The following is a 108,509-nucleotide window of genomic DNA, read 5'->3' as shown; positions in this document are numbered from 1 at the left end:
TGTATCAATGTATCTGTACGAATGTATGTACTTGTGTGTGTGTATATTTGTGTGTATGTATATATGTATATACATGTATCTATATATATATATGTATATATATATATATATATATATATATATATATACACATATATATATATTCTAGTATTTTTTTTATGTGTATTATTTTTAGCCTGTGCCTCATAACTCTAAATGAGTGGTCCTCAACTTCCTTTTTTATAGGGGTACTGTGTTTGTTGCTCTGTTTGACCTGTATGTTGAGGAGTGACACATAAATAAAATTATATCTTATCTATCTATCTATCTATCTATCTATAATGCCATTCACCTGAAAAATGGCAAATATAATGGCAATAATATGGTATTTTATTAAATATCATATATCTGCCAGTCAGTGTCGCCCACCTCTGATATGATGGAGGTTCCTCCCTGATCACAGCTACAGAAAAACAGCTAACACTAAAATAATTTAATTAGTCTGGGTTCCAGTGGAGAGTTTTTGTGTCCCACGATAGTGTTTCAGAGCCTTTAAATATATTGAATATTGGCAAAAAATGTTGGCAGCTTGAATACAAAAAAAATATCAGTATCAGCCTTCAAAAACTCATATCAGTCGAACCCTAATCCATTCCCTGTGTAGCTCAATGGGCAGAGCGTGGCACTAACAGATGTAGTGTTAGCGGTTCAATTCTCACTTTCTCACTGCACATATTAAAAATCTATGCACTAATGGTACAGTAAGGTGCTTTGGATAAAAAATGTCCACCAAATGGCGTATGCCCTTTGACCTTTCCAGGTGGAGTATGAGGACTCGGGCTCTGAGTTCAGCGAGGAGGACTCTCCGGGGAAGGGTAGCCCTCCGATGATGAAGGACTACAGAGCGGCAGGAGACCACATCAACCTGAGCAAAATCTTCTTCTCCAACGAGGAATACTACAGCAAGCTGGAGGAGCTGAAGAAGGCCCACCTGCGCACCATGGCTGAGCTGGAGAGCATGTACCGCAAGAAGCTGCAGCTCCAGTCCACAGAGCCTCTGGACACACCGCTGGAGGCGGGGCACAGGCGGGTGGAGTTTTCTCAAGACTAGAGTTTATAACCTCCTCCTCGCCTCTCCTTGTCTCCTCTCCTCCTCTCCTCCTCTCCTCTCTCCTCTCTCCTCCTCTCCTCTCCTTGTCTCCTCTCCTCCTCTCCTCTCCTCTCCTCGTCTCCTCTCCTCCTCTCCTCTCCTCTCCTCTCCTCTCCTCTCCTCCTCTCCTCTCCTTGTCTCCTCTCCTCTCTCCTCTCCTCCTCTCCTCTCTCCTCTCCTTGTCTCCTCTCCTCTCCTCTTCTCTCCTTGTCTCCTCTCCTCTCCTCCTCTCCTCTCCTTGTCTCCTCTCCTCCTTCCTCTCCTCCTCTCCTCTCCTCTCCTCTCGCCTCTCCTCTCTCCTCCTCTTCTCTTCTTGTCTCCTCTCTCCTCTCCCTCTCCTCTCCTCTCTCCTCCTCTCCTCTCTCCTCTCCTCTCCTCTCCTTGTCTCCTCTCCTCATCTCCTCTCCTCTCTCCTGTCCTCCTCTCCTCTCCTTGTCTCCTCTCCTCTCTCCTCTCCTCTCCTCTTCTTGTCTCCTCTCCTCTCCTCTTCTCTTCTCTTCTCTTCTCTTCTCTTCTCTTCTCTTCTCTTCTCCTCTCCTCTCCTTGTCTCCTCTCCTCTCTCCTCTCTTCTCCTCCTCCTTTGTGTTCATCAACCAAGACACCTTGGCAACCATTTGAGCGGTGTAGTGGGGCAAATACAAATCCATGATCTTACTCCATTTGTCCTGAAGGGGGCGCCATAAGACAATGCCCTATCACAAAATCCATCTCTAACAGTTTAAATCATTATTAAACTTCAGAAATATGCTGAGTAGAACAAACCATTTCTGGAAAGATATTTTAAAATAGGCCAATAGGAGCGTCTCTACACATGTCGAAAATTTGTGTCTCTTAATCGTTTCAATCAAATTTTGTGCATTTTTATGTTTCAGTATACATGCTCAATGGTCAAGTATAGCCTAACTCAACTGTGCATGTGGATGTGTGTGATCAGATGACTTATAACAAGCCGGTATTATGAGTTACAAGGCGTTTTATGTTGGAGTTCTTGTTTGGTCCTTCGAATTTGGTGCTTTAAATACTTTTCTAGGTTTTATACGTTATTGATGGTATTTTAATTTTATTTTAATCTTTACTTCAACGGCATATCGTGAGCACACAATTTATGAATGCTACGTGCTATATCATAGTAACAGTAGACCATTCATTTTTCTCATTAGGCTACCATGGCTGAAGACCAATCCAGCAGTTTCACAGCATTTGAGGAAGGCCCACTCTGCTGTTGAACTCAGGAGAGGCTCGGGGCAGTCGGACACATCGGAAGAAGAGGGAGCCGCCAACAACGATGTGGAGAAAGGCCTGCTTTGCTCTCCCAAAGAACACATCAAGGACATGTGGCAGGGCTTCAAGCTGTCCCCCCTCAATCGCCACCCGTCCTCCTCGCTCCAGAGCCTACCAGGAGACGAGAGGAGCCGCAAACACTCAAAGGGAAAGAAGAAAAAAAAAGATGCAGAACAGGAGCCTTGGAAACACAGAGTGACCGTCCCGAAACCGTTCCAGATGACGCTGCGCGAGGCTGACAGACGGAGGCTCGGCATCAAGACGCGCTCAGAGATGGAACTGGAGAACACAGAGCTGCGACGCCAACTGGAGGAACTGACAGAGTGCCAGAGGAAGTTCCGCGCCAGCCCGGTACCGGCGCACGTTCACCTCCCCCGCTACGAAGAGCTGCAGGAGCGGGACGAGGAACGGCGGCGGACCATGCGAGACCGCGAAGAACAGCATCGTCGTGCCGTCCAGAAGCCCTTCAGCTTCCTGGAGCGGGAGCGGCTGAAGAAGGAGCAGAAAGAGGAGCAGCTGCGCCACCTACAGCCCTCCGCCCAGGAGGGGGCGAAACCCTTCAAGGCCAAGCCCGTGCCCAAGGCGGTGTACGTGGCGGCGTCCGGGGAGCAGATGAAGGAGGAGCAGCTGTATCGGTCCATCAAGATGCAGATGAGAGCAAAGGAGTTGCTCTACAGCGCGTCAATGCCACCCAGCATGCTAGCGCGACGACTCAACGAGCGAAAGAAGACCAAAGATGACGCCACCGCCGCTGAAGGAGACAACAGCTTCTCCCACTCGCCCAAGATAAACAAAGACGTACCTGACTTCAATGCCAGCTACAAACGCTTCCAGAAGCACCTGGAGGACAGAAAGGAATTGAGGCCCGTAACCGCGTGCGAACCCTTCCAGTTAAGGACGTCGCAGATCCCCTCGCACCGCGAACGCATCCTGGCCGACATCGAGAAGGAGCAGACCAGCCCGCGGGTGCAGCGCTGGCCTCACGTCAGCCCGGGGCTCGCCCGGACGCCCAACTCCAGCCTCTGCTCTTCCCTCTCGGGCAGCCTGGAGCTCCTGCCCGCCAAAGTCACAGACGCCACCAAAATGCGCCAAGAGGCTGTGAGGTACCATTGTAGAGCTCACACTTTTTTAGATGAGCTAGAGAGAGCCTCAGAACTCAGATGCCCTGTTTAGACTTAGTGACCTTCGTCCTTATTTTGACTCCACAAAGGGTGAATTCTCATGGACCTCCAATCCCCCATTTCCCCCAGTTTGCTTACAACCCCAGACCTCCAAAACAGTGTTTATCTCTCATAGTCGATCATTGTACCCAATTCCTCAACTCCCTGCCCCCGCCAATGTCCCACCTCCTCCCCCAAAGTCCCTTCTCCAAACCCTTCCATCATCTGTGACCAGATTGTCTCCCTGAGTAGAAAGGTGCTTGAGCAGAGGAAGAAGGCCGAGGAAGAGGAGGAGAGGTGGAGAGAGCGACAGAAGCGGAGGGAGAAGAAGCTGCAGAAGGTGGTGTTGAAGCGCGCCCAGGCCAACGACCCCCACCTGGCGCTCTCACAGACCCACCAGACCAAACTCAAAGAGTTCAGGTACCCCGAAAAACAACCAAGACTACTGCAGCCCTCCCTCTCACCCCAAGTCCCACATTCAGTCACTGTGGTCTTACTTGTCGTCATGAAAGTTGAGTTTCACAATTATAATAATGAAATTATGATATCAATAAATATTTACATTAATCAATAATTAAATGTACCATTTTATTTTGAATTACTCCACAATAAATAATTAAATAAATCAATACAGTTCCCTCACACTTTATGATATTTTCAGTCATTTTTAGATGGGCTGGTTTTTCACAGTTTATCTTCATTCACTTACAAGGAAACAATTATAAACTTATACTGGTTATACATGGTTGTTTTTCATGAGAGTAGTTGAAGAATCTGGCTAAACCTGAAATGCATGCACTCTGTTATCCCCACACAAACATCAGAAACATATAGACATTGATCATTTAAATTAATGGGAGTAATATATGTAACTGTGGGCAAATGTTTTTAGCAAAATAATCCAAATTGATCATTAAACAAGGTGTTGAATTTGATTTAAAGCGATATGTCCAAGTGTAGTGGCTTCTTGTGCTTAATTCAAAGTTCCTTAGCCACAGTGGGCAGTGACTGGCAATAATCCAGACGAATACAAAAGATCAGTGTCCACAGGTTGTTTTCTTGCCATCTGTTTATTTTCCTTTTACAGATCCATTCACCCATAGTCAATGCATAACTTAAATACTTGAAACAAACTAAATAAGACAAAAAAACTTAATTTGAATGAACAAAAGAAAAAAACATGATCCTCAGCATGGTCAAAAGACTCTACCTGCCAGGCCACTCCCCTGCTTGCCATGATCACCTGAGGCCCTTATGCCTTTCTCCTGCCAGCAGGTGGGGTAGAGACTAACACAGTATTTTGTTTTTGCATTTTTCTTTTATATTTATTGTATTTTTCATATACATACACAGAACAAAACAGCTCAGACATGTCATGACAAATAAAATGAGTAGGTAAGAATAAGAAATAAAAAATAAAAATAGTGGACATTATATCCATCCCCAACCCTAACCACCCCCACAACAAAGAAAGGCAACATCAGATAAATATATATATATAAACATATATATATTATAAATATATAAACAAATAGCAAGGTTACAGGAAAACTGGCTAACACAGTAACACAGTTTTCCTCACTTTTGACTCATACACCAAGGGTTATGAAACATGTTGGCAGAACCAGTGAATTCCATTCATTTGGTATTTGTTGTGGTTCAAGCTTGCCATGTCAAGTTTATTTGTATAGCTCTCTATCACAAGCCTGACTCAAAGGGCTTTACATGCAATATCAAGTCTGCTGGTGTTTGACCTTGGAACCAAACTACATATTCCAGTTTAGCCTGATTCCTAGAACATTGTTCCAGGAGTGTTGTCAGACCAAGAAACCATCTGAATATCACACTACGAAAACGGGAGTTATACTTTCATATCAAGCATTATGTAATAACATTGTGTTTCAGTTCAATTTCTGAGGTTAATACATATATCTAGATTACAGTTGCAATACCGATATTCACTGATTAAGTGCAAACAAGCTCTCAAATTAATTTGTATATTGCTGGTGTTGGGCAAATCTAGGTTTATACATGAAGTATGATTTTTAGCAATGAAGAAAGTAATCCTTATTTTCCTATTGATGGTCCCCATGTATTTTTAAATTATAACATTATTTTTTGAATTTTTAAGGGTGATAACATGATGACACTCACTGATCACCTATGTTACCATGTGAACTTTCAATTTAAGTAAAAGGAAAACAAAAATTTCAGTAACATGGGTTTTCGCATTGGTAGCGATACGTAACTGACTGTGCTTTGCTTTGTGTGGGGTTAGAGGTTGAAGGTTTCTTGTGGGTGTCAAGGAAACGGATGATCCTTAATCCTGTCTCATATACAGGAAACAAGACCTTCTGCGCAGGAGGGAGTACCAGCAGGAGATTAGAGAGATCCAGGAGAGGGTGAAGGGAAGACCGCTGCTGCTGGAGCAGGTGGCACAGGTGAAGTGTGATCGGACATACTTACTCTCACTCACCCTCTAACATCCAAGTAGAGTATAATTACATCAGATCCTGAGTATTGGTAAATGGCTGCTGTGTCAAATCCATCTACAAGGCCTAGTACTCAAGAGTATTTAAGAGTAGGCAATACTGAGCTGAGTGAAATAAAGACAGACTAGTTGATTAAATTGAAGCGTAGAACATTGATGAAGACCCTCGAGTTAAAACGTCTTTTAATTACTAAAAGTGATGATTTTGGAGCTTCTCTTCAACCCATTATCTAAGAAGATGTGTGTATGACTAAATCAGTTTTACATTAGTTGATTAGCCAATGAATTAATAAATTAATCAAGAGTGAATTGAAGATGAAATGACCCCCGCTGGAACCCCAGATGGAATAAAATTTTTATGGGAACATTTTGTGTAGTAATGGAGAGTAATGACGTTCTAACTTGTTAAACAGCCAACAGAATAGAATGAAGCTTTAAAGGAGAAATCCGCCCTAAAACACTCCTCCACTGAAAGGAGCCTCAATAGACCAGAATGCAATGCAGCCACAAGACAGGTTGGGTTATGAGTAAGAGGTGCAGGTCACTCTGGGAAATGTAGGAAATCACTAACTGCAGTAGAAGTAGACGAGGCAGGTTGAGGGAAAGTAGGATCACCGAAAAAGTAAATTACAACACATCACAAAGTAACCCCTGGAATGCATTGAACATCATGAACTTATGATATCTAACACTGTGCGAGTATCTGAGGGTGTTTTTTATTTTCAGTAGCTGTGATTATAATGGCATTATAACATCTGTCTTTTTTTTTCTTTTTTTTTTTTTAAAGCATTTGTTTATTGGGATTTTTGATGAAAATTAAATCAAGGATACAATGTAAAAGTTAACATACAATGTATACAATTGCCCTTTCCCTCCCCCCCAAACATCTCATCCAGTAAAGAAAAACAAACAAAGAAAAACAGGAGTTACAGCTATGTTAATGAGATAAAAGATACAGTGCATTTCCATTTAGACATATAAAGTACAGCGAATGTACAGACAATAGAGCAGTAACAACCAGAGGAGTGTCATACAAATGTAGAGCATAGCATAAGAATAATAGATATTTTCAATACAAATGTACATACTATAGTATCAAACGCCTATATAGGACTAGCCAGGAGAGGATTCATGAATCCAGAAGATGTTGCAGATCTTCGCTTTCAAAAAGACGTAGAAAAAGGCCCCAAATTTTGTAGAATTCACAGAGCTTATATTTGAGACTATGTTAGTTTTTCCACTGCAAGACAGGATGATAGTTCTTTAAACCAGTGGCTTATGTGAGGGCATGACACATTTTTCCAGTAGATCGCGATCAGACGTTTTGTGTGAATTAAGCAGATATCAACCAATTTTCATTTCATGCCTTCCCAAAGATAGATTTTCAGGGTATAGGCCCAAGATGCAGAGTTTGGGACTAAGAGGGATGGGCTTAGAGGTTATTTGGGAAATTAAACTTATTACTTCTTTCCAAAATGTTTGCATCTTACAGTGGAAAAGGGTTCCTTTATGAGTTTGGCATTTAACACAGGTGTCTGGGATGTCTGGATTAAATTGATTTATCTTTCCAGGGGTAATGTACGTTCTCATTATCCAGTTGTATTGAATCAGTTTAAGTCTAGAATAACATCCGTCTTAACATGCGTTTTGCAAACAGAGGAATGCCAAGCAGGCAGCAGAGAAGCGCTACACCGACGCCCTGCGAGGCTGCGACCTGACTGAGGACTTCATCAGCAGCAAGGGGGCCAGATCCCAGCAGCAAGACTCAGGATCCACACTCAGGTAGACAAGAGATCTGACCAGCACATCGGTCAAATCCAGTGTATCCCACTACTAGAATTGGAGAGCGGTTTGTGTGTTTGTGTGTCCTGAGAGGAGAGGAGACAAGGAGAGGAGAGGAGAGGAGAGGAGATGAGGAGAGGAGAGGGGAAAGGAGAGGAGGAGAGGAGAGGAGAGGAAAGGAGAGAGGACAGGAGACAAGGAGAGGAGAGGAAAGGAGAGAGGAGAGGACAGGAGACAAGGAGAGGAGATGAGGAGAGGAGAGGAAAGGAGAGAGGAGAGGACAGGAGACAAGGAGAGGAGATGAGGGGAAGAGAGGAAAGGAGAGGAGGAGAGGAGAGGAGAGGAGACAAGGAGAGGAGAGGAAAGGAGAGAGGAGAGGACAGGAGACAAGAAGAGGAGATGAGGAGAGGAGAGGAAAGGAGAGAGGAGAGGACAGGAGACAAGGAGAGGAGATGAGGGGAAGAGAGGAAAGGAGAGGAGGAGAGGAGAGGAGAGGAGACAAGGAGAGGAGAGGAGGAGAGGACAGGAGACAAGAAGAGGAGATGAGGAGAGGAGAGGAAAGGAGAGAGGAGAGGACAGGAGACAAGGAGAGGAGATGAGGGGAAGAGAGGAAAGGAGAGGAGGAGACAAGGAGAAGAGAGGAGAGGAAAGGAGAGAGGAGAGGGACAGGAGACAAGAAGAGGAGATGAGGAGAGGAGAGGAAAGGAGAGAGGAGAGGACAGGAGACAAGGAGAGGAGATGAGAGGAGAGGAGAGGAGATGAGGAGAGGAGACAAGGAGAGGAGAGGGAAAGGAGAGGAGGAGAGGGGAAAGGAGAGGAGGAGAGGGGAGAGGAGAGGAGAGGAAAGGAGAGAGGACAGGAGACAAGGAGAGGAGAGGAAAGGAGAGAGGAGAGGACAGGAGACAAGAAGAGGAGATGAGGAGAGGAAAGGAGAGAGGAGAGGACAGGAGACAAGGAGAGGAGATGAGGGGAAGAGAGGAAAGGAGAGGAAGGAGACGAGAGGAGAGGAGACAAGGAGAAGGAGAGGAGAGGAGGAGAGGAGGAGAGGACAGGAGACAAGAAGAGGAGATGAGGAGAGGAGAGGAAAGGAGAGAGGAGAGGACAGGAGACAAGGAGAGGAGATGAGGGGAAGAGAGGAAAGGAGAGGCGGAGAGGAGAGGAGGAGATGAGAGGAGAGGAGACAAGGAGAAGAGAGGAGAGGAGAGGAGGAGAGGGACAGGAGGACAAGGAGAGGAGATGAGAGGAAAGGAGAGGAGGAGAGGAGAGGACAGGAGACAAGGAGAGGAGATGAGAGGAAAGGAGAGGAGGAGAGGAGGACAAGGAGAAGAGAGGAGAGGACAGGAGACAAGGAGAGGAGAGGAGGAGAGGAGAGGAGAGACGAAAGGAGAGGAGAGGAGGAGAGGAGAGGGGGAGAGAAGACAAGGAGAGGAGAGGAGTAGAATAGGAGAGGAAAGGAGAGGAGAGGAGAGAGGAGAGAGGGAGAGAAGGAGAGGAGAGGAGGAGAATAGGAGAGGAAAGGAGAGGAGAGGAGGAGGGTTCTAAATTCTAGTTCATATCAGTTAAAGCTGCACTCGGCAGCTTCACACATGGGCGGCTCCACACGGCAGCGAGAGGCAAACTGCTTGATAAGTTTGAACGTACTTGAAAGTACAGAAATCCTGTCAGGTGGACGTCAGTAAAACGTCACTCAGCTCGCTCATGTTCACCAGCCGGTCTGTGCTGCTTTACACCAAAGAAAACGAGAGGGGAAAGATCAGAGAAAGGAAAAGACCTAAACTGCTTGCTGCTGTTCAGGAGACAGTTTGAATTTCACTCTTAAGTTTTGATTCCATACAAACACCAGAATTAAATTTGGACAAATCAGGTGAATCCCATCTTAATATCAGTTAGTGGGGATGGGACGCTCTTCTCTGTTGCAGCCCCACTTTGTGATTTAGATTGATAAAAACTAGTGTATTTCTACAGAAAAAAATGCCTATTGCAGCTTTATGTTCCATGTTCTTCTTCCATGTTATTACATACAATCTGTAATACATAATGTAGAATGATATCTCATTACCCCTGATCTTAACGATTTATTGTCTTACTGTTTTATTGTCTGTAAAGCACTTTGTTTCTCTGTTTTGAAAACTACAATGAAAAGAAAGTTTTTTTATGATTAGTATAGATATGGATATAGCTGTAAGAATACAACCTGCCATCAAGTTGCAGAATCATGGAAAACTATTTAAAGCCAAATAGCATAATTAGCTCTGTAATCAGAAAAGAGTAATCTGCTGACTGTGTTGTTTTGTTGATGTTTTTTCAGTGACAAGGAGGAGTCAGACACGGGGTATGAAGCTGTTCACTACAGAAAGGTCTATCTGGATGACGAAGAGGGTGAAACAGACCCAGAAGAGAGGGAGGCAGGCAGAGAGGAGGAGGAGGAGGAGGCTGACGGAGCTCCGTTAGGCCGCCGTGAAGGAGAGGACGCCGGTCACTACTCAGATGATGATGATCACCACGACTCAGACGACAGTTACCGCTACTCAGACGATCATGAGAATTACTCAGACGGCAGCGAGCGCGACCTCGATCAGGACGACAGGAAGCAGGAGAGCGACGCCGCCACAGGGCGCTACGCCGGCCACGGCGACAGGAGCAGCCAGCACAGCCGCAGCAGTCAGAACTCTGACGGGGAAATCAGAGCAAAATCAAACAAGGCAAGCGAGGAGGAAGACTGAGAAGGACACATCTGCTTCCTGTTGAAGTGTTGCAACAAGATTAGACAGTAGAGATGTTGTAAAGAAAAAGGGAATGGTTAAAACTTAAGAGGGCCCAAGTGCGCTGACGGCCTCATAGCCATATTATGTTGTAAATAATGTACAAATATACAGAAAATGATTCAAGCAGGGAAAATGTATGATAGCATAGCCTAGAAAAACTTCAACATGGGGGGGAAGATATTGATGATGCAACAGTTACAGGAGGAGAAATGTACAGTATTTATTATCTCTGACAAGACTATGACCAGTTTGTTGTCACACTGGGACAATGTTAAGAGTTAATGTTTCTGTATACTAGGTGTGTACTAGATGTTTCTAGATGTTTACACTCATGGTATTGGAAGGCACTTTGGATAAAAGCAGCCACCAAATGGCGTATGACATCACAAGAATGGACTGTTTTGTTGTTTTTCCCACCTGTAATCATTCTGACTTTGCATATAGCACACTGAACCATATACAATAAACCTGTTAACACAAAAATGACATTGCTTATTTTAATTTCTTATGAAGATATACTTTAAGTTTTAATGTGCCGTATTTCATTGGTGGGGGCTTGTTGCTGTAACCCCTCATCCAAGGGCAAACACAACCACATGGGCTCAGAGGGAGGCTGAGTCCGATTGACAGCGCCATTCAGCCTATAGTGGAGCAGGACGAATCTACTGACGGACCAATCAGACGCCGCAGGGGCGTGTACATGGTCCAAATTTTACGCGGCGCGCGACGGGCCGAAGCACCGAGATGGAATATCCCGGTCTCAACCGGTTTCAACCGGTCCGGGGTTTGAAGCATGAGATCAGAGGAAGAGCACACTTGCACGCACTAAAACATCTCTGCTACCCAACAGTATATGCGAATAGAACCAAAAATAAAAAACGAGACTCTTTTATTTCGTGATTATGACCCGGAATACCGCTCCAAGTGTGACTCCGTAAATCTGTGTTGCTAGCTTAGCTTACGTTAGCCAGGGGACCCGAATAATCATTGACTTGTCCATTAGCACGCTAAGTTGCTATTAGCATAGTGGGAATCGACTTAATCACTGTTAGAGAAAAAGATGTTTCAGACTGTTTGAGGACAAGGAACATTTGGTTGTGGTAAACTGCGGAAAGTATTATCACGTCGCCAACTGAGAATCGATAAGTATCCAACGCCAACATTACAACATTATAGCATTAGTCTTATCCGGGGAAGCTAACATTAGCTAATTGGCTATCGGATGTCAAGAACAGTGTGGAATTCAGAACGTGTGCCATGAGATAACGGTAGATAGTTATATCAGTTTCTGGTCAGTCAACGCATTAAGAGGACAACATTGTTTTGTTTTCAACGGAAAAACAACGTCAGTTAACCAATCTTTCTTTTCATCGGACGGACAGGAAATATCAGGTAAGCTTAGCCAACATTAGCCTGCCTAACGTTGGCTAGCAGTGTGCATTGGTCAAGTTCAGAAGTGATGTGATGTTTTGACAAGCGGTAACAGTTAGCTTCACAAACCAAACATAACACAGTGCTTGTTGGCCGACAGACTGACACCTCCAACACTTGTGCTTGCTTCTACTGTTGTTTAAGTATTTTAACTGCTTACAAGAATTGTATTGGTCGTTTCTAGTCGATAAAGCGAGGGTAACTCAGACTTGAAGCTAATTCGTTTTAAGAGGGAGGGTTTCGTTTTTTGTGAATGCTGCGTCACTCCTGCAATTAGCCAGACGGGGTCACAGTTTCCCCCAGTGTCAGTTTATGCTCCGCTTCTATCGGTGTCATGATTGGGCATGTGGGTTAACTAAATCCTCACGTGGCTGCCTGTCGACACGTTTTGGCTGAACAAGATGAACTTATCTCTTGACTACTTGTTAGCTACTAGGAATGTTTAAGGAAAACTAACCACGTTCATGATACTTACACGAGCAAATTCGCCATTGTGATTTCAATCACCTCTTAAAACATTGAATAGACTTACTCCATACCATGGTTTTGATTTTGTCCACTTTTGAATCTTGTATCTTGTGTATTTATTTTTAACCACTGTTTCTTTTGAATGTGTCCTAGTTTTTAGCTCCTTGGTGTATTTTACCATGAGTGTTAAAGCACTTTGTGAACTCTACTTTTAGATTTGTGTATTACTTGTATGCTTTTAGATGATGGCATTATGCCTATTATTATTATTATTATTATTATTATTAGCCTCTACTTAGGTTAAAGGAAAACTCTAAGTTCATTGTTTCCCCCTCCCTTCCCCACTGAAGCTCTATGCCAGCAGAAATGACCATGTTGGCGGATCATGCAGCCAGACAGCTGCTGGACTTCAGTCAGAAACTGGACATCAATCTGCTGGACAATGTTGTCAACTCCATGTACTATGATATAGGATCCCAGGTGAGGACGACTCCACTCCACTGTGGGGTTTTTGTTAATGTGTCTGGGCAGGATTCACCACTTTTTGGCACTAGAAAATGCAAAGCTGCCCTTTTATCAGCAAGCCCTTTACAATTTGGTTGTGCATTGACAGAAATTAAAGACTTATCTGCCATTGATTATAAATGGTGTACCTCATTGCTAAGCATTACTGTGCAGTTATTAGGAAGTTATATTAAAATATAATATGTCCGTTTTGCCCCTCCCAAAAAAAAAAACTGAAGTTGATCATTCAACAACTCTCAAACCTAAACGATCCAGTCTGCAAAATGTATAATTTTGTCAACCCAGGACTTGCGTGACCTACTTTACTTTGAACTGTTTTAACAGTATCATTTTGATGTTTTGTGCTATTTATCATTTTGTATTGGTAGAGGAAATGTAATTTTAGAGCAAGCCTTCTAATTCCAACATAGTGAACTCGGCTATTAAAAGGTTTTGTTGTTGATCTCTTGTAGCAACGGTTAGCCCAGGAAGTGCTGACCAACCTGAAGGACCATCCAGACGCATGGACGAGGGTCGACACCATCCTGGAGTTCTCTCAGAACATGAAAACCAAAGTATGAACCACTGACTTTGTAATAGAGAAAAGCTATGAGCTCACATTAGCTGCTTGTTGACACCCGGGCTTCACTGGAGCTCAGTTTGAGCTTTCACAGCGTTTACACCTCGGCCTTTTAGCTCCAATCTTCTTCTTAGACTTTCTTTGATGGGTGGTTTTCACCCAACTGAAGTGCTGTATTGTTCTTTTTGTCTGTGTGTCAAAATGTCTGATATGACGAGGCAGAATGATGAATGAAATTCTAGAGGTTTCTCTGTATTTCAGGCCCCATTAAGTCATATTTATTTTGTCTACTAGTCCTTGTATTATTAATTAGTATTATTAATGCTTGCTTGTAGAAAGCTGATATGACATTATCAGGCAAATCCCTGATGTTTTACTATATATTATTGGTCCCAGCAGCCTCGTTTCTTTTGTCTCAGTCCTTGTTGTCCCTTAGCCTGTAGACTAGAGGAGTATTCCTGATGCTTTTCCCAGTCCACAGTCCTAATGCATCTCCATCTTCCTCCCAGTACTATGCACTGCAGATTTTGGAGGCAGTCATCAAAACCCGCTGGAAGATTCTACCCAGAAATCAGTGTGAAGGTAATGATGGCCCAATGAAAATGAACAGAGCTGTTTTCTTTAGCACAGATTATAAAGATGACACATTGTTTTGGTGTGTTGTGTTGCTCGTCAGGGACTTGTTGCCTGCCTTATAATAAAGACTTCCACATGTTTTCAGGAATCAAGAAGTATGTTGTTGGGCTGATAATCAAGACTTCCTCTGATCCTGCAAACATCGAGGTGAGGTGATCTTCATGTAAGATACGGCACGTTTAACCAGCTCACATGATCTGCGTGACCTTTGTGCTTCTCGATGGTAATGCCAATGTTTTCCTCTGATTTGCATCTTGCAGAAAGAGGGAGTGTACATTGCAAAGCTCAACATGATCCTTGTACAGGTAAATAAGCGTCACCTCTGAGAATTCTACCTTCTCACGTCTTCTTCATGATGCCAACAAACACTGTTTACCCAGTCAGGGATCAGAATCAGGATGACTTAAATTGTCAAGTATGGGATTTAGTGAAGCGTTGCCACTTAATCTGTTTACCCCCTTTTCTAAGATGACAAACAGTTGGGACAGAAATTCATAGTAGATGGCAGTATCTGCTAAAGTAAGTTAGATTTAAATATCATTTATTCTGACAATTTAAAAATAATTCAAAATGTTTGTTTATTGGTGGTTGTTGGTCTTCCTGTGATCAAATGATTTCAGAGTTTAGCCATCCTTTAGTCAAACACTACATCACTGCACCAAGTACAAAGATGTATGAATTTGTCTTCGTGACATTAGTACAGAGACAAATTCACAACTAAGAGTTTGACACATGTAAGAACAGGACTTGACATACAGTGTGGGGGACATACAGTGAAAGATGCTATGAACAGTAGACTCTACATAGAGAACTAAGTGTTGAGGCTGATGTATTTCTTCCTCTCTGGGCCGGTCTAGATCCTGAAGCAGGAATGGCCCAAACACTGGCCCACCTTCATCAGTGACATTGTGGGTGCCAGCCGGACCAGTGAGAGCCTCTGTCAGAACAACATGATCATCCTCAAACTGCTCAGCGAGGAAGTCTTCGACTTCTCCAGTGGCCAGATGACGCAGGTCAAGGCCAAGCACCTCAAAGACAGGTAACGGATGAAAGACTGGTGTTTAGTGTCCTAATGCAAGAGGCTGGATGGCTTCAGGGTGGGAGTTAGCACCAGACTAATTGTTAAATGTTGGCTGTGGCTGGTTAAGTCTGTCTCCTCTACCAGCCACCAATCATTACTTCTTATTCCAGAAATCAATTTGGCCAATAAAATACAGAAAATGGCAGGTGAATTTAAGAATTCACCAGGTCATGTGACCAGTAGAGGAAGATAGTTTCCTTCCTTAGCTCTTATTTATTCTTTCCACTCAGTCTGTCATCATTCTGTTATCTCATATCATTTCTTATTGCATCAGCCTCGAGAATCACGATTTGCTGAACTGTTCATTTCATAGGAAAATAAATGCCTGGGGCCGTATCCACAAAGCTTCCTAGTACTAAGAGTTGGTCCTAGTGGTGAAATTCTAAGAAAACTCTGAGAGTGATGACATTTTCTAAGAATTTCCCCTTAAAAGTAAGACTAAATCGTAGTAAAGATAAAAGCTATTCACAAAGCATCTTAGCCCTTAAGAGAGCTCCTAAGGTGGAAAACTGTTAAGAGTAGAGAGGAGGACTTTTAGGAGCTGAGGTGTTTCTTAGTTCAATGTTTTTATTTTGAATTTTGCAACATACACAAACAAAAAAAACAGAAACAAGCACGCAGGCCCGAACATGGAAAACAAAACAACACAAATTAAGGAGCAGACCTACTGAAGAGGCTACCCCACCCCCCACCCCCCCATTGGAGCTGAGGTGTTTCTTAAGGAGTAGAGAAAATGGCTGAAAGACGCATTAATGCTATTATTATCATTATGAAAGTCATCACAATGTTAAGATATTTAGCAACAGGCAATCAGTGCAGCAGTGATAATGCAACCACATAGTAGAATAATCACACAAACAGTCACAGCTCCTTCGCAGCCTCATATTGTGACGCAGCCTGTTTAATTCCCACTGGATGTGCGCCGACAAAACAGCAGCTGTGGATATAGTGAGTTTTCTCTGTGTTGTCTGGTCACTGATGAGACACACGTCCGCATCATCTGCAATATACTCTTGTTCAAAAATCCTATTCATATAGGCTTGCCAATATAGTCTATAAATCATCTAATACTACTGAGTCTTGAGCCATTTTCACCAAATCTTAACATCAAATTAGTAAAGTATTACTGCATTCGCCCAAATAAAGGCACAATGCGTCAACCTGTGACTGAGGACCGAACAAGTATTAAAAAGTACCGTTCGTATGGTTTTCAAAGATTTTGTCCAGTGAGCTCTATTTTTATTTTATTTTTAATAGTATAAGCAAACCACGCGTTAATGTCGAGTAAATTGTGTTTTATCTTGTGTGATTCCTTGTGTTGATTCTGGATGACAAAAAGAGGCGTGTTGATTTTTCTTGATCAACCAATGACAGCGTCCCAAGAGAGCATCACACCTAGCAACGGGGTCGACCACACCTCCTCACTAAGATAAAAGTTCTTGTCCATTCCTTGCTCAGAGTTGCTCTGAGAACTTTCCTAAATCACTCCTAAGCTAGGACTCCTTGCTAAGGAATTTTAGGTTAAGATAAGACTCTCTGAGAGGACTCTCAGAATGTTTGTGGATACGGCCCCTGATGTTTTTGCTTTTTCATCCAAAATTTTCTGTGTTTTCCTGAACACTTTCCTCAGTTTAGAGGTGTGTAGGATGCTGTGATTGCGAGGATGCTGTTGTTTGGACACCTTTGTCCACAGTGTGTAACAGTACTGTGAGTGTTTAGATTTTACGCTCTACCCACTGAGCTACACAGCGACTGAACGGAGCCCTTAACCTCTGCCACGATAAGACAAGACTGTAACATCACTGATCATCTTCCTTATCTGTCTTCCAGCATGTGCAACGAGTTCTCCCAAATATTCCAGCTGTGCCAGTTTGTCATGGTAAGCCTCAGATGACACCAAGCCAAACTAACTTTAATCTCTTAACAAATATCACCATCTGACCTCATATGTACCTTTTTTGCGTTTTTTTTTAGGAAAACTCTCAGAATGCCCCTCTGGTCCATGCCACACTGGAGACCCTCCTTCGCTTCCTGAACTGGATTCCTCTGGGTTACATCTTCGAGACCAAGCTCATTAGCACTCTGGTCTACAAGGTAACATGGATTCAGCACTTTGTATTTGTTAAGAAAAAAGTCTTTAATGATTAGAATAATGATAATAATCGGTCTGCTCTGGTGCTTAATAAACCTGTATCATCTCGTTCTTTGACAAAAACATTTGCTATACATGTTTAGTGTGTATGATAATTTCCTGTGGGTAGCAGCCATTGAACATACAGACGCCCTCTGACAAAGGCGCTCTTGCATTGGTTCAGCTTGCAGGAGCGTAAGAACCAGAGGAACAGCATTGTGGAAAGCTCACCATTTTTTTTCAAACCTGGTTGCCTCAGCAACTCGGCCGGGGAGCGTTCACACACACACACACACGCGCGCACATACACACACACACACATACAGACAAACACTTGTCAAAGTTCCTATGCGGTTCTGTAAAGTCTGGAACTTGTGGAACTGCAGAAAATTATTTTGACAATTTTGCAGATATTTAAAAGCAGGTAAAAACACAAACTAAGCCACTATCAGTATCAGGAATATTACTATCCTCTAGTCAGTGATGTCAACCAATGAGTGGTGCATCTAAACAGAGTCCTAAAACTGCAAAAATGTCTCGGACCTGACATGTAATGCAGGCAGGAATGTCAAACTGACCCGACTCGTTCTGTTCGTGTGTTTCAGTTCTTGAACGTGCCGATGTTTCGCAACGTGACGCTCAAGTGTCTGACAGAGATCGCTGGAGTGAGCGTCAATCAGTACGAGGAGCAGTTTGTCAACCTGTTCACCCTCACCATGTGCCAGCTCAAACAGGTACACACACACACACACACACACACACACAGTCTGATTGCACACACTCACAAACTCACAAACACACTTTAATTGTGAGCAGTGTAAACGGTTAAATGTGCCCACACTGTTATTACACACAAAACCACACACGCTTTGGGGGCAGTGCGTACAGTTACATTTGCGCACACTTTCTCATTACACACACAAACACACACACCTACACACACACTATTTGTGGGCGACATAAACCATTGCATATGCGTGAAATCTGTAATTAGACGCACACAAACACACTAAAATTGTAGGTAGTGTAAGTGAGTACACTGTTATTACAAACTGACAAACATAACTCACTTGTGGGCAGCATAAACATTTACTCACACACACACACACACACACACACACCCCTTACCAACTGGATATCCACAGCTCCCCCTGCTTGCATGTTGATGTCATTGGTTAATTGGTTAGTTTTAGTAAACAGTCAGATAAGTATGTGTTTTAGTCAAATGGGCTGTAAGTTTTTGCTTTTGATGTTTTGACCTTAAAAGCAAAGTAAATTACAGTGTCACAAAGTCAGAAATTTTTTTTTTTACATGTTAATTTTGTTTTACATTTACAGTTGTAGGACTAGTGGAAAATCTGATCCAGAATACAGTTGGTGCAACAGTAGAATAAGCTTAGAAGTAAGAAATAACCCTGTGTCCCTAGATGGATCATATATGATAGAGAAATGCTAGGTAAAGAAATAAAAGCTGAGCGGGTAGAAAGTGCTCTGAAACTGCCATCTTGTTAAAAAACAAAGGTAGAGCTGCAACGATTAATCGATTAGTTGTCAACTATTAAATTAATCGCCAACTATTTTGATAATCGGTTTGAGTAAAATAAGTCAAAATTATCTGATTCCAGCTTCTTAAATGTGAACATTTTCTGGTTTCTTTACTCCTCTATGACAGTAAACTGAATATCTTTGGGTTGTGGACAAAACAAGACATTTGAGGACGTCATCTTGGGCTTTGGGAAACACTGATCCACATTTTTCACCATTTTCTGACATTTTATAGACCAAACAACTAATCGATTAATTGAGAAAATAATCTACAGATTAATCGACAATGAAAATAATCGTTAGTTGCAGCCCTAAACAAAGGACAAACCATAAAGTCTTGTGGTTTATGATTTGACTCACTCGTGAATAACACTGAGTTTGTTTTTCTAAGGAGAATGCACAGTCAAATCTTGATTGTAGTTCGGCTGACAGGGCTACAAAACCCTTCTGCCCTGACAGTAGCTAAAACCAGTGAAGAACTTAAAAGTCATCCGCTGAAGTTTATCAGTTTATAAGATCTAGAGAGTCTTGTTGGCAAAAGTATTATCATACCAATACTCCTGTAAAAAGGAACATTATTTCTTTGAATTCTGTGCCATCAACCATTTTGCAAGAGTCAATATAATATTATTTCAAATGGTGCTGATCTCGTTTTGGAATGAAACCGCATCCCTTTGTGTAAATATAGCAGGACAGGTATACAGAATAACTTCAGCATAAGCAACAAGAAGTGAGGTTATGAAGTAATTTTTTGTTTCTCATCTCTCCTCCCCTCTGGTCAGATGCTGCCGTTGAACACCAACATCCGGCTGGCCTACGCCAACGGGAAGGACGACGAGCAGAACTTCATCCAGAACCTCAGCCTGTTCCTCTGCACCTTCCTCAAAGAACACGGCCAGCTCATCGAGAAGAGGCCCAACCTGAGAGAGACGCTCATGGAGGTAGGATGTAGAGACGGAGGAGAGGAGAGTAAAGCAGGGAGGTTGTTAAGGATTACAGGTTTGAATTAAACTATTTATGTCCATTGCACCAGACATTTTCACTGGTTTACCAGCCAAATAGATTTCTTTATGTAGAACGGAATGGTTGTTGGTGACCTGCCAAAGTGTCTGGTAGAGTAAACAACCCTACCAGCCTCTGCTTTTATTTACCGGCATTCAGCTGGTTGCTTTTTGGTAATTTCCTCCCCTGCTTTCAGGGTTTTTGGCCAGACAACTCCTCCTCATTTCCAATGACTGTTTACCTGCCTCTCCCATTATTTCTCAGTCTGTGTTGTCCTGATTACATCTTTGCTATGACATACATCTGGGCCCTACCACACAGAGTGGGAAGGGCCACCTGTTTGTCCACTTAAAGAAGTGCAGACAGCCAGATACTTTATGTATTCCCAGTGGGAGACTGGGATGTTGTCTGCCGCAGAGGGAAAGGCAGAATCGGCCTGTACAGCAGTCTGACCGAGAGAAGACCACATTAGATTTTGAGTCTGGTTCTGGTTCCAAGAAGCAGTTAGCCAGCCATTACTGTCTCTGAGCAGCAGTGTTTCCTCTGTAGATCCAAGAGAAGAAAGTAGCACAAGGAGTGGGTCAGGATTTCAAAAAACACTACAGGTGCCCATGGGTAGGGGAAAAACCTGGAGCAGGTGAAAAGACCAAGGAAAATTGTACTTATGTTGTTGGAAGCACAAAAATCCAAATCCGTTAGTGTTTTTATATTTTTTTTGTCCTCTAAATAAAGGCTTTTATGAATTAAAAAAAACTCAGTTGTGCTTGCACATGGATTCTTGTGCTTCCAACCATAGAAGTACCATTTTCCTTAGTGTTTCCTCTGTGTTCAAGAGAGACAAGGCAGCAGTAAACATGTCGACCCTCACAAATGATTCATTGCCCCTGTGGGCCAATCAGTAACACACATGTCACTTTGTTTGTCTTTGACCTGTAATTATAGCGCCCCCACTCGGGCCAATTCGTGTAATTTTGAAAATGCGAGTATGCAGCGCTGCGATGCATCACTTCCCCAAGTTTAAACCAAATCCTAGGGAACGCTGTAGGCACTCTTAACGAAAACCTAACAGGCCCCCTCCTCCTCTTCCTCCTCCCCTCCAGGCCCTCCACTACATGCTGCTGGTGTCGGAGGTGGAGGAGACGGAGATCTTTAAGATCTGTCTGGAGTACTGGAACCACCTGGCAGCCGAGCTCTACAGAGAGAGTCCCTTCTCCACCTCCACCTCCCCCTTGCTGTCGGACGTCCCGCCGCGCCGACACCTCTACCTGCCTGTGCTCTCCAAGGTACGCCTGAGAAACACATATACACACACACAAATTCAGTCAAACCCCTACCTACCTGTCCATGCCAAAGAAGGGCTTGATGTATACACACACACACACACACACACACACAGATTCACACCTCTACTTGCCTGTATTCTCCAAGTTACGGCTGATACATCCCACCGCGCACACACTCACACATTCATAGACATACAGTCATATTTTCACAACCAGCACAGTCACATCTCTGTCTGTCTGGATTCTCCAGGGTGCAGACTGATATCCACACACACACACACACACACACACACACACACACACACACACACACACTGAGTCATAGTTTTTAAATCTGCTGTGCACATGAAGAGTTGGGTTCCAAAGGGAGAGAACCAACTTGAAAACTCCCTGCTAGCTGATTCCTTGCATGGAAGTAAAACCTGCTATGGATTACTATTGAGGTTAAAACCTTTGCTTACAAGATGGAAACATTTTGTAACAAACTAGGGCTGCAACTAACTCTTATTTTCATCCATTATTTTTTTCGATTTAATTGTTTAGTCTATAAAATTTCAAAAATAATCACAAATGTCGATCACAAGTTACCAGAGCCTTAGTCTGACCAGCAGCCAAAAAACGATGCTATGAAATGAGAATACCCAGCAAATCTTAGAATTCGTGAAGCTGAAGCCAGCAAATGTTTGGTATTTTTTACTTGAAAATGATAAATCGATTAGCAAAATTATAATCAATGAATTATCTGTTGATCGACGAATCGCTTCAGCACTATAACAAACTGTATTCTGGAAATATTATCCTGGAAATATGGTCATTGCAGTTATTATCATTCTAGACACAGTTGGTACAGTCAGATGCTCGACCAGACTGTTCTGTCAGCTCCCATGCATCATCCTCCTCCTCCTCCTCTTCCTCCCTGTAGGTGCGTCTGCTGATGGTGAGCCGCATGGCCAAGCCAGAGGAGGTGCTGGTGGTGGAGAACGACCAGGGGGAGGTGGTGAGGGAGTTCATGAAGGACACAGACTCCATCAACCTCTACAAGAACATGAGGGAGACTCTGGGTCAGTGTCACGCTTCCTACTCCTGTGTATTGAGTGTGGAGAAGTTTAGAAAGAATGTTACTTATTCATCAGTATGTCATATGACAACACAACTTAGTTTTTGACCCCATGTCTTTGGGATTTGACATTTCATTAAAGTGTGTAAACAGCTGCATGTTGCTTAGTGCTGCTGGATGCTGGATTTTCCCTCAGATGCACAAATCAAAGCGGCTTCATTTCTCTGTGAGGCTCATGTCACGTTCATTTCATTGTCAAGAGTTAAAGGGTGACTTTTTATAGGGAGGCAAATTAGGAGCTTAAAAACACAAATCCTTGCGCTAAATCTTCAGTCGGTTTCAAGTGCTCATTTTTCAATTTCCCATGTGGTGTGAAGTTATGCAGTTAAAATGGTAGCACAGTAGAACCATGCCTTTCATTGTTTTTCTTATTTTCTTTAAGTTTAGTCCCAGCTTAACTTCTACTCGCCCCTTTCACTGGATGTGTTTACATTCCGTTGTTAACCCAGTTACTCATCTAACCCGGCTGTGGGTCGATGTATGTAAACAGCATAACTGAGTTAGAATAATGTGGGTAAACATGAACTTTTGATTATGAGAAACCCGGTTAAGATTCCTGGTTTACTCCCATATTAAAGTGGTTACTGTGGCATGGAAACATCTTGCTGCTTTTTACTTTTGGTTTTCCCCGTCTCCACAAACTCAGACTTGCACAACAGTACTTACTATTGAATCATCATTTCTTTCCACTATTAGAAGTAAACTACTATTGCTGAGTCAAAGAGGGAGGGTGAATATTTCATGAATTGGTTTATTCATGGAAACAAGAAAATTCAGTTGCAGCGTATCAGAAGGTTTGTCAGCATCTTAACACGGATAAAACCATAACCGGAGTATGGACAGTAGCCGGGTTAGTCCCTGCATGTAAACGTAGTCAGTGTGTATTTCAGACACACACCACTCATTCGTCCATCTCTCCCTCTGGCTGCAGTGTATCTGACCCATCTGGACTACGCCGACACCGAGCGCATCATGACAGAGAAGCTGCACAACCAGGTGAACGGCACCGAATGGTCCTGGAGGAACCTCAACACGCTCTGCTGGGCCATCGGCTCCATCAGCGGGGCCATGCACGAGGAGGACGAGAAGAGGTTCCTGGTCACCGTCATCAAGGTGGGACACACACACACACACACACACACACACAATACTTAATTAACCAATCTGTTGGTCTGTATCATCTCGTTCTTTGACAAAAACATATATAAAGACGCCCTCTGACAAAGGCGCTCTTGCATTGGTTCAGCTTGCAAGAGCGTAAGAACCAGAGGAACAGTAATGTGGAAAGCTCACCATTTGTTTAAACCTGGTTGCCTCAGCAACTTGGCCGGGGAGCATTCACACACATACACACACACACACACACACACACACACACACACACACACACACACACACACACACACACACACACACAGTTTGTAACTTTCCTATTGTAACTTTGCTTTGAAAAGTGCTATACACATGAAGTTATCGACTTACTTTTGATGCTTTATTTGCATATAGCAGTTAAGTATGTGTATGTGCATTGTTTTTTGTTTTTATTCAGAAATGTAATCAATCAAATGTTTAAAAAGTGATGCATTGCATTCGTACACAATTGGTGTTTTCCTAGTGGCATTTCTGCAACTCCCAACTTAGCTTTAGAGTCATTTCATCAACTTTCAGTCCTGTTTTTGCCCCAAGGCTCCTGATCATTTCCAAATGAACTCTGTTTGCACTCTCCTCCAGATTGCACTGTGTTTAATTATAACTACTAATAACCGATTCTGTGTGCTGCTTATCCAGGACCTGCTGGGTCTGTGTGAGCAGAAGAGAGGGAAGGACAACAAGGCCATCATTGCCTCCAACATCATGTACATCGTGGGCCAGTATCCTCGGTTCCTCCGAGCCCACTGGAAGTTCCTCAAGACCGTCGTCAACAAGCTGTTTGAGTTCATGCACGGTGAGGAACTGGAGTGTAATTCTAAATTCTCCATGACCAGCTCTTTCACTTTTAAAGCATTTTATATCAGCTTTAACCAGAGTGTGCAAAAGATAAGATAAAACTTAAAGAGGGAGGCCTTTTTGCCTCTGTTCAATTCTGTTGCATTGATGCAGAGCTCATCTGCTATTTAGAGTTTTTAATACTTCAATTTGAAGCTGCATTAAATGATTAAATCCATGTATGGTTAAGAGCTGTGATGACTGAATGATTCCCATTCAATGTTTGGTTATGTATTGTTTCCTGTGCATTCATACAGCAGCATTGTGCTATCGCAGTACGCTACAGTCACTGTTAGAGAAAATGTGATCCTGTTAAGTTTGTATATCCATAGTACACACACTCAGCTCCATGTCAGCATTCTCCAGAACACCTGAAGTGGCCGAGTACTGGTTCTTTAGAGTTTCAAAAAGACAAACTATTACCATAAAGTTCTCCAAACAGCTTGTACAGTATAGTCCAAGTGTTTTGTAGCTGAACGATTGCCCTGTGGGTCCAAAAGTTAACCTAATTTGATTTTTTGGTGAACTGTTCCTTTAAGCCCAGTTTCCCTCTAAAGTACAAAGCAGTGTAGTTCTGATGTGTGGAGCCAAAGAAGAGTGTTTTTAGAATCATAACTGGGACCGAGGGAGTGACAGATGGGGAACCAAAACTCATGTTCCCCAAAAGCACCACTGCAACATGAACTCAGAGGAAACGCTGTCAGTGAATGAGGGTCATCATCATAACTTCTGTCTGTCTCCCTCTCTTGTCGAACACAGAGACCCACGACGGCGTGCAGGACATGGCGTGCGACACCTTCATCAAGATCGCCCAGAAGTGCCGTCGCCATTTTGTCCAGGTTCAGGTGGGCGAGGTGATGCCCTTCATCGACGAGATCCTCAACAACATCAACACCATCATCTGTGACCTGCAGCCGCAGCAGGTCAGCCTTAACCACACAGTACTGTTCTGTTCCAACCTGTCTCAGTTCGCTCATTTATTACACAGGAACAAGGTTTCAGGTCTAGTGGTAAGAGTTTTGACTGGAAGGTCCCATTATAATAGTACTAATAATGTGATAATTTATTGATCCATGCAGGGAAATTGTCTTTTCTTATGCCCCCCTCCACAGAGAGGCCAGAGGTCAGATGACAGGGTCAGCTACAGATCACCATCCTTGGAGCTGGTAGGGATGCAGTGTGTTGCTCAAGGACACTCCAGCAGCATGCTTCATGCTTGCGAGCGTCAGGGTTTGAACCCGAGTCCTCTGGTGGAGAGACGGTGTCTCTACTCCAGAGTCCAGGCGTATCCGTGACACTTTTTCCAAAGAGCATGTGAGCACAGCAGCATGTGCTCCCAAACTGAAAAAAATTAGGGATGAGCTGTGAAAATACAAAAAAAAGTCAGTCTTAGTCTCCTGTGCTGCTGTGTCAATTTTCCAGGTAGCTTAAACCAAAAGATTTCATTCCAAAACACTACATCAACATGTTGGAAGAAATTAGCTTATCTCTCTCTCTTTGACACAGCTGATTCTGTTTGGAAGAACAGAACTATTTGGTAAACGAAGGGCTTAAGATAATTAATAACTTAATAGAAACCCATAATTAGGGCTGTGTACCGAAGGTCGGTATTTTTGGCACTGACCAAATCAGTCCGGGACCACCGAGTACTGAATCATGTTAATGTAAATGGTGCCAACTTTCCATACTATAGTATTGTTCTGGTTCAGCCAATCTGTAATGCAACAAGCCCTTACACAGGTTAGCATTCATACACTGTAATGATTTAAGTAGTAAATTTAAGGTAAATTTAAGTAGAAATGGCTTTTTCTAGCTTCATTGCCTAGCTACCCAAGTTCCACCTCCCATAGGCTCTGACATGTACGCATGATGCTTTGGCTAATTAACACAATCCGTCTCCCGGCAAAAATGGTAGCTTCTAGACTTACCGGGACGGTGTGTTTAGGTTTTGTCTCTCTCCCCGCAGTGTATTCATGACGATGTAAACACAATGAAGTATGGACGAAAGACGATTTTCTGCGTCTCTGTACTAGCTAAGATCTTTTCCCACTGTAAAAATGCGTATCTCACGGATGGAAGCTGAACGTCAAAATAAAAGTCCCCCCTGCGTTGGGCTTACTCGCACTTGGTAAATGAGTTGAGTCCCTACATTAAAGTCGATTGCCGCATCACAAGTACCGAAAAAAGTATTGGTTTGGCACTGGTATCAAAATCAAGCAACCGATACCAAAAAATTTCAGACGATACCCAGCCCTACCGATAATGTGCTTTATTTAAACGTCAGCAGTCAGAAACAGTCGGAGTCACTGTTTTTTTTTTTCAAATGGTGAATGTTTCATTTTGTATTGAGACTTTAGATTTTATATTTAGGGAACATCTGGTAGACTGTTAGGGTGTGAGTCAGATATAAACCCCGCCCCTCCTCTCTGTCCTCAGGTCCATACGTTTTACGAGGCGGTGGGCTACATGATCGGGGCTCAGACAGACCAGGCGGTCCAGGAGCATCTGATAGAGAAGTACATGCTGCTGCCCAACCAGGTGTGGGACAGCATCATCCAGCAGGCCACCAAGGTAAGGACACTTCACTTTATACTTCAGATTCACTTTTATAGTTTCCTATTTGTGTATTATTTTATTTTGTTTTATTTCTAGATTCTGGGTTTATATGTTTTTAAGTATTTTAGCACTCAGTATCTGAAATCCTCATTTTTTTCGTTTTATTCACTGTGTGTGCTAAAAATAGGCATGCAACATTTGCCTTTAACACTTACTGCTTGTACACAGCGGGAGCAGTTTGGTTGATGTGTCGCTCTGTTCTGACCGGTTGGTGGGCGGTGCTCGAAATGTTACACATGTATTGGTGTTAATAAATTCATACACAGGGTTCCTGCACAGGTCGTTAAATTCCAGAAAAGTCTGTTCTCTACTGATACACACATGATCTCACATTTCATGTAGTCACAGGCCCACGCTCATTTCACATGATAAGATGTGAAGAATAATCTTCAGTGATGGCGTGGTACGGCCTCGTTGATAGGCATTATCAATCAGGAGGCATTATTTTGGAAACCAACCAAAATCTTAAAATCCAGTCAAGAAACTGAGGTCTGAAGAAGTCTGAATTATTAAAATCCAAAATGAGTAGGACGATATATCGAAATTCAATATATCGCAATACAAAAATGTGACGATATGTATCTTGGGTCAGAAAAATGAATGGTGATATCAGATCCATGTTATTCTGCTGTAGTAATCACAAATGAGACGCTTGACCATCACATTTTCACAAGCTCTCCATCCAAATTATATTATTGTCACGTTGTAATGACATTTTTAAATTGTTGTTTACATTCTAGCAGCCAATGGCATCGCTAGAAAGATTTGTGTCTCAGAAATACACAGAATTCTGCACAGCCAGACTTTGTTGTCACTGAACATTTATTTATTACATCGTATTGTGGTTGTATTGAATCGTGAACCCCATATCGCATATTGAGCCGTATTGTAAGATGATTTTGTTGTATCCGGTGTTGGACCTGGTCGGTCGAGTAACTGGAGGTTGTGTTGAATGTGTCTGCAGAACGTTGACATCCTGAAGGACGCGGAGACGGTGCGTCAGCTGGGCAGCATCCTGAAGACCAACGTCAGAGCCTGTAAAGCCGTGGGTCATCCCTTCGTCGTGCAGCTGGGACGCATCTACCTGGACATGCTCAACGTCTACAAGTGTCTGAGTGAAAACATCTCCTCTGCCATCCAGACCAACGGTCAGCCCCCATCGACTCCCACTGTGTGTGTGTGTGTGTGTGTGTGTGTGTTAATTTGACTGGTGGTATGCATCTGAACAAAACCAGATTAACTTGTTTGTGAGTCTTTTTAATACAAAATGTCAGTAATCCTTCAAATCAAGGACCATCGTCAAGTCTCAACATCAGTCTGTTGAAAATACTCAGATCTTTGACCTTTTAAATGTTCTGTGCTTCTGATGCTCACAGTTATGGATTGACAGTATATTTTAAGTAGGATTGCGCAGGTAAATGTGTATTGCAATTTTAGTTTCCACAATAATTTTACAAACATACAACATTGGCACACAGGCAGTAATGAAACATTTAATATAGAATGTAAAGATGTTGGTATAAGATGCCAAAAGTGCAGTAAAAATGTTCTTCTGCAAATGGTCAAGATTTCAAATCCAGATCAGTCATTGCGATCACATCATCTACCAAAACATCTGTTATTATCATTTAACCCATAACTGTACATTGGCTGTTCAAAACATGGATGGATATGGTTCTTTGTCCAACAGGAGAGATGGTGACCAAGCAGCCTCTGATCAGGAGCATGAGGACGGTGAAGAGAGAGACTCTGAAGCTGATCTCAGGCTGGGTCAGTCGCTCCAACGACCCTCAGATGGTGAGTCTCGCCTTTTGTTTTCATCAAGGCACATCATGTGCCTTAACAATTCATTTCCTGGTGTCATATTTCTTATTCTGCCTGTTTATAGTTTCTGGAACTGTCATTGGTTAAGTGCAATCAGAAATAGGCTTGTTTTGCTAGCTTTGTTTATCAATTCCAGTTAGCTAAAAAGTCTTGAATTTGGCCTTCAGAAACCTGCAGATAGCCTGTAAATGTAAATAATGTTGTGCTGTGGTCCAGGTGGGGGAGAACTTCGTGCCCCCCCTGCTGGAGGCGGTGCTCATCGACTACCAGAGGAACGTCCCGGCCGCCAGGGAGCCCGAGGTCCTCAGCACCATGGCAACAATCGTCAACAAGCTGGGGGCCCACATCACCGGGGAAATCCCCAAGATCTTTGACGCCGTGTTCGAGTGCACTTTGAACATGATCAACAAGGTAGAGTCTGTTTGAATGATGATGATACCTGAGAAATCTGCACACAACTGCCTGTTCATTTCTCATGGAGATATTGGAGATATATGTAACAATACATATCCAGAAAACATTGTCATGAAAATTAAGTGAGTGTTGGAAGTAGCTTACCTAACACAAGGACGTCCACATTGGTTATTCAGCAGAAAACTGCAGTATTTGAGTATATACACTGACATACACAGGATCTAATGTAACTATCCCTTGATATCCGTTGAAATATATTTGTCTTGGAAACTGAGTTAATGCTGAAACTGAAGTAATGCAGCAGTCGTGGAAAAGTGTAGGAAAATAGAAACGTGTGCATCCCACTGTATTGTACTTGTAACCAGTGAATGATGCCTTTAGACATTCCTTTTAGGCCTTCGTATTGACTGTGGTTGAATGGTTATATTTCATTTTTCCTGTTAAAATAACCTGTGCAATGTCTTTTTCTAACCTTTTATCCAGTGTAGGGTTTGGTTTTGTTTTCATCCAGCTACACACATTCACTCCTTTTATTTTCTGCTGTGCCCTCAGGACTTTGAGGAATACCCCGAACACAGGACCCACTTCTTCTACCTTCTCCAAGCCGTCAACTCCCAGTGTTTCCCAGCCTTCCTCTCCATCCCCCCCACCCAGTTCAAACTGGTCCTGGACTCCATCATCTGGGCCTTCAAACACACCATGAGGAACGTGGCCGACACAGGTCTGCACCAGCCTCGTCTCATCTGTTTTTTAAAATGTCTGGTCAGATTCAGAGCTGCTGCAGTCATGGAAGACCTGGGAAAGTCATAGAATTCAAAGCTTGGAGAAGTTATAGAAAGTAAAATATTTTCAAAACGGTTTAGGCAATGTCATAGAAGTTTGCTTCCCAATCTTTTTTTGCAACCAGCCAAATCATTACACTTGAGCATGGATTTTTGTAGGTATAGTTATGTTTAAGGGGGTAATAACCCAAAAACCAAATTCAAGTCATTTAAAATAAGGCAGCAAAAACACAGCATTTGAAACTAGACACAAGTATTTCTCATGGAAATTACGCCTTTATATGATGGAGAATTTATGGAATTAAGTATGCAAAAATGTGTAGGAGCCCTGCAGATTGTTATAGTTTGGAAGCAGTGGTTGTTCCCAGACGTTTACATGTTCGAGCTGTTCTCCGTGTCCCACAGGTCTGCAGATCCTGTACACCCTGCTGCAGAACGTGGCCCAGGAGGAGGCGGCAGCTCAGAGCTTCTACCAGACCTACTTCTGTGACGTCCTGCAGCACATCTTCTCCGTGGTCACCGACACCTCCCACACTGCAGGTGAAGGGAGAGCAGTGGCTTCACTGGCCTTTCTTGTTATTCAAAAACTCATCAAAAACAAACAGTGTTATATGTTTGTTTTATAAAATGTGTGTATATGTGTTCTCAGATAAAAGCCATGCATCTGCAACAAGCTTTCAAGAATGGAGATAGGAATGCTTATTTCTCCATTTTGGCCCATGTATAGTTTAGAAGTAATTTATTGATTTCCATAATGAAAGAAATTATCCTGTGGGATTTTAACAGGTTTCACTCAACACACAAATGACCATGTAAACTTTCAATCCAAGTAAGGAAAAAACATTGCGATTGTGGTGCTGGTTGTTTGAGCCCTACCTGATCGTCTGCTGATCTTCCTGTGCCTGCTGTGTGTTGCCAGGTCTGACCATGCACGCCTCCATCCTGGCCTACATGTTCAACCTGGTGGAGGAGGGGAAGATCAGTGTCGCTCTGAGCGCCGCGAACCCCGCCAACAACCAGGCGTACGTCCAGGAGTACGTCGCCAACCTGCTGAAGACCGCCTTCCCCCACCTGCAAGAGTAAGTGAAAATGTTTACCGACGTTCAACCATCATACAGAGAGAAATCCATCGTAGGAGAGGCAGAGACCAATTTCTCCACCCTCAGCAGCAGGAAATAGACCAGAATGCAATGCAGCCTCAAGACGGTGCATTTTGAGTAAGGGGGGTGTTTGCAATCAGACACACCCCAATATTCGCAAACTATTAGCTATCTAGCTTTACTTATATGGCCATACATCCACCTTTGACTGAAAGCAATAAGTTCACGCCCCTTCTCTGTGGGTTGTCAAAAGGCATCCTGGGAAATGTAGGAAATCACTAATTGAAGTAGACGAGGCAGGTTGAGGGAAACGCCATGAAAAGTAAATTACAACAGTTCATCACAAAATAAGTGTCATTGCTCAGAGGCACTGTGGTATTACTGTGTCCTGCCCAGTACTAGAAATTGAACCAGCAACTTCTCAGCTGCTGGGCTGCCGGTGCTCACTGCCCCTCTGTGTGCTGCCTCTGCTTCACCTGCAGCTGAATGAAAGCATAATGTCTTGTCTCCAGTGCCCAGGTCAAGGTGTTTGTAACGGGCCTGTTCAGCTTGAATCAGGACATCCCCGCCTTCAAGGAGCACCTAAGGGACTTCCTCGTCCAGATCAAGGTGAGCAGCCAACACACACACACACACACACACACACACACACAGACACACAGACTGAGGAAAATATTAAGTTTCATGAAATGGACTGACCAGGCTTATCCAGGCGACGCTGTCCAAAACAAACAAGTTCAAACACTGAGTTCCTGAAGGGAGACGTTGATGATCCACCATGTGCCATGAAGGACCGAGATTCTGCAGGTTTTTCATTCCAACCAAACACTACAGCAATCCCACAAAGCAAAGATGAGGAACGCTACTTGGCACCAGAAACGTCCATGGCAGAAATGACTGAACAGGTGCTCCTCACAGGGTCTGAGGCACCCTGCTGTGATGAACACAGATTAAAGGCTTTTAATTCACATTCTCAATTAAATGGTTATAAACTGACCGTCAGCTGGAATGAATCTTCATCAGGGTGACGAAGACTGAGCCTGACGAAAGCTTTAGTCGAAACGTCAGTTTTTAACAAAATTATAATATAATAAATTGCCGGTGTTGTGTCTTGGATCTGCTTCAATTTTCAAACTGATTTGCACACTCACCCAGAGAGGAGAAACTGAATGAAATGAGTTGCTGTAGTGTTTAGTCTCGGCTGAGAACCACGGATGTAGACATTGTACAAAAGGGGCTGCAACTCAGTGTCACAAAGTATTCCTAATATTTTGTGCACTGTGTATGTTTGTGTACCTGTGTGTTGGGGGGTGTGTGTGAGAATATACCCTGTCAACACCTTCCTGAGATTGACCCCGCCTCTCCAGCTCACAAAATGTGTTAAAGTGCCAATTCACGACAAAAGTGTGTTGTAAGTAGGCTTGTCGAAAAAAGGTCGTCATGGAAGGCTTCTGGTAGCAGGAAGGCGGGGATACAAAGACATTAGGTGACACCAAATTGTCTCATCTAAGCCCCTGGTTGCAGATTGTTTTACATTTTTACAATGTAACTGATCTCATATCCAAAGAAAGCCACACAGTGCGCTTTTTTTGTTTAAACCAAGATCGTGGTAACTCCTTTATGTTGCACTGTACAGTTCTAGAAACTCAGACACAAAATGAGCTCATCCTCCATCTTTGTACATTAACACACACATTACATAAAGCTGTAATCTGATTGGAAGCACTTTAAAAGTCTAGCTGCAACCGTGACTTAGTGGAAAGTTTGAGCCGGGCGTAGCGATGCCTGTGAGGTAATCGCCACCGCTCGCTCGCTCGCCATCGCTCGTTCCACGGGGAAAAACAATGGCCCAGCCGGTGTGTGTGTGTGTGTGTGTGTGTCTGACCCGGCCCTGTGCCTCCTCTGCCTCTCTGCCTGTGTGGTCCTGCAGGAGTTTGCTGGCGAGGACACCACAGACCTGTTCCTGGAGGAGAGGGAGACGGCGCTGCGCCAGGCCCAGGAGGAGAAACACAAGATCCAGATGTCGGTGCCCGGCATCCTCAACCCCCACGAGCTGCCGGAGGAGATGTGCGACTGAACCGGTGGCGGTGGCGGCGGCGACGGCGGCGGTGACCCACATGTACAGTTCTGAAGAGGGAAAGGTCAAGAGACAGCTGGGAGCGCTTCTTGTCAATAACTAGTGTTTTTCAAGAGTGTGTGTGTGTGCGTGTGTGTGTGTGGTTGAAAAGAGGAGGAGGGGCCGGCGGAGGGACCCCAGCACTCGGTTGTACGTCGACCAAATCAATGTCAATATGTAAATGAGAATTGCCCCCCCCCCCCCCAATCCCGGCGCAGAGTCTTTTTTTGCATACAGACACATTTTATACAAAGACACTTGTGTAACACGCTATCTGTTGTTTTGTTAATTCTTTGCTGATTCGAGCTTTATGTTTGGCCATTCAGTTCTTTGTTTAGACATGCATGAAGTTGAAAGAATTAAAGGTTATTTTTAATCCCCTTTATTCCCCCTCAGTCCACCTCCACTTCTATTTGTTAATATGTAATTTATATGTTGGAGCACATGCGATGGTTAGTTTACGGATCGCTCTGGTTTCAGAATGTGACGGTCAAGGGGTAGAGATGTACTTCCTTGCTTCCTTTGTTGTCTTTGTTTTGGTTTTGTCAGCATATTATTTTTTTCTTTCTTTGGCTCTCCGGGCGAGCCGGAGCTTCAGCTGGCGCCCGGTCCGACTGCTCTGGGTTTGGATGAGAAGGAAGGCTATGTGCATATCATCCTGTTTGTAAAGCTGTCTTAGTACTATGAGAATATAAAGTTGGCTATTTTTACAAAACCTTCTGTGTGACTCTTCTTGTGCTTCTTAAAGCCTGGAAAAGACGTGGAAGTTAACGACCATGCCTTCAAGACCTGGAACAGTTCTGATAACTGACACCCAGAAAAGTTTTGGAAATATGGAAATTGTTTTTTAATGTGTTTGACATCAAGCTTGGCTGCCAGTAGATTTTTTTTTACTTTTGAGTAAAAAAAACAAAATTCCTGATGATACAAGTCCCAGGTGTTGGCTGTATTGAGCCAAAACAACACATGGCACATTATCATGAGATATTTAAAGGAATAGTTCACCCAAAAATGAAAATTCTGTCATCATCTACTCACCCTCATGCCAAATGAAACAGGTGAAATGTGTTAGTCCATATAACACACAGGGAGGCTGCAGCACATCTTGGTAGCAGCCTTCTCCAAAACAACTGAAGTCAATGGGGACCTGTTCTTTAGAGCTCCAAAACAAAAACAGCCAAACAATCACACTGTGAATAGAAAGACCTATACACCATTATTTGTTGCAGATCAATCAGCTGTAGTTCAGATTTGCACTAAATGATGGTGTAAATATACTGTAGGTCTTTTTGGAACTCTGAAGAACTGGTCCCCACTGACTTCAGTTGTTTTGGAGAAGGCTGCTATGGAGTTGTGCTGCAGCCTCCCTGTGTGTTATATGGACAAACTTCACCTGTGTTTCAACTGGCATGAGGGGGGAGGAGATGATGACACAACATGGAAGCATCAAGACAGACTAGCATTGGTCATGAAATGTGATCAGTTGGAGTTTGAGTGGATCCTGCATCAGATCACTGCACAGCTGAAGTCGTTCATGGTACCAAACTGAACGGTTTGACCTGGTGCAAACAGATCTGCTTGATAAAGTTTTTCTCAATGTGACAATTTTATCAGAATTGTGTTTCCCTCCACTTGTGATGATTCTTTACTAAAATCTTAAATCTGCGACACTACAGACATTCAGCACAGACTGATGCAGACTGTTGTGATCTAAAACAGATCCCCAAAGCAGTTTCAGACACTGGCAGCAGAAGTTTAATACCTCTTTTATTTTTCCAAAACCTTGTGAGGTTCTGCTCTGTAAGGATGAATGAATGAATGAAGAGACTAAAATGAGTCCAAACTGAGTCGCAGGTGTTGCTGGTGTTTTACTAAGAGACAGGAGGCATGCTGCCATGAAGCAGGAACAAGGGGATTTTAAGGACTCCTGATGTAGGCCAGTGATTCTCAACCTTTTTCATTTCAAGGAGATTTTGTCTCTCTGACCCAAATCTGAGAATATTTTTATTGTCAGATATGATTTAGTCCAGAACTCGATGACTATCTGTATTGTAGTTAGAGAGATAACAGGGAAACTATGATCAAAACAGTCATTCTTCTACATTCTCTAATTGCGTTAACTTGTAAATGAAATAATGCTGAAGTTTAACAGTTCATCAATTTGCTGCGGACCCCCTGGAACCCCCTCAAGGACCCCTGGTGGTCCCCGGACCCCACGTTGAGAACCACCGTTGTAGTATGAATTGAATAGGCTCATTCTAAAAAAAAAAAAATGGGGCATATTTTAGTTTGTAGTTTACACAAGAAACACCAAAATCAGTTGTGGGTCATGAGAAAACTGAAATGCGTGTCTCATTAGAAAACGTTTCAAAGCCTCCAGTCTCATAAATGTAAAAAGTTTGTCCTGAATTTGATGGCAAACACCTGAATAATGAGGATATAACTAACATGCTGTTCAGTCAAGGTAATGTGTATTTCTTTAAGCATCAATATTTCTTCCCTTGTACACTAGCAAAGAGGTTCCCACCCTTTTTTTTTTGGCATGTGGCCTCAGATTGAGGTCAGAAAACAACTGGGACCATTAAAAATTAAAATTAAAATGAAGTCTGACTACAGTTTGGCTGAAAGGTTTACACAGTGGCTTCTCAACAGTCCACAAGGGTTTGGCAGCAGTTTCTTCATTTCAGTGCAGGGCTCACATCTCATTACATTAGCTTTAGTTTGTCAGGGATAGTTCTGGGGAGCCAGTATGTGTGATTTAAAGCAGTTGTCAATAAAATAAAGTGCTATCTTATCTTAATATAACAATAAAGAGTATTAATCACAGTTACAGAAAGAATTGCACAAAAGTAGAGAAAAATCATGGAATATAAAAAAACATTAAAAAAAAAAAGTGCTCATTAGATTGGTTTCTTATTTTCAATAACCCTTTACAAAGCAGCAAAATATTCTATTTCCAGTAAAATAGCTTGGACTGTTTGAAATGACTTCTTAAATGTCTTTTTGTGTTTATATAATTCGGTCAACCTAACAAAGAAGTTTAGAACATATTCAGGAGAGAAGTTATCAGAGTAGACAATATTTGTAGTAGTACAATATTTGCGCTGAGAAGTTATCCCAGTGTTCCCAGGGTCCAATGTTCCCCAGATTTATATGGCACATAATGAACATGACAAAGGGTCCAATGTTCCCAGGGTCCTATGTTTAACCCTAACTAACCATATTAAGCGAATACAGAGCTGGGGGACATCTTTTTCAGGTTCCCATTATGTGCTATATAGAGCTGGGAAACATCGGACCCTGGTAACATAGGACCTTGGGAACATAGGACCCTGGGAGAGCACATATGTAGAACTGGGGAACGTAGGACCCTGGGAACATAGGATCCTTTGTCATGTTCCCGTTATGTTCCATATAAATCTGGGGAACACAGGACCCTGGGAACATAGAGACAGTTGTTAAACTCGTATTAGATGAACAAGTCCTGCGCAGTTTTGACCAGCGACTTGCTTGGTCCGTTGCATGATGGTTAGAAAAGTTGTCCGACTTGCTCCGCCGACTCGACTGCGCGAGCCACGGGAGTCTCGCGGGACCGAGGCGACTGCAGTTTTTTGGAGCGAGGCGCTGCAGCTGCTCTCTCTCTCTCCTCCGACCGCACAGCTCCGAGGACGATGGGGAAACGCCTCGAGCTGAGCGCTGATTGGTTCATCACAGTTGTATCACACACCCGCAGTGACATGAAGACACGCCAGTTTTTATATCTGTTCCAAGATGTCACTCCATGAGAAGTCCGTATGTTATTTTATTAGAACGCTATGTAATATTTTCCATAAATGCCACCTGTAATGCCTACATTAAAATAAAAACGTGAAGGTCCGGGTCGTTAGAGCAGTGAGTGTGGGTGGCGGTAATGCATCTTTTAACCCTCCTCAAGTTTTCTCTCTGAAAAATATAGTTCATTTAATCTGATTGTCATAAGGTTCCATGGGCATCTGAACACACAAAATAAATTTGGATAATTTTCATTAAATTCTGTGTGTTTTATTTAACTTTTGTACACCTGTGGTGTTCCCGGTCAAAAATGACCGGTCATTAGAAATGAATGGGTGAGACTACAATTAGTGTATAAAACTGAGTTCAGGCACATGACCATTCATCAGATGTACACACTTCCTCTCCCAGACCCCCACATGCATGTGTGTTTGAGCACACACACACACACACACACACACACACACACACACACACACACACTTCACTCCCCTTCTTGGATTCCATGGCAACCCCCACGGGAACCAATAAAATCTTTCCCCCACGGGAACCACACCTGTTGGCATTCTCACAAACATGGTTTCAATAATATATAGAACTTTTCTCGCAGCTCTGGTATATAAAGTTTTTTTGAGGCCTTGTTCACACGTCATTCTGTGGCAGCACAACGACCAAACAATATACTGTATGTGAGGCTCTTGATCTTATCTTTGATCATGACACTGGTGAGGAGGAGAGAGGCCAGGAAACTGACAGTCAAGATGCAGTAAAGTTTTCATGTGTAGTTTTGGGCCTATGTCCTGTCTTTACTAATAAAATCATACCGGTCAGTTTTGTTATTATTTGGTGCCACTATTTAAAATTTTGAAATGGTTTCAAAACAAATGTCCTTGTTAATATGAGTTGTATGAGCTCAGGTCAGTGAAGCCTGCGGCCGTAAATAGCAAATAGAAGTTCAAAACTTGTAATGTTCACAAGAACTTAAGTTGATAAAAAAGGTGTAACACAACATTAGGTGATAATATATGTATTATTATGGATTTATAATCAGCTATAATGGGGCGGTCATTTTGGACCGGGAACACATAATTAATTAACTTGAAACGAACACAACAGGAGGGATAAATTGTTCATCAACCGCCATTAAACAAAACTGAAGAAGAAGAAGACGAAGAAGAAGACGAAGAAGAAGAAGAGCAGCGAGTGTGTAGCCGGGAGCGTTCGGCTTGTTGATTCCTCGCCTGACTGCACTCGGCTACTCTCGTCTATTTTCTAGGCGTGCAGGCAGGTAGTCATCATAAACGAGCCCAGTTGTAAACATTGCATGGAATTATCGCGAGACTACCGGAAAAAGCCGACCGAGGCGAAGGAGACAGAGCGAAAAGCCCCGAACTATCAACACGCTGTGCCCCCCCTTTTTCAACATGGCTGCCGTGTCTACTCTCTCAAGTAACGCTCAGACTGGAGACTGACTCGATTCTATCTTTTAGTGCCTCTGACTTTTGTGTATATCAACTTCGCCTGGATGCACATTACGTTTGCACCTGTTGGTTCCCCTGGTTTTATTTAGTGGAATAACCTTCACCAATCACTTCTTCCATTGGGCCTTTTCCCCAAAAACAACCAGCTGCCAACCAATTGTAACAGCCAACAATTTCCAATGCAATGGTTTGAGTAGGTGCACTCAGTTTTCCTCTTCATGAACAATGTGTGAGAACTGCGCCGAGCTGGTGGAGGTTTTAAATGAAAGTAAGTAACCAAACATTTTATTTACACCAGACGATGTTGAACTAGCTGCATGATGTTAGCAATGGTACCCACTTGTCTGGACTGCAAGCTTGCTAGCATGCTAACCCGGCTAACGTTAGCTAAATATAACTTTGTGTGTTGTCTTAGGGTTAGTCGGCTAGCTGGCCTTTTTGCCCGGACTTTGCAGACATTGGGGATGATGACAGTGTTTCTGCAGTTTGCAATCGTTATGTTTTAATGTCAGGTTGCGTTGATTAAATGTGAGTGCAAATGTCATCTTCCCTTCCAAACTGGCAGTCAGTTTGGGCCTGTCTGTCAAATATTCCACGGAGGACCTCAGGACTCACTAGCTCCCAAATAGCTCAAATCCTGTTTACCTCGTTATTATGACATTTCAGCCATCGGTTATTTACCTAGATATCAATTACTTGTTGTACATGGTGCACGGTGGAGATGATGAAGGATGGTGTTACTGCCAAATGCGGGTTGTATGGACTTGGAAGTTAGCTAGCTAGTTAGCTTGCGAGGAGCCTGACTTTGTTTGATGTGTTTGTCAGGTCAGTCTGCTAGCTGTCCACTCCAGCTCATTTCGCTGCCACCCATTGTTTTGTGGATGGTCACATTCACAGTTCAAACTATTCTGTTGACTGTCAATAATATGCTTGCGATTAATTTTGCAGACACGAAGATGATAACGTAAATTATTCAACTGTGGTTTTTGGACTCATAAATGTTAGTTTAAGCTAGCGGCACTAAGCTAGCCCAGAAAATTAATGGCTGCAACGAGGCGCATATTTTGGCACATAGCATAATGCACGGTAGCAGATTTATGATTTTCGGCCTGTGTTATCCAGATGAGCTTTATTCTTCGCTGGTGTTGGTGATGAAATTCATTCTTGCCACCTTGTCCCTGTTAACCTACAGGGCTAATGTTAACGTAGCAAGCTAAATAGCAGATTGCCTGTATAGCTCGCTAGCTGTTAGTACAGGCTTGCTAACTGGGCCTTGTTGCACATAAGGGGTTTTGTAAGCCAATGAACAAAGACTTTTTGTGTTATTACCGCGTCCCTCCCCATTTGAAGTCATCATTTTGCAATGCTTACTAATGATTTGTCGTTTTCCTGTTTATACAACATGGTTCATTCTTTTGTCTGCCATGAACTGTCTGAAGTGTCCACCAAGCAGCCAAAGCTCCTCCTGTAGACTGTAGGAATCCACTTTAACACACAAAACAGTGAGCCTGATCCTCCACCTGACTGGAGCTTGGGCTGACTGATTTCGACACAGACTTCATATAGGGAAAACTAGGCAAAGGTCTTTTTGGGACGTTGACCTCTTGCTTGAGATAATAAACTCATTGCCTTTTCTGTTTTGTGACACTGGAGTGTGCATATAAATATCAAAGCCACATTATAGATGTGTGAGTGCCTTGCAGCTGCCTGTTTTGGAAGGAGTCGGGAATGACATCCTAATTGTAGTTTTGATTGAGCATTTAACCAGTTGGCAGTATTACAGTTTATAAGACTACATTGCATCATGCTGACTTAGAAATTATTTTTTTCCTGAGTTGAGAGTAACTGCTTGCTGGAATGCAGCCCAAATCTGTGACTTTTTGGAGATGTAACTTGTTGTTGAGATGGTCCACTTTCTAACATCCTGTGTTTGGCGACCACATGACCTGTCACTCAGCTGTTACTGTGACAGCAGGCTCTCACAGGTTCAGACTCTGCAGTGTATGTGTGTGTGTGTGTGTGTGTGTGTGTGTGTGTGGGTGATATTTGTTGTACTCCTGTCCTTTGGAGGACCAGTGTCACCACAAAGCTACAAATATGAGTGAAGACATTGTTGGGTCTGTGTTAAACATAGGTTTTAGTTTTACATTTAGAGTTACTAAAGTTTGGTTAGGGTTAAATTCTGGTGTATTGACACATTAGTAACTCTTACCCTTTCACCTTGTTGTAACATGGCCTGGCTGATTAAGACACAAATTTCAAAAGGGAAAAACTTTGCCAATGTCTTTTTCACAAGTTCACTGCTTGTGCATGAGAAAATAAAACTGGTCGGCTTTTCTGATTTGGGACAGAATGAAGGATGTTGGTTCGCTGTTGGGAAATGAATGTTCCCAAGGGAGGCCCTCACAACTGTAGTAATACAAACTTGTGTGTGTGTGTGTGAGAGAGTGAGGGGCGGAGGGGGGAGGCACAGCAGGGGCCTGTCGGCTGTGACAGCTCTGTCTGGGAGACTGGCAGGTCCATGTGGTGTTTCTCTAGGTGACCTTTGACCTCAGATTTGCTGTAGCAGCATGCCTGTGTGTATGTACGACAGGGAGGGAGAGAGTATCCCAGGGTTCCCGCTGGTCAGTGAATTTCTGGAATATCATTTGAGTTTCGAGGGGTGTATTCCAGACAGGGAATTCGATAAATTCTCTGGGGGAAAGTCAGGGAATATAATTTTACAAATAGATTACTTTACAGGAATATAGCAGAATGTATTTATTGCATTAGGTGACTTTCAGAGCCAGAAACATAGCGACAGAGAATGTATTGGTATTTGGTGTTGACTAGGAGTGTTCAGTTGGTCCTGTGTGGAGAAAAGGAGGGAACTGAGGTTTTGCAGTCTATTTTCAAGTCTTGTTTTCCCAGTTTATTTTCCAGTCTTGGTCTTCCAGTTGGTTTTTCAGTCTATTTTCAAGTCTTGTTTTCCCAGTTTATTTTGCAGTCTTGGTCTTCCAGTTGGTTTTCCAGTCTTGGTTTTGCAGTCTATATTCCAGTCTTAGTCTTCCAGTCTGTGTCTTTCAGTCTATTTTCCAGTCTTGGTTTCTAGTCTTGGTTTTTCAGTCTTGGTTTCTAGTCTTGGTTTTCCAGTCTTGGCTTTCCGGTCTATTTTCCAAGCTTAGTTTTCCAGTCTTGGATTTCCAGTTTATTTTCCAGTCTATTTTCTGTGGCTTTAGTGTTTTTGTCGTCAGAACAAAGGCCGGGTCGGCCCAGATCCTCTTATCTGCCTGATGCTCAACACAATGCTGCTCATTGTTTCCCTCATCCTGTCTCACTCCCTCACCCTGTCTCACTCCCTCACCCTGTCTCACTCCCTCACCCTGTCTCACTCTCTCGTCCTGTCTCACTCTCTCATCCTGTCTCACTCCCTCATCCTGTCTCACTCTCTTTCTGTCTCTCTCTTTCATAATGTCTCTCCTTCATCCTGTCTCACTCTCTCATCCTCTCTCTCTCTCTCTTTCATCATGTCTCTCTCATCCTGTCTCACTCCCTCACCCTGTCTCACTCCCTCATCCTGTCTCACTCCCTCACCCTGCCTCACTCCCTCACCCTTTCTCACTCCCTCATCCTGTCTCACTCTCTCATCATGTCTCACTCTCTCATTCCCCCATCCTGTCTCACTCTCTTTCTGTCTCTCTCTTTCATCATGTCACTCCCTCATCCTGTCTCACTCTCTTTCTGTCTCTCTCTTTCATCATGTCACTCCCTCATCCTGTCTCATTCTCTTTCTGTCTCTCTCTTTCATCATGTCTCTCCCTCACCCTGTCTCACTCCCTCATCCTGTCTCACTCTCTTTCTGTCTCTCTCTTTCATCATGTCTCTCCCTCACCCTGTCTCACTCCCTCATCCTGTCTCACTCTCTTTCTGTCTCTCTCTTTCATCATGTCTCTCCCTCATCCTGTCTCACTCCCTCGTCCTGTCTCACTCTCTTTCTGTCTCTCTCTTTCATCATGTCTCTCCCTCATCCTGTCTCACTCTCTCATCATGTCTCTCTGCCTAGTTAGTTTTCTGTCTCTGTAGCTTTCTGTCTCTCTCTCATTAATCTAGGTTATAACTGTCTCTCTCTCATTCTGTCTATAGCTCTGTCTCTCATGCTGTCTCTCTCTATAGCTTTCTGTTTCTATAGCTTTCTTTCTCTCATTCTGTCTCTGTAGTTTTCTGTCTGTCTCTCATTCTCTATAGTTTACTGTCTCTTCTCTCTAGCTTACCGTTTCTCGCCCTCTGTCTGTCTCTCTAGCTTTCTGTCTCTTTCTTTCATTCTGCCTCTCACTCCATCTCGCTGACTTTATTTCTCTCTAAAGCTTTCTGTCTTTCTCTCTCACTCCATCTCACTGACTTTATTTCTCTCTATAGCTTTCTGTCTTTCTCTCTCGCGCTGTCTCCCTCTGCTCTCATTCAATCAATTCAATTCAAATGAGCTTTATTGGCATTAAATACTTCAGTGTCTGTTGCCAAAGCAAATCAGTGCTAATCAATAAAAGTAGCAATAATCACAATAAACATAATTGAACAATAGAAAATAGCAGTAATTGTCATCTCTCTATAGCTGTCTGTCTATCTTTCTGTTTCTTTCATTCTGTTTCTATAGCTTTATGTCTCTCACTCCTTTTCTCTCTCTGGCTTTCTTATTCTGTCTCTTTCTCTCTCTCTTTTCATTCTGTCTCTCTCACTCCCACACTCTCACTCTCTTGCTTTGTCTTTCTTACCGTGTGTCTCTCTCTATAGCTTTATGGCTCTCTGTCATTCTCTCTCTCTAGCTCTCTGGCTTTCTTATTCTGTCTCTTTATCTAATTTTCTCTCTTTTCATTCTGGTTCTCATATTCCCTCTCTTGCTTTGTCTTTCTCTCTCTCTCTCTCTCTCTCTCTCTCTCTCTCCCCCTCTCTCTCTCTCTCTCTCTCTCTCTCTCTCTCTCTCTCTCTCTCTCTCTCTCTCTCTCTCTCTCTCTCTCTCTCGCTGCATTTCTGTTTCATTCTGTGTGTCTCTCTCTGACTCAATTCAGTTAGGCTAAATTTAAATTCAATGAGGCTTCATTGGCATGACCACAGTAAATTTACAGTATTGCCAAAGCACATTGTGCTGTAAGGTGGTAGGGGCAGCATGAATGATGTGAATGTTATCAGCAAAATAATATCAATATCTCTCTCCCTCTCTCTCCCTGCACTGGCTCTCATTCTGTCTCTCTTTCTGACTCAGATTTTTCATTTTACTTTCCCTCTCTCTCTGTCTCACAGCACTGACACACCAATCACTGTCTTTCTCAAATATGCACACACACACACACACACACACACACACACACACACACACACACACACACACACAGCTGTCAGACTGGCAGCTTGACTGTTCAATGGCACAAAATGACGGAAAACACATTTCAGGATTTCCTAATGTAACAGTAGCCAACTTTACCAATCAGAGCTAATGTATTAAAGGGAAAATCCACCATAAAACACTTAACACTGTTAAAAACGGCTATTGGCGATGTAACTTGGATTCCTTTCTGTCTGTCTTTTAGTAGTTTATTGTATTTTTCTTCTTGGTGGATAACCGGCCAATCGTAGACGAGGTGACGTCACCTCCAGATGTTTCCAGCAGCTACAGTGGAGTTTGATATGAGAAAATGTTTCAGGATGTAAAACATCAGCGGTAAACGTCAGGTTTTGCTGTCAGTCCCTCAGAATCAAAGAGCGAGGGCTTCTTTCTAGAGCCGACATTTTGCAGCGAGAGACGTTCAACAATCATACAGGGAGAAATCCATCGCAGAAGAGGAGAGAGACCAATTTCTCCACCCACAGGAGCAGGAGAGAGACCAGAATGCAGTGCAGCAGAGAGACAGGTTGTGTCTTAGAAGTAGACGAGGCAGGTTGAGGGAAAGTGGGTACACCAAAAAATATATTTATAAAATGCCTATTATAAATTGTTATGGTATAAGGTACAGAAGGTACAGAAGAAGCTCTCTCACAGTTAAAATATGTCATGACAAGAGGCAGCAGGGTGGGCTAGTGGTTAGAGAGACTGTCCCGTAATCTAACAGTCACAGGTTTGATGAATTCAACCGCCAATATGTGTCCATCAACAGTATGTCCTGTGTGTCCATGAGCAAGGCACTGAACTCCTACCTGCTCACTCGTTATTATTCGCTCTGGACAAGAGCATCAACTAAAAGCCTTATAAACGGAAAAATGTAAACTTTTTTGCCTCCCCGACCTCAAGTTTCCAAACTGAATGTTGAGCTTCTCCTAATTCAATTCTTCAGTTTTCCAGGGCAACAAACCTAGAATCTCTCCTGGCATTCACGCCGCAGGACAGGAGTATCGTGAGGTTATCCTCTGCCTTGCTAAGAAGTTCGGGGGGGGGGGCGAGGAATAGGTTCATGGCCTATTTTTGATTTTGGAAAATCTGATGCTGACATTGTTGAAACTGTCCAGCCAGGCAGGATCTGCAGAATGTGTGACCTGGTCCAGTGGCTGTCAAACTTTTTTGGCCCGTGACGCATAAAGACAAAGTGAGTCAAGCTGCTAACTGGCAGACAGGGAGAGAGCGTTCACAGAGCAGTCAGCTGTGACACCAACCAACCATTTTGATTGAACCTTTTCATGCTATTTCACCTATTTTCCCCACTAACCAGAGGTGGGATGTAACAAAGTAAAAAATACTTCATTACTGTACTTAAGTAAGATTTTCAAGATTTTCAAGAGAAGCAACACGAAGAAGAGAGAAGCAACAAGAGAGAGAATTAACGTTAGTGAATTCAGCTGCTATAGGGTTAGGTAGGGCTGGGCGATAATTCAATATTATCGTTTATCGTCTTTCAGTGGAATCATATCGCGATGATATGAAGATATTTTGATATTGTGACACATTTCTGCTGTCTAAATTGATGATGACAAGCAAATTTTACTCTCATAAAATGAGGTATGGTAGGAATATTATTTGAATATTTCTGTTTTGTTTGACATCACACCTAACATTACCATTCATTTCAATGAGATGAACATTAATTTCATTATTTAGCATGATTTTGCGTACATGAACCATATCGTGATATATATTGATATCGAGAAAAATCCTTATGATTATCATGATATTGATTTCAACCATATCGCCCAGCCCTAGGGTTAGGCTACTGTTAGTGATCTGTGCTGCAGACTCTTTCTCATCTGGGATCCAGAGGAACGCTCCACAGAAAACCAGTTTAGAACATTAGAAATGACTTTTTTAGAGAACGACCTTTACTTTTATACTTCAAGTAAATTTAAGTCTGCGTACTTTTATACTTTGACTTGAGTAAAGGATTTGAAATGGTACTTCAACTTCTACCAGAGTACATTTTTAAATGAGTATTTGCACTTTAACTTGAGTAGAGAATTTGTGTAGTGCTACATTGAACCGTCTCCACCACCCAGGTTGAGAACCGCTCACCCGTTTGAACCAGGATGTCTTTTGGTAACGCCACAGGTGAAACACATTTTAGGCGTTTAGCTGATGCTCTTATGCAGATGGACCTGGAGGGATGAACTGTTAAGAGGAACTTCCCGCGGAGAGGTTCTCCACCGTGCAGATAGAGAGCCGAGCGGCCCACAGATAAGACAACAACCTTGAGACTCCAGCAGTGTGTGGGGGTTAATATTTTGTAAACTGCTGCCGGAGCGTTGCGGTTTGCACTTGCACTCCTTACTGCTGTCTGCTGGTGATGTTGGTGGTCTGGGAATTTGAGCTCGTTCTGCTGTTGAACTCATTGCCCTGGGTAAGAGTGGCAGCTCAATGCCTTAAAATGTAAACGTCTGGGCGTCCCGTCAGCTCGGCGGTCTGAGGGGCGTACTGTGTAAAGGGTTTCGAATCCGACCCAGAACCTTTGTCACATCTCATCCCCCTCTCTCTCCCTGATCTTTCCTGTCTCTCTCTGTACTTGGAACTGTCTAATAAAGGCAAAAATGGCCAAAAATAATCTTAAAAAATAAAAAATGTCTTCCCATTTTGCATCATAGGCTGAGAACTGATCTCTTCACAAAGTACCTGCAGGAGTTTCCACAGCAGATGTGTCAAACAGTTTTCATATAGGACACTATAGCTTCACCCCCTGTGATCTAAACCCATTATTTTCCATGACTTTACACCACGCATTAATGATTTTTTTTTTTCCTGTTTGCATCCTTGCACTCAAAGTTGAACCTAGCTGAACTTATGCTCTGTGCGTTCTGATGAAACCTTGGTGCCGCCAGTAGAAATGGTGAGGTAGCCGACTGGGAAGAGAAAGAAAAAAAAAAAAGAGGAAACATTTATTTTTGCAGCATCAGTTAAGTCATCAATTAACCAAATTCAATACAAATCTGAATGTGTATAGTGGAAAAAGTCATGGTTTGCAATGGCATGAATAATAAACTTGGCTAACGTCGCTAATCTCAGCTTTTTATTTTCCAAACACAGCCAATTATCAGTGTTTTAGACGGGGCTTTCTGATATTATAAAGTTAATGTTGAAGTTGTAACATATGCTTATGCCAAATCTTGTTTTGGCCAGCAGACGCTATAGTTGGACACTGTGTGAGTTGTGGGTTTTGCAGTTGGGTCTTGTGCTGTGTTGCAGGCTGTATGAGAGGTTGACTGGAAATCTTAACGTCGACTTGACTAATCTTAAACTCCAGGACCGAGACTTGGCTGCACCCCAACCCTTCTGTCAAACCGTCGCATAAAAAAAATGGCCTGTGGTCCGATTTCTTTTCTTAGCACTTCTCTCTCACATGATCCTTCAGGGTCGCAGGAATATCGTCAGGGTGCTGTGGCTCTGACCTTTGACCTCCTTAATGGTGGTTGCTTGTAATTTTGGTGATCGAGGAATTAAAGCTTTTTTTTGGCTCATTATAAATCACTCTGGATAAGAGCATCCGCTAAATCAGTGGTTCTCAGTGTGGGGTCCGAGGACCACCAGGGGTCCTTGAGGGGGTTCCAGGGGGTCCCCAGCAAAGTGATGAATTATTAAACACAATTAGAGAATGTAGATGAATGACTGTTTTGATCATATTTTCATTGTTATCTCTCTACCTACAATACAGATAGTCATGGAATTCTGGACAAAATCATATCTAACAATAAAAATATTCTCAGATTTGGGTCCGAGAGACAAAATCTCATCAAATGGTGGTCCATGGCCCTAATGTGGACTAAAGTAGGGGTCCTTGATATGAAAAAGGTTGAGAATCACTGCGCTAAATGCCTAAAATGTAAACGTCTCCCTTTCCCTTTAAAGATCCTGAGTTCACCGCATACTGCTTTAGGGTTAGACTGATATATCAGGCCGATAGCAGCCAGTCAGTGTTGCCCAATGTGGATCTGATGGAGGTGAGCATATGATTTTACTGAACAGCTGCAGGGGTGTCAGTCTGTGAAAGCTGCAATGAAACCTGCCTCGCCCTGACTTAAAGAGCTGCTAATGCACGCCGTGTCATTTGTACGGCTTTCAGTGGAGAGTTTTAGTGTCCCATGACGGTCTAAATGCCGTTTCAGAGGCTTTTCACCCTGACAAGAGGAAAACTCTGAAAGAAACACTAAATCATGTCACTTATTTGTAAGAAAATGGTCAAAACTGAAGAATATTGGAACAAAATATCAGCGACCGGTAGCTTCAGTCCGAAAATAACAGTATGGGGTTCAAATAGGTTTACAGTTGGAAAATTTGGATTTAAACGCCTCCAGCCTGGCTGAAAGGCTGCAGTGTCTTCAGAGCCTGGGAGTGTGATCACAGTGTACAGGTGCCTCCTCTCCCCCCTATTTGTATTTATATCCATCCTGAGCTGTAGCCATAAAACGGGTTTAATGTTGGAAGACGGGCTGGCACCACGTCCCTGTTCCCAGACAGCGACATCAAAGCGGTGAAACGACATCTTCGCTGCCGCTGTTGTTGGAAAAGAGCCAAAGCTGTCAGGCCGATATCCCAAAAACCACTGGAAATCTGGAAGTTGACCCCGGTCCTGAAGCCTCTGTGGGACGGGTTCTCACACAAAACGCAGGAGGGGGTTCGGTTTAATTTCACTGAAGAAACCGTCCTGCTCGCATGGTAAAGATGGTTGATTTAATGCTGCTCTAGCTGGTTTCTGTGTTGTTTTTACTGTGGTCTTCCAGGGCCAAATGAGGATGAGACACTTCATTCCTTTATACAAGGGTTTGACTGATATGGGTCTTGTTTTTTTAATGATTATTTTTTGGGCATTTTCGCCAGTTGAAAGTAGAGAGACAGAAAGGACTGGGAGAGAGGTCTCGGGTGGGATTCGAACCCGGGACGATGCCAATACCAATATTTTTGGGTTGAATAGCAGATAGCCAATTGTGCTGAAAGGACTAGTTGATGATAGAAAATTAACCGAATGTAATTCTGATAATTGATTTAATCATTTTAGTCATTTATCAAGTAAAAATAGCAACAATTTTCAGGTTGATTTGCTGCTTTTCTCTGTTTCATATCATTATAAAATGAATACTTTGGGGGTTTTGGCTGCTGGTCAGACTGAGTAAGCAATTTGAAGAATCCATTTGGGCTCTGATAAGTTCATGATGATGATGACATTTTATAGACGAAATGATTAATCGAAAAAATAATGAATAGATTATTCGATGATGAAAAAATGAAATAATCCTCAGTTGCGGCCCTAATAGCTGATATTTTGTGCCGCTATTCAACATCTCTGTCTTTGTACTGAACAGCTTCCAGGTGTGACTGTGTGGAACTGAATATGAAACGGGAAGCTGCTGAGAGAGAGCAGTGTTCAGTCATCCTTCCTTTTGATAAATAAAGGTTAAAATATACTGAACTTCATTAGCTGTATAACATGTGAGCTGCAGTGTGACCGGTGCTCCTTCTCTCCTCAGTATCGGATGCAGACGGCAGCGAAGGCGGCTTCCAGCTGAAGAAGGAACATGCCCTGCGAGTGTTGGGCTACATCAGCTCCTGGACCCAGAGGTCAGTGTGTCTAGAAACCACATCCCACTGTGAATCCACTGAAATGAAAAATTATAAATTTGAATATTAATGATAAAATCTACATAGTATTAACACATGAAAACAGGGCGCAAAGAACGGGCAATACAATCTAACCAGATAGTTTCTATCAGGAGTTCATCGTCATCTATCAGCATTTTTTTTTTAAGATTATTTTTTGGGCATTTTTGCCTTTGTTAGAGAGATGAAAGTGGAGAGAGACAGGAAAGACTGAGTTAGAGAGAGAGGAGGATGACATGCAACAAAGGTCCTGGGCCGGATTTGAACTAGGGCTGAACAATTAATCGAAATCTTATCGAAAGCGCAATATGGCCTACTGCAATTTTCAAATCGCAGGAGGCGCAATATTTGTTCAAGGCGAAATGTGTCAAAATACCATTTTAAAGTAAATATTGTGGTGCTGCAGAGATGTCCTGGCCTACACATCATATTCTACAGACTTAAGAAAACATCTTTGTTTGGTACAGATCCCCGCAAAAATCACACCATGATCATTTTAATACGTTTTTCAATGAAAATGAGAATAATGCTGTAAAAATGATCATTCCCTCTAATATCGCAAATCATATCACAATTGCAATATCAGTCAAAATAATCGCAATTAGATATTTTTTCTAAATCGTTCAGTCCAAATTTGAACCCAGGACAATGTGGTTACATGGTATGCATTTTTTTTTTTTTTTTTTTCTTGAATTTCTTGTTATTGAATTTCTTGAAAGATTTGAGTTGGTGTTCTGCGGTTTCTCGCCTTTTACTGAGGGGAATTAAACATCTTCCAAACAGGCATGCAGGAGGAGTTAGGAGGAGCAGGAATCTCCGATATTGATATTCCGAGCTCTGGAAAAAATTAAGAGACCACTGCAAAATTATCAGTTTCTCTGGTTTTATTATTTCATAGGTATGTGTTTGAGTAAAATGAACATTTTGTTTAATTCTATAAACTACTGACAACATTTCTCCCAAATTCCAAATAAAAATATTGTCATTACTATTGTGTTATTTAAAAATGAATATGAACTTGTTTTCTTTGCATTATTCGAGGTCTGGTCTTTTTTGTCATTTTAACCAGTTGTCATTTTGTGCAAATAAATGCTCTAAATGACAATATTTTTATTTGGAATTTGGGAGAAATGTTGTCATTTTTTCCAGAGCTGTATGTCGTATACATCACGATATGGCTCACATATGCAAAATCACATGTTCATTAATCAAATTAATGTTCATCACATTGAACCGAATGGTAATGTTAGGTGTGATGTCAAACAAAACTGAAAATTTCAAATAATATTCCTTAAAATGTTTCATACCTCATTTTTTGAACAAAATGTGCAGACAGCAGAAATGTGCGTCACAAAATCCCCAAATCACCACATCATCAATACGATTCCACTGCAAGATGCCAAAAGATAATATTGAATTATCGCCCAGCCCTAATCTCACTTGTTGATAGTAAAAAAAATGAAAATCGGCCAACTCAAAATAATCATCTCAGGCTGCTTGAGTGGATGCAGAAGAGCTTGTACGCTCAGTCAACCTTCCCCTGGATAAATTAAGGTTAAAAACATGGAATAAATCCTGTTTTTTCTCCCTGCTTTACAAGTGCAGACCGCACTGTAATCTGTTATGACAGTCAAGGCCATCAGAGGACAAGCAGGTTCTGAGTAACAATGTTTTTCATTTAGTTAGGCTGTTTGTTTTCGGTCTATGCTAATTCGCCCAGCAGGAATGTTTTTGCGTGGGTGAAGGAGCCTTGAAGTCGTTGACCTTAACGCAGAGGGGCTTCTCATCCAAAATGTGCTGACTCATCCTTTACAGTTACTAAGACCTTCGTTCTGCCTGCTGTCATTTTTTAAAATTTGTGTTTAAAGCCTCCATCTTTATTTAAGAAGATACCACTAGTGACACACACCTTGACTTAAGTGATGGGAAAGAGAAACATTAGGTGGCAAAACATGAGTGTATATGCACTCACACACACTCGCTTACTGGCTCACACACACACACACACACACACACACACACACACACACACACTCGCTCTCTCTCTCTCTAACACATCCTCACACTTTCACACACCTTCCCACCTCCTCACACACTCGCTCACTTTCCTTCCCAGGATGTGGCAAGAAATTTGAGTCGAGGCATAATTTCTTCATTTCAGTTTGTGTTTACGTCCTTAGATTGTCACGCCTCTATTTTCATTTTATTGTCTCTGCGTGTCTTTGTTTTTTCCATGCCTGTGGCTGTCAGAGACATTTCCACTTGGGAACAATTATGTTGATTTGGAGAAAAGCTGAGTGGATAAAAAAAACCCAAGGGTTGCATTTGATTTTGTTTTGTTTTGTGTTTTTTTTTTGGTTGACAGCATGTGAAGTTCATATCTGTATTAAGACACGAAGCCATGTGCAAGTCATTGTGAAAACCAAAGCGTTCTGCGGTTGGAGGGAGATGATGCTATTTTTACACAAAGTTGCGGTTCACTGAGAAAACAGGAATATGAGTTTTGATTGAATCAAGCCTCCTGGCTTGGTTTAAATTGTTTCCAACACACAGGATCTGATGTCACTATCCCTTAACTATTTGGGTGAGCACCTATGGAGAAACCTGGCTCGCAACTTCGCAAGTCATGTACTAAAGGATATGATTTAAAAAATAAATACAAATAAAATCCAATAAACAGATTAAAGATTTAGTATCTCTATGATGCTAATAAAAGGCTAAAACATCCCTGTCTCATGTTAATCTTCTCTCTGACAGACCATCTGTACTTAATGCAAGCTACTTAAATATTTGTTCATACCGTTTCCTCTTCTGTGAATTTTATCATTATATTTCATCAGTTGTTTTTTCAGTGCTTCTGTGTTTTATCACTGTGCAAATAAACTAAAAGAAAGCGGAATGGGAGTGCCTTTAAATTCCACTGGATGGGAAGTTTTTGTTCCAGTACGGGCAGGAAAGTGAGTTTTGAAAGGCAGAAATATCAGCAGCTGAACAAGTAATCATTGAGTCATTGGTATTGATCAACAGCCCTATCAACCCCCTGCAGATATACACTAGCAGGCAAAAGTTTGGACTCACATTTTTTTTTTTTTTTTTTTGCTATTTTCCACATTTTAGAATAATAGTAAAGAACCAAAACTATGAAATAACACAAATGGAATTATGCAGCGACCAAAAAAAGTGTTAAACAAATTCTTTTTTTTAAAGTAGCCGCCCTTTGCCTTGATGGAAAGACAAAGGCTTTGGAAAGAAATTCATACATAGGATCAACTTCACTATTTATATTTGTCTAAGAAACACATTTCAAGCATTTAAGCAGAAGCCTTTAGATCAAAATGGGTTTAAGAGACTCAACAACATTCAGTCAGGTGGGTCCAGACTGTTGACTGGTATACTGTGTTATGGTCATTTTGTGCTATGTGACAGTAAAAGTGGTACATATTGCCCCTTTTAACATCTTGTTCTCCCCTTTCCCCTCCAGACAATGTCTCTGCTGCTTCAAGGAGTACAAGCACCTGGAGGTTTTCAACCAGCTGGTCTACGCTCTCATCAACCTGGTCATCGCCCAGATCAGCAGCCTGAGAGACCGCCTCTGCTCCATCCACGCCCACACGGGGGATGTGACCGGGGCGGAGGGGGCGGGGTCAGAATGGAGCGGGGGCGTGGCCGTACCCGGGCCCCTCCCCCAGCCCTCCTCGCCCGGGGAGGACGAACCGGTGAACGTGGAGAGGGACTCCGCCGAGGAGGACGCCGACGCCCCCGACCTGAACCAGAACAAGACCCAGAGCCAGGGTCAGGGTCAGGGTCAGGGGGCGGGCCAGCCGGGTCAAGCCCAGGCGGAAGCGCTCGGGCCCGGGGAGGGAGGCAGCGGATCTGGGGCCGGTGAAGCCGGAGCCGGCGGCGGTGTGGACAGCCAGGACCCCTTCAGCTCCTGGAGCACAGAGGAGAGGGAGAAGCTGCTGCTGTGTGCTGCCAAGATCTTCCAGATCCAGTTCCCCCTCTACACAGCCTACAAACACAACACACACCCCACCATAGAGGTAAGAACCGCTCGGAGCATACGCCCAACACACCGCCAGGCCGATTGACTCTGGACTCGTGGTGTTTTGTTTCTTGATCAAAAACGACTTTGCCAAGAAGCTCTGTAGGAAGAATGTGCTGATGTAGCTTTTTCACTGTCAATACCAAGTATCGATCCATCACTTAAACTGAACAATATCAACTTTGACTGTTTAGTTTAGAACAAATATGATTGAGATATAACCCATTTTTCTCCTTTATAGGGATGGGACGATATATCGAAATTCACTATATAAATTAGGGCTGAATGATTCTGAAAAAATATCTAATTGCGATTATTTTGACTGATATTGCAATTGCGACATGATTTGCGATATTAGAGGGAATGATAATTTTTACATCGTTATTCTCATTTTCATTGAAAAATGTATTAAAATGATTATGGTGTGATTTTTGCGGGGATCTGTACCAAACAAAGATGTTTTCTTAAGTCTGTAGAATATGATGTGTAGGCCAGGACATCTCTGCAGCACCACAATTTTTCATTTAAAATGGTATTTTGACACATTTCACCTTTAACAAATATTGCGCCTCCTGCGATTTGAAAATTGCAGTAGGCCATATTGCGATAAAATTTCGATTAATTGTTCAGTCCTAATATCAATGCGTATTGTGGGTCAGGAACATGAATGGTGATATCAGCTCCATGTTATTCTGCTGTAGTAATCACAAATGAGACTCTTGACCATCACAGTTTCACAAGCTCTCCATCCAAATTATATTATTGTCACTTTGTAACGACATTTTTAAATTGTTGTTTACATTCCAGCAGCCAATGGCATCGCTGGAAAGATTTGTGGCTCAGAAATAAACATAATTCTGCACAGTCAGACTTTGTCGTCATTTAACTTTTATTTATTGCATCGTATCCTGGTTGTATTGAATCCGAACCCCATATTTTATATCGAATCATATCGTGAGATAAGAATATCGTCCCATCCCTCCTCCTGTAGCATCATCATGCCAATATCTTTTGAGTGTGAAACATCGGTCTGGTGTTCAGAAATAACAGACCGCTGAATTAGACCTCAGTGTTAAACAAAGCCTTGTAATAACTATATATGACTATTAGGATAACAGTTTTGCCAACACTTCTTTTTGAAATGCATCGCCTCTCTTCCTCTGCTCCTTCCTCTCTTCCTCTGTCTCTTTTCTCCAGGACATATCTGCTCACGAAAGCAATATCCTCGGCTCCTTCTGCGACATGAACGTAAGCAGTCCGCCCCTTCTTCTTTTTTTTTTTTTTTACTGTTGATTTCACCGCTCCATCTCAAAAACACAGGAGACAATCAGTGTGACTGTCACTCAAGTTTTTGTACCAATATTCAGTCTCTCCTTCCCTGACAAAGCCTCCTGATTTATTTTAGTTTTTGTTTTTTTCTTCTGTGGCTTTTATTTATCTAGGGAAGGCCGACTGGTCATGCATGCTCTATTTCAGCAACGCTCCGCTTCACATTCACATTCACACAGCTGCACACATCGACGCAGAATTTCAGTCTGATAAGAGGTTTTCTAAAAAAGATATGGCAAAGGAATTTGATCATTTCTAGGATTTGAAAAAATTGGTAATGGCGCAAATAGCCTGGAAAAGCATGGGAAATGAATGACACACATGGCTGCACATTTTATAAATTTTTGACCCACCGTTATTTCACATATTGCAATATTTGTTGTTTTTCTCTTGAGCTAGTGTTTGAAATGTTGTAGTCGACAGTTATATGGCTCTGCTGCTATCTACATCATAGTGAACATCAGCCAAAATAATCAAATCCTGTTAAGATGTTAACGCCACTGTCATTTGGAGTTATAGCCAGTTTACTACTGTCTTCGTCTGATTTACATTGCATGCCATATGTAATTGGATTTATTCGACTTTACGATGTCAAACCGAGCTTGAAACTGTTGTCCCAGCTAACAGCCACGCTAAACAAAAAGGCGGCGTGTTTCTGAGGGATTATTTCCTGGAGGAGACTTCCATTTCTTTGGTTGGTTTTGGTTGGCTTGACCGAACCAAGTGAAGGCTTCATGTTTACTGTGACGGTTTATCTTGGTCTTTCATACTGTACAAGAATGAATGGCTGCAAATGGCTTCTTCTGAAGGAGAAAAACGAGCTCTGATATCTCCAACTTTTCTGACTGTGTGCAGAAACCAGAGAGGAAGAATGGAAAGGAGAGGGGCTAATCTAGGCGATGGCACAAATTTAACAAAACACACCAGTATAATATCCTTTAAGTAATGTAGGAAAAGTATTTAGTAGTTGCTTGATGCCACCGGTCCCGTAACCAAAGCGCGGCAGGTTTGATCCCTGTCCAGGCTTCAGGGAGCCGGAGCCCCTGCCTGCTCCTTCACCGTAAGCTGCTGTGGACAAGACTGTCCGCCGAATGCCAGGACTGTAAATGTGAAACGAGTCCCTGTCGTCTTGTTCTCCTGCCGGTCATATCTCTGTGATTTATGCCATCCTGAAACTATTTCTGTTTTATTGGGAAGCCGCACGAACAAGTGCCGTGCCCAGAGCCCGAACAGCTGTGCTGCATTCACAAGAGGAGGGGGGGGGGGATACTAGATTTAGGCCCGAGGCATGCTGGGAGGGAGGAAATCAGGCTTCATCAAGGATGGATCATTTGAATAAGGCCCATGTGCGGCAAGCATTGTCAAACGTTTTGATCTTTTTTGTTACTTCTTCACATGATCGCTGTAGGGACTGAAGGTTTACGGCCTTGAACCTTTACGCTCTTTACTTTTAGTTGCTTGTTTAAGGCCACGGTGTACTTGTTGCGGAAACTAATGTCGGCACTTTCGTACGGGGGCAAAATAGGACAGGTTTGTGTGGAAAAAAAACTCAAGATATGGCTCAAAATATGGCAAAGGAATTTGATCATTTGTAGGTTTTGAAAAGTCTGGTAATGGCACAAATAGCCTGGAAAAGCATGGGAAATGATTTTGAGCGGTAATGACAGCGGTGTGCTTGTTTGCGGAAATTAATTTTGGCAGGTTCGTACGGGGGGAAAAAAGGACAGGTTTGTGGGAAAAAAAACAAAAAACGAAGCACCGCATTGACTTCAGACCCGGTAGTGTGATGTTTGCTGTCCGAAATAGTTTGATTCTTTGTACACTGACTGCCACTGCATGACCATCTGCAGTGAAATATCTAAAATGTCTAAAATATCACATGGTTGGTTGTGTTGCCTTGTGGAAAAGTGCCTGTGTTTTCCTTTTCCGCTTTATTGCCTTTGTTTCCGTCTCCATGCTAATATCTCACGGTCAATTCTTCAGCTGCTTTTGTCGCTGTTGGAGAAGAGCGTCAGCTAAACCCCAAAAATGTAACGCAAATGAGACGCTGATCTGAGATAAGTTTCGCTTTTCAGTAATGGTGGAAGTTTATCTTGTCACGTGACCTGAGCGGTTATCCCAGAATCTGTCAGCCTAATCTCAGAAGTCTGATTCTCAACGTCCAAGATCCAAATATAAACGTCCTCTGAGGTGAGGTTTCAGGTTGCTCCGATCGGCTCTGTGCACGGAGCCTCGGCTTGGATTTGTTTTGTACTGTGTGGACCCAGCTGAGTTGTGTTTTTGGATATCAAACATGAGTGTGTGTGTGTGTCCGTTCTACTTCTGTGTACAAAAGGACCAAATATCGATGGGATAGAGAGTTGACTGAGGGCATTTTTGGGGCTTTTATGGTTACGGCTTCTACTTTAGGGCGAGGGGTCAGATTCATTAAAACAAAGACAAAACCCACACTCCCACCATTAACCGTGAAGACGAAGAAAACCTTTAGTTTAGTTTATTGAGTTTATTTTTATCAGGGACCATGTACAAAATACATGAATCTCAAACAAAGAGAGAAGATGCTTTGTACCAGATTTAGCTGCTAGCTAATTTTCATCTGTAGTCCCTGGGCAGGTGAACAGAAACAATAAAACACAGAGCAAAACCTGTCATCTCCACTACAAATGGACCAACAACAACAGCAATCTGACTCCAATCTGCATATGCCAAAAATCTGATTTGGGCTGGCAGTCTGAACAGAGCCATACGAAGAATGAAATGTAGAAGATCACACATATACAAAAAAATTGCACACCTTACGTTTTTGAAAATGAATAGGTGACCTTGAAAGTACTTAAGTAGTTAAAATATAGCACCCAAATTCATCTCTCTCCATCCTGGCATCAACACATCACCAGGACAAGATCATGATCATCTACAATGTCTGATTTTGACCGGTGTCATGTCTCACCCCAAAACAAGACGAGTTTGAGGTCTTGAATCTCACCAAACAAGACTTTGAAAGTCATTGAAAATAATTTCTTCGTCCCATGGTCCTGATGCCGCTTCTTTATTCTCGGATGCAAATTTGAAGGCGTCAGAATCGAGCTAAAAGCGAGTCTCTTCAACACGACCGCAGTCCAGGAGGCTGAGCGGTTTTCCCCCGCTGAGCTCCAAGCTTCTCGCTCTTATTAAATTCAGTGTGGTTTCCTGCAGATGAAGTCATTGTCCCCCAGAGAACAGTAACGTGTCCCTCTGGCTCGCCGGCCCGTACCTTCCCACCATAATAAAGTTTTCATTAAGCACAGGGGCAGTGGCTTTGGGACGGAGCGAAGAGCGGGCTGGATAGAGATGGATTGATTCCTTCATTGATTGCTTGCTTGATTGATTGATTATCCCACAGCGGACATTCAGTTGTCACAGCGGCAGTAAACCTCTAACACAATCAACAGCTTAACAAACCCAGTGTCCACAAAGGGCTGGTAAACTAAAAAAAACAATTACCCTGCCATGAATTGTTTTTACCGGCTAAAATAAATAAGTAAATATGCCACCTGTTTTCAGTTTTATGTGTTCAGTCGGGTGTTACGTGAAACTCTCAATATAGAGACAAACAGATTTAGAGTTTAGTCACACTTTATTTGGATGATCCAGTGTTGATGCTCAGCTTCCTATCAAGTAACAATAAAGTATCACTAAAAAGTCTACTGGGTTTCAAGTGAGACTCATAATTGTGTGAAAAGCGGTCTGTATAGATATTCAATGTCTGGACTAGAGTTAAGGTTAGGGTTTGTGTTCTTGTTAGAAATAGGGTCAGATTAGGTTTGGGTTTAAGTTTAAAAATGCGGTTAGGGTTCTGTAGAGATGCAGCAAATAGGCAACTGACACTTTGTTGAACATCTACTGATAGTGAGCTGAGTATCAACACTGGATGATCCAAATAAAGCGCATCTATTAAACATCTCTTTATTGAATTTTCAAAAGGTTCTGGTATACATAATACAAGATCATCATATAATACACAAAATATAAAACTGCCCTCCCCTTTCCAAACCCCCTGATCTCTCCTACTAATAAAGCGTATCTAGAGTTTAAATCAAGTCAAATCAAGTTTGTAATTCATTTTTAAGTGCAGCAGAACTCAGAAATTACACATTTTATCGACATTTAGTACTTGGCGGGAGGTAATATTGAACACTGAACAAAACACATTTTTCAAAGCTAATAAAACATAAGAACTCTGAATTTGCCTTTCTGTTCAATCACCTGACCTCTTAACAAATCAACATATTCAGTAATCACATTTAACACACACACACACATACACACACACACACACACACACACACATCCACACATATCCACATTCTTCTCAGTGATGTGTCTATCTTGTACAGTTTAATGTCCTCGGTGTCTCTGGCGTGACGCCCAAGACAAGCGTCCCTGCAGGGAGAGTAACACTGATCTCTTCTTCTTCTTCTTCTTCTTCTTCTTCTTCTGCTGTCGTGCAGGATGTGGAGGTGCCGCTGCATCTGCTGCGTTACGTCTGCCTGTTCTGCGGGAAGCACGGCCTCTCCCTGATGAAGGAGTGCTTCGAGTCGGGCTCCCCGGAGAGCCTGCCCTTCCCCATCGCCCACGCCTTCATCACCATCGTCTCCAACGTGAGTCTCACCACACAAACACTGACGCTAATTACAGCATCACTGACACCGCTGTCAGTGGAGAAGAGACTTTCTCCCTGTTAGGATTTCTGTCTGAAAGCCCATTCAGAGTTCAGCTAGCAGTGTGCTCGCTTAAAAATCACTGCTTATTTTAAAGTGATGTGTGGCGTTTTAACATCTATAAATCATTACCACATGAATTTTGAGACATTAGTATAATTACTGTAAACAAACGAGACCGTTGCTAAGAACATTTTGAGGAAAATCTGCTGGATTGCTTTACGGCACAAAATAGGAAGAGGGCGCTACAGGGTTTATGGGAAATGTAGTCTTAATTTTGAGAAACACTAGCATTAACAATACTGCTGGAGTGAGACAGAGGCGACCAATCGTGTTCACCATGCTTTCATTTGTTTACAGTCATTTTACAGAGGTATCACACTCAATTTGACAATAATATATTCATGTTTAAAATGCTACACATTGCACCTTAACGGGGCTGAGAAACTGGTTATCAGCCAGAGCCAAACATTTATAAGTTAGCTGGTAAGCTTCACTCCCCTGGGAAAGAAGAAATTCGAGCAACGCCTGCAGCACTGAGAACAAAGATTAAGATTTAGTAAAATTAATACTTTGTAATTAGTGATGTGTTTTGGCCTGTGGCCTTGGTCAGGATACGTCAAACTAGGGCTGCAACTAACGATTATTTTCATTGTCGATTAATCTGTCGATTATTTTCTCGATCAATCGATTAGTTGTTTGGTCTATAAAATGGCAGAAAATGGTGAAAAATGTGGATCAGTGTTTCCCAAAGCCCAAGATGACGTCCTCAAATGTCTTGTTTTGTCCACAACCCAAAGATATTCAGTTTACTGTCATAGAGGAGTAAAGAAACCAGAAAATATTCACATTTAAGAAGCTGGAATCAGAGAATTTTGACTTATTTTTCTTAAAAAATTGCTCAAACCGATTCATCGATTATCAAAATAGTTGGCGATTAATTTAATAGTTGACAACTAATCGATTAATCGATTAATCGTTGCAGCTCTACGTCAAACCCTGTGGAAAGTTTCAGTTTTACTAACAAATCTTTTGTTTCAGTACTGCAAGTGTTGCTGGAATTTACTGTTTGTTGATGCACAAATTGTCAGTTCCCTGATCTCATGCCTAAAAAATGCAAACGTATTTAAACATTTGATGTGTCTGTCTACAATACATGGAGCCGTTTTCTCAGTAGCATAATGTTTCATCATATATACAGCTAGGTCTACATTGTTGATGGATTTATTTATTGACCCAACAAATAAGATACATGTAGTTTTACAGGCATCCAGTTCAGATTCTCTGCTGCTTTTTGTGTCTTGGCATCAGTTTGTTTTAATGTTTATTATGTTTTTGGTTCTGCCCACAGATCCGAATATGGTTGCACATTCCCGCGGTCATGCAGCACATAATACCGTTCCGCACCTATGTAATACGGTAAGTTTACTCCAAACTGAAAACACGTCACAGTGTTTACAGAGGCAGCAGTTTCCTTCGAATTAGGAGCAGGGCAGGAAATTATCAGCTGGTGACATTCAGCAGTTTTTTTCGGTAAATTTCTCTCCTCCAGCAGCCACATTCGGCAGGTGACCAACCGTTATTTTGGAGTCACTGTACTGTTCTAAAAACCTGCCTGGTTGGTGAAACGGAGAAGGAGGCTGCTGAATTAAATTTTTGGGATTCAGAAACAGCAGAGTGCGTCTCCCTCCCTGACCCGCATCACAGCCACTCCTCTGCTCAGCTGTTGTTATTTTCAGGCATCGGAAAGGTGACGAAAAGTAGAGCCGAGGAGGAGATTCGCAGTTCCAGTCGGAGCTCCTAGACATCGCCCCGGGCCTGTCTCATATCCTGCCCGGATTTGAATGAATAGCTGCCATTTTGTTGAACACCTTGTCTCCCCACCAGCAGCACAGCATCCAAACGCTCTCCTGTCCAAGTCAGGCTGGCAGGAATTTAGCTTATCCAGAGGATTGGTGGGCAGGTTCTGATCCAAAACAGAGCAGGGGCCAGAAAGTGAGATTTGAAAGCCAGAAATCTCAGCAGCTGGCCAAATAATCATTGAGTCATTGGTATTGATCAACAACCCTATCAACCCCCGTAGATATATTATCACCGTTTTGTGCTATAGGGCAGTAAAATGTTACTTATTGCATCTTTAAATGCTGTGGGAAATGGTGGATGTCCATATTGAAGTACAGTCTTTCAGTTGAATCTCACAGAATGCAGAATATCTATTTCTCTGCTCTGCCTATTCTGATGAGCTGGATTTGATGGATTTGATATTGCTGGCATGCGAAGCGAAGGAACTAGACTTTGTCGATTTGTCTGAGAGCTCTCTCTTTTTCTCTCTCTCTCTCTCTCCCTCCCTCTCTTTCTCTCTTTCTCTCTCTCTCTGATGCTGTCTCTGCCTCTGTCTCTCTCTGTTTCCCTTTCTCTCTCTCTCTCTCCCTCTCCCCTTCTCCCGCTCTCTCCCTCTCTCTCTCTCTCTCTCTCTCTCCCCTTCTCCTGCTCTCTCCCTCTCTCTCTCTCTCCCTCCCTCTCTCTCTCTCTCTCTCTCCCTCTCTCTCCCTCTCTCTCTCTCTCTCCATCTCACTCGCTCAGACAGCGCACAGCTCACTCGCTCGCTCTCACTCTCTTTCCCCCAAATACCAAAGTGCCACGCGTTTGTTGCTAGGAAGAGCTTTCCTCACCATGGCAACAGTCGCCAGGGCTCCAGTCAGCCTCTCCTCACATGACCCTGGAGGAGGCAGAGCGCTGGCAGAGCTGGTCATGTGACGCAGGCGGGCCGATGCTCTGCTGCCTCCATCCTGTTCTGTCTCACTTACTGACACTGAGCAGAGGCTTGTCAGAATACTGTGATGATTGTCAGGGCTGCAACTAACGATTATTGTTCGATCAATTGTTTTTTTTGATTAATCATTTAGTCTATAAAATGTCACAAATAATGACAAATGCCCATCACCAGGTACCAGAGCCCAAAGTGGTTCTTCAAATTGCTTCTATACTGAAGAATAAAACTGAAATCAAGACTATTAGGTGTTAATATGACCAGCAGCCAAGAAAAAAACAAGAAGTATTCATTTTATAATAAAATATATAAATAGAAAAAAGCAAGCAAATCTTTATGAAGCTGTAACCAGCAAATGTTTGGTATTTTTACTTGATAAATGACTAAAATGATTAATCAATTATCAAAATTGTAAATGATTAGGTAATACTTTACAATAAGGGTCAGTTAAGGGTTAGTTAATGCTTAATAAGGGTTAGTTAATTCTTAATAAGCATTAACTAACCCTTAATTAACAGTTAACTAATGTGTAATTTACTGATGGTGTTCATGTTAACTAAGGTATTAATTTATACATTATTTAATAGTTTATAAAGATGACTATTAAATAATGTATAAATTAATACCTTAGTTAACATGAACACCATTAGTAAATGATTACCAGACACATTAGTTAACTGTTAATTAACCCTTAATTAATGCACCCTTATTGTAAAGTGTTACCCATGATTAATTTTCTGTCTATCGACTAATCGACTGATTGTTTAGTACTAATAATTTTAGTAGAAAGTATAATTAAGATAAGGTATTTGAGCCAGGTCCGGTGTTTATTTTGGCTTATTCTGTGTGTCTTTCTCTCATATTTCACCATATGAATACACTATTTCCCTGTTGTGTGTATCTCCAAACAGTGTGTGTTTCAACAAGGAAGAAAAGGTTTCTAACAGGTTTTAAAGGCCCACAGGTCATGAAACTCACTCAGCACATAACTGACTGTAGAAACTTTCAGTTAGATTACATTCGATTAGATGAAATTTAGATAATCCCTGTGGGAAAATTGGGTCGCTGCAGCAGGAAATGGTAACAGGATACAGCAAAGGAAACTATAAAATAAACAGAAAAATAGCATATAAAGAAGAATGTCACAAACTGGGGTTACATAAACACACACAACACACAACCGACAGTTTCAACACTAGAGCATGTTGAGTAGAAACATATGAATGAAAAGTATAGGGGGAAAAATAAGGATTACAGCATTATTAGGGTTTGCAGAATAACAGCATTTGAACTTACTGACACAAAGAGTGACAGTCTCTAGAGTTTACAGAGAATGGTGCGAAAAACAAAAAAAAAAACATCCGGTAAGCAAAAACATCTTGTTAATGAGAGAGGTCAGAAGATGGCAGAGAATGGGCAGACTTGTTCAAGCTAACAGAAAGGCCACAAATGGTCAAATAACAGCTCTTTATAACAGTGGTGTGCAGAAGGGGCGTCTCTGAACACACAAGTTGTTGGTCCTTATGATAAATGAGCTATAGCAACAGATGACCAGCTGGTACTAGATAGGTGTACCTAATAAAGTGGCCGGTGAGTGTATATGGACCTCGGTAGAAAAGCTCTCTCCTGGAAGCTTGTTTCTAACCAAGTGGGCAGACCAGCTGTGTTTCAAAATGCAGTGGAGATTGAGCGATGTATTACCAGTGAATCTCATATTTTGGATGTTATGTAACATATACACAACACTAGAAGATAAGGAGCGGGGAATAGCTCCTCTCCCTCTTCATGAAAACCGTGTCCTATCTGAAAGACCCATTATAACGCAATGCTATATTGGTGTCATTGCTTGTTCCTTATTATTTCTGAGAATGAGTATACATGGCATTTAGTTTCAGTGTGAGATAGCTACCATTTTGGGGAAAAAAAGTGACTCCCATTCTGACAAAATGGTTGCTGAGTTACATGAGAGTAAAACTCAAAATGAAAACAGATTGGAGTTATTGGTGATTTCAAGATGTAATCATCTATGTTTTTGAAATATTCAGTGATGAATTTCAGGTAACATGTTTTTTTTTACTCAAAGTGGATAGTGCAGCGTTTTGGGATTCAGTCCAGCTCGGGTCTTTTTTAGCCGTTTGTCCTTAACATCCCCTTTTTAAATCTCCTTTGATCAGCAAAACATCAACCCCTCAGCGGAAACTGTAGTCCCCCCAACTCATCAGAAATGATCTGAAAACCACAACACAACCATCCCAGCTCAAACCCAAGCCTGCATGAGTCAGCGGCGCTCGGCTGTTGATCGGATATCTGACTGCAGAGCGACGCCCACGCGGCGCTGCGAGAGTCATGTGGTGAAAATGAGTCTGGGAAGAAAAAGGGAAGTTTTGAAACGTTAGAAAAGTTTTGGTTATTGGACAAAGAAGGTTTGGGAAAGAGCTGGAGACGCGCTGTTATTTCACAAGTTGTGATAATTTGTGTTGCGCTCAATAATCTTCAGCTGTGGAGTGATGTGGCCTGTTTGACAGTCACTGTCAGCATGCATCATATTGATCACCTAGCAAAACTGGACAGGAATGATTGAGATGTAATTCATTTTTCTCTGTTAGAAACATCTCATCTTATCCTACTGTGTGTGTGTGTGTGCAACAGGCTGAAAATCAAGTCTAGTTTGGTTTTTGACATGCTGGATGTGGTTCTTGGTACCGGATTTTAGTTTTGAGGAAATTCTCTGATCCCCTGCTTTAGCCGGTTATACACCTGATCACAGTGTCATCATCGGTGCATCCCCAGTTTCAATGTGATTCATAGGCTGCAGCCACACTGATCCATCAGAAAACAAGCAAAATTATTGACGGATAGATTTCTGTTGGTTTGTTTTGAACATCAGCATGGAGGCGAGGCAAGAACACAACAGGAAGCGTCGCTCATAACGGAGCTGCTTGATAGAAAAAAGAAGAAACCGACTCTACAGTTTAAATTCAATGAGAAGCTGAGCTGGAAAACCTCCAGTCATCCCACCGTTCCACCAGGCTTTCTCTGTTTTGTCTTTGTTTCGGTCGGACCGTCGTCTCTGTGTTCACCGCTCGATTTTTCCCAAAATAAACGTAGGAATGCCTCTGATTTGACAAATCCGTCCGCTCAGCTGGGTTGAACTTTCTGTCCGTCAAAACGATGAAAATCTGACAGACGGGCGTGTCCGGACCGCAGACGGGGCTGATGGCAGGGCGGCGGACGTTGAAAATGAGTTGAAATGAACGAACAGGGGCAGACAGAACGGATCAGTGTGCCAACTGTTTATTCTGGTTACTCAAAAACAGAGTTTGGGCCAGAAAGTCAGTTTTGAAAGCCACAAATCTCTGCAGCTGGCAAAGTAATTGTTGCGTCATTGGTGTTGCAAGGCATTTCTATTATGGTCATTTTGGGCTATGGGACAGGAAAATCTTATTAATGCACCTTTAAATGAAAACTCTAAATCTGCTCTTGTCTCAGTACCAGATTCTATCCACAAATGGCAGTGAGAACTGTGATGTGTTTCTCTGAAAAATGTATATAAAGTATTTTAGCCAGTAGAAATTGTTCTTGCCAAGTGCTTATTGTTTCAGTTCCCAGCCCTTGGCAGGTGAGCCAGCTTGTTAAGTTGTCCTGTGTGTGCAGATATCTGTGTAAGCTGTCGGACCAGGAGCTGCGGCAGAGCGCCGCGCGCAACATGGCCGACCTGATGTGGAGCACGGTGAAGGAGCCGCTGGACAGCGCGCTGTGCTTCGACAAGGAGAGTCTGGACCTGGCCTTCAAGTACTTCATGTCCCCCACGCTCACCATGAGGCTGGCCGGACTCAGCCAAATCACCGTGAGTCACACACCAGGCAGAGCCAAACTCATTACAGGGATTCAGTGTTTCCTCCACAGCTTTCTTCTTGTCAGAATGGAAAAGCCTCTGAAACAGCATTCAGAGCATCATGGGACACTAAAACTCCCCACTGAAACCAGACTGATGAAATTCTTTTAGTGTTAGTAGCTCTGGCTATCGGCCAGATATTTTGGCAGATTGATGTATTGGTCTAACCCTAGCTGAACTGTAATGGGGGGGAAAGGACCAAAATGGAGATTGGAAGTCATTTGTGAAGACTTTCATTCAAACAAAGGTTTTGCCTGTTGCTCCCTGTTCAATATTTGAAAGATACAGATGATTACCTACACTATAATGATGCTGTAAGGACTGGTGCTTTGTTGTCTTTAGGTAAATAAAGCTCCTGGACATTTGGACACATATTAGATGAATATTTGCTGAATTAGCGATCAGCTCTACAGACAAGAGCCAGTTGGCCTTCAAAATGAATTCTTGTATTAAATTAGAACGTTTTGGTGTGGTGAAATGAACATGTATAAAGACTCAGACTGTGCTCATGATGTATTACCGCCCCGCTCAACATGAAGCATGTTCCTGTGTTTCCTCAGAACCAGCTGCACACCTTCAACGACGTCTGCAACAACGAGTCCCTGGTGTCCGACACAGAAACGTAAGTCTGCTTCCACAACACTGCACACACACACACACACACACACACACACACACACACACACACACACACACACACACACTGAAACTAATGAAGAGGTTCAGTCTTCAGTGAATCCACGACATTCAACTCATGAGAAATTTAAAAAAGCCTTTGTTTTACTTGGTTAATGCATTTACTGTACTTAACTAATGAAGTCTTTCTCTGTCTGGTTCGTCCCTCCAGCTCTATAGCCAAGGAGCTCGCTGACTGGCTAATCCACAACAACGTGGTGGAGCACATATTCGGACCAAATTTGCACATCGAGGTGAGATCTCACATCCAGTCATGTGAAGGGAGTCATTTTGTCGCAAATGCCAAATTTGTAACTTTAATCCAGATACCAGCTCAGGTGTCAGTTTGGACTCTAACAGGACAAAACAATAATAGCTTGCTTCAACAACATAACAACATTACTGCTGACATTCACTTAGCAATGCTTTAATATGGTAACGTTACATGTCCAAAAAACAATATGCAAAACCAGAAACAATCTGATGTTGTAAAAGGACGTGGCACGCCTCATCAGGAAACTTGAAATGAGTCTTCTACTAGCCAGCCAAACACTTCCACAAACAATTTAAATTCCATAAAATAAAGACTTGAAGTAGGTTCAAATGTAATAGCTGTACGAGAAAACTTGTTTTAGATCAAATAAAAATTCATAATTCTTTTGAAACCACAAAAAGTGTTTCCAATAGGAGAGATTTTGCTGCCACACATCTGCTATGAAATACTGGCAGCAAAACGGCATCGTCCTCCAAACAACGCATGATCATCTTCAATTATTTTTTGGTAAAAATACAAGTCAAACTTCATGTCTCTCTAAACAATCTTCGCAAGGATTTACATTTGTGAGTATGAAAGTCATGCAAGCTGATGATAGTAAATGGTACAGTGAAAAACAACTAAATTCAGTAATAGAACCGTTTCTCAAATCGGGGCCACGGTTCTTTCCCAGTACCTTCACTTGAACAGTCCAACACTAGATTGGCGGTAGTTTTCCTGTCTGATACTGAGGCGGCGGCCATTTTGTTTGTGTGTTTTCCAGATCATTAAACAGTGCCAAGTGATCCTGAACTTCCTGGCTGCAGAGGGCCGGCTCAGCACCCAGCATGTGGACTGCATCTGGGCCGCAGCTCAGGTGAGAGACAGATCAACACTGTGGCTTTGTTCCAGAGCATCAACCTGTTCACTGCTGTGTGGACATGGACTGTAGAAACAAGCAATATTAGTCATTACAGTATTATTATTAAGGCCAGGCACCACAGGGGGAAAAAGTTGATTTTGGCTGGATTGGTTCATTTAATCATGAAGAAAAAATCAACAATCAGCAAAAACAACTATAAATAGTTAGTTTATGTTTTTATACCAGCTGCATCCAGTACACAAAGCCCACAATCAGCTATGGCCACCAAATTTGACATGATGCTTCTTAAAAAAAAAAAAGCTGGTAATTTAAACAGGCTTTTTAAAAATATCTTTTGTCATTTCTATCATATGGGGTATTTCTCATGTAATAGATTTTCACCATATACATCAACTTATATGTCTTGTAAATCATCAAAATCCTTTGTGGATCACAGACCAAATCTCCCTCTGTAAATTGCCCATTTTACTTTTTCATCAGATGAAACAGAAAAATGCACTGAGGAGAAAAAAGTTTTAACTGCTATGCAAATTGGCCCATTTTTTTGTGAAATATTAACCCATTTGAATATGTTAATAACAAAATAAATTCAAGTCATAATACAAAAAGTGTTTGTATTCTTGTCCAATCCAACATGTAAAAAAAGATTCCCCTATTCACCCCTGTTGCCCCGCTTTAATAAGTACAGAAATAAATGTTAGTACTGTGTTCTACTACTACTGTGTTAGTTCTATACTAACACAGTATTGTGGGTACAGGATTTCTGTACCACTTAATGAGGAATTGAGTGTTTTCTGCTCTCCCAGAATTCCTTTCTGTTGCCTGATCTCTGTCTGATCTCCTCTTGTTGCAGCTGAAACACTGCAGCAGGTACATCCACGACCTTTTCCCCTCCCTGATCAAAAACCTGGATCCAGTGCCGCTCCGCCACGTCCTCAACCTGGTGTCCGGCCTGCACCCCAGCGCCCACACCGAGCAGGTACACACACACACACACACACACACACACACACACACACACACACACACACACACACACACACACACACACACACACACACACACACACACACACACACACACACACAAACATACAGCTGCTCACCTACCCATATTTTAGCACAGCCTGGATTGAAGTAAGATAAAGTTGTTTAAAACGTAGTAGTTATACAAGTAGACTTTGTTTTTGAACAAGTAACAATTGATGTTTTGAAGAGGAGGAAGAGAAATTAACAAAAAAAAAAGGTTTTCCAATAGGACAGATTTCACTGACGCACAACTTCTCCTGCTCTCACATACTAGCAGCAAAACAGCATGGTCTTACAAACAGAGTGCATGATGATCTTAAATCAAAGGCAGTACAGCCATTTCAGACATTCAGGCACTTCAGCAAGGACCTAATGAAAATCCTACCATCTCACATGCAAGTCCTACTGGCAAGCATAAGAATAGAAATCAAACTGAAACAGCAAAATAACACGAAATAAGACTTGTGCTATATGAATATGAATGAATGAATGAATATTTTTATTTTCGTGTCTGGTCATTTACATGACCCATCCCTCATGGAATTATTCAGACACATTAACTGACAACAAACCAAACATTCCGGCATGTTAACCCACCATCATCTAACAGCACAATACATAGATATCATTCCAAACATAAATATAAACATAAACAAAAAACATAAACATCATCCAAACATAAACCTCTCACAATTAACACTCCAGGAGATATCCCACAATGGAAAAACAGCAAATATACAAACATACAAACACAGCCCCCTAAGCACAAGACACAATACACAAACAGGACAAAATCTGCATCTGCATCCATTAGTGCCAAACACTGTGTATTTGATCCAGTTCATAAACCAATAGTTTGCAATCCATATAAAATAGAGTATGAGGAATTTATCTATCATATGTTTCTCCTCCTATCCCATGCTTTGGAGAGATATTCAGAGAATGCAAAAATATATAGCTACATCTAGATCATGTGGTGGTAAATGGTCCTATGTCCTGTCCCCCCCCCCCCCCCCCCCCCCCTCCAGACTCTGTACCTGGCCTCCATGCTGATCAAGGCTCTGTGGAACAACGCCCTGGCAGCCAAGGCCCAGCTCTCCAAGCAGAGCTCCTTCGCCTCCCTGCTCAACACCAACATGCCCATGGGCAACAAGAAAGGTCAGTCCGCCCCCCCCCCCCCCCCCCCCCCCCCCCCTCCGTCTCACAGGACCGACCCCCCTCCACCTGGGAACGAGCCTGCAGACTCCAACAGGGGGTTCAGGGAGGTGTACTCCAGACAGGGAGAGGCAGCGGATTTGATGAATTCCCTGAGGAAGTCGGGGGGTTATCAGGGAGTTTTACAAATGAGTCACTTTACAGGAATATATCAGAATGTAATTTACACCTTGTTGCACACGTTCTGTGTATTCAGTGGAGGTTTTCAGCCCAACTGGAGTAGAAACCAGACTCTTTAGTACTGATCTGAGCTGAGAAACAACATTAAAAAACAGGAAGGAATCAAATTTGTAGCTCATGGAAGTGCTCCGACTTAATTATGGAAAGTTGTGGAATATTACAATAGAGCCACAGTGGGAATAGAGTTTTTTTTCTTGTTCACCAGACCCATTGTGATACTGCATGGACTGCATGCTGGGTTGGTAAACATGAGTGAGTTGTGTGCAGTTTACTGAAGTCAAATTACAGGATTTCTGGTTATTGAATTTCAAACCGTTTCCAAACAGTTTCCTCTTGCTGCTTTTTTTGGAGCTGCCAACTTGCGAAGTTTCTTGTTGCAGCTTTAAATTTTGATCCTGCACATCCATCAAACTTTAGCTTGTTATCACTTTTAACACCAAGATATTTATAGGAAACTGATGATTCCAGGATTAATTTGTTGCAGCTCATGAGCTCACAGCTGCAGCAATAACAGACAGGCCCGCCTCAGATAGATTCCCCATCATGTTCTTTTCCAACGCTGACTGTGTGTATCTTCTCTTCCCCGGCCTCTCACCACCTAGAACCATGACAACGTGTGTGAGCTGTTAATGTTGTGTCGGGGGTTTGATCCCCTGTAGAGTCCAGAGGGATCAGGATTCTGGTTCTCAGTCTGTCTCTCTCTCTGGTCTCAGGTTCTCCAGCTGCCAGTCCGGACAGCAGCGATAACAGCGACACTCAGCACAGCGGAGGCAGCGACATGGAGATGGACGACCAGATGATGACTGGCAGCAAGAGGAGCCAGCAGAGGCTTTCTGACACAGAGGTACACACACACACACACACACACATACACACACGCACGCTCCATCAGCCAGACCTGGATGCTATAATCCTCGTCATTTTTCTTTTTATACATTTGCATTTTAGCTGTCGTTAAGATGGAGTCTTAACCAGAGCAGGTAGAGCTTCAGTGATCAAAGACACTTCAACACATGGCTGTTGCTGGACACATTGAACCTGAAACATTTCAATTGCTTATGCAAGATTATAAACCACAGAAAAAAAAATGTGTGCATGTCAGATTAAAAAACTAGTGGCTTCTAAAAACATGTCACCTCCAAAGACACGAAAAGAAAAAAGATCTTAACTGAATTGGATGAAAGAAACTAAATGGTGGCAAAACTCAACAAGGAGGAAACAAAAACAAGTTGTATAAATGAAAACTAACGATAAATAAGATAAACTGATTTCTCTTTGCAGAGATGCATTGTGAAACAAGTTCTCAATATGTGTCTGCACAAACGATAGTAAGACAGATCCTGGATATTTATTGTTCTTGGCAAGAAAAAGTGATTCTGATACTGTTAAGCACCTCACTGCAACTCAATGACTCATACTGCAAAATAATAGTATTGGCGTTTATTGTCAGTCGGTCAGTTAATTCTCACTCCAAGAAAAAACAAAAACATAGGAACTGGCGGTGTGTAGTTGCACAAAATGACATTAAAGACAAAAGGAAATTAAAGACGTTTTCTTTTGTTTTTTTGTGCAGCTCAGCTATTTTTTCTCCAGTTTTTTTCCCAGCTGGTCCAGGATTCAAACCGCTGGTCTAACCTGTAGGCGTCCACCGCGCCCAAACTGATGAACGTGTGTGTGATGCGTGTTGTGTGTGTCCCTCAGGAGTCGATGCAGGGCAGCTCAGATGAGACGGCCAACAGCGTGGAGGAGGGCAGCAGCGGGCCGGGCAGCAGCAGCGGCCGCAGCGAGGCGTCCAGCAACGAGGCCGCCTCCAGCCGAGCCAGCCAATCGGCCGGCAGCCCCGGCAGCGAGATGCACTCCGACGACATGGCCGACAGCGAGGCCCTGAAGGAGGAGGAGGAGGACGACGAGGAGGAAGACGACGAGGAGGACGACGACGACGAAGAGGAGGAGGAAGAGGAGGGGAACCGGTCGGCAGCCGAGGGCGGGCAGCAGAAGGAGCCCCGGGAGCAGGTGGAGGTCAGGAAGAGGAAGGCCGGGGAGGCGCTGGGCGAGGGGCCGGGCCAGGGGGCGGGACCCGGCGGGTCAGGGGGCGGACCCAAACCCAAGGTTCTCCCCTTTAACCCCGAGACCGCCGCCGCCATGGTTACGGCGGCGTCGACGTCGCTGGAGGGCCGCATGAGGATGCTGGACGCCTGCTCCGCCTCGACCTCCGCTCGGCCCGAGGGGCCGGAGAGGGAGAGCCAGCAGCCGCAGCCCGACATGGGCCCCTCCCAGATGGCGCAGGGGCCTCAGGAGCCCCCCTGCCTGCCCCGGCCCGGGGACTTCCTGGGAGAGGCCATGGGCACCGAGCTCTTCAACTGCCGGCGCTTCATCGGCCCCCAGCACCACCACCACCACCACCATCACCACCACCACCATGAAGGGTAGGCCGGCTCTCCTCCACACCTGCTCTGCTTCTCGGCAGCTTCACACTTCAACAGACAACAGAAAGGCACACGGTGTATTGTGAAACTAAAACTAAACCTGGAGAGACTCGACACAACTGAAGACATTATTCTGCAACTTTGTCACCATCACCAGCTCTCCAAATGCAATCACAACAGAAATGATGCCTGCTATCATTCCTGTCAAGTAAACATGGGAAATGAGATTTTAACGATTTGACAGTTAGCGTAACAGAACACCATGCACAGACTCCACAATGACTGTTGCTCATTAAGTTTCCTTACACAAAAATGTATCCATTAAAATAAATCTGCCTGTTTGCTTCCTGTATAAATCCTCTAACTGTCTTCCCTCCCCAGTCACATGGTGGAGGACATGCTGAGCGCCGACGACGTGAGCTGCAGCAGCTCCCAGGTCAGCGCCAAGTCGGAGAAGAACATGGCCGACTTCGACGGGGAGGAGTCGGGCTGCGAGGAGGAGCTGGTCCAGATCAACTCCCACGCCGAGCTCAGCTCCCACCTGCAGCAGCACCTCCCCAACCTGGCCTCCATCTACCATGAGCACCTGGTGCAAGGTGGGTGTCGCCCACAGGGAGAGTCTGGAGAATGAGTGTTTCAGTTTCCAGGCCTTGAAAAGTTTGGGAATTGCGCAAAAAAAGGCTGAAACATCTGGAGAAAATATTGCTGTTCAGTCTCAGTACACACATGACTACACAATTTAAGTACTGTAGTTATAGCGATTTCACATATTGTGATATTTATAGTTACTATTAATGAGAAATATTTCTGAATACTAATTATATAAGAATAATCTTCAGCTATAGAGTGATATGCTTTAGTTTTTTGTTAGCCTGTTATCATCTTAGTATATTGTATTTTTACATGTTTGTTTCCTTTGTGAACAGACTGTACACTGGTAAGAATTAATACCTAACTAGTTTATAAAACATAAAGTGTTAAATTAACACTTTCCAAGATTAACTTAACTTTTTTTGATAACATTTGAGCCTAACCTAAATAGTGTTAACTTGACTCCAACACTGGTGATAGGGTGCAAGGGTTAGGGTTCCTCTGACGGCTTCACAAGATGGCGTTGGTGAAACAATAATTTTGTGTGGAGAAGAAGTTTGTAAAGAGTTCAGTTGCCTCAACAACGAAGGACGCAACTGCAGTTACTCTCACCAACACTAGAGGGTGTTTTTTAATCAGCTGTTGAAACAACCGTTAAAGAATAAATCGAGCTCAAACCAGCTAAATCGACAAGTTGGAGAAATAAACATTGTGTGTGTGTTGTGTTCCTCTGCAGGTCCGGCCGTCCATAAGCACCAGTACTCCAGCAGCCACGCTGTGACTGACATCAACCTGGACAACGTGTGTAAGAAGGGCAACACTCTGCTGTGGGACCTGGTCCAGGACGAGGACGCGGTACGACTTCACATCCACATCTACAAAGTTTTTACTGTGTTCCTTCAGCAGTGGTGGGTCAGTGTAGGCCGGTTATTTGTGGTTAGAAATTAGGGCTGCAACTGACGATTATTTTCATTGTCGATTAATCTGTTGATTATTTTCTCGATGAATCGATTAGTTGTTTGGTCTATAAAATGTCAGAAAATGGTGAAAAATGTGGATCAGTGTTTCCCAAAGCCCAAGATGACGTCCTCAAATGTCTTGTTTTGTCCACAACCCAAAGATATTCAGTTTACTGTCATAGAGGAGGAAAGAAACCAGAAAATATTCACATTTAAGAAGCTGGAATCAGAGAATTTTGACTCATTTTTCTTAAAAAATTACTCAAACCGATTAATCGATTATCAAAATAGTTGGCGATTAATTTAATAGTTGACAACTAATCGATTCATCGTTGCAGCTCTATTAGAAATAATGTTTGTTACGGGATTAGTAAAGTGTTAAATTTAAATTTCCACCACTGCTGAATAGATGTTAATAAAATCATATAATTTATACCCAACACATATCCAAAACCCAAAACATCAGGTACTGGGCCCATGTTTAGAGGTAGTGTTTTAACCTCAGTAAAAAAAAACATGAAACTAACAGTTTAAGCGTTGCAGCTTGCACTTGAAATAAACACAAAGACTGAAACAGCAGCTTTCATGAGACCTGAACTTGATTCCCCTCAATCAAAACTATGAATGTGAAAGCTGAAAAATGAAGTGTGAACAGTTAAGAGAAAAAGCATAAAATACTAAAAGGCAAATGTACACAATAACTATCACAACAATAAAAGCAGAATTCAAACTTTAGTTCAAGCAAAAGTGAGTCTAAAAAGCAGCTGTTCAGTGCTTCAGAAGTGAAGAACGCTCAGTATCAACAGCTGTATGTAGTTTCATTTGTTTATTTTGTGTGTGTGTGTGTGTGTGTGTGTGTGTGTGTTGTAGATCCACCTGTCTGAGGGTCTGATAAACGAAGCGGAGAAGCTGCTGTGTTCGCTGGTCTGCTGGTTCACTGACAGGCAGATCCGAATGCGCTTCATCGAGGGCTGCCTGGACAACCTGGCCCACCACCGGTAAGAGGCTCCCACACACACACACACACACACACACACACACACACACACACACACACACACACACACACACACACACACACACACACACACACACACACACACACACACTCTCTGGAGCACTGCTGTGTTTTTACGCAGGATTACCACTCTACACTCTGGAAATTAAAAAGTGAACTGAAACTGAAAGGAAACTGATCCTTAAATTTGATAGTTTCCACCTCCTTGAAAGGTTTGGGAATTGGACAAACGGTCCATAAAAGTACGAGGGTGCAACTTGTTTTCAGTCCGAATAAACATGACTCTCCTTCAGTTTACATATTGTGATATTTGTTGTTGTCAGGAATAATATTTAGCCATAGAGCGATATGGTCTAGTTGAGTCATATTGCCCAGCCACTATCCGCATACAACAACCAAAATCTTCACATCCAGTCATGAAGTTAAGGTCTGAAAAATATATGGAGTTACGACCTGGAAAATGTTTTGAAACGCTGCACATATTGGAAAAGGAAATGACCTGGAGCTGCTGGTCTTCATGGCGAGGTGTACTCATCAGAGATGTGCTCATGAAACACAAAGAGCAGGGAAAATAGAACAAAAGGGTTTTCTTACACAAGGAATACATGAGTTATGTGTCCAAAAATGTGAATGACATAATTTCTGAATTATTATTATGATCCCTGGTCAGTCCGCATATTTCTGTTGTTGCACATGGAAAAGGAAAAAACTGCTCGTACGACAACAAAATAGTTTCTTAGAGAGTTTCTGTCTCTATAAGTTTCTATCTAGGTATTTCTTTCGTTTGTTTTGGAACCCTGTGAAAAAGTTTGACCCTTCATCTCTGTCCCTCAGGTCCGTGGTCGTCTCCCTGCGTCTCCTACCTAAGCTTTTCGGCACTTTTCAGCAGTTTGGCTCCAGCTACGACACTCACTGGATCACCATGTGAGTAACGTCTCCTCTCTTAGTGTTGTCATAGCTCTCTGTATTCATATAATAGCAAAGACAAGAACACTCTTCCACATTTGTATCCAGAATCACCATATATGTTAATTTCAATGTTTTGAACAGTTAGTGTACCTTCAGTCCAAATCCTTTGGAGTGTGAAAGTCCACAACTTCTTCTGTCTTACACTATCAAAGTACTGTACTGTCTTAAACTAGGAAAATACACAAGCTCTACTGTCTTACCTCTGAAGTACACAAACTGTACTGCCTTTAAATTTGAAAGTAAGAGTAACTAGGAGCATGGTGAATGGCAACTGTAAAATACCACATCGTAGATCTAAATTTGGACAATCAGCTTTCTCCTTAAAGGGCTGTCAACTCTGGAACACATTACCAACTGAAATCAAATTAATTCCAGATATAAAATCTTTTACAACAAAGGTTAAGTGCTGGCTAAAAGCAAACCAGAGCTGTACTCATTTTTAGCTAATTGTACTCTAAATTACTATTGGTGTATGGAGTATGTGTATTGGTGTATTGTGGTATGTGTATTGTGGTATGTGTATTATATTGTATTTCCATATCTGTAGTGTATTGTGGTTTTATGATACTGAAAGCTGTATATTTTAATTGCACTGTACATGTAAAAGCCCAACTAGGGACAAGAGATGAAAATTAGCAATAGCTATAAACTCTCTGTGCAGCACATCAGTTTCATGCTCTGTATCGGAACTATGTTAAATTGCATCGTCCCTATCAAATAAAATTCAAATAAAAATTAAAAAAAAGTGCCCACCACCTGTCTCAAACCATGAAAAGATAGTATTAAAAAGTCTTAAATATGGCTTTCTGAAACCTGCAGATACAATTTTAATCTCAGTGGGACCACCTGGTTAAAACGGAAAATAGAAAAATGAGATTTGAAAACAGGAAAGGCCTTGGTTCCTCATGTTCCTCTGTTCCTCTGTCCTGTCAGGTGGGCTGAGAAGGAGCTGCACATGATGAAGCTGTTCTTCGACAACCTGCTGCACTACATCCAGGAAGTCCGCGAACACCGGCACAAGTTCGCCCTGTGAGTCCGCCGACCTTCACTTTTACCCACACGCTCACTTCTTTGTTTAAATCTTTTTTTATTGAGGAAGCAGTCGTAAAATACATTCAGTATTACAGATTTGTCCTCGTTTTAGAGTTAGAGACAGAACAAACGAACAAAGAGAAAGGAAGAGAAAAGAAAAAAAACAAAACAAAGACATGTATCTATCTAACTATCCCCTTAACCCACCCCCTCCCACCTTCCCGGGACTTTACATCTTGTCACACCAAAGGGGGCCATCAATATTGTACAACTGATCAGTTTGAGTTATCAATGTATTGGAGAAGGGGCCAGATCCTGTTGAACTGTTTCAGTTTGTTTAATAGCGAGAACCGTATTCTCTCCAGGTGAGAAAGTTTTACTATTTCTTCCAGCCATAATTTCTCAGGTGGGACCTCTGCCTTTTTCCAAAACATTAAGATAAGTTTCTTTGCTACGATAAGTGCATAAGATAGCAGTTGTTGTTATTAAGCAGGGAAAACTGATCGGAGACTCCGAGCACCACCAGAAGAGGGTCAGGTTCCATTACTGTGTGCAACATATCTGACAAAACTTAGAATACACACGCTCACTTCTTACAGCCTGTTGTCCCAGTCCAGCCCAAACCCCAAACACTCATGTAGTGTGAAGATGACTGGCTCATCACAATGTAACTGACAGAGCTCCAGTTAATAACAAGAGAGAACGAACACATCATATATTGGTGTTTTTGCTCTGCCTTTACAAGAGATCAGCTGTCAATCAAACAGTGTGGGCGGGACTGTGACTTATTTTTCCTTGGATTTTCTCTTGAAGTTTGAGTTTCTCTTTTCTCTGTCTGTTCAGCCATGGTGGCTATCGCTTCTTCTTCTGTTGATTCCAAACAAACCAGGAAACATAAAATGCATCACTTCCTGTGCAGCGGATTAACTGAATATAGGTTGAATCACTGTTGTGTTTTATAAATCGGTGATGAAGAGCAGCAAAACAGACGTTAATATTTATGAATATGTTTACGTCATGGATCAGTAGAGTCAGTGCTGATGTGTTCTCTCTCGGTCTGTTGTTGCAGGTACAGCCACAGTGCGGAGGTCCAGGTCCGCCTGCAGTTCCTCACCTGTGTCTTCTCCACACTGGGATCTCCAGACCACTTCAGTAAGATCCAGCATGGGAACGTTTGTTTTTTGCTCGGTGAACAAAGTGATTCCTTGATTCAGAAGAGTTCCTTCTACAATGAGGAAAAGGAAAAGAAAACGGCGCTTACTTTTGCAAAACAAAAATTACACATAGTACAAAATGGAAAACAAATTGCTTATTGCTTATTTGTTTATTGGAATTTTAAAAAAATACAAAATGTGCAGTAGGTCATAGAAAAATATAAATAGTATATAAGGCACAGTTAACAGGTATGCATAGACCTACAACATCCATACACATCCACAGGCACTTGCATGCATACCTACCTGAGAATATTATACACAGATACATGCTCAACATATGTACATATATGTACCCAAGTTTTATGTTTATAGAACAAACACAATTGAAACAACTGAAACACAACATATAGCCTGGACGCCTAGTCAATTAGAGAAACACAGTTTGTATACTCCAGATAAATAAATAAACAATATTATATAAAGAATTATAAAGGATTATACAGAAAAAATACAATGGTCCAAAATAGTAAAGGTATACACCCACATCACCACACATGTAAATACATTATCCCAACCTCAAATTGCAGTTCTTTTTAAAAGATAGGAGGTAACTTGAGTCCAACTTGGAGAAAAAAAAATTCACTTTTACAAATTGCATCTTGATAAATTTCAGGTCAACATTTTCTTCCGTGGTGGATACTGTATATATTTTTGGAAACAAACCTCCAAACCCGCTCTTCTCATTGGCTTAACTAGTAATTTGTGTACCAGTTGGCCCAGTTGAAGCTGAAACCAGTGGGATTGTGCACACAGTGAGATTTATTACAGCATTAATAGCTGAGATGGCATTATCTGCTGAGGGGAGTCCCTGGATACAGTAACCAGCCACCTGGCTAGCCTCATGCCTCATGGGAAATATCAGCATCAGTTGGGATGCGTCTGTGACCAATCGTATCGCTCGGCTCAAACTACCCATTGCGTAATCAGATTTTTTTTTTTTCCTAAATGAAGCTTATTATACTGTAGTTTGGAAATGAAACTCTTTGTGTCTTTGGTTTGCGAGTCTCTCTTTGGGAGAGGTGCTGAAATAGACCTCATTATGCAACTTGAGCTGCTCTACCCAGAACAATGCCCACGCTGTTAGTGTGTGTGTGTGTGTGTGTGTGTGTGTGTGTGTGTGTGTGTGAGAGAGAGAGAGAATATGTAGAGGTGTAGCTGTGGACATAGTGCTGGGCAGGACACACAGGACAGAGCGACACCACCTGTAATTCAAACCGTCCAAGTTGGGCCGATACTTTTCAGACTCCAAGCTGCAAAACTGAAACTTGGCATAATTTTCACCTTGAGAAACTGATGATGGTGATGAAACCTAACTGTAACCTGATAGCATGTTACCAAATTTCACCCAGTTCCTCCACGGTGAACAGGGAAGTCTCATCATGTCATTTTAGCTGATGAGCGACTTTCAGAGAGTGCAACAGAAGTCAACTCCACAGATCAGCAAAATTACAAAAACAAACGATGGCAAGGAGGTCAAGGGTCAGAGCCGTTCTCCCTCTGGTCATGACTTTTCTGGAATATCGTGGAATTTAGGGATGTGTGCTCCAGACAGGGGAAAGTCAGGGAATTTGCTAAATTATCTGGGAAAAGTCAGGGAATATCAGGGAATTTTACTTTACAGAAATACAGCAGAATGTATTTTCCAACTTGTTTCACACTTTCATTGCATCAGATGGTTTTCAGCCCAACTGGAGTGGAAATCAGAGAATTTGTTTACCTGTTTACCCCTTTAGAAAAACAACATTAACAAACCAGGAAGGGATTAATCTGTAATTCATTTCAACTCTTTATTTGTTCTCTTATTTATAGTTGTTTCTGTATTGTTGTTTTGCATTTTATTTTTAAGTTTTTTGTTTTTTTTTACATAGATACCTTTTTATGCTAAGTTGATGAAAAGTGCTTTACAGATAAAAATGTATTATCTTTTTAGGACATAGAAGTGCACTGGAAGGTAGAAAATTATGGAAAAGTAAAATTTCTATGTAGGATGTAGCAAATAATCCTGTGACACCAGGATGATGATGTTAGCTAGAGAAGTGTTAGGAAAAGAAATAAGAGATAAAAGCCAGGGAGAGATGTGGGAGGGATTTTTTTTTTAAACGTGTGTGTGTGTGTGTGTGTGTGTGTGTGTCTCAGGACTGAGCCTGGAGCAGGTGGACATCCTGTGGCACTGCCTGGTGGAGGACGCTGAGTGTTACGACGACGCGCTGCACTGGTTCCTCAACCAGGTCCGCAGCAAGGACCAGCACGCCATGGGCATGGAGACCTACAAACACCTGTTCCTGGAGAAGGTACACACACACACACACACACACACACACACACACACACTGACTGTATGGGAAAAAGAAACAGTTGTTCTCGAATATTTTCACAAGTTTGCAAAAGTTGACCGACATCGGAAACCTTCCTCAGCTTGGTGATTTATTCTTGACTGTAGGCTTCCCTCTGGTCCTGGAATTTCTGGAATATCATGTCATTTGAAGCTTTGTATTCCAAACAGAGAAAGTCTGTGAATTTGATAAACTCTCTTGGGAAATCAGGGGAAATCAGGGAGTTTTACAAATGGTTCACTTTACCAGAATATATCAGAATGTGTTTTACAACTTATTTCACAAATTGCATTGCTCCAGTGTTTGCTCCTGAGCAGTAGTTGTGTGTTGACATTAGGGATGGGTCATGATTTTCGAATTTTCGAATAGTCATTAAATTATAAAAAAAATCGAATAGTTTATGCGACTATCGTCTTGTCTTAAAAAGTATATTTTCATAGCTTGCTAGTAGTAAATAGCTATCCGGTCTTTCTCTCGTTTTAACAGGGTGATCTTCAAAGAATGGTCGAATAGTTCCCAGTGAATATCGAATAGTACTTTTGCTTGAAATGCCCATCCCTAGTTGACATTGGTGTGTTATGTGTGCCAACGGTGGTGTGTGTATTTGTGTGTATTTGTGTGTGTTAATGGCGTTGTGTGTGTGTGTGTGTGTGTCTCCAGATGCCCCAGCTGAAACCAGAGACCATCAGCATGACAGGCCTCAACCTCTTCCAGCACCTGTGTAACCTGGCCCGCCTGGCCACCAGCGCCCTGGACAACGCCTCCAGCTGTGAGGTACATACACACACACACACACACACACACACACACACACACACACACACACACACACACACGGAAGCATATACAGCTACGATTCAGTCAGTAGCTGCCAGACCTGACAAAAATCTGTTCAATGTCAATCAGTCAACCTTTACTTATGCAGAACGTTTTGCAATGTGCTTCATATTAAAAATAAAATACAGATAAAATAATAAGATACAGATAAACATTATAATGGAGCAAGCAGTAAAATAAAGTGCCAGAGAGATGTGTTCACTTCAGTTTGGATTCAAGGATACCAAAAGCAGTGCAGTACACACACACGCACACACACACACACACACACACACACAGCTGTTTGATGTGTTTCTGCACATCATCCTCTGCATCACCTGCTCAGTGTTTCAGTCCGTGGGGAAACAGTTTTTCCCCCAGGTGTTTGGGTGTGGCAGCCGTGCCTCGTCTCCAAACTGTATTCCTCATGTTTAGGATGTGGTGTGTTCTGGTGTCTGTCTCCACTTCAGCTGCACCGCACATTATGTCAAGGTCACCATCCTCTGTTTCACAAACTGAACAATGGGCATGGGACCGATATGAAAATTTCATGTCACGATTATCCTGGCCAAAGTAATTGCGATTCACGATATTATCCCGATAATCATCAAAATATGCTCAAAACTCTTAAAATGGTACTAAAACATACTGGAATCACTTTACCTTACATTTTGTTAAGAAACAAATTTTTATTGCATCATAGGACACATCTTTTTTTTTTGTGAACATCTTTTTTGGTGAAAAACAAACAAGGACAGATTCAGACTCTCGCCAACACCCAGCAGGTAATCACAATGAGAGAAAAAAATAAATTAATTAATTAATAATAAAAAGAATCTACCTATCAACCTGCTATCCAAGCATTCACATGGTTCAATTAGTTATGTGTTGTAAATGCACAGTAAATGAATAACTTGTTTTGAGGATATTCACGATTATCCCGATAATGGAAATTCACCAAGATAAAATTATCTTGAGTGTTTTTATCGTGATAAAAGATAAAATCTTATATCCTCCCATCCCTACTGAACAAGCCGGTCAAGCTGCTCCTCTGTGAGGTGAAAACAGCCTTGAAACAGGAAGTATCCAGGTGGAGATGGACAAACAGCAGCAGGATGTCACGCACCACTTCCTGTTTCAGAGTGGACTCCTCTCCCTCTTCTATAAGAGCGAGCAGAGACATCGCTCACTTTGTCTCATCCAGTTTTATTTTCAGCATTATCCTTTGTTACTTCAGGTTATCTTAACTTTGTGTTGCATAGCAACCAGAATGATGTAACGCTCCTTGCGCTCTCTGAGCTTGTCCTCTCTCTCTCTGTTGCTCACAGCTGAGCTTCAGTCTGAGCAGAGAGAAAAGCCTCTTATGTTATCTGATGACAAACTAAGGTATCCAGGCAGGTATATAAGGATATACAGCTCCCTCTAAACCCCGGGCCTCTGGCTACAGTCAATGTTCCTCCAAAAGGAACTAATCAGTGAAATCAGCTGCTGTACAGTTTGGTTGGAATGAAATCCTGTATGCTCTTCATGATACCAGCCTGATATTCAGACTGAACGGCCATTTTGTTCCCACTCCATTATTCAGCCTGACATTTCCTCCTAGTTAACCGTTTTCTGTGTGGGGGGGATTGATTTTATCCAAACCAATCACTAGTGACTGACGTATCCGGCTGAAGAATGTCAGTCGATTTTGACAAAATTATCGTTTTTGCAAAGGCACTATGTTGGGTAAGAGGGTGATTTAAACAAATATTACTCTGCCAAAACGTTGCACAAACCTTTGTCCCGCCCCACAAGGGAGCTGATTGGCTCGATTGTTTCTCCGAGCAACAAAAAAGCAGTTGACAAGAGCAACACTAGACTCTCTCTCTCTCTGCGTCACCCGACAAAATCTGAAGAGTGGAGGGACGAGACTCAGGAGTCTGGAACCGGGCTAGCATGATACAGGACTGGACATCACTGGGTTAGAGTTACATTGACTACAGTTACACTTAATGTGTCTTCACTTAATGTTTCAATGAGACTTCTGTCTTCTGGTAGAACCTGGTCCCATTAAGTGACTGGTCTGGACGCATCAAATTCGGATTTTGTTCACATTGCATGTAAATAATTCTATAACTTGATTTATATAGCACTTAAAGCACTATATAGCACTCAAAACACAGTTACAAAGTGCTTTACAATAAAAACAGACATATTTAAAATGCAAAGAGAATAAAAGAAACTAAAAGCCATAAAAACTAATCACATTATAAAAACACAAATAGAGTAAAATTAACTAAAATGCCATAAAATATAATGAAATCGCCGAAAAGCAATTTTAAACAAGTGGGTTTTTAACAGTGATTTAAAAGACGATACAGAGTTTGCAGCCCTGATCTCCTCAGGCAAGTCGTTCCAAAGTCTAGCAGCCCTGACTGCAAAGGCTCTGTCCCCTCTGTGTATCAACAAGTAAAGACGTATCCGAAGATCTCAGGGAGCGGGAAGGGACATAGGGCAATAAGAGATTTGATAGATAGCTTGGGGCCAGGCCTCTCTGGGCTTTGTAAGTAATCAATAAATTCTTAAAATCAATTCTAAAAGCAACAGGTAGCCAGTGTAGGGAAGCCAGGATCAGTGAAATGTGATCATGTTTCCTAGACCGAGTTAAAATCCTGGCAGCAGAGTTTTGGATGAGCTGGAGAGGCGGGAGAGGGATTGTTTGCTGATGCCAGACACGTAACAGCTATTTTTAAAAGTGTGGACATACATGTGATCTCATAACATAGAATATGTGGAATCAGATTTGATAATGATGTGAAGGTGTAACCGACTCTCCGGTCCTCTGTGTCTCCAGCTGTGTGGGATGGACCAGCTGTGGGGCATCGCTCTCAGAGCTCAGTCTGCTGACATCAGCCGGGCCGCCATCCAGTACATCAACTCCTACTACATCAACGGTCAGTTCACCTGCAGCACTCATCCACAAAACACACTCTTTGACGTGGTTTCCAGTCTTTTAGCACAAATATTTTCCTGATGAAAGCGAGTGACATGAAATTATACATATTCAAGAAGTTAAAAAACAGCCACATAAGGCAAGGCAAGGCAGCTTTATTTGTATAGCACATTTCATACACTGAGGCAATTCAAAGTGCTTTACAGAGTAATAAAAAATACAGTAAAGGTAAACAATTTACAATTAAAAAGTGCAAAAGTACAGACAAGAGATCCACAAGATAGAAGACTTAAAAAGTAAACTAGTGCAGTTCAAATCAAGTGAAATAGAAAGATAAAAGAAAAGACAGTGCAAGAGGATTAGAAAAGTGAAAGTGCATTAAAATCACATTTAAAAGAAAATAAAAAAGATATAAATAAATAAATATTACAGTGCAGATGAGTATTGCCCTAGATTTCTTAAAAACGTAAGACCCACAGTTTTTATTCTGAAAGAGCTTCATCATTGATTTGAAGTATTTCTCCTGTTATTCTGGTATCTAGCAATACATTTCCAACTCGTGATGCTCCTGAAGTTTCTGTCACTTTTACCATGAAGTCCATGGATTTTTAATGTGAAAATCAACTTGCTTTTGTGTGTGTGTCTGTATCTGTGTTTGTGTCCTTGTGTTTTTGTATGTGTTGTTTTTTTTCTGTGCCTTTTGTATTTGTTGTTTTTCTTCTTCTGTTGTCTGTCCTGTTTTGTTTTGTTATGTTTTGTTTTTTGTTTTTCTTCACTCGTGTTTTTGTCTCGTCTTGTTTTTTTTTTGGTCTTGTGTTTTTGTGTATTTATCTGTCGTGTGTGTGTGTGTGTGTGTGTGTGTGTGTGTGTGTGTGTCTCCAGCTGGTAAGACGGGCCTGGAGAAGGAGCAGGAGTTCATCAGGAAGTGTATGGAGAGCCTGCTGATGGCCTCAGCCAACCTGGAGAAGGACGCTCACTCCAGCCTGACCAGCATCGAGCGGGGGCTGCTCATGCTCAAAACACACCTGGAGGCCTTCCGCCGCAGGTACGTGACAGGAGGTTTCATCATGTAGAAGAATAAATCAGATAGTGTGTAGCTGTCGGTACATGACAGTTGCTTTTCTCTTACCCAGATATTACCCAGGGACAAATACCCAGACGTTTCTGTTGTTGCTTCTAATGACTGCATGAGCCAAAAATGAGAAATCTGATGTAAAAATCTGACATTTGATTCTCCTCTCCTCTCCTCTCCTCTCCTCTCCTCTCCTCTCCTCTCCTCTCCTCTCATCTCCTCCTCCTCTCTCCTCTCCTCTCCTCCTCTCTCTCCTCTCCTCCTCTCCTCTCTGTCAGGTTTGCCTACCACCTGCGGCAGTGGCAGATTGAGGGAACGGGGATCAGCAGCCACCTGAAGGCTCTGAGTGACAAACAGTCTCTGCCTCTCAGGATCGTCTGCCAGCCCGCCGGCCTGCCGGATAAGGTGAACCTGACCTGGAGCTACAGTCCAATACCATTCACTGTTATGTTGCATCAAGAAAGACATTGTAAATGAGAAATAATGGGGATTAAATACGGTTTGTCCTGCCTGAGAAAGTAGAATTATCTGGGTTACCAGCATAATGAGATGAAAAATGGTAAATGGTTGTAGTATGCATTTTTCACTTTTACTTCTGTGCTGTTTTGATTTTGTTGTTTACTATAACTTGTTGTGGTTGCTGTTTCTCTGCTGCCATGCCAACATGTGTTTCTTACTGCAAAGAAATGTTCTCTATGGGGACAATAAAGTCAGTAAAGTAATAATTTGGGTTAAGGGCTTCCAGTAGACATCAGTGTGGTATTGATCAATTATACAATAAATGTGTAGTCTAACAAACTGCATCAGAGGTGGGAGTATCAGGCTATCTGTTGTCTTAAATGAAATATTATTTTTTAAATCTGTGTTTTAATTCCAGTATCAGCCCATTACATCATCACACCTGTATATCAGTCTAACCCCAGCCGGTGTTGTTGTTTTTTTTTCAGATGACCATTGAGATGTACCCCAGCGACCAGGTGGCCGACCTGCGGGCCGAGGTCACACACTGGTACGAGAACCTGCAGAAGGAGCAGATGAACCAGCAGGCCCAGCTGCAGGAGTTCGGACAGAGCAGCCGGCAGCCAGGAGACTTCCCAGGTCCACTCCCATGATGCTCTGCTCTCACCCACTGACACACAGGAGGGGGGGGGGGGGGGGTTCAAAAGGTTTCAGGGTCTGGAACAGAGATGAAGATTACTTTGTTAGCCAGTAAACACAAGTCAACTGTAATTTGTCTTCCTCTACATCCCTCCTGTACCCTTTCATACACAAGGCTAATTCATTATGCTTCACATAAAACACAAAAAATGCATAATTTGTCTAGTTAAATGACATGTTAATACATAAAAGAGAAAGATAAAATAGGTAGGGAACCAGGGAATATTATGCAGTGCTGATGTGGGTTCATCCCATGTACGACGAGCCTCAATGTCTGATTGGCTATCACCTTATGACATCATCAAAAACAGGCAGATGATGTGACGCTCCACATGTGGAACACCCTGGGGTTAAACACTGAACTTTAGGGGCTCTGCATTTTGTGCCGATTGTATAAAAAAGCAGGGAGTGCGATGCTCACTTTGTTTCCGTGACAACCACTATCACCAGTTGGCCTCTCTGCCTACCAACATTAATTGTAATTTTGTCTCTGCCAGGGAACGAATAGGGTTTATTTTATTATTTAGCAACAAAAGCAATGAAAAAAAACAAAAACAAAATTGCTGGAGGCTTAAAAAAAAGTTTGAGAACTGTCCATTTAACTTTAATTAAACTTTAAATGGTTTTCAGATTTGTCAGTTAGCAGCATCAACACCTCATTGTTTACTATAGACATGTTGACCTGCTGTTTTGTGCAGTCAGTCATAAAAAGCACCTCACTTGATCACTTAAGCAGTCTGTCAGTAGATCATCATGCGGTGCAGTATTGTTTGGACTCCCTGAGCTGTACTGAAGTGATCCGGTGTGTGAAGCCTGTCGTCTGTCCTGCAGGAGGTTTGATGGGGACCGGTCCGGATGATTTCCTCCGGTCATGAACTGACCACCGACTACGATGAGAAGACTCTGCATGAGCTGGGCTTCAAGGACATGCAGGTGACTGTCTGGACTGCCTAACTAACATTAACAACTAACAAACTAACAACAACAGATTAGTACACAGCTTTATTTAATACTGGGTGTTGATTGGCCAGTGAACATATTCTGAGGTCTGTTATATTTCTGCTGTTTCACATCCGATCATATCACTCCACAGTCACAACGTTCAGTCCATTTAGTTGATTTCTAATCAAATTAACTAACTCCTTGGAGTTTTTTGGCAGAATCTTGTAAATTATTTTAACTTGTAACAAAATCATTTTAATCAATATTTCATGTCAAATGATTAATGTCTCTGGTACATACTAGCTGTGTAATAAGTAAGATAAGGTACAGAGAGCGGGTCATTATTGCAAAATAAGTTCTTTCAGGGCCCTTATTTTGCAAAAATGACGATCATTGTTCATTATCCCTTTTATAAAACACACTGTTTTGTTAGTTTGTACTACTGGCTTTATACTGTTCACTATTGTGTTATGTATTATGGCTACAGTGTTATTGTTGCTGTAAAAAAAGTATTTTTATGTATTTTAATCTTTTTGTAATTCATTTTTGTAATTCAAATTTATGCTAATTTATATTCATAGCAAGTTTTAGCAGGCATTCATAGCAAGTTTTTTAGTTACAGCTTTAGTCATGGTTTTTAATTCCTTTGTACTTTCCGGTCTGTGAAACACTTTACGTTTGAAAAGTCCAACACAGAGAGTGTATCATCATCATCATCATCATCATGACTGAAGCCAGGTATTTTCCTGTGTGTCCCAGATGGTGTTTGTGTCTCTGGGCGCCCCGCGGCGGGAGAGGAAGGGGGAGGGCGTCCAGCTGCCGGCCTCCTGCCTGCCCCCGCCCCAGAAGGAGCACATCCCCATGCTGCTGCTGCTGCAGGAGCCGCACCTCACCACGCTGTTCGACCTGCTGGAGATGCTGGCCTGCTTCAAACCGCCCAGCCCCAACGCTGAGCGGGCGCTGGAGAGCCCCGAGGTGACAGGCCACACTCCCTCTCTGAAACAAGTTACACTTTAGATATTTATTAGTCTGACTCAACGGAAGTAGGCTGTGGGTATAAGCCTGCCATTTGCCATCTATTCAGACTCAGACAGAATTCTCCTCCCCTTCCGCTATCTGTGTGTTATCGTTTTCAAAGTCCCCGTCGCTTCGTGAAACAACAACAACCACCTCCGAGCTAGCTAGTTTGTCTTTTTTATCAGTAAAAGTCGTATCACATAGTCGACATACTTCTTTTACTGTTTTATGTGGGGTTTTCTTTTGCGGGGATTTAGCCATTTTGCAAGGGCACCGTCGCTGCATCCTGGGCTTTAGCGCCACCCAAGACGATTGTGATTGGTTTAAAGAAATACAAACAAGACAGAGTGTTTTTTTCCCCTATACCAGAATGATAATGGGTTCAGCCAGACCTTTCTCCAGTGCTGGCACAGCGCTAAAACGAAGTGTGGTGATAGGTCTGGCTATGCGAGACTAGATATTTATTTACGTACACAGAGCGACTTATCTTGAGGTCAACAGTAGAATACGCTTCAAATCTGAGGTCAACCAAGCAGCCAAAAATAAGTGCAAAGGTCTTAGTGTCCTGATAATAGTCCTGTGACCAGAGAAATATCATTTAATAATTCTATGGTATCATGTAAGTTTTGTGCTCTCACAAACAAACCACTGATTCAAGAGAGTGCATGGGATTTATTGCCAGAAATGTTAATTATTTGTACTTAAAGGTGTACATGTATCATTTTTAAACATCCATATATCATTAGAAAAAAAAAGGAAATGACTGGTTTGCTCTATATTGTCAAGCTAGGATAAAAAATGTGTCGGGTGCTCTTGGAAAACGGGGAAAAAAGAGTGCTACAAACAAAAGGACAATCCAGGCACTCCAAATATAGAAATATAACCACGAGGAAGGAAATATTTAAAAAGCCTTTGTTGTAGTGGCTAAAACATTAAAAAAGCTAACATGTTTCGACCACTGTAGGTCTTCTTCAGGGCTTTAAACGATAAATTATTTCCTTCCTTGTAGTTATATTTTTATATCTATATATCATTGTGAAATTAATAGTGCTACCTTGCTATAATTACTATAAATAAATGAGAGTATGGTGCAGACGATTGGTCGCCTCTCTCACTCCAGTGGTATTGTTAGTGCTAGTGTTTCTCCAAATGAAGACCACATTTCCCATAAGCCCCGTTGCATTCTGTCCCCTCCATGTACCTCCATCATATCTGTGTAATACTATGTGGTGAGTTTTAGTGTTTAAACGTGTGTGTGTGTGTGTGTGTGTGTGTGTTGGTCCAGAGTGCGCGGTGTGAGGAGCTCCACCTCCATGCAGAGAACCTGTCCCGTCGGGTCTGGGAGCTGCTGATGCTGCTTCCCACCTGTCCCAACATGCTGCTGGCCTTCCAGAACATCTCCGACGACACGGTCAGTCACCCAGCTGAGATGATTTGTTGGGGTTTGATGTGAGAAAATGTTTCAGGATGTAAAACCTCAGCGGTAAGGGTCAGGTTTTGGTGTCAGTCCCTCGGAATCAAAGAGCGAGGGCTTCTTTCTAGAGCCGCCATTTTGCACCGAGAGACGTTCAACAATCATACAGGGAGAGATCCATCGTAGAAGAGGAGAGAGACCAATTTCTCCACCCACAGGAGCAGGAGAGAGACCAGAATGCAATGCAGCAGAGAGACAGGATGAATTTTGAGTAAGGGGCGCGACTGCGAAGATAGACAAACCCCGATGTTCACAAACTAGTTGGCTATATTTATAAGACCACATGTCCACCTTTGATTGAAAGCAACAAGTTTGCACAGGCTCCTCTGGAAGTTATCAAAAGGCATTCTGGGAAATGTAGGAAATCGGTGACTGAAGTAGAAGTAGACCAGGCAGGTTGAGGGAAAGTGGGTTCAGCAAAAAAGTAAATTTCAACTCAAAATAACTCCAGGAATGCATCACAAATTGATGATCTCTAACGGTGTAAGAGTATCCAAGGGTGGATTTTTCCCTTAAATTTAATCCGTCAACCACTGAATAACTGAACCTGTTCTGTGTGTGCGTGTGTGTGTGTGTGTGTGTGTGTGTGTGTGTGTAGAATGGGGAGGGTCTGTGCTGGAAGGAGCTGCTGAGGATCAAAAGCCCCCACAAGCTGCTGTACGCTCTGGAGATCATCGAGGCTCTGGGCAAACCCAACAGACGCATCCACCGAGAGTCTACTGTGAGAGACACACACACACACACACACACACACACACACACATCCACCGAGAGTCCACCGTGAGACACACACACAGACACACACATCCACTGAGAGTCCACCGTGAGAGACACACACACATCCACCGAGAGTCCACTGTGAGACACACACACACACACACACACACACATCCACCAAGAGTCCACCGTGAGACACACACACACACACACACACACACACATCCACAGAGAGTCCACCGTGAGACACACACACACATCCACAGAGAGTCCACCGTGAGACACACACACACACACACACACACACATCCACTGAGAGTCCACCGTGAGACACACACACACACACACACCCACCGAGAGTCCACCGTGAGACACACACAGAGTACATACACACACATTCACACTCACAAACCAGTCCATACCTAACGTGTGTGTGTGTGTGTGTGTGTGTGTGTGTGTGTTCCAGGGCAGCTACAGTGACCTGTACCCAGACTCTGACGACTCCAGTGAGGACCAGATAGAGAACAGCAAGAACACCTGGAGCTGCAAGGTACAACACACGCACACACACACACACACACACACACACACACACACACACACACACACACACACACACACACACACACACAGCTGGTGAAAAACTACACTGGTCTGTTGTTTAGTCTGTGAGGAAGTCATCTCTCTCTCCCTCTCTCTCTCTCCCTCTCCCCCTCTCTCTCTCCCACCCCCTTTCTGTCGCTCTTTCTCTCTCTCTTTTTCACTCTTTCTATTTCTTTTTCTCTTTCGCTTTCTCTCTCTCTCTCTCTCTCTCTCTCTCTCTCTCTCTCTCTCTCTCTCTCTCTCTCTCTCTCTCTCTCTCTCTCTCTCTCTCTCTCTCTCTCTCTCTCCCTCCCCCCATCTCTCTCTCTCTCCCCGTCTCTCTCTCTCTCTGTCTCTCTCTCTCTCTCTCTCCCCCTCTGTCTCTCTCTCTCTCCCCTCTCTCTCTCTCTCTCTCAGTTTGTTTCTTCTGGAGGCCTCCAGTTGCTCCTGGAGATCTTCAACTCAGCCATCCTTGAACCCAAAGACCAGGAGTCCTGGACAGTGGTGAGGGATTTTATTTCATTTTGAGTTGAAATGTTCCAAGAGAAAAATATTTTTCATGTGAAAGAATATTTTAAAAAATTAAAAAAAACAGTGACTGACTATTTGAAACGGATGTAAAGAGAAAATTGATGCAGCCTGTTCTCAGAGCTTTAGGGTGTTTTCATTTATAGACTTCTAAAGCAGATTCAAATCATACTATCTTTTCTTTTCTTTTGGTTTCTTGCTTTATTTATCCCATCAAATGTTTTCATACTCTGACAAAGGCCATGTAGCCAAAAACGTTTGGTGGGATAAATAAAGCACATAACTAAAAGAAGAGAATGATGCGTGTTGTGGAGTTTCAGATGAACCTGTGGGTTGGACGCCTCTCTCTGAAAAAACAGTTTTCTCACAGTGGCTTAGAGTGAGAATGCCAGGGTTCCCACGGCCATGGAAAACCTGGAAAAGTCATGGAATTTCAAAATCTTGTTTTCCAGGCCTGAAAAAGTCATGGAATTAGTAAAATCCTTGAAAGTTTTGGAAAAGTCATGGAATTTTGTGTGTAATGAGATTAATTGTTACAGTAATCTTCTGAGGATAACCTTCCACATGATGTAACATAACAACAAATTTATTTTCTGTAGCTGTTGACGTAACGTAGCTCTAATATGTGTCGGGGTGTGACAATGTTTTGTTTACTATTCTTGTAATGTGACCCAGTGACTCCAAATCAGTACCAGAAATTACTACTATACAGGCCACATCGGACACACCTCTTTATATTGGATTTTAGTGCTTCTTGTATTTTATATTAATATTTTTATGGAAAATCCATGTTTTATTTCAATAGCTTCCATGTAATGTGATGCAGTGACTCTAAAGCACTAAAATCCAATATAAAGAGGTGTGTCCTATTTGTCCAGTGTAGTAATAATTTCTGGTATTGATTCAGAGTCACCGCCTCACATTACATGGAAATTCTATTATGGATCCTTGAAAGGTCATGGAAAAGTTTTGAAATTTTATCCATGAAAATGTGTGGGAACCCTGGAATGCCTTAATTGTCATTTTGGACAAAAAAAAGTTGTCAAGTAACTAAGTGAGAGTGTGTGTTGTGTGCAGTGGCTGCTGGACTGCCTGGCCTGCCTGCTGAAGCTGATCTGCCAGTTTGCGGTGGACCCGGCCGATCTGGACCTGGCCTACCACGACGTCTTCTCCTGGTCCGGCCTGGCAGACAGCCAGCGCAAACGAGCCTGGCCCGGCAAATCCCGCAAGGCCACCGGAGAACACGGCAAGGGCCTGCACATCCCCCGCCTGACCGAGGTACACACACACACACACACACACACACACACACACACACACACACACACACACACACACACACACACACACACACACACACACACACACATGTAGACATATATATTAACTGTACTGATTCAAGAGGTGAACACACACACACACTGCCCAGGTAGATAGGTATATAAATACTTCCTTACTTATTTACTTAATTTCTTACTTTACTTACTTTCTTACTCAGTACATTTATTTCTTTTTCTCTCTTACCTAGTAACATTCTTACTTCTGTACTTAGTTTCTTACTCACAAACTTAATTACTAACTTAAATTCTTTCGTACTTAGTTTCTTACTAACTTTATTTCTTACTTGGTATTTTTCTCTTTTGTTCTTTATTTTTTCTTCCTTTCTTTTTTCTTTCCTTCTGTCTTTCTTTCTTTCTCTTTCTTTCTGCCTTTCTTTCTGTCTGTCTATCTGTCTTTCTTTCTTTTTTCTTTCTTTATGTCTGTGTGTCTTTCTGTTTTTCTTTCTTTGTCTTTCTGTCTTTCTTCCAGAAGTAAACGCATACACTACCTAGAGATACACTGTCTTATTATTTACTCACTTTCTCTATCCCAGATGGAAATTTTTGTATTTTGCGGCGGAGTATGTAGGAATCATGGGATAATATTGAGGAATATGAAACATCAGTGACTCAGTTTATTCGTAATGTAATGTTCTTTCTCAAAGTGTGTTCTTGTGTCTTCCATGACATATTTGATATAATAATCTAATGGCCGAAATACGATTCGAAAACACTAGACACTAGACTAAGACACTAGAACAGAGGATGGATAAAGATCCTGGAAACTGATGTGTTGACTGAGAATGAATCAGATAGTGACTTGGCCAACGAAAGTGAATGGGGAAACCCTAAAATTCACTGTGAGAATGACTCATCACATCCACAAGTCTCCAGCGTGGACATGGCGTTGTGTGATCTGATCCTCACCGTGTGTGTGTGTGTGTGTGTGTGTGTGTGCGCGTGTGTGTGTGTGTGTGTGTGTGTGTGTGTGCGCGTGCGCGCGTGTGTGTGTGTGTGTGTGTGTGTGTTGTTCCCAGGTGTTCCTGAGCCTCGTCCAGGGAACCAACCTGATCCAGCGTCTGATCAATGTGGCTTACACCTACGACAACCTCGCACACAGGTGACAGCATGCGCCACACTTTGAAAGTTAATTCAACTTTATTTTGGAAAGTTAGACTTAAATACTAAATATAACCAACATGATTGTCGGGCTGAAAGATATTGAAAAAAAAATTAATTGTGATTATTTGACAGATTATTGCAATTGTGATTTAAACTGTGATTCATATCACACATTTTTATTGTCATACATTTTTTAGAGAAAAGTGGTTTTGTTAAAAGAATAGATGTCAGTGAACAGGATTTACTGAGTTTGAGTCTGATGAAAGGTTTTCAACAATATTGTACTTTATTATTGATTCATGGACCAAAGATTACCTGCAGCTCTAAAACACTTTGTTTAGAAATCCAGTTTGGACTCTCCTATCTCTCTTAAGCAATTAATTGCAGCTTCTGTGATTTGGAAATTGTGGAAGGTCATATTGTGATTTTGATTTTTAAAAATGTTTTTTTTTTTTTAAATTGTTCAGCTCTACATGATTATACATATTTTGTGTTTGTTCCGCAGAGTTCTCAAGGCTCAGTCAGACCACAGGTCCCGTCATGAAGGTGAGAATTTATTCTAGTGAATCGATATTCACAAGTCAGAACATTTCTTTGGCATTCAGATTGTTAAGTTTGTTTGCACACATACATAATGAAACACTGAATGAAGAGAGAAAGAAAAAATGGATGACTTAACAATATATCTCATTCCAAAAGAAAACAAAATCATGTTGATGCAACTGATTTAGATTGACAAACCAATGACAGTAACCTAGTATAACAACAAAATGCATGACTGACAAGTAAGGGAAGTAAAATGCATCAAAGTAGACCTGTTGCAGAAAAACACATTGATCTGAGTCCTTACTCTCGGACGCATCATGACACTGGTTTTGTTCCAACACCAGTGACTCACTACTCCATGTGGCTGCTGGTGAGCTGGGCCCACTGCTGCTCCATGGTGAAGTCCAGCCTGGCCGACAGCGACCACCTCCACGACTGGCTGAAGAAGCTCACACTGCTGGTGCCAGAGGTGAGACGGAGAAACAGAGTATCCACGGGTCCTTAAGAAGTCTGAAGTTATATAAGTTTAAGGCCTTAAAAAGTATTAATATGTCTTAAATATACCGCCACTAGAGGTCTTAGCATGTAAGGACAGATTTGTTTTTTTAGGGTGTTTTCACATATAGTTCTTTTTAAAGGAACTGAACTCAAACCTGCTGGGTGTCAACCCACACACTTTCATCAAACTGAAACTTAATTAAGGGTGCTTTCACTTTTGGTCCTGAGGACTGGACCAAAAACTGACTGAGGTCTCAAGTGACCTCAGCCCAATGACTCAGCAATTCTTTTTGCATATGTGAACACGCCAAATGAACTCAGACCCTCTAAAACAAACTAACCAAAAAGTGAACCAGCAGCATGTGAACTCGGTCCTCTTTGTGTTCACAGTGTAAGTGGACTTACAAGAGGACTCAGCTCTCTTTTCAGTGGGAATCAATCAGCCCACAAAACGGACCACAAACAAACCGAACTCAGACCTCCTGGGGTCTGAGCTCAGTTTGTTTTAGAGGGTCTTGAGTTCATTTGGCGTGTTCACATATGCACAAAGAATTTCTGAGTCATTGGACTGAGGTCACTTGAGACCTCAGTCCAATGAAAAGGACCAAAAGTGAAAGCGCCCTTAATTAAGTTTCAGTTTGATGAAAGTGTCTGGGTTGACACCCAGCAGGTTTGGAACAGTTTCTTAGAAGTTTGGAGCGTTTTCTCCTTTAGTTTTATGGATTTAAGGAGACGGGTGTTGACATGGACTGATGCGCATATTCAGCTATTTCTTCATGTGTTCTTAACTGGTATGAACACCACAGAAGAAGAGACAGACAAGTCCATCATGCTTAGTCAAACATACAGCGACTGGAAGCAAAGTCCTGGCAGGATGACAGGTCACCAAAACGCTGTCCAATGAACAAGCTAGTTGTGAGTCATGTGACTTGTAATTGGGCAGTGTGAACCTAAATGAGCCAAATACAAAAATGCAAGAAAGTCAACTTCTCCACTGCTGTTCAGACCAAAGAAAGCAAAGGTGTGATCCCCCCCTAAGATTTCATCCCTTAATGGGTTGATCACTTGGTCAGTCTCCCCAGAACTTGGTGTGTTCCTTTAAAGTTGCATCTCTAATCTGTCTAATCCAGTGGTTCTCAAAGTGGGGTCCGGGGACCCCCAGGGGTCCTTGAGGGGGTTCCAGGGGGTCCCCAGCAAAAAGGGGAATAATTTATTTTCACTATAATTCCATCCATAAGTAACACAATGACAGAATGTATGACTATTTTGGTCATGGGTTTCATATACTTTCTGTAATAAAACTTCTAAAAGCAAAAATCTTATCAGATGGGGGACCCTGGGACAAAATCTTATCAAATGGGGGTCCGTGGTCTAATTTGTGTCCGTTTAGGGGTCCTTGACATGAAAACGTTTGAGAACCACTGGTCTAATCTATCTAGTGTCAGACTGTCTAAGCTGTGATGTGTTGCTCTTCCAGCCGGCGGTGAGGCACGAGGCGTGTAACGGCCTCTACAAGCTGTCTCTGTCCGGTCTGGAGGGAGGAGAGTCCATCAACAGGTCCTTCCTGCTGCTGGCCGCCTCCACGCTGCTCAAGTTCCTGCCGGACGCACAGGCTCTCAAACCACTGAGGGTGGGTCTCACACACACACACACACACACACACACACAGACACACACACACACACAGACACACATACGCACACAAACAGACACAAATGCCTGCAAATGCACGTATAAACACACAAACACATGCATACGCAACCAAGGTTATTATAGTTTTGCATTTTTCATTAGTTTTTATTTTTATTTCATTTTGATTTTTTCTTTTCAGTTTCAGTTTAGTTTTAATTCGTTTTTAAAGCGGGTTTGCTAGTTTAGTTTAGTTTTTAGTTTTTGAAAATGCTTAGTTTTAGTTTAGTTTATTAGTTTCGGTGTTAGTTTTAGTCTTTTTTGTAATATGGGGTATTTGTCAGGGGCGAGATTCAAAAAGGTAAAAAAAGAATTTGAAAGAAAAAAAAAAAATTTGGAAGATAGATTTCATATCCATACTAGGCTTATGTATGAAATAAATTGACGAAAACTAAAGACATTTTCTCTATAATTTTAGTTTATTTTAGTTAGTTTTGTAAACACACAATACAGTTTCAGTTAGTTATTGTTTTTTTGTAAAGCCTGTTTTTTTTTTGTTTTTTTTTTCAGTTAACGAATATGTTTTTTCACACCTAGTTTTCGTTATTTTGTTACTTTTCGTTAACGATAATAACCTTGATACACACGCACACAAACATGTCCAAACACAAACGCATGCATGCACAAATGCATGTGTATATACACACACACACACACATACACACACACTTCTGCTCACTCATGCACACACTAAATTTGGAAAAAGTGAAAATAGTCCCATTAAACGTGATAATTAGCTGTGTGATAAAAGCATGTTTGGGGAAAACTTGCGCACACCTGCTGAGCATGATGTGTTGTTAGTCAACTCAGCATTTTGAAAGCAGTCGGAGTCTGTGAGTTCAAACCTGCAGCAGAACAGACAGTAGGAGCTTCTGACTGTGGAAATGCAGCTCTGGGTTTAGACTTCATCAGTGTTAACGGTGATAGGAAAAACTAAAATGACACCGGTCTTTAACCTAACCCCAATAATACCCTAACCCTTCAGAGGAAACACCAGCCAGAATATCCTCACCTACTCCTCACCTACTAAATTATCACTTCTTGTTTCCGTCGCTCAAACTGACCCTCATAGGAGGAATCACACAAGTCCACACATGTTCACAATTATGATAGTTAAGAAACCGGTCTGCAAGCTACACTCTGTGTCAGTAGTCCTGTTGGACGATGATCTGGCTCAATTTGAGCTTTGCTACAGTGAAGTCCAGTGTCTTTTCTACGAGACATTGTCCCTCTGATGGGATTAATGCTGGAGAGACTGGTACACACCAAATACTAACTATAAAGATTACTATAAGAAGATTTAAATCATCATAAGTAAATGGAAAGTCTGTGTTCCCACTGCAACGATAACTATAAAAACATCCAAAACCATAACTATAACTATATTCTTGCTTCGATCTCAGAGTGATTTTTTTTGGATGCAGAGACAATAATAAAACATTTTCAACCAATCAGGCTACAGTTGTAAAAAAAAAAAAGGGGCGGAGCATTCAGCAGCTCACTGCAGTGACGCCTCATCTGCTGAGGAATTGATCAGATATTAATGTTGTGTGAATGCTTCAGTGACAGTGATTCCTTATAGTTTACAGTTTTTGGTCTAAGATGTGAACGGGCCTTTGCTTCAGCTGTTTCTACATCGGAGCCTCCAGCAAAACACGGTTTAACTTTTTACGGCTGAATGCAGTTCCGGTCTGAGTTTCTTTCATGTTTGTCTGTGCTCAGCCGGCTGTGATGTGAGTTGTTCAGCCGAGACATCGCTGCTCTCTCACACAGGAAAACAATCTCTGCCGCTCTGTGTTTATCTGACTGTAAAGTGATTTGTCTCAGAGCTCGTCTGCATGTGAGACTGCAAGAAAGTCTCTTTTTTTCGTCTACAGGCCACAGTGGATGTTCAATTCCAAAATCCACCGGCCGCTTTGACTATTTTCCCATCCAACCAGATATGTAGAATAAAATAGGATTCCAAATGATAGTTGTTTACCTGCTAGAGTAGAAAAACTCCACAAACAAAATTTACCAGCATTCATAGCATCAACACAAGCATAATTAACTCACAATAAAGTATCATGCAAGTGTAGACAGTGTATCTCTCTCTCAGTATCTACCTTTTCAGTTTTTGTCCTACGCACCTGTCACTCAAAGACTTTTAGGTGTGCAAAATAAAAGTTTTCTTTATTTACTGGCTCGTTGCACAAAATAACCACAATATATCAGTGGGGGTTCACAAGTGTTGCTGATCAGTGCGAGTCGCTCTACTGTTTGGCTGCTGAGATTTCAAGCTTTCTTTTTTTTTTTTTTTATTAATGTTTTTGGTCAGACATTTACATTATTTACATTACAATTACATGAGTGACATATAATATGTCTTCTTTCAGGGTCTGTCCAGTCTTTTTTTTTTTTTTTAAACAACTAAAAGAAAAAGGTCTGCAGTCCAGCAATAATATTCAAATCTAGCCAGACAACCAACACAAAACACAGAGCATCAAAATGAAGACACAAGAAACAAAACAAAAAATTAAAAAAACACAACACCCTAGGAAATCTACATAGCATAAACTTGTCCAAATACAAATTATGCTAAGGTAGGTAGCATCAAACTTTTATATCCAACAATTGGGCAAGGAATGGAGCTTTCAAGCTTTCTATACAAGCAGTCCGGTCTGTACTGTCTGTTTTGGTGGAAATTCTCTGTCTGTGATCACATTTGATTTAAAAATAACTTTTCATTTCCATTTTCAGCTGCTATGAACGACTATAGAAACACTATAGAAAACACTACAGCCGATGTTGTTGTAGTTCCTATGGCCGCCGTTAGATGTTACTGAAGAGTCTTTATAACTGATTGTTCCTTCAAGTTCAGAATGTTTGTATTTGACTATGAACAAGGGAATTTGCTTTGTGTGTGTGTGTGTGTGTGTGTGTGTGTGTGTGTGTGTGTGTCTCTACAGGTGGAGGACTATGAAGAGGAGCCTATGTTGAGGACGGGCTGTAAAGAATACTTCTGGCTGCTCTGTAAACTCATCGATAACATCCATGTTAAAGACGCCAGCCAGGTAGGAACCAACTGACCAGCATACTGTGGATTTAGTCTGTAGTTAAACTGTTGATAGATTTAGTCTGTAGTTAAACTGTTGATAGATTCAGTCTGTAGTTAAACTGTTGATAGATTTAGTCTGTAGTTAAACTGTTGATAGATTCAGTCTGTAGTTAAACTGTAGATAGATTCAGTCTGTAGTTAAACTGTTGATAGATTCAGTCTGTAGTTAAACTGTTGATAGATTCAGTCTGTAGTTAAACTGTTGATAGATTCAGTCTGTAGTTAAACTGTAGATAGATTTAGTCTGTAGTTAAACTGTTGATAGATTTAGTCTGTAGTTAAACTGTTGATAGATTCAGTCTGTAGTTAAACTGTTGATAGATTCAGTCTGTAGTTAAACTGTTGATAGATTCAGTCTGTAGTTAAACTGTAGATAGATTTAGTCTGTAACTAAACTGTTGATAGATTTAGTCTGTAACTAAACTGTTGATAGATTTAGTCTGTAACTAAACTGTTGATAGATTTAGTCTGTAGTTAAACTGTTGATAGATTCAGTCTGTAGTTAAACTGTTGATAGATTCAGTCTGTAGTTAAACTGTTGATAGATTCAGTCTGTAGTTAAACTGTAGATAGATTTAGTCTGTAGTTAAACTGTTGATAGATTCAGTCTGTAACTAAACTGTTGATAGATTTAGTCTGTAACTAAACTGTTGATAGATTTAGTCTGTAGTTAAACTGTTGATAGATTCAGTCTGTAGTTAAACTGTTGATAGATTTAGTCTGTAACTAAACTGTTGATAGATTCAGTCTGTAGTTAAACTGTAGATAGATTTAGTCTGTAGTTAAACTGTTGATAGATTTAGTCTGTAACTAAACTGTTGATAGATTCAGTCTGTAGTTAAACTGTTGATAGATTCAGTCTGTAATTGAAGCTGTTGACAGTTTTGGTGTGTAATTGATCTGTTGATAGTACTGGTGTGTAATTGATCTGTTGACAGTGTTGGTGTGTATTGAAGCTGTTGATAGTATCGGTGTGTAATTGATCTGTTGATAGTCTGGGTGTGTATTGAAGCTGTTGATAGTCTGGGTGTGTATTGAAGCTGTTGATAGCCTGGGTGTATTTAAACTTATCAGAGCGTGTCTCCCTCTCTGTGGCTGCCTGGCTCGGTGCAGACGACCCTGCTGGACCTGGACGCTCTGGCCCGACACCTGGCCGACTGCATCAGGAGGTCAGTCACACACTTTATACATCAGCTTTGTGTATACAATTAATTATAAGATAAGAATTTGTTAAGTAGATTCTAAATTTTTTCTGATTAGCATCTCACCATATCCAGTTCAGTTCAGTGCAGCGACCTGGTGTGTCACTCAGCTCTGTAGGAAATGACTTGTTGATGTTGTTGCTCACAGTTTGGAAGCTCAGCTATAAAACAACCATCAGATGTGACAAAACTAGAGAACATGTCCAGTGGTGCACGCTTTGTGGGAAAAAGCCTTGGGGATTATGAAAGACATCCTTGGTTTTTCTATTCCCAAGACACCTAGACTTTGCCTTTTAGCTGACAAATATTTAAAATGTTTAAAATATTGTGTTTGGGCATTATAACAACACTAAGGTTGGTCCTTAAATATTGGAAAAGTGCTAAAGCGCCACTTTTTCCAAAATGGATAGGTTTATTGATTAAAACAACTTCATATGAAATTATGTTAACGAGAAGGTTAGAGAATTATGATAAAGAAACAAGAGAGATGACAAGAAACTTCCTCTATTTTCTTAAAAGCTCATAAACGACTGTTTTTTTTTGTATTGTTTTTGTCTTTATTGTCATGTATTGTGTACTTATACTACTGTGCAAAAGTCTTAGGCACCCTAGGTTTTTTATATAAATTTTGTCTGTGTATTTGTCTTCTGCATTAGTGTGTCAGTACACTGCTCTTTATAGTAAGTTTTTTGATATTTAGAAACTTTTCATTTCATTATTTATTTTTTTTATCAGGGTCATTTGTATTGTAATTTTTCACATTATATCATAGATCCAAACAGGTCCAACAGAAAAAGAAAAGGAAACTTAATCGAATCCCCCACCCACCACCCCCCAAATTCATTTCATTATTTTTGAAAGTATCTTCACTTTACATGATTTTTTTTTTACATGTGCCTAAGACTTTTGCTCAGTACTGAATGGTATTATGGTAATATCTGGTTTCCTGTGTCCCGCAGCCGTGAGATCCTGGACCAGCAGGACGGGACGATCGAGGACGACGGGCTGACCGGCCTGCTGCGCCTCGCCACCAGCGTCCTGAAACACAAGCCCCCCTTCAAGTTCTCCCGCGAGGGCCAGGAGTTCCTGCGGGACGTCCACAACCTGCTGTTCCTGCTGCCCAGCCTGGCCGACCGCGCTCAGCCCAAGTGCAAGTCGCACGCCGCCCGCGCCGCCGCCTACGACCTGCTGGTGGAGACGGTGAAGGGCTCGGTGGAGAACTACCGGCTGCTGCACAACTGGGTCATGTCCCAGCACATGCAGGGTGAGCTTCTCCCCACCTAACCCGCTGGGGAGAAAAAAAATCTATCTGAGCCCCGAGGGGAAAATCTCTTGAATGCAGAGAGAACGGGAGGGCACAGAAACAGTTAATCTGTTCATTACAGAAATTTCACACCAGTTCATCCAGAAACCACAACCTTAGAAGGACATTTATTGACCTAGTCCATGTTTTTGTTTGTTTTTACATAGTTTTACATACATAAATTACATGCATACATACATAAATTTCCTGAATTTCCTCTATGGGATCAATAAAGTGCTGTCGTATCTTATGGTATCGATTTTATATAATATAGTTTCTTATATACACGCTATGTATTTGTAAGCTGTCTTTGAGAGTCTTGAAAAGTGCTGTACGAACAAAATGTATTATTATTATATGAACTTCCTAAGCAGAATACAGCAGTCAACTGCTAACTGATTTTATAATTTTGTTTTTATTTCTGGAAGGTGAAAACATTGGCCCGTTCAATCTGTGGCACCCAGGCCAGATTTGTTCACCTAGGTTCAGGACAGAAAACTTTTTATTATTTTTTTTTTTTTTTTAATCTACTGGCCACAGTGGCTGTTGAATTCCGGCAACAGCAGCTCACTATTTTACAGCTAGAACTATTTTTAGTACAGAAAAAGACATTACCTGTCAAAATCTGGTTGAATTGGCATTTACCAGCCGTAGCCAAAAATTTACAATGGTCTAAAAAGATATGAGATGAACCTAGCACCAGTTACTCCAGCAAAGCCATGACTTGTTAAGATAAATTGGATATTTGAGCCGCTGTAACGCTTCTTCCTGCTGTTTCCTCCAGCCTCTCACGCTCCGTACAAGTGGGACTACTGGCCGCACGATGACGTCCGAGCAGAGTGTCGCTTCGTGGGCCTGACCAACCTGGGAGCCACCTGCTACCTGGCCTCCACCATCCAGCAGCTCTACATGATCCCCGAGGCCCGGCAGGCCGTCTTCACAGCCAAGGTCAGTGCCTGCCGGCCAGGCTGGACGCTCGGGGCCGCTCACACCGATCACGTGAGAGCTTGATTCAAACTCTGGAGGGTTTACCCCTTTTAGTTAGAGAGTAATGCCATTTGAATATTTGTTAGGAGTGTGAATGTAATCCAAACCAACTACAGGTTGTTCAGTAGTTATTGAGTAACTACTGAAAGTCTTATTACACAGATTAAATTCTCATCCTGTGTGTCTGTATTCACAGTATGCGGAGGAAATCAAACACAAGACGACCCTGCTGGAGCTGCAGAAGATGTTCACCTATCTCATGGTGAGTTACAGTTAGACCAACAGCATCTCTGTCATCTGGATTTCCATTTAATCCTCTCTCACTTATTAGCAGAATTGTCTTGGGTTAAATTAATCAGTTAAGAAATGCGTTAAGAAATGAGTTTTTCATCATCTTGTAGATTTACAAATTTGAGTTTTTAAGGCAAGGCAAGGCAGCTTTATTTGTATAGCACATTTCATACACTGGGGCAATTCAAAGTGCTTTACAGAGTGATAAAAATACAGTAAAGGTAAAAGATTTACAATTTAAAAAGTGCAAAAGTACAGACAAGAGATACAAAAGATAAAAGACTTAAAAAGTAAACTAGTGCAGTTCAAATCAAATGAGATAGAAAGATGAAAGAACACAAGAAGTACTCCCACTTTTAGATGCACATTTAACCATTTTTAGGTTTATGATACAAAGGATTGGTACACTGCATTCTTTTGGTAAACAGTGAGTCATTTAAATTGTTCAGAATAGCACAAACTGATTGTGTTGCAATTGTACTATCTGGACAAGTGAAGAAATCTTGGTGCATAGGACTACAAATTTAATGAATACTTGAAGCTTACACTCTCAAATGGAAGAAAAACCCTTCTGAAATGAGATGTTAAATGCAAAGTTAGTTATTTTTATTCTGCAACTGACCAACAAAATGAATGTATGTGTGCTCAAGTGGACAAGTACAAAATGAGTTTCACCATCATCCGTGCAAAACAAAAGTTAGTGTAACTTTGTATTGTAACGTCTTTATTTAGTTATATTGTTGTATATATTGTAGCTGTGTTCTGTTCTTAACTCTGTTCTCAGTGAAGAGTACACTCTGCAGACTCTTCAGTCACTGCACTGTGAGTCTGAATCAAACACACAACTCTCTTCCCAAATTAATTATCCTCCCTCTGTGTGTGTGTGTGTGTGTGTGCAGGAGAGTGAGAGGAAGGCGTACAACCCGCGGCCCTTCTGTAAAACCTACACCATGGACAAACAGCCTCTGAACACCGGGGAGCAGAAGGATATGACTGAGTTCTTCACTGACCTCATCACCAAGATAGAGGAGATGTCCCAGGACCTGGTAAACACACACACACACACACACACACACACACACACCTCACCACCTGTCAAGTTAGACGAATGCTTCACAAAGGACACACACTCTAGGAAAGGGACTCGTGTCCAGTTACATCAGTGAAAAGTTTATTTGCTAGGACATGTTACAAAATATTAAAGGTCTTGGAAATCCTGGAAATGTCATTGAAGGTGTGAACTGTGTTTTCCAGGCCTGGAAAAGTTAGGGAAGATTATATATGTCCAAATATGGAAATATAATTAAAATTGATCTTAATATTTTCTGCTGGTGGTTTGATGCCATGCTTGGCTGGTGGGAGATCGAGTTATGAATAATAGTCCAATAACAAATTTCCTGATTACAGTGATAGTTAGTTACATCTTGGACGTTCAAATAAAGTATTCAACAAAAAATTTAACATTTTAACATAGACACTGACAAATATTGGTCATGGGAATGAAAACATGAATGAAGTTTGAATAAAAATGTGAAGCGGCTCTGTTGAAACATGTCTGACATTTCAGCTCTTTCCTTTTTCCCCCTCAGAAAAACACAGTGAAGACTCTGTTTGGAGGCGTCATCACCAACAACGTGGTTTCTCTGGTAAGAATCTGGGCTCAAGTCAACAATACACAAACAGTAAACAAACACAGCGTATTGCCATTACACTGTCACATTTAAAAAATAAAATAAAGCCAGGTTACATAGCAAGATTTGTTGGGACTGACAACAGAAAAGACAAGTAATGTTGCGTTACCTACTAGTGGAAAGATGGAAAGTTTTTGAAGTTGGAGGTTTTTGACGGATGAAAAGAAAAGCAGGCGAGGTTTCACATACAAACAAGTCTGCTGCTAGCCCACATTCAAAACACAAGTCTATAAATGAAATATAATAAATATCTAACTCTCAGGTTCACTGTTAATGTGGTGGGAGAGGAGGAGAGACTTGATGAAAAAAGTTTAAGAACCACTGACCTGTAGGAAACATTTTAAGTGCACATTAATACTATGTTGTTACATCCTTGAATGCACATTATGTATGAAGGACGTTTTCATTAAGTACTTAATAGTTTCCCTCTTACAGTACAGGTCAATACAGTTTAATACCAATGTTACAGAACAGCTGGTAGTGAATTAACCTCAACACTGGAGTGGGTTAGGGTTTTCTGTACCATGTGACTGACTGTAACTCTTCTTCTGCAGGACTGTGACCACGTCAGTCAGACAGCTGAGGAGTTTTACACCGTCAGATGCCAAGTGGCCGACATGAAGAACATCTATGTGAGTGTGACCTTCGACCCTAAGCCTCCACTCAGCACTTTTTAAACACAGAGATAGAAACAGCATAGAAAAGGCTGGCTCCACATTTAGGGTTAGATACATATATTGGTTTGCCAATAAATAGGGCAGATGCTGGCTTTTTATCAAAGAATTGGATCTGGACCAGTTGGTGTCGTCCTGATAATGATGTAGTTTGTATGATTACATACTGTATTTATTGTATATTTGATCAATGTTACACTGGTTGTCTATGGGAAGCCCTTAACCTGAATTGATTCCAATAAGACGTTTTGTATTATTGGAAGTATTATCACAAGTATTATTAGTATTAATTTTAGTATTATTATGTGTTATTATTATTCAGTTCAACTTTATTGTCAGACTCAGAGTCCATAAAAAAACAAACAAACATACAACATTATAAACACACAAACAAAATACAATACATAAATAAAAAGAAAACATTGGCACTATTATTATTATTACTACTACTACTACTACTACTATTATCTTGGGTTTCAGTGGAGAGTTTTAGTGTCCCATGATGATCTAAATGCTGTTTCAAGAAGAAAATTCCGAGGGAAACAAAAACCAAAAGGTCCTGACGCCTTTCATTTCCCTGTGTGTGTGTGTGTTCAGGAGTCTCTGGATGAAGTGACCATCAAAGACACTCTGGAGGGAGACAACATGTACACCTGCTCCCAGTGCGGCAAGAAGGTCCGCGCAGAGAAAAGGTGAGGAGGCATCCTGGATTAAGGAAAACAAAAACGTACATCTTTTGTCATTTGAGAAGAAGTGTATAAGTGAGGATTGAAATCTCCAGCAGCCGAGTGATAATTAACTGTAGGTGTGGTTGGTAAATCTGTCAAGTTTATTATCCATATTCACCGCTGGTCAAACTGTTCAATCAGTCTAATTTCTGTATTAAAGACTATTTTGGCTGCCAGGAAATTAAATCGGCCGGTGAAATATAAGCTCTCTTGCTACTGTGGCTGTTTTACCAAAAAGTTAGTGATAATAGAACAATGATAAACTTGTAAACTTTTATATTTTTTTTCCCCCCAAAAGTTACAAATTTCCTTCCAGACTATAAAACAAATTAAATATAAAAAGCCAAATATGATAAAAATGTGTTAAGACATTAAAAACAGGGTTAGTGAAGAATAAAACGAGTAAATACATTGAAAGACAATACATTGAGTTTAAAATAAGGAAACTGTAAGGAAATTTTACTGTGATTGAGACAATGGAACTATATGAAAATGAGTGAAAATAGATTATTTAAATCCGTGTGTTTTCATGCATCACACCGACTCTCTCCCCTCCCCTCCCCCCCCTCTCCTCCTCCTGCAGAGCATGTTTCAAGAAGCTTCCGCGGATCCTGAGCTTCAACACGATGCGCTACACCTTCAACATGGTGACCATGATGAAGGAGAAGGTCAACACACACTTCTCCTTCCCCCTGCGCCTCGACATGACGCCCTACACCGAGGACTTCCTCATGGGCAAGGGGGAGCGCAAGGAGGGTGGGTCCAACACACACTGCACACACACACACACACACTGACAAGTCCCCAAGAAACACACTGCACACACACTGCACACACACACACCGACAGGTCACCAAGACACACACTGCACACACACACTGACAAGTCACCAAGAAACACACTGCACACACACTGACAAGTCACCAAGAAACACACTGCACACACTGACAAGTCACCAAGAAACACACTGCACACACACTGACAAGTCACCAAGAAACACACTGCACACACACTGACAAGTCACCAAGAAACACACTGCACACACACCGACAAGTCACCAAGACACACACTGCACACACACTGACAAGTCAC

At 42.0% G+C, this 108,509-nt stretch overlaps 3 protein-coding genes across 4 annotated transcripts; all 3 read left to right on the top strand.

Annotated features, from left to right (window-relative positions):
• Positions 1-799: 799 nt before the first annotated feature.
• LOC139648659 (protein FAM161A-like) lies at positions 800-10,792 on the top strand (the record flags this gene model as incomplete). Its single annotated transcript, XM_071524841.1, has 6 exons — positions 800-1,065; positions 2,290-3,513; positions 3,823-3,990; positions 5,912-6,011; positions 7,719-7,843; positions 10,152-10,792. Coding segments are annotated over 6 exons (2,298 nt in total), but the record flags the coding sequence as incomplete, so codon positions are not given.
• A 602-nt stretch (positions 10,793-11,394) lies between these two features.
• Positions 11,395-34,050, top strand: LOC139648657 (exportin-1-like). Of its 2 annotated transcripts, XM_071524837.1 has the most exons (26): positions 11,395-12,000; positions 12,858-12,987; positions 13,485-13,586; positions 14,101-14,173; positions 14,313-14,374; positions 14,488-14,532; positions 15,085-15,266; positions 17,139-17,187; positions 17,283-17,402; positions 18,045-18,173; positions 19,767-19,925; positions 21,087-21,269; positions 22,192-22,330; positions 23,318-23,499; positions 24,175-24,331; positions 25,132-25,295; positions 25,485-25,538; positions 26,809-26,943; positions 27,953-28,136; positions 28,679-28,785; positions 29,029-29,223; positions 29,779-29,947; positions 30,414-30,548; positions 30,928-31,087; positions 31,621-31,717; positions 33,039-34,050. In XM_071524837.1, exons 2-26 carry the CDS (start codon positions 12,862-12,864, stop codon positions 33,183-33,185), a joined length of 3,255 nt encoding a protein of 1,084 aa, XP_071380938.1. In that variant the 5' UTR covers positions 11,395-12,000; positions 12,858-12,861; the 3' UTR covers positions 33,186-34,050. The 2 variants fall into 2 exon arrangements, with proteins under 2 accessions (XP_071380938.1, XP_071380939.1); XM_071524838.1 differs by lacking the exon at positions 25,485-25,538.
• Positions 34,051-38,426: 4,376 nt separating this feature from the next.
• On the top strand, positions 38,427-108,173 carry LOC139648658 (ubiquitin carboxyl-terminal hydrolase 34-like; the record flags this gene model as incomplete). The annotated part of the gene is given in 48 exon segments (XM_071524840.1): positions 38,427-38,744; positions 49,385-49,475; positions 52,996-53,554; positions 54,754-54,804; positions 59,376-59,525; positions 60,937-61,004; positions 66,010-66,202; positions 66,811-66,872; positions 67,098-67,179; positions 67,963-68,055; positions 68,915-69,040; positions 70,118-70,247; positions 71,144-71,328; positions 72,186-72,910; positions 73,292-73,506; positions 74,238-74,356; positions 75,331-75,458; positions 76,313-76,402; positions 77,381-77,476; positions 78,549-78,631; positions 80,833-80,987; positions 81,690-81,803; positions 84,682-84,781; positions 85,663-85,825; positions 86,131-86,257; positions 86,800-86,950; positions 87,842-87,852; positions 87,854-87,943; positions 88,712-88,927; positions 90,255-90,380; positions 91,042-91,164; positions 91,627-91,710; positions 92,160-92,246; positions 93,348-93,548; positions 94,627-94,709; positions 95,217-95,257; positions 95,602-95,726; positions 97,233-97,385; positions 100,393-100,497; positions 101,655-101,710; positions 102,703-103,007; positions 103,831-103,994; positions 104,230-104,295; positions 105,224-105,370; positions 105,914-105,970; positions 106,570-106,647; positions 107,287-107,381; positions 108,001-108,173. Coding segments are annotated over 48 exon segments (6,685 nt in total), but the record flags the coding sequence as incomplete, so codon positions are not given.
• Between the last annotated feature and the right edge of the window lie 336 nt (positions 108,174-108,509).

Source organism: Centroberyx affinis, unplaced genomic scaffold (assembly GCF_046629955.1).
Source record: "Centroberyx affinis isolate AG114_WGS23_722 - 3 ecotype Tasmania unplaced genomic scaffold, CSIRO-AGI_Caff_v1 ptg001237l_1, whole genome shotgun sequence".
Lineage (NCBI taxonomy): Eukaryota > Metazoa > Chordata > Actinopteri > Beryciformes > Berycidae > Centroberyx > Centroberyx affinis.
Note: the sequence above shows the minus strand (reverse complement) of the source record. Positions and strands in the feature narration are given on the sequence as shown.

Bases quoted from the DNA above. Each gene is read 5' to 3' on its own strand.
- LOC139648657 (XM_071524837.1), top strand. From the start codon at position 12,862: ATGCCAGCAGAAATGACCATGTTGGCGGATCATGCAGCCAGACAGCTG. The intron at 17,403-18,044 runs GTAACATGGATT...CGTGTGTTTCAG, and splicing joins TTAGCACTCTGGTCTACAAG to TTCTTGAACGTGCCGATGTT. The intron at 21,270-22,191 runs GTACGCCTGAGA...TCCTCCCTGTAG, and splicing joins ACCTGCCTGTGCTCTCCAAG to GTGCGTCTGCTGATGGTGAG.